The sequence below is a fragment of the Phaseolus vulgaris genome, chromosome 3, assembly GCF_000499845.2.
Source record: "Phaseolus vulgaris cultivar G19833 chromosome 3, P. vulgaris v2.0, whole genome shotgun sequence".
In the NCBI taxonomy this organism is placed as follows: Eukaryota; Viridiplantae; Streptophyta; class Magnoliopsida; order Fabales; family Fabaceae; genus Phaseolus; species Phaseolus vulgaris.
In genome coordinates, this window is record NC_023757.2 from 50,524,311 (window position 1) to 50,666,497 (window position 142,187).

Here is a 142,187-nt window from a genome sequence, read left to right on the forward strand (position 1 = left end):
TAGAACTTAAAAGATCCATTTAAAAAGTGTTTGGTGTAGTATTTTTAAAACAACTAGAAGATATATGTAGGACTTAAAAAAAGTTGAATAATAAGTGTAATTAGTTTTTTTTTAAATAAATACTAATGTAATTTATTATGAATTTTATAGTTTTACATGTTCAAAACACACTATTTACTTTTATAATTTACAACATATTATATATGGTAAATAAAATAAAAATGAAATTTAAGTATTATTTATGTTTACTTGATCTTTAATCTTTTATTCTCTTCAATGTGAACTTAACTCTCTTCTTTTTGTGAACTTAATTCTCTTATTTTAAAATAGTATTTAACTAAGTTATCAAAGATTTTGTACTTTTTATAACAATTGCACAACTGTCATAGAAAGTGTTATAAAAAATTTGTCATATAAGCACATTAAAATATGTCATAGTCCCTATTTTTTTATTATGGTTTAAATTACATCTATCAATCATATAAACTATTACTTTTTATGAAAGATAATGTTTTAATTGTAATAAAATATATTATTCTTTATGATAAATAATATTTTAATAATTATAAAATGTGTTATTTTTTTTATGATGGTTGAAGACAAACTAGTAATAGAAAATAATACTTTTTATAGCAGGTTTAACAATAATCAAAAACGTATTTTTTAATTCATTTCATTTCTAATAAGGTAAAACCTAATGTTTCTTGGAATATTGAGGAAATTTAGGAACATAAAATCAATTTTCTTCCATTGCAAGCTATCTACCAAATGTCTCAAATAACCATCCTTTTTACGTCCATTTGCGTGTCATCTAATGAGTTTTGCATCATTCACATTAGTGAATAATTGTTTAATCTTAGAACTTCATGAAGATACCACAACACTTTCATAGGATGACCCTTCTTAATATTATGTTTGAAATCACCATATTTCTTCTTGTATCGTGATATCCACATTGTGGACATTGATGCAACTTGTCAAATTCGTTTTTGTACAACACACAATCATTCGGACATGTCTGGATTTTGTATACTTCATACCCATGAGACAAAATATTTTTTTTTTACATCATAACTACGTGTTGACAATGTATTACCTTCAGGAAGCATGTCAACAACTCAAGTAATTATGTGAAGTTTTTATCAATTCATCTATTTCTCGCATTCACATTGAACAATTTTAATACCGCCGACAATCGAGTGAACTTAAGGCATTCTGGATATAAAGGTTTTTCTACATCATTGTAAAAATGTTCATACACATGTGCATGTTGGAAGACAATCATGTCCTACATCACGAATCATTTTCTCTAGTTTATTATACATCTCTAAATCAACTTCTTAAGTTTCTACTTGAGACACATGTATATTTGGTATGTCTATTAATTCATCATGTCATGTCCATTTTGTGTAACTTTTTAAGAAACCACCACAAAGAACATGTTCTCGAATAACTTTAGGTGTAGTCTTTGACCATTTAAACATTAATACACAAACAATAGAATTTGTCATTATTATCCCAAACATTCATCTTTGCAAATTCAAAAAATTATTGTACTTCATTCTCATATTCATCCGTTGTGCATCTATAATTATTACTACTATGATCCATCATTACATTATGTAAAATAAAACAATATATAAATATACATTTATAAATTTACTAATAGAAATATAAAACCTTAAATTCTTATTTTAGCTTTATGAATACTAAGGTGTTTATAGATCCGGTTGGATTGGACATGATTGGTTTGATTCTATTTTGATATAAAAGCTAGTGTGTGGGTAAATCATTTGGCATATGATGTTGCCAAAATTTTAATAGCATAATGACTATAAATATCATAAAAAATTATAGGCACTTAATGATTTTGTCGAGTACTGAACACCTTTAAAGTCAATCAATTCAAATAAGCATTAATAATAAAAAAATATTTGACATATCTTGAATAATATAGTTTAAATTATATTATTATTAATATAATTTATATTATTATTATTAATATAATTTATATTATTATAATTATTAATATAATTTATATTTTTAGAATAATCAATTTAACAATAAATTAGATATTTTTTTAAAATAAAACTGAAAATAAATGTTACAGGATTGGCCTGATTAAGAGTAAGATATGTTTAAAAATCATATTAAAAAATCATCTTTAATATTGTAAAACATTCTCCTTGTAATAATATAGATCTTATCATGCTCTTATATGAAAGAAAAGACGAAAATGAGATGTATATAAAATAAGATAAGATATGGAAAATGTGTTAGATGCATTGGAAGTGAGTAGTTGAGAAATGAAAAGTGAAGTGAGTAGTTGAGAAATGGAAATGGAAATTACTAATTATTAATTGGGTGGGTTTGAGTTAGTGGTACATCCATGTCCCACAAATATCACACTATTTTCAACCCTGCTTATATATAAGGGTACGTCAAAATAAATTAATAAATATTACAGATCGACTTACTTTAAAATCGCAATTCTTACATGGATCAACTCTAACCACATTTCTAACGTAAATATACTTTATCATTTAACGTTTTTCCATAGATATTAAATTTCCTTCATTCAATCATTATATTAAAATTTCTCACTAAACTATACTAAATTACATAATAAAATTAATTTTATATTTATGAAATATAATGTAATTTTTTAAATATACAAAATCTGTAAATTGCATCTTTATATATATATATATATATATATATATATATAGTTTTATATCTTTAATAAGGAGAAAAGAGACTACTCCTATTTTCCGTACATCCCTTGAGTAAATTCATTATTTAATTTACTAAAAAAAATATATGGAGTTGGTTGAATTTCTATCAATTTTTTTAAGTGAAATCTAATTCAACTCATTAAGCTTCAACCTAATAAAGTATTAAGAAGTGAACTTTAAGTCTAACTCAACCTTATACACAACATATTATGGATGGTCTGACGATTTGGGTGACCTGATAAACCCAACAAACTCTCGCTAGGATATGTTTGAAATGGGTTTGATACCATATTAAGGAGTGAACTTTAAGTCTAACTCAACCTCATAAAACCGACTTATGAGGTGAAGTTTTCACTCACCTATATACTATGAAATACTATAATCTCTAGTCGATGTGAGATTTCTAACATTAAGAAAAATAACACAATCTTCTATTAAGTTTTAGGTTACTCATACTAAACTTATCAAGAAAATCCTTCCTTCACTTCCATACATTCATCATTTGCATCTTTATATTAATTGTGAAAAGTTAATTTTAACCTTTCTTAAAAATTTAAATAACCCTAAATGAAATATAATCTCACATTTTTAAACAACATTACCTGCATCCCACGTCCCCATACCTCCCTTTCAGCTGCAACACTTTCATTTTTCTCTAAGTGTAGCATTTGAGAGGGAAATTTCATCTTTATTTAAGCATGTGAGAGAGTTGGTGAGACGATTCGTTGTATTTTACATCTCCTAGTGCAAAGACAATTTTTTTTTAAAAAAGTTTTGTACTGCATTTTTGCACATCGCTCATTTTTTTTTTGGTTTTGCGACTTCCGGAAGAATGACTAAAATTTTAGAAAAATAAAATGTTGTTTTCACTACTACTAATAAAAGTAAACATATTTTTTAAATATCTTTCAGTTTTATTTGATTAATTTTTTTCATTATTAAAAAAATATAAAAATTAATTATTATTAACTTATATTTTTATGAAAAAAAAATAGTTCAAATAACTTAATACTTTTATCAGTTTTTTTAATATTTAAAAATAAATAACATCTAACAAATTTTAAAAAACAAAAAGGATCAAACGAGACATTTTCCTAACTATTTTTGTAAAAAAAATTATTTGAGACATTTTGAGTCCTTAACTTCTTTTAATTTATATATTTTTTATTAAAAATTTAATATAAATTAGAATTTTATTAATTTTAGTTTGTGAATCAATTGAATGATATTATTGAAATCCAATCCAATCTAATTTAATTTAGGTAACCCAACTCAATAAATTCTCAGAGATAAAACTGAATAACATTAATTTTGAAAGATTTACAGACTAATAAACTCCAAGGTTGAGTTTTTTTAAAGATCACAAATAAACCATTTATGGCTTTCTTCCTTGTACCTTGGTAAACTTTCTTGTTTCTAAGTGAAACTCTTGTAAATTCTTAAACATAGAAACATAACCTAGGAGCAGACCCCTCTCAACCAAATCACTAGATTTTATAACCTCGCATGTTTTATAATGCCACACAGTTCAAAATTTCAGATTAACATAGTCCTGACTACAAATTTTCAAACTAACAAGCCACAGAAATACATATAGCAGCAGTGTACTTGGCATTAACTGTATCAGAGGCTACACAACCACTAATAAAGTCGTCACATGACTTTATCAATCATGCAATCAACAGTCCAATATAAAACTCCTACAAAACCGACCCAGAACCCAGATGATCTCAGAAAACAGAAGGCACCAAGGTGTAGGCAACAGACTCATCTCACAACCAGAGCACTGCCATGTCTTACCAACTTAGAAGCAATATTCTAACCATTTTTAGAGGTAACCTCATATTCTATAGAGCTGATCATACATCTTCTTGGCTTGTTCCACACTTTATTGCATATCTTGCTTTATAAGCGATTTTTATTGTATAAATTCCTTTGTTTTCCTCCTTCCACTACCACCTTATCCTCTCCCTCACTGCATGTTTGTGTTCTATCTAACTCCTATATGAAGGCACTTAAAACATTGTTTTCCTATTTGGAATCATCTCTTCTCCATTTTAATCCTATATCCATATTCCCTCCATTCACGTATCCATATTCTTAACATGGACCTTTTGTTTCACCCAAGTTTATTCGTCTACATGTCCTTTTAATTTGTCTACAAAAGCCTAGTAGATTATGTTTTAACAATGCTTTTATTTACAATTGATATTTTAATTAAACAGGTAAAGAATACATAGTTACAATTTAGCTCTCAATAAATACTCTCATGAAAGTCATTCATAACTAATAAAAGTTAACGGCAGTATATGACATTAATATATATGGAAAGTTGTCAATGTTTTATAATATTTCCTTTAGATTAAAATGAGTTCGAATTGAAGGATGATGTGATTTCCCAGTTACCCTTATTGTTCATCTTCATGTATAATATTGCAAACATAAAACGCGGGAAAAGCCTGTGTATATCATTCCATGTATTGGTTTCCTACTATTTCTTCATCTCCTAACCAATGCAAATCTATAAAAATTTGTCTCGATTAGTAATATAACCAGAAAGGGATGGACAAAGAATTGAGGTATGGTAAAACATCTAAACAACATTTTCCTTCCACCCTGAAAGTATGATCATGCAAATATGGTTCATCGATCACTTAGTATAATATTGACAGGTTGAATTCATGAATTCATTATGAGCCTGAAAAGGAACTAAATCAACGTTAGATGTGAAGGAAACAATCGCCATATTAAATTTATTAAACAAAAAGCCACAATTTATGTGAAGTAAACAAATAACAGTCCTCCAGTTTTAGCAGTGTTAATACTGAATAACTAGTATACATTGCAGAAAATTCAAAACTATCTCCACACAATATACTATATGTGTGACTAAATCTAACCCTTTGTCTAGATGAATTCTCCAACAATATAACTTAATAAACATAGTAGTTCAAGAGAATTGATAAATTTGAGAAGATAATTGACTTAGAGCACTTTAGTGGTAGATCTTCAACAAAAGTCCAAAACATAAATTATTTACAGGATCTTACGTTAGAGGGAGAGATAAGTTCTCGACTATGGAAAATGAGTTCTTCTACAAGAATTTTTAAGATCTCCAAAATATTATAACAAAATCGTATCTTAAATTTCTTTTTACTACAAAAGAATTCATTAGAACCAACAAAAAGTTACTTAAGATCTCAAAATGGAATTTACAATTAGAACAGAAATTGAATTAGATTTTAAGAGGTTATATATCGATCCTTGGTTACATAAGAACCTACCAAAGAGTGGTACAAAATCTCAAAATAAGATTTTGCACTTAAGCTGTAGGAACACTTTATGAAATTTCTTTTAAACATTCTATCAGCTGATTGAGCATACAGTCTCAATTAACAATAATGTAAAATTGGTGAAATAAACACTGATGTCTAATCATAGCTCTGTAAGGTTATATTTATGTAAGTAAACATTAAGAAGGAAAGAGAAGATAAATACCTAAATGCCTTAAGCTTTGTATTCTTTGAGACGCATCCATTTGGTACTTGACCACTTATTACCCTTAATCACTGGACAACCACCTGAAAATTATTGCAGAAACGACCTTGTTATTTCTCCAAATTTGGAAATAACAATAAACAATAATAACGGTCATGGTAACAATAACAAGAGAGCAACTAACCATGCAAACTCAATGGATCTAAGGTTGCATCAGGCTTCATGCTCCAGAAAAGTAAAGCATCGCCCATCTTTGGTTTGATTGAAAGTCCTTTTTTTCCACATTCAGAAAGCTCATTCCACCAAGGCACAGAGCTAACATTTCCCTTCGCATCGGGGAACACTGTCTCACCCCCTTCTTCAACATCAGAACTGCATCATTAGAATACCGAAATTTGACAACATGAACATTTGCCTTCATATCCAAGACAAATTGAGGTTAGCAAATACGAGGCAACTGAAATCTTACAGGTACATCAGCATTGTTGCTATCCGCTGTCCCCCGTTCTTAGTGTTAATGTTGTCCATAAAGTAGTCAAAATGAGACTCGTACTTTTGTCCAACTTCATAATGGAGAACTTGAAGTCCTTCACCATGCTCTGCATATTGAGGCAGACAATATAGTGGTTTTATAGTATATCATGAAAAATAACATACTATCCACTATGCTGCATGACATGATATAAGTACGGTATCGTACTTGTATAAACAAACTGAATCTTGATCCTTTTTATGGTTAAGTCTATTTATTTTTATAGAAGAAATAAATGAATATGTGCTCTAATTCCTCTCAAACCAAGAGGATGATGTCTGCGAAAAGAGTTTCAATGAAATTGATTGAAGCCTAGGAACTACAACACGTATTGACCCACCATTCCTTTGATTTCAAGTTCCATTCATCCTAAAAGTAAATCAAATTGGCCAAAGTTTTCACCACTTGAAATTTTTTAGTTATTAGATTTGGGTACTGTACATACCCAAAAAGTACACATGCGTACCTAAATTAATTATCTAATTTTTATTTTTGTGAAATAATTCTGATACATATCTAAGATCGAGTATGTATCCATGAGTGTCCAACGAATATTGAATACGTATACATACCCGGAATGAATACAGCATGATTTTAGGAGCACCCCATCTTTTAGAGACTATCGAGAATCATCCGGAAGGAAAAAGAACCAAAAAAATACCATCTTGTTTGCTTTAATTGAAAATCAGTTTTGAAATATCTATTACCAGAACTCTACATAAATGAAGTGAAATAGTCATACTCACACAGCATGATGATCCATTGCTTTAGCTATAGTTGTTTCAAAATTTTAAAGAAAGCAAAGACAGAAATTGTAGAATGGCGGTGTCTAGAGCTGATAGATGAAATTCAAATACAGCTCATTGAAAGTGGCACAATCTAGAATTTTACAGTCATGCAATAAATCTTTCATTTTCATAAAGCAAATTAGTTACTGAAAAATAACATGGATTTAAGATTTGATTTCAAGACAATTTTTTGTACATGATTTTAGTTTCCTTTTGATAAAAAAAAAAAGGCCTAGAAATGTACAAGGGATAGCTTGCAGAATAATGAAGCGCAAAGATAACTTCAACAACACAGAAATCAGTCTCATGCAGGCGTGATAAAAATATTCATTAAACACAAATGTTTTATACACTAACTAAAGTGACAGATTGGTTAGGCATTTAAGATATTAAAAATGTTTTATATACCAACTAGAAAGCATATCAGAGATGAATATTTGATAGTTTTCAAAATATGAAATCATTTAAGAAACAATAGTTATTTTATCTTCTATTCTTTAACAATTGTTAATTTAAGAAACTTGTATGTTACCTTAAATATAAAACTCTTTTGACGATGTTGCAGACAGAGTAAAAAAAGCTCTGTATATGAATCAATATTTAAGTTATCATATTCACTTCTAGGAGTATATATTTTTTTTATTTTGTTAGCATTACAACCCAAATTTACGGCTTCATAGCTGTTCTAAATCCTTCAACACAAGAAGGGAACCAGAAAGGGTGCAGTGTGCATGGATGACCTTCTGCCACTAACTACTATTTGATACATATGTGATGCGACCAGAAGAGTTAGCTTTATCAACAACTAAAACTCATAAAAAAGTGGCAAAAGGCAGAAAGTAACATACCTACTGGTATAAAAGTCAAATCTGAAATTCTTTTCTCAATATCTCTCACAACTTGATCACGTCCTCTGGCCAGAAAAGCACCAGAGCTAGTCCGTACTCTAAATGCAAAAGGAATGAGAAAAGATAAGGTTTGCTATCAACAAAGAGGCAAAGGCTAGCTAAACATGCAAAAGTTAATTATTTTCAATACTGAAATCGAAGGACAGTTGACAGGAAAATGTAAGGGGGAAATCCAACCTGCTGTCCATACTCTTTCCAGTTTCACTATCAACAACTGCTGACTTACGCATGTTTGGCTTCGCTATATTAATTAGATGTTCGCATTCCTCCTTGGTCTGTCAATATTAATCAGCCAAATTTCAGTATTTCGAAAGTGTTGACACTGAAATATTTAATAGTACATTTGAGCTCTTACGTAAAACAATGGTTAAACACAACATAACCATATCGTGTTAAAGTGGTACTCAAAATTGAAAATAACACCTCTTTTCAATAAATTAGAGAAGGGGGTGCCTAGGTCATAATTAAGGAAAAAGCCTCAGCATTGGTGATTACGGGCATGCAAGTCGAAAATGGATAAACACAATATTTGGAATGAAAATTACGTGATGCTTATTTGGTATAGGAAAAATGTGAAAATGCTCAAAGAAAACACTATCCATCTGTACTTCACTTCATCATTTGCGGTTACTCCTCCAATACTAAAAACGTGAGTTGTGAAAGATTTCAAACTCTCCTATTAAGCATAATTGAGTAAAAGACAAAACCTTCCATTGTATTCCATCAGCCATGTCAATCTATTTTAACTCCCCTTCTCACTGCCCACCTCATCATTTTCTAGCGACTCAAAAAACTAAGCCCTGTTAACAAGTCTAACACGCACAAATCCAGTGACAAGCACAAGATCATTAACAACAGCAAATTTTAGAGGGAGCCTAGGCAGTCCAATTTTCCAATATTTCCCATAGGCACAACCAATCAAAAGTTCAACACAGACACCTTTATTATCATCCCTAGAACAAAACTCAGTTCTTAATTCTTCAATTGGAATTTCCAATGGATTATAGTGGAAACAAAAAGATGGGAGAGAAAATGAAAATATGAAAAAATAAAAAGCAGAGGACAGATTAAAAAGAACAAAAATAATAGAAGCATGCAACATTTCACATCTTAATAACAAATAAATACTAACAGCATTTAGATGAAAACAAACCAGAAAATTATGATAGATAAAAGCTCTGGGCTCCCAGGATATTATTTCAACCCAGCTCTCTCCCTGGCTGTCGTCTTCTTGGGTTCTGCAGAAGGAGATTGAAGATGAAAGAAAGAAAAGAAGGAAAATCAGGGAACAGAGTAGAGACATACACGTGAGTGTTGCGAGCGATGGAGGTGAGATCGTTGGGTTTGGAGAGAGCATTGGAGGAGTTGGAATGGGTAAGGGAGAGAATGCGGAGAGTGAGGAGAATGAGAATGAGGAAGCAGCAGGTGAGGAGCAGCGTGAGCGTGAGCGTCCACGAGGGCCTGGACGATTTCCGAATCCGATAATTTCTGGTTTTGATCATCTCAAAGATCGAGAATGAGTAAGGCAGTGGAAGAGGAGATCGGAAACTGATTTCGAGGAAGCGGAGAGACTTTATTGGTTCAGTGTTTGGGCTCTGTAACACTCTTTCTTCTTTCTTCTCTTCTCCTCTGTTCTTTGTTCTTTGTTCTTTCTTCTCTTCTCCTCTGTTCTTTCTTCTCTGTTCTGTTCTGTTCTGTGGGCTGTGCTTCCGTTTGCGCGCCTGGTTTTCCTCTTTCCAGTAGTATAAATAAATCAGTCAATAGTTTTTTTGTACAACCTCTACTTAAAATAATAATCTCTAACAGTATATACATCATATTGCTCTTTTTTTTTTACTGTATACATCATAATTCCCAAATTTTTACTTTTAAGAAAATTAATTAATTAGTTTTATTTTTAAGAAAAAAATGATTAATTTAATATATCCGTTTAATAAAAAAAATTATAACTTTAATATATTTTACTCGAAACTTTAAATTAGAACATTTTTTAAATAATATCTTTATTTTTTCTTTACATACATTATGTTTATATTATATTATAAATTTATTAAAAAATAAAAATATGAATTTATATATATATATATATATTTATGATAAAATTAAAAAATACAAATAAAATGTATTTCGTATTTTGAAATAAAAGTACCATGTTATTAGTGTTAAATAGTGATAATTAACTTCATCCTCCTCCACACCTCCGGATTCACAATACTTAAATCAGTATATCTGTAAACAATTATGTTTAAAATAAGTAACATATTTTTAAAATTTACTTATTTAATAAACACATAATTTGATTTTAAAAAGTAGAGAATTATTTATTTATAAAAAGACAAACTAAACCAGTAAATAAAAAAAATTCTAATCTACATTTTAAGAAAAAGTAGTACAAAAATAATTCAGCTAATATACAAAAATAAAAACATTTTTTAGAAAAAAAATATCTTTTGTTTTAATTTGTATACTTAAAATCCATATATATATATATATATATATATATATATATATATATATATATATATATATATATATATGATATTATAAATAATTCGTCTACATCATACTATAAAAATGAGAATATTTTTTAAGCACTTTAATTAAATAGTATTTTATAAACAATTATATTTTTATATTCATTGTTATTAAATTTTAAATAGTGTGTTGTGTCCGTGTCATACACGCGTATGGAATAATGATATTTATAAGACACGTATCGGTGAGATATTTAATTTAAAAAATATTTATTGAATTTATTACAGTTCTAACATAATTTTAAAATAGATAAATGCATTAATTTTTTAAAAATTCAAATTTATTGTATAAAATTTTATTACGATTTACAAATTCTTTTGAACTAGTTAGGAGAAACATCTTTCTGCTAAAAGTATATATAAATCCATTACCCTATCTTACATTTTAAAAATTATATTTATATTTATGTACTGGGATGGCCGACCGATGTACCCCGCTCGGCCGACTCAGCAAACCAAACCCTAACCCAAACGACAAGGTCGACCACATGGCACATATGGGCGACCGACATGCGGCGCTCAAGTCAAAGGTTGACCAGATTAGCAAGACTAATCCATGGTTAAGGAATGACCTAACTCAACCCTAATCGCAAACCAACCCCCTAATCCGACTCAACAACAAGGACACATCAAAGTAATATAAATATCACGCATTCTAAAGAGAAATGTACGTCATTATCTACAGTACTCTGATAGTCGAACCCTACTACCCCACTAACTTGAACGTTGGAGTGTCATCTGCAGGTACCCCACCCGTCCGAGGAGCCACTCGACAAGAAAAAACAGAGAAGGAGTGTGGAAGCCGTAAAGACCGACCGAATAACACCTGGAATCAATCGTTCTCCCAGTGCACAAACTAGTTCGAGAACAATTTATATTTGTATTTGTATCTGTATTGTATCAATATCCGTTTTAATTACAAACTATTATGGTTGAAAAAAACTTATGTATACTTATCTTTTTATTTGCGTTCCTAATCGCATAATTAGTTTTTCAAATTAAACTAGAGAAACATGATTCAAGCATTTTCGTAAGTCATCCGGCAACAACATTAAAAAAATGTTTTCTCTGGTTTAGTTTAACAAATATTGAAATAAATTTTGGAGAAAGTTATGAAATTATAATTAAACTTTGCTACTTAATTACAAAACAGAAAAAGAGACATCATTGATCTCCAACAACCTACCTTTCCAAAACTAGACCCAAAAGTTCTTATACTATTGATCATATGTGTGATCCTAAATACATATTTATAATATCATTTATTACAGCAATGTAATGCGTCTATATAGTGTTCAATTTAATCTTTACTCAAAACAATAATTAAATTCACATCACAAAAATATAACCAAAACTACACTTTATTTGCAATAATTGATGACAATAACTCTAGTTATCAGTATCCTTTTATCTCAATTTGTTCATTAGTGTCTACTTTTTATTTTCTTTTCTTTTTCTTCTATCATTTTCCTTTTCCATCTGTTTTCTAATACTGTATTTATCAATTTAAATTATTATTATATTAAATTTTCTTATAATTTTCATTGTATGTAATTTTTACATGGTATCATATAATGTAGTGAAACATTAGTTACTTCAATTTATATTATTAGTTTTTTTTTTCAATTTGAACTGCATAAAAAAATAAAAAATAACCTAACAAATACTAAAAGTAATATAATAATAATTATTTTTTATATAAAATTAAAATAACTGCACTAAAATAATGACCGTCTGCTTTGAAAGTTATACTATTAACTATGTAGGATATGAACATGATCTTAAAAATATATATTTAGTTATTTTAGATATATTTTGGATTTTAATAATTTAGTTATTTCATGAATTGCGGAGATTGAAATACTGGTACATTTTGGAGTTATATAATAAAAAGACATAGTACTTTATTAAATAAATAGTACTTTATTAACGTATCGGTGAAGTACAAAAAAAAAAAAAAAAACTGATGATAAAATGTGTAAACAAAGTAATTGATCAAATTTATAAAGTAATAATAATAAGACATGTAAAACATTTTTTAAAAAACACAGCTTGACAGGAATTTCCCCCTAATAATGTTCTCCATATAAATTAAATTAAATTAAATTAAAATAGCTATTTTGAATGAGAATAATTTTAGGAACCATTATATATATATATATATATTTAGTCCACATAGGAATTATATATATAATAATAATAATAATTTTACGAATTTTAATTTTTTTTACGATTCTTTTTAATATTTTATTATATTATTTTTAATATTTTATTTTAAATTAAATATCATTATTTTTAAAAAAAACTAGCATATTAAAATAAAATCGTTTCAGAATAAGAGTTATTTATCATAATTCTAAAACACAATCTATTTGTTAACCATGGCCGTTAACCTTTTAGATACTTTAATAGAGTTTTCTTAATTTCTTTTATTTTTTGTAATTTTTTTATTTTATCTCCGCAAGCTAAATCTTTTTTTTTATTATTTTTTTTTTTAATTTTCATCAAGCGGTGAGCTTTTGAGGTTTTGATCAATCTTGTTAACAAATATTTACTTATTTCAAATTAAATTTAAATTTAAGTTATTTTTCTAAATCTAGAATAGAATTTAATTAGATAAAATAAATATTTATTGCTTATACTGAATAGCTTACATATTCAGAAATGAGATAAGATAAAGAACTTTATCTTTAAAAAAAAAAAATCTTCAAAAAATAAAAACAAACTTAGAAATGGGAGTGTCTCTGGTGTGGTTATAAAAGTAGAAGAGAGGAAGAGAACTTCATCTGTGAGTGAGAGATAGATTTTGATCTAATCTGCAATCTGCAATCTGCAAACAGGATAAAAATGAGTAGGGTTGAAGGAAATGAATGGGAGAGTGCATTGAATGATGAACTCTTCAACATTAACTTTGAGGATATTTTTGGGGTCTCCATTGATCAAATGCTTGGCGATGTCAACTACCCAGAAGAAACCAGCAACTTACAGGGCCAACCATTGTCTCAACAGAGCTTTTCTGATCATCCTCTCACACAACTCAATGAAAGCGTCACTCACGTTGAATCGGGTCCGACCCAGTTACCCGATAACCCGCCAAACTCCGAGCACCAGAACGGTGGTTGCGGACCGAGTCGACAGCGCCAGCCAAGGAAGACATGGAGCATTGAAGAGCACAAGTAAATATCTGCCAAGAACTTTCATTTGTTCTTTATTATTTCTTTTTATCTTGTTAAGTTTAGTGTTTAAGATTTGTATGTGTTTTTTTTGCCCTAGATTGTTTCTTCTTGGGCTTCGCATGTATGGCGGAAGTTGGAAAAAGATTTCTGAAAACGTTGTTCGAACCAAAACACCATCGCAACTAGCAAGTCACGCTCAGAAATACTTCATACGTCAGAAAATGGAGCCATCACAGAGGAAAAGAAAAAGCATTCATGATATAACTCTTGAACTGGAGTGACAGCTGAATGGAAAAGTTTACCAGAAGCTTCATTGTTATTTTTTTGTTTGGGTTTCTTCGGAAGTTAATCTGCATTATTTTTTATTTTTTTTTTATCATTTATTTCCTATTGTATATATACGTATCCATTTTTAAGTAAGTATGCATATTTCTCAAATATTCTTTTATTTTAATTTTTAGTTACATAAATAAATAGTTGTTTTGTGCATGGCAAATGTTCAAATTTTATTGTTATTTTATGTATGTGCATATGGTTATATATATAGAGAGATATACTCAAATGTGCATGATAAATGCTTATTTTCATAGAACTAAAATTTATAATCAATTTTTTTTGGATACATAAATTACACTGTAATTAAAATTAGTGATAAATAAGCAAGAGAGAAGAAATGTTATTGTTAAGAAACGGTTGAGGATTCTCATTTTTGTGTTTTTAATGATCGTTGGTGGCATAATCGTTGTTAAAAAAGTTAAAATAGTTATAAAATATTATATTTTTTTACAACGATTTTTTTGTCAAACGTGGTTATTTAGAGTCGTTCTTAGAATATTTTATACAAGTGTTACTTACCTTATTTCATAAACTTCATGTTTTGGAGAATTATTAGACGATTCAAATTTTTATCATGAATTACAATTTTGAAAAATAATTTTATAAGATGGAAATTTTATGTGAACTAAATTATATTTTGAATTCTTTTATTATTGATTTTTAAATCGTATTAATACTATAAAAAATCATTAAATAAAAATTAATTTTAGAGACAAAAATAATTAGTTATTATATTGACTAAATTATAACTAATTTATAAACTAAAAAATTATTGGTATCTAATAAAATAATTTTTATTATTAATAAAAATTTATAAAGTAGTTTATAAACCATTAATTACCAAGATTTTAACTATTAACTATTTTTGTATTCTAAACTACTAACTAATTTAGAATATAAAATATTAATTCTTAAAACCTTCGTAATTAACTTGAATACAAATTTAGAAACTATTTTCTAAATTTTTATTAATAATAGATATCAACTTAGATACCAATAATATTTTAATCTCTAACATAGTATCCAATTTTTATTTTTTATCTCTAAATTTGGTTGCTATATAATGATTTTCTTGTAATGTAAATAACATATGTTTTAAATTAATTAAAAACCTTTATATTTTTATAAATCTTTTCCAATAAATTGATTAATATTAATTATTTCAATTACTTAAACATGAGATGTTTATAAAAGTAAGATATATATAAAAAAAAGGGTGTTACACTTTTGGCTTGGAAGACAAATGTCTATAAGGTAGGGAGAGCTAATTAATTAAGTATGATTTTGAAGGATGTGTTGTTGAATTAATGTGACGATTGGTTGAGTTGAAATTCAATGAAATTATAAAATCTCAAATTCAAAGCAAATAGACAATTTAAGTTATTATATTCGTCTAACAAGCTTAAAATTCACTCAACGATATGAGTTTAAGTAATATAAAATATAATTCTTTTACCTATTTTATATTTTTCTTCCTCAACATTCTTTCTTTGAATATTAGTGAATTAAGAATTGACTGTATATATTATCATTTTTTTTTATGAGAGATGAATTGAAAGATGTAAAAAGTAAATAAGTAATTACTAGAGTGAATACTACAATGATTATATGCATATGTCACTAAGTAGCAATGAGTATTATTAATGTAAGTATTCAATTATGAAATATACAGGTTCTAATGATACTTTGAGTAAAGTAAACAAATGTATCATATATGATGAAGTGTCGATGAAAATTGTATTCATTAAGTTAAAAATATAATAACCAATACTCAATTAAAAGTGTAAAAAAAAAAATATCTTGTCATTGAGAAATGAGATCTATACTTAATAATTAAATTTTTAAATACATTAAATTAATGACAAATGTTAGTCTTTAAATTTGAACTTAATACTAATTTTTTTTAAGATACAAATTTGATATTGAGGTTAATTGTATTATGTATTTGATTGAAATGTTAATATATAATCTTTTGTTTTTTTATAATTTTTAATCATGTGCTATTATTATATTTTAACGGAGTTAAAAGTAAATTAGTTATCTTTATAAATTTATATTTTAGATGGTTGTTTTATATATATATATATATATATATATATATATATATATATATATATATATATATGTCAAACGTGTTAGGGTCCAACTCAAGCACTTAGGTGCGTCATCTTATCCACCTAATTTATTAAAGCTGGATTTAAGTTTGGTTTAAATGTTTAAGCTCGAACCAAACGATGATAGAGCCCAATAACACATATCTGGTGGTTGACCCAGACAGTTGGAAGCTCATATTGAAAATATAATTAAAGTAAAAATAATAATTGAATTAGTTAAGCACAAATTAAGTTGAAATATGGAGAGACTACACTCATATAGTTATTTTATATTCAGATTTTGATTGTTATATGCTCTCACTGACTTGATCGGCGGAGTGTAATCAATAGATGAAGTTTCTCTCACCATGAATCATTAGCATCCCAAAATAGAAATAGTAAAAAAGAAAAATTAGCCCAAAGTCCACCACCAAGATTCGACCTAGGTAAACCGACGAGAACAATAAATAAATATATATATATATTGAAATTTGTAATATTTAGATTTATTTATTTGTGTGTTATACATTTTGGACATAAATTACAATAGATTAATGCTAAAAAAAATATCTTTATAAAGTATTGGATGAAACTTAGAAATTAACAAATTGAAATTCTCTCAGTTCCTTTTTATACTATAACAATTCAAGACTTCAAGTCATATTTGAGTCTCTTTAATTTTGCTTCATAACAACTAACCCTTCTTTCCACATATGAGTTCCATCATTTTTGTTAGATCTTTAAACACCGAAACAGTGTTCCATACATTCAACGTTCTAAAAGGTTTTGAACTTCAATCTGCAGCCGTTGACTTAAGACTAAATAACAGTGATCGGTCACTTGTCGAGTTCTTATATATTACTTTATGTGTGGCCAAAATTTCTACCAATAAAAAGTAACCATGATATTGACTTATATAACATACATTTTAATGACAAAATATTGACAAGTATACTCATTACTTAATTAACTTCTACGACAAGGTAAATATTCTTGACAAAATGGTTAGAAATTATCTTTTCTCACAAAATTTCATTAAAAAAAAATTATTAAATAAAAATTAATTTTATAAATCAAAATAATTAGTTATTATTTAATAAATTAGAGACCATTTTATAAACTAAAAAAAAATTATTGATATTTAAAGTAATTTCTATTATTAATAAAAAATTATAAAATAATTTTTAAATTGGTATCTAACCATTAGCTACTAAGGTTTTAGCTACTTATTATTTTATATTCTAAATTAGTCTCTATTAGTCTTTTAGACACTAATTTAAAATCTAAAACATTAGTTGCTAAAACTTAGATAGTTAATTTAGATACAAATTTAGAAATTATTTTATAATTTTTTTATTAATAACAGAAACCACTTTAAATATGAATAATCTTTTAGTCTCTAAATTAGTATTTAATTTAGTTAATATAATGACTAATTATTTTTTATTTCTAAATTTGATTACTATTTAATGATTTTATTGTAGTGTTCGATATGGTTTATGATAAATTTTTTGTGGTAAAAGAAAATACTTTTTAGTAAATATTATTTATTTAGGCATATTTACTCCATTTATTGTTATTTTTAATTATAAATATACTTGTTTATTTATATGAAATATATATATATATATATATATATATATATATATATATAATTTAAATGTGGTATTTTGATTTAGTCTATAAAGTAGTATGGTGAGAATTTAAATTATTTTATTATTTGTTTACAGATGGTTAAGTTTTACATTTTATAAATGTAAAAGTAATATGCTTAAACTTTTTAAAACTACACTTTCGGTTATGCATGGAGAAAAACACAACTTTATCTTTATTCAAAGAGTAAAAAGAAAAAGGATAGTTTAAAAAAATCTTATATAATAAAAAATAAATTTAAAATTAAATTATATGAAAAAATATTAAAATAATAATATTAGAAATTATAATATAATTGTATAAAAAATATGAATATTGCATGTATCACTCTATGAGGAGAAAACTCATCAAAATCAGAAAACTGTCACAATATTTGGCATGCTTGAAGACGAATCACCATTATATCACTTCTATTCATCAAAAAGACAACTCAAAATTGATGAAACTAATCCAATCCACATACAAAATTCTTCACACTGCATATACTAAAAACTGAACATAGATTGCACACTGCATTTTGCTAAAACACTACATATTTTATTTTTGTTTCTCACCATAAACATCACAAATACAATTGCACATAACTCAAAGTAGCATTCTAAATCACTTCTCTGCTACCACAAGGCATGGAGATTCACCTTTCCATAATCACCTCAAAACGGGGCAATGATCCAGTGCCACTTGCAAAACTCTTCATTGCACCCAACGATGGATATCCCTCTGTGCTTGCTGCTGCTTTCTCTTCCAACACAGAACCCTTCTTACTTTGTTTTCGTCCCTCCACACTGATTCCCTTGAAAATCCACTGCAGAGACTTCTTCTTTTCACTACATGCAACAGCATCACCCTCTTCTGTTGGAACCCTTTTCTGTCCACGAACCTTTCTCTTTTTTCTGCCCTTCACTTCACCCATACAAGACACCTTCGGGGAGGAAGGCTCTTGTGCACTGAAGCTTTCGCTTCCACGGTTTCTTCGAACCTCCATTGGAACAATCGAGACTCTATGTGTAGGTGATCGACATCCTCTTGTGGGAAAATTCCCAATAGGACTCATATTAGGGTTTTGAAAGGGCACTGAAGCTACTGGTTGCGTTGGCATAAACTTCAACAACTTGTCTTTGATTCGAGACAGTATCTTCATCATGAATGGATATGGTTTTGTGTTATGATCGAAGATCACAAAATATGGCTATGCAAGAGAACAAATAAGGCACGGGAAATCAAAGACAAATGAAAGTGATAGTAGCAGATTAACCAGAAAAAACTACAGTTTTCTATATGAGTTCGATCACCCTAAACCTGAAGTGGTTTTTATGTATTGTTGGATAAAAAAAAACCAGAAAGAAACGGAAGATGAAGAAATTAAAGAAATATATGGTTGACACTCATTGATCTCAGAGGTTTTATAGACAGTTCAGTATTTTTGAGACTATGGAAGACGATGAAAATGTTGCCCAAAGGCCTGCGAATCCGAATTGAAGATACGATAATAATATATAATCAGTTTTAGAAGTTTGGAATCACAAAATAGGTTAATTTTATTTACATGGTATTCGAGATTTTTATTCTATCATTAATGAATAAAAATTCATTTTGGATAAGTTTTAAAGTAAGAACTACAAACATTAACCATCTTATTCGTTAACCCTGTACAATTGTAGTATCTTTACAATATCAGTACAATTTAATCATGTTCATAAAAGAAAAGTTGTATGGTGTTAATTTTAATGATTTGCATGAATATTATGTTAATAAAATTAAATATTGCATTGATATATTTTAAAATTTTCCTCTTTCATAGAGATTTGAAAATTTCCTTTTTGAAATATATTTTATAAACTTCTCCATGTCATAATTAAAAAAACAGTAGTATCATATTATACTATATATATAAGAAAAATAATGTCCCTATGGATTTGTAGAAATATTATTAATATTTTGTGAAGTTTATTTATAAAAACTAATATATATATATATATATATATATATATATATATATATCACTACAAGAAAAAATTATTTTAGTTGCTAACAAAAAGCAAGACTATAAAAAAGAAGTCATTATCAAGGATGAAGTCTACTCAATTTTGACACAAAAATAAATGTCAAAATGGTGTCCACAATGGAAACCTTTAACTCACACTAAAAATTATTAAAATAATAATAATAATAATAAGTTAGGGTCTAGAAATGAGAACACAAAGTAGATGCAATGAAAACAAATTAAGTGACAGAATAATATTAAGTATAATGGAAAACACAAAGTGGATGCAAGTTAAAAATTATTAAAATAATAATAATAATAATAATAATAATAAGAAGAAGTTAGTGTCTAAAATGCGGACAAAAAGTAGATGCAATAAAAAAATAAGTTACAGAATGATATTGCGTCGAGAATAGGGACACAAAGTGAATGCAAATTAATATTTTATTACATTTAACGTAGGTCCAAGCGACATTAATATTTGTTTCCCAGGTAGTATTCCCAATGACGACAGTTTACTCACATTTGTTTTCTTACGTAGTGTCCCCAACTACGGTAAATTTAATTATCTAAAGATCACCTATCGACTAAAGATTAAGACATTTCATAGTATGTAAGTAGGTGCAAACCTCACCTTATAAGCTATTTTTAATAATTATTTAATTTTATATTCATTTTAGTGTTCCCAAACCTATGTTAAAGTTAAATAATATATTTTTTTTAATGTAGACTTAGTCAACACTACCTCTCTTTTGGTCTTTGCATTGCTCTTTTAGAGACTTTCCCATCATTATTTCTTGTAGTGTATATATTTCAAACTTTCTTTTTCTAAAATTGTTTTTTTAATTTTTTAGTTAGATAATACTGTCATTTTATGTAAGAATATATATATATATATATATATATATATATATAGTCACAAATATACAAATAAATATTTTTTCCTGGTATAATATGACACATTTTTAATGTAATTAAGATGTTAAAAAAATTTGTGAAAAAAAACATGATAATAAAACAAAATTTTGATATATATATATAAATTAACATTTTCCTTTTTTTTCATAATTAAAGATATCTCAAATGTTTCCATTTTATAAATATATTTTTTCATGCATCCAACACACATTAATGAATCATAAAAAGACCTTACTAAGAAATATAAACGCAGTTCAATTTGGTCACATTTATTTCTTCGACATATAAGGAAGTGACATAATGGTGATATCCTCTCTTTTAGGAAATAATGGTTACATGATTAAATCAATATAACATGGTAAATACGAGATTTCCAACTTTAAAAGATTCCTCATTATCAATTTATATGTTCGTTGAATGGAAAGATAACATTAGCCGAAAGAAAATATACCGATAAAGTATAATTATTGATTTAAAAAAAAAAGAATTAGTTCTTATGCAACACATCATATAAACAAAACTTCTATACATAAAATATCTTGTAATTATTATTTTGTCAAATGGTTAGAAATCTCACATCGATAAATGATTTTAGATAAAATCTTGGACTTAGATCATATTTAGGTATTCGATAACTCTATTTTCATATTCAGATTGATGTTTATCCCCAATAATGTGTATCAACTATTTGTGATTTCAACACCTATTCTATTTGATGGCATGATGACTACCGGTTTGGAATGAAGCTTTTTGGCCGAAAAGTGGATGCTCTTGGACAATAACTAAGTTTCACCCTATTGTAAATCTAACAATGGTAGAATTTGAAAGAGCATTCTAGCTATATCTAAAATGACAATAACAATATGTTAGTCACTACAAGAAAATGATGAAATAGAAACCAATTTTTAGAGACCAAAATAATTAGTTGCAATAGTAACTAAATTAGACACCATCTTGGAAACTAAAACAAAAATTGGTTTCTAAATTAGTTTATATTATTTTCTATTATTGTTAAATAGTTTCTAAATTAGTCTCTAATTAGCAACCAAGGTTTTAGAGACTAAATTTAGAAACTAAATAATTGGTAGATAAAACATTAGTTGCTAATTAGATACCAATTTAGAAACTATTTAACAATAATAGAAAATAATAGAAACTAATTTAGAAACCAATTTTTGTTTTAGTTTCTAAAATGGTCTCTAATTTAGTTAATATTGCAACTAATTATTTTGGTTTCTAAAAATTGGTTTCTATTTGATGATTTTCTTGTAGTGAGTGTTTAATTATGAGAAACAATTTTTACTCTGCCTCAAAGGAAATCTTGACCTTGTGTTACAACCAAGGAAAGATTGACAACGAACTTCTCTTATTCGGTTGGTACTTGGATCCCTTGTGTTGTATGAAGTATTTGAAAAAGTGATGTTTTGCAAATTGTTCTAACTATTTGTGTAGGACAATTGGATTTGTTTTTGTGTAGGTTCTTGTTCTACTGTTGGTGTGGTTATGAAAAGAGAATGTGGCTTCCGGTCAGGATTTTTGAACAGGTTCTTATGATATATAGTTGTTGAGACTATGAACAGATATTGCGGCTCCCGAGCAGGTTAGTAAGTAGGTAAAGTTTCTTTTGGTTTTGAAGAAAGCGGGTTCAATTTGGAGTAATTTTTGTGGGATTTGTTTGTGGGTGAGGGATTTTGTTTTGTAAATGTGTTTGTGGGCTTTTGGTTGTATTAGGGGACGTTTTGTGTGTATTGTTTTGACTAAAGACTGGTTAAAAGGACCTGATAAGGTAGATGATGATTTCTGTTGATATGACTTACCATGCCTTTCAATTGAGAATTGATTTGGTGGTTTGTAGAGTCTAAAGTATGTTTGTAGATTGGCTACTTTCAGTATAAAGCTTGGGACACCCCTCAATTGTCTCATTTTATTTTATTTATTCTTTGTTGATAAAAAAAAAAATCGGATCACCTATAAAGAAATAGTCTCTCGCACAATTTGGTAGCCTCAGTGTGAGGGGTGTGTTGGAGATCTCAAATCGACTAGACATTAGGACATTTGATAATATATAAGTGGATGCAAATCTCACCTTATATATAAGTTAGTTTTATAAGATTAAATTAAACTTAAAGTTTACTTCTTAATACAAATCATAAACCTAACATATGGATATTCCTCTAAAATATTCACAAAATAAACCTAAATAAAACTAGTGCCAACTAAACTGTTATTAACTTTATTTATATTTAATATTTATATAATTAGCATAAGTTAAATCAACATTTATCTGATATTAAAATAAATATTTTTATTTATTTAAAAATTAAAATTAATTAATATTAACTCAGAGTTGAGAACTAGTATCATTAAACAAAGTTTATTAGTATCGGGCAAGTTAAAATTTGACATTATTATAAATATTTTTATTTATTAAAAAGTTTGTGTTATAGTGAGTGTTAACAAATGTATATCTTTTACATAATATAACATTAAATTTAAAAATACATTTTTAAATATTTTAACTTAAAAAAAATAAAAATTCCACGTTATAGTTGAGCATTACCTAAAACAAAAAATAATGGTGTACGAAAGAAAGGACAAAGTTGATTTTATTGTCTTATTCGCGTTGACATTTCTCTTTTTTTAATTCACTTTACAACTAAAAAATTATTATTTAAATAAAAAATATATAATTTTATTGAGAAAAAGGATACGTTATATAGGTGAATGTATCTTGTAAGAATTGTTTTCCAATCTTTTAAATAGTTGTGTTAAAGAATATTTATCCAAGTAAACCCAAATCTTCTGGATGGAAATCTTATAAGATTAAAGCATTTCATTATATATAGGTGGATACAAACTTCAACCCTATGAGCAGGTTTTATGGGGTTGAGTTAGACTTAAAGTCCACTTTGTAATATGAGCCATTTCGAGCCTATCCTAACAACGGCGTGAAGAGATGTGTTGGAGATTCCACATTGACTAGAGATTAGAGTCTTTCATCTAATTTTCTTGATTCTTGGGGAGAGGAATAGAAAACTTTCGGCGACAGAAAGAAGGAATGGTTGGACTTATATGGAGACGAAGAGGGAACCTCATTTTCTCTCCATCACCCCACAATGCGTATGCTTCTTCTCCATGAACAGCATCATCACCAACCTCAAGATCCTCTTCTTGCATCCGAAGATCCACAATGCGGCTTACAAGAACACAAACCAGGCTTGTAACAACCACATTCCAAACAATGATGAACCCTGCTCCAACTAACTGGTACAATATTTGCCGAAACCCTTCACCCACTGATTCCCCCTTACAAAAGCTGTAGACTAAGCCTGGGCCATATTGCTCATCGTCGCTGTACATTATTCTCAGAAGCTTCGGTTTCGCGAACACGCCAGAAAGAACACCCCCAAGAAGACCAGCCACTGCATGAGTGTGAAACACTCCTAATGTATCGTCCACACTCTGAAAGAATGCTGACTTTTTGTGTAACACCATCATCGTGTACCATGGAACGGAACCAGACAAAGCTCCCATCAACACTGCCGCCCATGAATCTACCAAACCTTTTCACATACATAGGTAAAAACATAAGCTTAAAGACAATGTTTTTACATGAATAATTGTTGGAATCCAACATCATACAGAGAATAAAGCATTTCATTTCTATTTTATTAATATGGAAGTGCAAATCTTTTTATTATGATCCATTTTGAACTTATTTTAACTAATGTTTATTAATCTTATCATCAGACTACTTCACTATCAAGTCATATCATCTATAATATATTGTCCCACGCAATAATTATCACTTTCGAGATGATGGAGATGTGTTGGAGATCCTACTTTAAAGTATTTTATTTTTTATAAAGTTCACCTTATAAACTAGTTTATGAGATTGAGTTACACTTAAAATTCACTTAATAATATTATTAGCATTATTCATGAATGTATTATACCTGCACCTGGTGTGATGCAGACGAGGCCAGTCATCATTCCCTGTACGGCCCCGGTGACTGAGCTCTTGGTATATACAATCATGTCCAGTGTAAGCCAAACCAGTAGGCTTGTAGCAGTACATAGATGGGTATTGAAGATCGCCAACGATGCAATTTCTCCCACTTGGAAAGTAGCTCCACCATTAAAACCTGTCCAACCCATCCACAAAAACCCTGCACCTCCAAGCATGTGAATTATGTTATTTGGTGGAAAGTTTTGCCTGTCATAGGAAATTCTTGGACCAACCTGCCATTAATGGGATTTACAACATTATTTTTGAAAAGTGAAGTTGTAGATGATAATTTGTGTGTAGAAATTTGAACATAGAATATAGTTTTGTAGAAGTGGTAGTGTTGATTTTGATGAATGTACCCAATAAGCGGCTGTGAAACCTGCAATGCCAGAAGATAAATGAATGACGAAGCCACCAGCATAATCGATTATTTTTCCTTGAAGGAAGCCATAGTTGTCCCAGATGCTGAATGCACCAACCGTGTAAGAGAAGGTAAGCCACAAAGGAACAAACAACATCCACGCATAGAAGTTCATTCTCCCGAGCAAAGAACCTGCAAGCAACACAACAGTGATTGCTGCAAAAGCAAATTGATAGAAGACGAAGTCAGCCATTGGAAAGAACCCAGTCCTTGACTTCCCAAGCAGAAACTTGCCTCCCAGAGCGTGGCTGGGCTTTCCCACAAATGGCAAAAGCCCGGCCCCAAATGCCATGCCATGAGCCCATGAAACCCAACAAATGAGCACACAAGCAAAGGCGTAGAGGGCCATGAAGGCCGAGTTCACAGCCCATTTTCTCTTAACCATGCTGCCATACAGGATGACAAGCCCAGGAACACTCTGCAGGCCCACTAAGGTTGCTGCCGTTAATTGCCATGCATTGTCTGCTTTGTTGTTCCACTCTGGTGATGCATCACTTGGCAAAAGCGATGATGGAAGTGGGAAACCGTGAGAAGTAGAACTCATGGTGTTTGCAAAATTTCCTGTGTCGTGGGGGTAGAGTTTGGAATATAAAGGGTGTCAGAATTCGAACATTTTTTAAGGAATTTTCGAAATAATCGACCAGTTGTTGTTTCTTGTTGAGGTGATTCGACATTACGCACTAGATTCATTTCAAAATTATATTGTAAAAGAGCTAAACTGGAGAATCTTAAGCCACTCTCAGCTGAAATTTTATAGTTTTATAATTTGCATTTGAGACAGGGGCAATTCACTTGTGACGCGAGGAACATTGTTCTAATCGATTTCATTAAAGAACTTAAATTTAATTAATAAATAATGATTGAGGACAAGGCAAGATTATGACGCATTTCAAACTTTAAGTAAATAAATTATCAGTTTAGCTCACTTGTGTGACTTGAGACGTTGTAAAGTCTTTTGCTTTCTTAAATTATTCGCTTACAACCAATAGCCAGCAATATTACAGTTTCTGTTTTTACTTTTTACTTTGTAATTACAAACATGTCACTTTTATTCTTAGATATTATTTGGTTGGTTATTTGTCTGCTTTACACTTTTTTTTTGAAAAATTATTGTTAAAGATTTTTTTTTATAGGTAAAGAAAGAATAAAAGTTATAAGAGTGTTTAAGGGATACTCTAACCATTATACAAGATCTTCCAACTCTTCTGGTACCACGAAACCAAAGTCTTCACTATACAATGGGCCTAAACAAATATTTGTATAACTCAACTCTATAAAATTGACTCAGTTTTATAAAATCAGATTATAATGTGAGGTTTGGACTCACTTATATTTAACTCTAGTCGACATTTAATCTCTAACATACACTCCTCACGCTAGTGGATGATCTGATAAGCCCAACAAACACTTGCTATGATAAATTTTACATGACTTTTGTACTACCGGATGGCCGAAAGGCCGACCAGACGACAAAGCCGACTAGACGACAAGATGCAAAGCTAAACACGTAATTAGGTATAAACAAGCCAACTTAGGTGATAAGCACGGTTAAGACATAATTGGATCTTCGTTTGGACCCTAAAGCAGGCCCATAGCAGTCATAGCCCATCTAGAGCAGTATAAATAGCAGAAGAGACACAACACCCAAGGTAACTATTCATTCTCTACTCTTCTGGTACCTAGCTCTCAGACTGACTTGATCGTCGGAGTATATTCGCAGGTACTCCCCCTATCGTGTCCAGATCAAAGGAGATTCATTCGAAAGAAGCCTAACCGAAAGATCGGAAAGACGAGAAGATTGCAACAAGAGGAAGTGTTCTGCAGGGTTTAGGTCTTGTAAGAACAACTTTGATATCATATTGAGAAATGCATTTTAAATCTAACTTATGCTTATAAAATCGAACTTATAAGGTGAAATTTACATTTTTCTTATACATAACTCGTGGAATCTCTAACAATTTGAGTGTTTTAATTTTTTTTTCTTAAATTATTTTTAGTATAACATTGCTTAATGTTTAATCACCCATTTAGATTTTTGTTTGTTTTAATTCTTATTTATTATTTTTATTTTGTATTATGTTATCTAAGGTCGTATGTTCAATTGAAGCTAGAAGTTGCTTAAGTGGTTTTTTTCCTAATACACTTTTTTACATAAAGTACTATTGAGCTGGTAGATGAACGATGTTTTATAATAAATAAAAGACACTCTTTGATATCATTTAGAAGTGAATTTGACCTTACTTAGTTTTATAAAATTGATAAAAGAATGGTTCTTTATTTATTTTGGCAGTAGTTCTAGTATAGTAAATATAGGACTTGTCTTCTCCTTAATCCACCTCCTTATATGTCTACTATTATTAGATTTTTTTTGTCAGCAAAATAAATCTGATAGATCAAAATTGGAACTATTACTAGGCTTGGTACTAGGATAACATGTGAGTAACTATTTTAAAGGTTCTAAAATAAATTTTGATATCATTGAAAAAAAAAAAATCAATTTTAAAAACACAAGCTTTGTAAAGTGAGAACGACTCATACTTACGAAATATATTTTGACACTATTAATTTAAGCTTTTTTTAAACAAATCTTTTCACATCAACCTTAAGGGACTATTTTAATAAATCTAAGATAAACTTGAATACAATTTAAAAAATATTTTAGATTTAATTTAATGCTACAAAAGTCATTATAAAGTAAGAATTATCCCAAAAAGCAAATGATGATGACTCCTTTTTATTTTTCTAAACTGCACTTATTTTCTACATGAATTTTTCTAAGAATACCATTTGACCAAAATGATGTTTTAAATAACAAGAAAATTATTAAGTAATAACTAAGTTTAGAAACTAAAAATAATTAATTATTATATTAATTAAATTAAATACTAATTTAAAGATTAAAAATTATTCATATCTAAATTGGTTTTTATTATTAATAAAAATTTGTAAAATAATTTTTAAATTTGTATATAAATTAGTTATCTAAATTTTACCGACTAATATTTTAGATTTTAGATAAAGTAGTAGTTAAAACTTTGGTAACAAATAGTTAGATACCAATTTAAAAACTATTTTATAAATTTTTGTTAATAATAAAAACTATTTTAAATACCAATAATTTTTTTAAGTTTATAAAAAAAAAATTAAATTAATCGAATAATAACTAATTATTTTGATCTTTAAAATTAATTTTTTTATTTAATAATTTTTTTTAGTGTATAATAAAACCTATAAGCTTAAACTGTACAATAGTTTTTCAAAATAAATTCTTCTTCTTTTATGTGTCATAATGCTTATTTGTTTGCATTTACTAAATAATCAGATTTATTATTTGTATGTGTGCAAACAGAGATATTAAATGAGTCAATTAATGCATCCATATTTTGAAAAATAAAACATGAGTCAATGTATCAAAAGAAGATCAAACACAGAGAACATAAAAGAATAATAAATAAGATTGATCAAACCTATGAAGAGCATCTAAAGGGACATTTTCTGAATAAATATTAATATCCAAATAATATTGTAACTGTTATAACTTTCATATCTTCACTCTATTACTTCATATTTTTAAACAACCCCTCTTGTTACAGAAAATCCAAAGAGAGTGAACACATAAATCTTGTTGACTTACTTTGACAATCCTAATTAAAATCTTAATTGATCTTCTTTCATGATATGTCTTCTTCCAACTTCATTTTTTTCATTCCAAAACTTAAATATGAGATATTTTTTAAGTCTCATACTTAAATAAACTATATATTAATGATCTTTGGACAAAATTACTATTTCTATTTAATTTATGAATTATTTTGATTTTAATTATGTGAATTTAATGTATTTACTTGAGAGACACACGTGTAGTGAGAGTAAACAAATGCTAGAGAAATCAACTAACCTTGATTATATAACATACATGACTAATCGATAAAATTATTTTAATCAGTGTTAATATTAATCACCCATTCAAATTCTGCATGAGTTCAATCCTATGAATCTATGATGCTCTTTTCTCGATCATATGTTTTTTTTTCACACCTATTATCTGCCTAGGTTATTTTAATATTAATGAACTGTTTATATTAAATATCCTGTACACTCAACAAATCATTATATAGTATAGGGATTTTAATACTTTCACACTCAATTTATTTTCACATCTACTTAATAATCAATTATACTATTATTTTAATAATTTTTTTGTTTATTTAATTACAAAAGTTGAGCTTTGCGAGCCCTACTTCCTGCAGTCTCAAAATGTAGCATTTAATTTTCAAACTTGAACTTCTGGGATGTTACTTCTGAACATGTAATTTCTCTAAAGCATTTTTTCTCAAATTGAATAGCATCTTTTCACAGCATTCTTCTGCAGATTAATTAATCAAGCTTCATATATACAGCAAAAGCACTTGTAGAGAAATAACAAGTTCTACCAAGATTTATTGCTGCATATATGTTTGAAATCTGAAGGAAGGGTTTGAAGTTTGTTATGCATCTGGTTTGGAGTTTTCCAATTGTAATATTGGAAGCAGCATATTCCGATGATAGCACATAAACACAAACAGAAATGCCCTAAATAATGTGAAATCATGGTGAGGTTGTACTGGTGATGATGATGAATTAATTTGATGAAAAAAAGATGTAGACGTCTGGTGTGTGCATGTGTAACCTAACCAGATTGCAACAGAAAAAAGGGTGAAGATATTATTATGAGGTATCATTAATTGTTGCCATAAATACCATATCAACCAAAGCAGAAACTGGGTGGTATATAAAACAAGGGTTGGCAATTGCAACAGAGATACTGCTTTGCCATATTGAGGAAACATGAGAGAGGGTTTAAGGCATGGAATTGGTTTTCCTCCAAAGCAAGTCAACCCCACCCTATTAGTTAGTAGTGCATGATTTTGTGAAGGAAAAAAGAGAAGAAAAGAAAAGAAAGTGTAGAGTGGGGAGTGAAATGGTTTTGACAGTTCTAAGACACAGTTTCATGGGTACCTCGGCTATTAATGTTGCAGCCTGTCTATTCCAGAGGGAGATTCCCTCATTAAATGTGGTGGTCTTTCTGGTTCCTCTGTCACAACGAGTATCGCCATCATGCTCAACCTCTTTCTTCCCTCTCTGCCCACTCTTCACCCTAACCAAAACTGCCCATGTCAGTTCCTTCAATTACACTTCTGCCCTTCTTTCACCTCCACCATCTCTAGGGTTACTTTTCACTTCTTTCTACTCTCACCTTCTTCTTCTTCTTCTTCTCATATCTTACTAGTTCACTGCTCTTCTATATAACCAATATACATTATCAATTGAGATTATAAAGTCAAAATATCTCTCAACTAATCTAATCTTTATCCACTATGTCAAACTTTTGTTGACATTAGTTGTTTCAAGTTAATCCATATGAATTTTAAAACATATTTGGATTAAAATGTTCTTATTTAATACTCTTTATTCCAAAATAGTAGTTTTTTAATATTTTTATTTTAGTTTTAAAATAATACTATTTTAAACTTTTTAATTTTTTTTTCAGTAATATCATTCATATATATAATTAATTAAGAATAATCTATATTGTATTATTTAGGTTAAAGATTACTTAAAATAATTGAAAAGTCAAAGATAATTTTGCTTAAATTTATACTTCTCTATAGTAAACACAAAAGTAAATATATAAAAAATATTTGAGATATTAAATCTGTGTATAAGTGAACACTTTTTTTCATAACTACTAATATAATATATCTCAGTTTTTTTACTATAAATTTATTATCGAAATGGGACTGGTTTTAAAAGAAATTATGAATTAGGAGAAGTTGTATAACATGATCCAATTTTATTGTGAAGAAGTTAGGTAAGGTGTGATACGATTTTGATTTTGGTTATATTAAAATAAAATCGTGTTAAGGTGACACAACTTTAGTAATCTGATACAATTTTGATTTGAGATTTTTTTTAAGCGACTTCAATTTTACTAAATTTTTATTTTGAAAAAAAAATTAGAAAGTTTTGTAGGAAAAAAGTTTAAATGGTTATAACTTTTGATAGAGAATTTTGATTGAAATGTATTAAAAATGAAAGTGGTTCGAAATGAAGTAAGGAATGTAATTGTCAAATCCAAGACAAATTTTCAAAAAATCAACCATTTACTAATATATTTTTTTTGTATTTTTTAGATTCTTTTTATATTTTAGACTTTTTAGTGTATGTTTTAGGTTAAGGATTTAACAAATTTTTAATTAATTTTTTAATTAAAAAATAAATCTGTCTTAATTTTATAAAAATAAATAAATTAATAATTCAATAAATTATTCAATTTTTAAAAAATAATAAGAAACAAACAATTTTTTTTTTCAAAAATAAAATTGAGTAAAACTAAAGTGGTGTCACTTAGACATCACTTTAGTGTAACCTTAAAAAAAAGACATTAATCAAATTTATGTTAGATTTATCAAAATCATGTCACTTGACAAAACCTCATCTTAACATAATCAAAATTGTGTGTTATGACTTCTTTATAATAAAATGTCACGTTAAATTTTTTCAACTTATAATTTTGTATAACTAGCTTAATTTATTAATTTATGTAATATACTTGTTCCAACCTAATAAAAAAAACTCACATATGAACACATAAGAACACAAAACCTAGACATGGGTGAATGCTCTCCTTCTAGTGTGACCATTATATACTATAACATATCTTTTTGACCCTTTAGTTTAAAATTTATATTAATTAAAGTTTTCTTTATAAATTTCATCTCCCTAAGCTCTTATGTTATTGACATGTAAAACGTGCATAAAATGAAAGTTCAATCTCTAATTTTATAATCTATAAGAATAAAATTTATGGGAATTATTCAATTATAATCTAAGAATACAATTTTATAACTTCCATCTCTACTTTTTTTTTATAAAAAAATAGATTAGAAAATATAATCTCATAGAAGTTGATGCTATACAATAAAGACTCTCATACAAGTTTTATCTCTATATAATAAAGTTACTCCTAACCAGCAAAAAGCAAAAGAATTGATCAGAAATTGTTGAGAAAACTTTTATTAAATGTATTAAATTGTTTATTTATTTATAGCTAGATAGTTGAAAAAGATATGACTTTAATATTCTAAAAGGATAACAGGAAACATTATTATGATAGTATAGAAGAAGAAAATGTTGGTGGAAAAAAAAGGGGGAAATAAAAAGTGGGATGGAGGGAGAAGTGTGGATTTAAATGCTATGTCCCAGCTTTATGCTTTGGTAGTCGGGGGTTTTAAATGCTATGTTCAGACACCCTTTTGAAAAATCTTAAATCCCAACCAAGACATTCTCAACATTCACAACACAACCTTCAAAGGAACACTCTCTTCTTCTCTTCACCTTATTGTGCCTTCTCTTCTCTGCAAACACCAGCCTTTGGTTCAGGCACAAAAAGAACAAAGGGTGCACAGACACAACTATATGAAGTAGTTATTGTGATATTGGCCTGGTTCACTCAGACATCATCTGTATCACACAGTTCTGTCCTTGCCCTACAAACAACAACATTGTAACTTTGTGTGTGTTGTGTTCGGTTTGATTGAGCCGTGCCAATATCTCAGTGCTTCTTCATGTTTCTATAAAACCTAAGATCGTCAATTGCAAAGGTTTGTTTCTTTTCTTCTTTTCTTATTTCTTGTTTACACTTCTACTTCACAATTCAATTCAATGATGTATACATGAACCATATGGTTGGCTGAAAATGCCTCATGAATGGGTCATTATATTATTACTTCTGTTAAGAGTTTAACACTTTGTTTATGTGGCTAAACCTAATTACAAACTTGAAACCTTTATCATCATCCATGAGATGAAGGAAAAAGTTGTGTAATATTGCATGACCATGAAAAGACATGGATGTAAGACACAACTAATTACCAAAAGAATGAAAGAGGATTTTATTTATTTGTTTGCTTATTCACATATTAACTAATGTTTTTGTTTTTATTCTTGCACATCTTTAAATTTGTTGTACTTTTTAAAAGAAACTAAAACAGAAAAAACGTGTGTTAGTTTTCGGTAGTCTTTTTTATTTAATGTGAGAGATGAATGTAAAAGAAAATATACCAATTCTTAAATATTTTTCTTCTCTATAATTGTTTTCACTTTCCTTTATAATTTATTGTTTACTCATTTACAACAATTAAGAAAAATAATTAAAATTAAGTAATCCTTTTAAAGAGAAAAAACTAAATAGTTAATAGTATTGTATTTATAAAAAAAATTGAATCTCTCCAAATCATCCATAATTACTTGTTTAAACAAATACCAATATTTTGGTTTCTCTTCGCATTAATTACCTCTCTCTAGTTATTGATATAGTTTATTATTATTGGAAAAAGTGGAGAAAACAAATGAATATAAAATACCAATGTAATTATTAAAGATGTTTCAGATTTTTTTTTTTATAAAAATTTGATATTAAATAACATGGTGATCACATAGTATTTTATAAAATTATTCATATTAAAAAAAGCCTTAAAAACAAAAAGGACTAAAAGAAATGTGCAGTATTATGGAGTATATTTTAACTTTTTCAGGTAATAGTAAATGCAAAGTATAAATATTTTAAAAGATTAAAAGTACCAACATTTAAGCCTATAAAAAAAAACATTTAAGGGTAAATATTAGAAGTGCATAAAAAAACATTGATTAACAGCATCTATCTGCCCTCCAAGTCAAGCAACTTAAATGTTTACATTAAACTAGTAGAACAAGAAAACTAGTTAAATTAACAAAAGTAGTTAATTTATTTCTCTCACAATAATGAAACTTAATTATAACAATCTATTAGGTACATAGTTTTCTTTTTTTATATCGGAAAAAAAAATTTATATATAACTAACATTATACACTAAATTATTAGAACAAAAAAAGCTAATTAAATTAACAAAATTAGTTAACCTATTCTTCTCACAATCATGAAACTTAACACTCTATCATGTACCTAACTTTTTTTATCGACAGCAGTATAGTTATAAATATAAGAAACATTAGATTGCTTCAACTTATATACAAAATAAAATTTTATATAAATGTATGTAATAGATATTAAAAAATAATTAATAATAAAAAATTCTATTAATATATTTATATTGTAATAATTCATTTAAATATCGAAACATACATACTAATTATATTATAAAATAAATTATTGTAAACTAAAACATATGCTATATTAATATATCTTTCTTATAAATTTTTAACACTTATTTCATTCATTATGTGCTCAGATTTATCTTTATTTGTATATTATAAATTAATTTTATCGATTTTATCTCTAACCATCTTCTTCTTTTTATCTTGTTTTGTCACCTCCTCACTTCTACAAATAAGAAAAACACATTAGAAACATACATATATTTATGTTTCTCTAATTATTGTTCTCCTCTCAATTATACATTTTCCAATCCACCAATTTTCTTTGCAATCACCAGATTAATCATGTAAACTAGTATGTTGTTGCTATCAACTTAGTACTAACCTAATTTTGCATTTTGTTTAAACCCACTATCACTATATTTTATTTCTTTTATTTAAAATAAGATAAAATTTTCACATTTTATTTTGAAAATATTATCAATGGCTTAAATAGAGAAGCATAAGAATAGAGTTGGTTTAACTCACACTAAGTTGATTCTAACTTTTTAATAAATAAAAGTATTTGTGTTACTCTTAGATTAGTTAAATCTAAGTTGACACTAATTATTTTTAAATTTTTTAATAAGTAAAAATATTTGTGTTAGTGTCAAATTAAGGTCAGTTTAGTTGATGCTAATTAAAATAAATAAAGTTAATTAGTGTCGATCTTGTTAATGCTAATATGTTTTCTTAGTATTTATATTTATTCAAGTTAGTATCTACTGCATACACTAATTTTATTTATTTTATTATTTCTTTAACTTAGCGTTGATTAGGTCAACACTAATTTATATGTTGTGAATTTGTGCATCTTCTTGAGGATAAATAAGAACTATAAATTATTTTTAATCAAAAAAATCAAATTTAAAGATAACAAATCTCCATACTCTCGTTCTCTCCCACTTTTTTTTTATATAAATCTCTCCATGCTCATCTTCACTCACATCCACCTCTTTCATTTACATTCATCTCTTTCACCCACACACATCTTCTTCATCTACGCTAATCTCTTTCATGCATGCAAAAAAATAATATGCACCTTTTCTTGTTTTGCTTCTATTGATGATGGAGGCGTTGTATGACAAACTTTTTTTCTGAAACCACTATCATTAATGTTGACCACATCAATACAAATTAGCATAATATTAAAAATAGTTTACACTAAATTAAATTGATTTTAAAATAAAAAAATATTAGTGTCACCGACACTAAACTGTTTTAATTAAAAATCAATTTAAAAATTAGTGATGAGGTAAAGTTGATGTTAATGAATTAGCATCCATGGTTAAAGTCTATTGCATGTGCAATGCAAATTCGATGCTATTGACTAATTAGCCGACTCTTACTTGTTAGAATCAACTTTTGGTTATGTTAAATGTGCATTTTTTTATAGTGTTCAAATATTTATATACTTTTCTTCACACATCAATTTTGATACTAATTCTATCTCAACGACGAGTATGTCTCTAAATTGAAATATGACATATGGATCTATATTTTTCCTTTCATAAAAGTGATTCAAAGTATATAATTGATATCGGAAGTAATGATCACATCTCTGGAATAAACCTTAATTATATCAATATTAATAAACTATTCGTTCACAAACATGTACAAGTATATTTAGGAGGTTATAATATATAGTCTAAAACTTTTTTACAATGATTGAAACATCTTTTAAATACTTCAAATTTTTATTTTATTTTTTTCTAACAAAAAAGATGTACTCTCATAGTAATCAATGCATGTAGGTTGTTGAGATAGTCAAGTTTATTCAAAAGTTAGCTAATAGAATGAATTATCCTTATTATTAACTTTTCAATCACTTAATACCTTACCTTTAGACCATCTATAGTAGTTCCCCATTCTTCAATTTACCATGTTATGATTTTCCATGTAAGGCAATATGCCAACACAAATATGTTTGCATATTGTACACCTAAAAAGCACCAATATCTTTCCATAAATCTCTACATCTCATTATACAGATCATTATGATCTCAAAATGAACTTCGACTTAAATCTATTTTCTTTTGTACACAATTTAATAACTTTTAATTACATTTTATTTGTAAGAACATTCAAAACGAGTATTAACTCATTATTTACATAGTAAAATCTATAATAACAATTAAAAATATTTCACTACAGGGATTAGTTGTCAAAAATTAGCGTGAATTTAAGCAAAACGCAAATATAGAATATGTTAAATTGGTAAAATAAACAATTTAGACCAAGCCCACTACACCCACTCAAGAAAAAAAATAAAAAATAAATAAAAATACATTGTGTCCACGAGAACTGATGCATATAAAATAATTTTTTTAATTATTTCGAAAGAATTGTGTAGGCTGATCCCACAGATAAGTATTATTTATTTTTGTATACTTTTATTTATTTATTTATTTAGTTGCAGCGGCTTGAACCATACATGATTTTTAATTTTTATTTATTTATTTTTTGGTAGTTGTGTTAGCTTGACCCCCACACAATTTTTAGTTTTTATTTTTTTGGTGGTGGGCTTAGCCCATACATGTTTTCTTTTTATTTATTTTTCGTAATTGTGTTGGCTTGACTCAGGTTTTTTATTTTATTTATTTAGTTTTTGTAATTAATGTAATTAAATTATTAAATTAATTATAAGTGTTAAAAATAATTGAAGAAGTATTCTTCTTTTGAAATTAATTATTATTTTCAAACCAATCTATGTTCAACTATTTTAGTTTTGTAAGTCAATTTTCTGTGTGTGTTTTTTCTCATAAAAAATTCAACTATATTCTTATCCATGTTTCACCTTTTATGCAGTTTAGACTTTTTATGGGATCAATGTGTTAATTTAATTTTGTGAAATGTTTGGATTGCATAGGTAAGATTCGGAGACAGGATAGGAATAAATACGTTTAAAGGTGAAGTGATTTGAAATTTTCATCTTGACACAATTAAATGTTTGGTCTTGAATTTTTTCAAAAGTATCTTTAGCGGACTTCTCCTTTTAAGATTGGTGTCTAAAACTCCTGATTTCTAAGTTTTTTTATCATCAAATAATAAATAAATTAAAAGAAAACATTTCAGGGGTGTCCCAACCTTTTACTAGTGTCTGATCTTACTTTATAACTTTCAAACACGTAAGCACAACAAACATCTAAACAATCTCCCTTCACAACAATTCAGAACTATATAGTTTTACTGTGTACAACAACAAAAAAATGCATCCTCCTTTTCACTGGTGGTCCGTGTGCTTGGTGCTTGTTGACCCTTGTGAAAGACAGCTTAAGCACCTGAATTTCCTGATTTGTATGTACTTGATTCAAATTGCTTATAGAGTAGTCAAACTGGGTTTTGGTATTTTTACGGTTTTAATTGGGTTAGCTGTATGGGTACTTGGTGATTTATGTCAGTTTTGTTTAGCTTTGAAGAGATGTATGTTTGTCTCTGTTGTTCTGCATAAGAATTAATCTACCTCTAAAATATATATTTAAAAACAGTCACTCTAGTAAATGTCTACATATATATTTAAATGAACCAAAATTAACTTTGGAGGAAAAAAAGAATGAATTTGGAGAGTGATCTAGTGGTTATAGTGTGTAAATCAGTTAGTGTTTGGTTGTGTATGAAAGGTAGCAAGTAGCTGCCTTGAACGAACCCTGACTTGTAATCGTACAAGTGCGTGCATACACTGCATTGCAATACGTGATTGTTTCCTCACCCACACCCCACGAACCAAAGCTTGCACCTTCACCAGCCCTTTCAACGCCTTATATGCTCTTCTCGCCTGTCCAACAAATAATCAACTCAATCATGCTTCCATGTATATATCAACATTAAGTCACAATTTTCATCACTTGTATCAATTCATAAATTTCATCAGTGTTTAAATCAGTGTTGAACAGGTTCATCATGGTTATTATAATGATTGAAACATTCTTGAAACACATTTTAAAGTATTTGTATAAAGGTTGAGACACTTAAAGTATCTGTATAAGGATTGAGTTACCTCGTTTTATTTGTTATGATAAAAAAATAATCTTTAAATAAAAATACCAAAATGATTTTGAGTAAAAGTTATAGATATATATGTTTGAGATAAGATGGCATACCAGATGTCCCCTGAAATAAGCTTGGATCTTAATGGCCGCAAGATTTTCCATGGTGATTGAAGAGATAGGTGTTGGTGTTGGTGTAGGGAAAGTGAAGTCTTCATTCCTAAGTATGGCTTCTTCGCATTGGTTAGTTGTGGGGAGGAGAATGGTGTCTTTGTTGGATGATCTGAAGAATCTGCCCCCAAAAACTCTGAACCATTTTTGCGAGACACCCATTTTACTTGTGTTTGTTTTGGTTGGAGTGAAGTGGTTAGTTATGATTTAAATGTGAGGAAGTGGCGTAAAGGAAGGGGAGAGTTGAGGGAAACATGTTTCAAAACCTTTTTCTTTTTCTTTGGTGGTGCCTGTTATATGTCAGAGTTCTAAAACTGAAAACGTGGCGGCATGATTTTCTTTGTGACGATTCCAGTGTGTCTTCAAAGCATTCGCAACCCACTCGCACGAATAAAATAAACTGTCACTATCGTAAATTCTGCTCACTCATTTTTAGTCATCCCAATGCTTCTCTAATAATATTGTTTTGGATTTTGAAAGTAGTTAAATTTTCCCCCCAATTACGAATTTAGGTAAAAAAAAAAAAACGAAAATAAGTAAGTTGTACATTATTTAAAAGTGAAAATTGTATTATATGGATACATCCTAACATCATGTTGACTTTAGAGTAAAAGTTGTACATAATCCTTACGAATTTAGTAAAATAATACAACACATTACTCATTTATGACTCCTTTAGTTTATTTTACACTTAAGTCATATGAGTTGTATGACTTTCATTCTAAAATTGTTCACATGATATATACTTACTCATTTTCATAAAAAAAATTTATCAAAAATTGTAATTTGTGAAAAGAAATTATACTATTTCCGTACAAAAACTTATTGTTTTGTTTCATGTTTCAACTCTCTCTGGCTAGGCATGATTGATGTTTTTTTTTTTATCTAATGTGACTTCTTCTCAGTATTGTTTGGCTTTGATATCACCACTAAAAAATCATCAAATAAAAATTAATTTTAGAGACTAAAAATAATTAGTTGTTATATTAACAAAATTAGATATTATTTTATAGATAAATTTAAATTTGGTATGTAGTTAAAACCTTGATAACTAATTAAATATCAATTTAGAAACTATTTATCAATAATATACACTAATTTAGAAACCAATCATTTTTTTAAGTCTCTATGATTTTTTTTTAGTGTAAAGGATTAATGTGATTTGTTTAAGATAATTCGGAAAAATTTCTATATGTAACGTAAACACACTCAACATACATTATCCATTGTATTCTTAATTTTATACATAACTGATTATAAGATATTAGCAAAATAATTATGGTTTTTTTGTTATAATAACAATAATAAATAACTAAAAATAATAAATAAATTTATTTTATTTTTCACTCATTTTACATTTAGTAAAAAAAAAATCACTTATTTAACTGTTTTCCTTTCTTTCTCTTACGTTTTTTTTATATATTTCCTTCCTATGAGATTACCACCTCCCTCGTCTTAACTTACAAAGAAAACAGTTGAAAAAAAAAATAGTACCTTATATTATTCCAAAATGCTTTCAAATACATGACAATTAGGAAATCTATCTTTCTTCAATTTGTCTTATGGTTTATTTATTTGCTGCCGAGAAAATAAATTATATTTTTATAACTTCCCTTTTGCAGTTATTTTTTGGATTATCCTCACATTTTTAAAAGACGGAATAGCAAAAGATAAATATACAATATAATAATGAATAATGCAATGTGAAGAAATAAAAGAATATAAGTATGATAAATAATAATTGAATGAATATTTAAATCGATATATAGTTAAAATGTGAATGAAAAACTTATCTATTAACACGTTCATGTTTTAGAAACCAATCTATGGAACTTAAGATGCTTCAAAGGTAACTAACCAAGTATTACAAGCAAACGAAGACACCTATTTTAACTTTTGAGCAAGTGAGAACCCCATAAAGATTAACCTGATTTTGATTTCTGACATTCAACCAAAAAGAATGCTTCTTCTCAACTCCAATGGAAAAAAAACTTTTGCCTAAAGATGAAGTTATGGCCTTTTACCAGGCTGACACCACAGTATCAATATCTGAGGCAAGCACGAGTGCATTTGCACTCACAACAATAATTTCATCATCTCTCCCAAGATGGGATGAGACTTGAAGCTTCTGCAAGAAACTCTTTTGTTTTTCATCTCTCCATACTTTCTTTTGTTTTTCATCTCTCCATACTAAGGGCAGAGATTGTCTTTGGATTGAGGAGAGGATTTGAGAGAGTGATTTAAGAAGAAAATGTAAAGAAAGTGAGATTTTTTGAATTATGATATATTATAGTGAATTTGTGAGAAAAACTTATTAAAATTTGTGAGTGATATGATGGTCGTAAGAAATTTTTTATTTATTTTTAAATATATAAAATGTAAGTTTACAAATTTATTTTTTCTTTAAAAAGATATTTAAATAATAAAATATGAGACTTTTTTTTATAAATTTTAGTTAATTAAAATTTTATAAATATATATAAAAATATTTTCATAAAATCAAATAAAAGAAAAGAAAAAATTATATTAAGTATGTAATTTATATTTATATTTATTTTTATTGTTTATATTTTATTATGATTATAATATATATAGTGTTATTTTATATGTATAAAAGGTCAAGGATAATTTTGACTTTCTCGTATTATGTAAAACTTGTTTGGTTTCTTTGTTTTTTTTTTTTCTGTAGATAGAAGATTGCTTTTACTACTTTTCTGCAAGTCATTGCTTTTCTTTCTTCACAAATGAAGAGATACAAATGCATATTTTGATCACTTTTCAATCCAAGTGAATAGTAGTCACTTGGATCCAAACAAAGCATTAAAGTTTCAAAAGATATGAAACATAAAGTTTCCATGACGGTTTAACAAATTAATGTGAATATTATAATTTATGTTTTAGAGAGACAAATCTCCATATGCTTGTAGATCTTCCTCCATAAACACATATCAACCTACAATAAACACTAAAGAAGAAAAAAAAAATTGTTTACTAACTATTTACATTAACAATGAGTAAAAACATCATATTTATTAATCATTAAAAATATTAGTACATTATATTTTTTAATTAAAATAATAATTAATTAAATATATTACTGTTATAATTTTGATAATATAAGAGAAATACTAAATAAATCTATAATACCCTTAAAACCACGTTTTAAATAAAAATTTAAATACAATTATATCATTTAGAATACATAACTTATGTTTCCAAAAATATTTAATTGAATAACTAATATTTTTTTTAAATGTATTTAAAAAATAAATTTTAATTTTTTACATAATAATGTTAACTATTATTTCTGACCATGATTATTAATTTAAAAGTTATTAACATTAATTAATGTAATAATTTAAATATGAATAGTTAAGATGAAAATAATAATATTTTTACGCTTTAATAATAATTTTCGTGGATGATCGCTTCCATATCCAAGCGAGACGCACGCAACTTGTGGCTGCGACTTTCTGAACATCTGGTATCTTCAATCTCTCATTTCATGGAAATCATTACTACAATTTCCGATTTGCAGAAAAGCTTATTCTCTTTTACCTTTACTGTGTATTGTGGACGTTGGTTTCCTTCACGTTATTGTTATCCCGCGACATGTTTGTGAAAATGCTTAACAGAGATGTTTTTCTTGAGCTGGGGTCGCCCCTCTCCCCAAGACCAAAAAGCTTGCATCAACAAGTAAATAACACATGATTTAACTTCTTTACTCGAAAATTGGAACACCCGTTTCCAAGTGCATTTTTCTGTGGCTTATTACGTGTTGCCATGTTACTAGGTCAGGTACTTTCAACTATGATGACAAATATCAAGGAGCTACAGCTAAATCATTGTCTTCCCTTAAAGCAGACGAGGGGCTCTCCAAAGATGGATTTTTACTGAATGAGGCACGAATTCTGGTTGGTTCTGGTATTGAGACTTTTGAAAAAGGCAAGAGTGCCCTCAGAAGTTGGAGGTATGTTAATTTCATATATGAAATAAGAAAATAAAGGTGTATTGTGGTTTTAATCTGCTAAAGTTTTGAAGTGGGTGCACCTCAAGTTTACATAGGTTTATTGTGGGAAAATTGCTTGCAGGCATTTTGGATTGAATTGGGCATATGTTGATCCGAAAACACCAGTTCAACAAGGAGTGAAGTTCTGTGTTTGTGTCAAGGAGTTCTTTCCGTGGCTCATGATGCCACTCCAGGTTGTGTACGTAAATGAAACTCCAAAGGCCAAAAACCGCGGGGGCTCCTTTGGTTTTGGAAGTGGCACTCTTCATGGTCACTTGCTGGTAAGTGTTTTTTCATCAGTCTTGCGGCTTTTCTTTTCCTCTTACTCCTTTTATTTTGGGCCTTTAATTATATTTTTTAAGTTATTTTGTGATTTAAGTTTGTATAGATATGAATATGATACCTTGACTTAAGTTGGTGCTTTTGGATGCATTTATATTCTTGTAGAAGACAGTTTAAGTTCTCTGTTTGAGAGTTTGAATAAGCATATATACTTTGCAATTGCATAATGATAAAATAAGGAACAGTTTACACTTCCAAGCAAAATTTTTGGTTATGGTCACTTCACTGCAGCTATGTCCCTGTCATAGGATGTACAAATGTAAGTCCGGACAGACTTCTTCGTAAAATTCAAGTTTAACTGAACATTTTTTGAAGTTACTGGTTTTACATGTCAACATGTTCTTGCTATTATTTGCCTCTGAAAAGGGTTTAGGGAAGTTGCAAAAGTTCTGTTATTCATTCTCAGAATTCAGAATAACTAATTGGGGAGCCACTTGAGTTCTGGTATAATTTATAAACCTACAATCATTTTACCCTGTAGCATGTTTCTTTCTGCAATCTTCAGTTTACTTATTTTGATGATATTATTTTGTGAGAGAAAGCATAGCAAACTCCATCCTAGTCCTCGCTACTGTAATAACCATTGTTTTTGTTGTCAATAAGTTTGTCTCATGCTTGATTATATTGTGTATTTACTTCTACAGCAATTGTTTATGCTAAACTACACAAAAATATGGAGATACTAAATATTTTTAACATGTTAATGCAGAAATGCTTTTAATAAGTTTCTCTTACCTTGTATATGAATCTTCTCGCAAACAAGCCATGATCATTTTAAATGTGTTATCCTTTTTGGCCACAGGCTGGGGAAGAGCGCTTTTCAGTGGAGATAGACGAGAACAATCAGGTTTGGTACGAAGTGCTTTCTTTCTCAAAGCCTGCCCACATTTTATCATTTCTTGGATACCCTTATGTGATGCTTAGGCAGAAATACTTTGCTAATGAATCTTCCAAGGCTATGCTGAAACATATTAATTCTTCAAAATCCTAATGAAATGTTTATGTTATTTGTAATTGAAGAAGATTTGAATCTTTGTTTTCCTTTTCCTCCTTTTTAAGTAAATAATCTGCCTCTTTTCCCTTGTGACTTCTCTAAAACATTCCTTCGTTAAACTTTGTCATTATGGATGGGATGCTATCTTCCCATTACTATTTCACTATCTCCTGAGACGCTTTCTAGTTGAACTGTGTGGATATACACCTTCATATGTTGAGCAAAATTTCCCAAGCTTCTTTATCGTTTTGGACTGCAATTTTTGTTTCAAGAACAAATAGCTTCACAGAATGACACATTAAAAAACAGCTTTTTCCAAAGTATATTATCTCCATCCACTAGTTTGCCAACTTTGGATTGTTCTCCTTTTGTTGGTTCAATAATACATTTCTGTATAATCTTTACTGTTAACTACCAAAAAAAGTCACTTCATAACCAATGGTGTTTAAACAAAATTCCATCAAGTCTTTCCACTTAGCAAAACTTTTTCTTCCACGAAACTTGACAATTACTAATTGTATTGAAGATGACTTTCCTAGTGTGCTTGAACTTGTCGCCATAATTTCATGACAAGCTCTAATGTCAAATGTTGGCAAAAATTTTTTTTGCCTCGGCTAAACAATAACTTTTGTGATATTGTACGCACAATCTTTATTAAAACAACAAAAATAAAACAAAACAGGCAAATATTTGATGAACTCATTCATAGGACTCGTTGGAGTCAATCTAATGTTCTGTTTTTGTCAATACGTAACCATCCATGCAAACCTTTTATTTATACGAGGTAATTGGTTGATCATCACTCCCTGAAATAGACAAATAACAACTAATAATAACTATATACATTAATATGAAGTGCCCCTTTTTCTGATTAAGCTTAGCCTTCATCTGAATAAACACAAATAGATCCCATTTACGGTTAGTTTCTATGGCATGTGACAAGATTCACATCCTTTTATCTCCATCTCCTCCTTATAACTTTCCCCTTTCTCCTTTCCTTTCTTCATGTTTCGTTAAAGTTTGTGTTATACATTTCCCTAGATTTTTTTTCATCAATTTTAGGTTGATGCAGTGATATTAGAATCAATTATGGAGTGCTCTTCTTCATATTTGTTCATAGTATTTTATCATTTTTTTCTAGTTATATTGTTGTTGTGGACTGTACAAAGTTGAGCCCATTCTCTGATTTGAAACGGACCCTTGCAGATGGCGTCTTTGCTTTTTATTTTTTGGAAGTGAAACATAGAGGAACAAAATAAGAAGAGAGGAATGATAAAAACAAAGATAAATAAATGTTATGTTATTATATGAATGAATAAAAATAAGAAGGAAAGAAGTGAAAATGTCGTTCTCAACTTACTCTTTTTTTTTAAACATGGTATTGGTGATGACTATTGATCATGGAAAACAATTACTTACATGCTAGGAACTTATCTTATTTGAATGAGTGATGTATCTTGTTTTGTCATTTATTTAATTTACGTAAATGAAAATTTATGGTTTAAAAGAAAGAAAAAGTTGTGTAAAAAATATGAAAAAATTACTACTATTTATAAATGATAATTATTAATGATTTGTTTGATTAATTTAAAGAATTGTTTAATAATTTGATTATTATAATGTATTAATAGTAAGAAACGTGACGGGAATTAAAAAAAAAATAGTGTGACTTTTTTTAAAAAAATAATGCAAAATTGTTCCATTTTGATGGGAAAAAAATCCATGAAACATGGAGGTTGCATGGAATCTGAAAGCGTCACTCATGGAGACACGTCATCTTCTTCCATTATAAATAACTAGTGGAAACACAGGTTTACCTTTATTTTGACTATTATTCTATTATTATATGTATATTTATATATATATATAAATATTTTTCATTATAACTGTGTTTTATATGCATAATTTTTTTTTCCAAATCTATCTTATTTAATATATTTTATTTTATTAGTATAATGAAGTATTTTGTCATTCTGATTTTATCATTATTTAATATATCTCATTTTATTAGTACAATGGAGTATTTTGTCATTTCATATAAATTACTTGAAAAATAAAATTATTTTTTAATTTTAAATTAATATTAATATACAATTTTTATATGTTGACTCCCCAATTCCTGATTTTAAGGCAACAATAGGAAGAGAGAGAGCATATCTTCACACATTTTCATACCAAATCGCACATAAAATAACCTCCATTTCTAATCACCATCTTCACTCTATTTCAAACAACTATATTTTTTGGTAAAATTATTATTCTTTTGTATCTACCATCAAGTCAGTCATAACTTTAACGTGAACATTATCACACTTTTCGATCCCAAAACTACCAATAGAAGAAGAAGAAAAAAGTTGTTTAATCAATTCATCATTTTTCTTTTATATGTTATTTTTTGTCTTTCAATTTTGACTCATCAAAATTATTCTTTTATGTATGTAAGATTATTTATGTATGTACAGGTGTTGTTGTACCTTTGTTTTCGCTAGTTTATGTAAATGAAATATAGATTTATGTGTATTCTATATATGAGAGAGAGCATGAGAGTCATGTTATTGGATTTTAAGATATTTGAGAGAGAAGAGAGATAAAGTGAGAAAGAGCGAAGAAAAATAAAACGGGATAAAATCCTAAAATTTCAAATTGAAAAACAACAATATGAAAATTGAAAAAATTGAGATATATTTTAAAAAATTAAATTAAAATAAAATTATTATATATTCAAAACTGTTTTTGATAATTGTTTGAATATTTTTTAGAAAAGAATAGAAAATGACGCAATATCCATAAAATAGGAAAAAAATTGAGAATATTATTATGATATGAAGATATTTTTGTATATATTTTTATTATAGGAGAACTCTAACTTTTATATCTATACGGTTATTATTTCAATAGAAGTCACGGTAAGAAAATTTGGCTACTTGTGTTTCATTTTTTTTTATCTCTCAATTATAAAACTATCATTTTGTTTTAATGTTTTAATTTTATTTTAATATATATATATATATATATTATTTTTTTATTTCCTTAGATAATGCCAGAACCAATATTTAGACATGTCAATTAAATTTATGCGTGTAGATGTTTTAATTTGGAAGAATAAGAGTATATATGAGTTTGATTATGGACTTTAATAACTATAGGTCAATTTGGTGTGCGATTTAGTATCCCTTAGTCGTCAATTTAGACCTTAATTTCATTCTACTTTAGTCATTTGGTATTCAACGCAAAGGAAAAATCAATTTATATATATATATATATATGTCAAATGAGACTATGCTGAAAATAATTATTAAAATTAAATAATAATATTTTAATTTTGTAATATTGATTATTAAGAATTAATTAATAATTGTTATATTTCAACTAGAAATATGAACATTTCATTATTTATAAATGGATGAAAATCTCATCTTATAAGTCAGTTTTATGATATTAAATTAGACTTAAAGTCCACTTCATAACTCAGTTTTATGAAATTAAATTAAACTTAAAGTTTATTATAAACTTATTCTAATGAGTATGTTATATCACGAGCTCTCAAATTCCACTATGTAATAATAATAAAAAATTTAAAAATTAAATTAAGCGTAGAAGGTATTAAGGAAATAATAATTATAAAATTATATGCAATTATTGTATGCAATATTTGACGATATTGTATCCAATTATATGCAATTAATTTAATAATTATAGAATCGCATGATTAGTATCCTACCTAATTAGATTATAATTTGGAGAGAGAAATTCCCTATATATTTACTATACATGCATGCAGTGATGTAATATATACATAAGAGAATAAGAAACATTTTTTTCTTCTTACCATTTTGTATCATTTTCTTATATGGTATCAGAGCACCGTGCCTGACAGCCTCTCCATTTTTATCCTCTAAATAATAAAAAATTGTACAAACGCTTCAGTGCCGAGCAAATTCAGCAATTGGCAAGGACTATTTACTCGCTCAACAATAACGGTAAAAGTGACACGTTTGTTAGCTCTGCAGGTATGCTTGCCCATAACTCCTCTTCTAATTCTGCTTTTATGAAACCATGGATTTTGGATAGCGGAGCAACCCATCACATTGCATCTGATTCACAATTTTTCACACACACTTCATCATCATTTATTTTAAATGTTAATCTGCCCACAGGCTCAACTGCGCCTATCTCATCTACAGGCACAATTAAATTCAATGACAAAATCACTCTCAAAGATGTTCTTTGTGTTTCTTCTTTTAATTTAAATCTCATGTCCATTAGTAAGATAACCAGTTCACTAAATTGTTGTGTCGTTTTGACTCCACAAACAACACGCAGGCTTATACTACATGTCCCCTCTTCCAAACCAAGCCCACGCATCTCAAATATCGACCGATCTTGATTTATGGCACAAGCGCCTTGGACATCCTTCTCCGGCGTGTCTACAACTTGTATCTTCCTTACTACCTATCCCTATTAGTAAAAATCTCATTCCCATTCATAATCATTGTAGTATTTGTCCCAAAGCTAAACAGACAAGACTACCCTTTCCTTTAAGCACAATAAAATCTCATTCTCCATTTAATCTATTGCATTGTGACATTTGGGATCCTCATAAAACCCCAACTCATTTTGGAAAACGTTTTTTTCTCACTATAGTCGATGACTATACTAGATGTACTTGGCTATTTCTTATGAGTCACAAATCTGAAACCCAACATCTCTTAGAGTCATTCATTACATTTGCACAAAATCAATTTCAGGCATCTATTAAAACCATCCGCGTTGACAACGGACTGAAATTTATTTCAATGTATGATTTTTTTTCTCAAAAAAGGTATTGAATGTCAACGCACTTGCGTTTACACGCAAACATAGACATGTTTTAAACACAGCACGAGCCCTCCTATTTCAGTCCAATTTACCATTAGAATTTTGGGGAGAATGCGTTTTAACCGCCACATATATCATTAATCGCTTGCCATCACCTTTACTAAAAAATAAATCAGCTTTTGAGCTACTATATAATCAACCACCTGCAACTGTTGTTTCACCTAAGCAAAAATTTGATCCGCGTGCCCGACAATGCATCTTCATTGATTATCCTCACAATCAAAAAGCATACAAATTATTTGATGTAGATGCAGACACTTTTTTTACAAGTCGGGATGTCATCTTCCATGAAAGTGTTTTCCCATTCTGCCAACAGTCACAGACACAATCCTCACCTCCATTACAAGGTATTTTGCCCACTATTGACATTGACTTACCCACTCTTGTCCAACATTCACTCAATCAACCTTCTTCTCCTACTCGTCACAATACACCTGAACCTCCATCAAACCAACTCTTTTCTCCTACTCGTCATAATCCACCTCAACCTCCATCAAACCAACTTTCTTCTCCTACTCGTCATAATACACCTGAACCTCCAGTAGACCAACCTTCTTCTCTCATGCCAAGAAGTTTAGCACCCATTACCAAACCTTCTCCAACCGATTCGACGATCCAGTCGCACATCAACCCAACCTTCCTGGCTTCAAGACTACGTAACGGGATCTCAAGCCAATCATTTGACCACTGCCCAAGACCGACCGAATGGAACCAGGTATCCTATGCATCATTTTCTTTCTAATTCACGATTTTCTTCTACACATAGTGCATATCTGGCTAACATCACAGCCACCAAAGAACCTCACAATTATACTCAAGCTATCCTTGATCCAAATTGGCAAAAAGCAATGGACGAAGAGCTTTCCGCCTTGCAGCTAAATCAAACGTGGACCTTGACACGTTACCCGCTGGGCAGAAACCCATCGGATGCAAATGGGTCTATAAAATAAAGTACAACTCAGATGGTAGCGTCGACAAATATAAGGCGCGCCTTGTCGCAAAGGGGTACACTCAGATTGAAGGTGTCGACTATTCTGAAATTTTTTCACCAACAGCAAAATTAACAACTTTGAGGTGTCTCCTCACCATTGCAGCAGCCAGGAATTGGTTTACTCACCAGCTAGATGTGCAAAATGCCTTCTTACATGGCACATTACATGAAATTATTTACATGGACTTGCCACCCGGCATCATCAACAGAGGGAGAACATTGTATGTCGACTCAACAAATCCCTTTATGGTCTCAAACAAGCATCTCGAACATGGTTTTCAACATTTTCTCATGTGATTAAATCTGTAGGATTTCAACAGTCCAAGACAGATTACTCTCTATTCACAAGACATAATAACTCATCATTTACTGCTCTTTTGATTTATGTGGATGATATTCTTTTGACAAGAAATGATTTGACAGAAATTCAGCGTGTTAAAGATTGTTTATTACAACAATTTCGCATTAAAGATCTTGGAGACCTAAAATATTTTCTAGGGATTGAATTTTCCCGTTCCAAAGCTGGTATTTACATGTCTCAAAGAAAATATGCGCTTGATATTTTGCAGGATACGGGACTCACAGGTCGTCCAATGGAACAATACCTAAAACTCACACCAGACGATGGAGAGTTATTAAAGGATCCAGTCAAATACAGGCGACTCGTGGGACGACTTATATACCTCACGGTTACTCGACCTGACATAGCATTTTCGGTTTGGACCCTAAGTCAATATATACAGGATCCACGGAAACCTCATTGGGATGCAGCAATTCGAGTACTAAGTACATCAAAGGATCACCAGGACAAGGATTGTTATTGCCATCCGAAAACAATCTGACATTGACAGCTTATTGCGACTCAGACTGGGGAGGTTGTCAGACAACTCGGAGATCTGGATATTGCATTTTTTCTTGGTTCCTCTCTTATCTCATGGAAGTCAAAAAAACAGACAAACGTTTCAAGATCATCAGCGAAAGCAGAATACCGTGCAATGGCCAATACTTATTGGAGATAGTTTGGTTGCGATATCTATTGCAGGATTTAAAGATGTCATGTAACTTGCCAGCTCAACTTTTTTGTGACAATCAAGCGGCATTACATATAGCAGCAAACTCAGTATTTCATGAACGTAGAAAACATATTGAGATAGACTGCCACATTGTGCGAGAAAAATTACAAGCTGGGATAATCAGTCCTTCATATGTACCAACACAATATCAGCTCGCAGATATTTTTACGAAGGCATTGGGTAAGGAACGATTTTTGACGCTACGACACAAGTTGGGGGTTCTTGATCTTCACCTACCAACTTGAGGGGAGTATTAAGGAAATAATAATTATAAAATTATATGCAATTATTGTATGCAATATTTGACGATATTGTACCAATTATATGCAATTAATTTAATAATTATAAAATCTCATTATTAGTATCCTACCACCTAATTAGATTGTAATTTGGAGAGAGAAACTTCCTATATATTTACTATACTGATGTAATATACACATAAGAGAATAAAATTTTTTTTTCTCCCTACCAAATAAAATACAGAGTCAAAATAAGCAGATCACGGAGAACAAACCAGTTATTCCAGTTTTTCATCTCAACCAACTTCTGACACCGGGCCATGATTTTCCACAACTCAAGATCAAACCTCGTTCTGTATGCCAATTAGTATAGTGTCTGCACTCTGCACTTCTTCTGGGAGAGGCCCCACACAAAAGCTTTCCACTGCCACAACAAACCACATATCTCAGTCATCAAAACTAGTATCACTTTATATCAGAAAAATGGTCAAAACAGGTAATAGGAAGAGAGACACAGAAAAATTATACGTGCTAATCAGGTGTTTGGGTCATTTGGTGTTCACAAAGAGAAACAGAAAGAAACATCATATGCAAATGAATAAGGTATTGAAGACATGAATAGAAAGTAAAGAAGGGAGTTATGTGAATAAGCAATATACTTTTAAAGTCAATTATTGTGGAGGTGGTTTTGTCATCCAATTCTTAGCCATGATGAGTGAGAACACAGAGATTTGTCAACACAGGGATCAAAGTCAATGGCCACAAAACTACGATCCTCTAAGTTGTAGGCACGAACGTTAAAGATATCTGTGAAATAGATGCAATTCTCTTGGTACCCCGTTATATCTTTAGCAGAAACAGAGAAGCTACAACTTTTACCCAAAACAAAGGCTCTATCTCCCAAGTTTTTGACATCAACCCACGTTCCCCACTCTTCGTCCAACTTATAAACCTTGAAACACACCACCGCAACATCACCGTAGTTCCTTCTTCTGGGAGGCTTTTCGTAGAACCTATCAACAACATACAGACTCCCACATGACTCCACCAAATGCTTCTTGTTCCCAAAGCCACACAAGGGAGGAGAAAACTGCACCAACTTCAAGGAAGAAGTATCAACCCATGAAATGGTACCCCACTTGTCAGTCACATAAAACTGACTCTTGAACACGATAACATCATCGTAGAAGAAGTTTTCGTCATCCAGCAGACTCCATTTCTCGTCCCCATGTTTCATGATCCCCAGCTTCCCCTCCAAAAAGATGCAACAAGCCACGGAATCCTCAACATCAACCCAAGGGGAATTGGGAAAGAACACAACTTTGCTTACAAAGGCAGATAATTGACGGTGAATGGTGTATGATTTGCATAACTCGATGACCCGATAGTCCAACAAGTTCCACAACATGGGAGAACTGGTGCCATGAGGGTACAAGATTTTGTCGGATATTGGACTGAGCAAAGTGAAGGACTGATTCTTTGATTCCTGAACCTTGATCAGCCACCCTTTGGAAGAAGGTGCCAAGGGCTCCAAATTGGAGGCTCCAAGGCTTGGTTCAATAAGAAAGACTGTGGCTTGGCTGAGGAAGGTGTCTATGGATTGGTTCAGGGGCTGAGGAATCTGTATAGGAAAAGAAGGAGAATTGGGGAGAGAGAGAGGGATAGAAGATCGACATGACTCACACACACTGCGAAACCTGACAACATCCATGTGGTTTTCCATAGATTTTCCGATCTTTGGCCATAGATCTATGGGAAGTTCAGACCAATCAACTTTATCATCCATGGCTTAAAATTGAAACACTAGTTTGTGTTGTTGAGTTTGGTGTGTGGGTTGATCTGTGTGGAGGGATTTATCGAAAGGGTTTGGGTCCAAGGAACGAAAGTACGATGAAATGATGCCGAAATCACAGAGAAGACTTTAGGAGGATTTCTAATTTCGTCTTCATCAAGTTCTTCATCTTAGTCTCACATTTCAGAAGGAAATTAGGAAAGTTACGATGGGAATGATTGACAAAGTCTTTTTCTCATTTCTTACCACTAAACAATCAATAAGTGAAAATGCCACGTGCTGGGAGCTGGTTGGTAGAAATATTAGGGAAATTATCACCAAAACTGCAACCAATCACTACTTCATTATTCTTTCTTTTTTAATTCTTTTTCTTCCTATAACTATCAAATTTAGTGGTTACTACCTCTCTATTTTTTTAGTTTTATTATCTTTTCTTTTCTGTTTTTAAGTGGAATTTTAACAAAATATTTACATACTCTGATTATTGATTATCACATCCTTTTTTATTATAATTTGTATGCATTCGTTATATTATAGTTATTATCTCATTTGGTTTATATACATTTTGCATCAACATCCTTGTTTTTTATGTATATATTTTAGTTCTTATTTTTTTAGATTTAATTATTTTTTTAGCTTTATATTAAGGATAAATCTCAATATGATTTTAATTATTTATAAAATGATTCAATATTGTCTCTTCTGTTAGATTATTCTTTACAATGTTAAGTGGATGATGAATTCACATCTTTAAAATAGTCACTTTTTAGTTTCTACATAAAATAAATAAATAAAAGTTAAAAGTAACATTGCAAAAGATAATATTTGAATAAAAATGTCAAGTGTGATATAAAGATAAATCATTCTTAATATTATGTTAAAGGAAAATCATTGGAAGAATCCTTCATGTTAAGTCATATAGGCTTTGTTTGTATTTGATGACTAAGGGGAGAGAGAGAGAAAAAAAGAAGAGAAAAAAATGGGGTGGTTTTGATCAAAAGGAAAGAGAGTGAAAATAAAGGAAAATAAATGAAAAGTTTATAAGTGATGTGATTGAGAACTTGTTTTAATTAATGAAGTTGTAAGATTAGAATTTTGACATTGTGATTAAAATTAATTTGAATTAAAATATTATTCAAAAAATTAATTTTTGTCTACTTTATTATTTTAATCTCATTTGTTTTTTTTTATTATTTGTTATTTATTAATAAAATTTATAATTACAAAATAATAAATTATTAAATACTATACATGTAATTTTTGGATAATTATGTGTAATTTATTATCTATAACTTAAAATATAAAATACATAATTTATTTTCTGAAATTTTGATAATGTGTAATTTGCAATAATGATATATAATTTATTATCTAAAGCTGATTTTTTTTATTACAAAATAATAAAGTATTAAATTTTTTTATATTATTATCACACAAAAATGATAGTATTAATTTCATTACTCACTAAACTATTTAATTCTGAAATATTATTTTTTTATATTTGTATTATTAAATGATATATTATATGTAACCTATATTATTTAGTTGTGAAATTTTGGAAACCAAGTATATAATTTCAATTTTCATATCATCTAGAAAATACACTTAAAACAAAATTAAAATACTAACTTTTTGAACTAACTATATATTCATTAATTAAAACATAAAATAATTATATATTTTTTTCAAGATAGTGTAAAGAACACAGCACATATCACACATAATATAAGGATAAATCATTCATCGGAAAATTTTTTACGAATCCTACATGATAAATTCATATAATATTTGTCTTAAGCAAAATGCATAAGTTAATTTTGAGAAACCCAATTACCAAACTTCTCTAAATTCTGTCTTTTTTTTAAGTAATAAATAAATAAAATAAAATGAAACATTTCAGGGTACCAATCTTTATACACAAAACAAAATCAGTTTTCTTACACCCAACAAGTTAAGAATCCAACAGAACCTATACCACATTACCCAAAATTACAATAAAAAACAAGAAATAGAGTCCTCAATAACATCAATCTACCCATAAAACACACCCTCATGATATACAGAGAACCCAACACTTAAACCATGTTTTTGCCAGTAGTCTGACAAATGTCGAAACCTAATTACCAAAAACACAAAAACCAACCATACCTACAAAAAGAAATCATAGATCAGATAGACTTGTACACAACACTACCTTGCCAGGTGAGGACCCTATGAAACCTGCACAAAACACATAACTACTTCCAAGTCTAGCAAAAACGTTAATTAAAAAATCTAAAAATTCAGTCTTTCAAATATCTCATATAACAATGAGATTCTAAACACGAGTAGAGGAAACAACTAATTTTTCTTTTCCTGTAAATAAATTAATTTTGTTTTATAAAACATTCATTTATTTTTTTCTTATTTTTATCTCATATTCATTACAAGTTTTATAAAAATAAATCTATGTTAAAGTTGATATGAAAACACAAAAAAAGAATTGAATTATACTCCGAGAAAATATTTTTTATATAACTTTTTGTGGAAGGGAACCCAATCGCCATAAGTGAATGTTGAAAACTTAAATCCTTAGTGATTAACAGAGTGAAATTTCTTGCAGTGGAGACTCATTTATCCAAATGGCAGGGCAATTTGAGATCTGATTCAGATTTCCTTGCAACAGAAAAGATGAAGTGAGTTCAGATCTGAGTTTCAGTTGATACTGCGATTTGATTTGCGGAGAATAATGGAGTTGGTATCATCGGAATTGGAGGCGGCGCTTCCTCTTCCTCTGGCGTCGGAATCACAGCAACCCTACGTCTCCGAACTCCTATCCTTCACTCTTGATCGCCTTCACAAGGAGCCCGAGCTCCTGCGCGTCGATGCCGACCGCATTCGCCGCCAAATGCAAGAGGTCGCCGTCGCTAATTACCGATCTTTCATTGCCGCCGCCGACGCCTTAATCGCCATTCGCCACGAAGTCTCCTCCATTGACAACCACCTCGAATCTCTCGTACCTTCTCTCTACTCTCCCTTTTCATTTCGTTTTTTTCTTGTATTTCACTTTTCTAGCTCTGGTTATATTAAATTCAATCTTTAACCAAGCGGATTTGGTTATTGTTGCAAATGTGATCGTGCTTCGTACACATTCTTTGGGGCATTTCGTTGGGTTGGGATAAAATTAGGTGATTAGGTTCAACTGAGTGTAAAGCGTGTTACTAATAGAATTGGATTGGAAAACTAGAAAACAGGTATAGAAGAATAAGATTTGTATTGAATAGCACTGCTCTTCCTCTATCTGAATCATCATGGTTACAGAACCAAGAGAAAACTTAGAAGCGAGCGAAGCTGAGGGCAATTATGACAGTCCTGAATTTTCTAACGAGCCTCTATTTCAAACTCAATCCCTATTAGTTTGTACTGTGTCACCTTTTCTCTCTCTTTTCCTTCTAATTTGTAAATGACACAACTAGTTAACTTACTATTAATGTTATTACAGTTGAACGGGCCCTGGTTTGTTTATAACAGAAACCAACCCAAGTTCTAATTCCCTGTGCTCACCCGTTGCATAAGTAATCAGGAATAACACTCTGCACCTAAAAATTTCATTGTTCTCTGGGTACAATTCCTGTAATTGGCGACTGATTACCAAGAAATCTTTAAAACCTGAATATCGCCGTGGTGAATAAGAAATTCAGTGACTTAAGAAGGATGATCTCAGATAGCTATGGCACCAGCTTGCTGCACCTTCAATTTTGAATAATTAGACAAAATATGAGTCAGGAGTTTAGGGTTGCAGTGTCTCACCTAGGGCAACATCTCGGGCTGATTTAAATATTGTTAATCTTGTTCAAAATCTGGAATGAGCCATAAGATCCAAGGTTCAGCTTCTCATTGATTTTCTTAGCCAATGATCTACATCTATAGGGCTGTATTTTAAGAAAACCCCACTCTCCTAGCTGCTATTCAACATTTCTGCCATGCTTGGTAGTTAGTACCACCCATAGAAATAACCCAGTCCAAACATACCTAAGGATAATCTCTTCCTGGCCAGAGACAATGGTGGCTTGAAAACCTTGTAAACAGACTACTTCTTGAAGGAAAATCTCTGCTACATCTCAGGCAGTAAGTTGGTTTAGTATTACCACGATGTCCTTGCCTTGAGCTTTTGTAATCCCTCAATAAAATCCATGGAAATTAGTAATGATCGCAACACAAGTGTTTCCACAGGAGTTAAGGTATGACTTTTTTTTCTTCTGTTCTGATAAAGCTTTACTGAGGAAAGCTACTGGGTGATCTTTGTACAGCAAAACAGTTCTGAAACCTTTATCAAATGCATGTAGAACAAAATGTCTTGAGAAATCTGGTCTGTCAAAACTAGATGTGAAGTCATTTCTGCCCAGGGACGACAAATCCAGAAATTATTTAATGAGGTGCTGAAATAAATACAAAGTTAAATAAAAGTTAAATACATCATGGACTTTTAGTTATACACTGGAACAAAATTAAAAATTAATTAAAAGCACTTAATGAAAATTATTTATTATCATACAACAGCTACAATATTGTTAAAGAAATTTAAATATGTATGCTGTTGTACAATGACTTTGAAAGCTGAACATTGATTACTATAGTTTAGCAACCAATCTCTTGCTCTCATTTAAAAATATAATTGTGGCCTAAGTTGTAGACCAAAAAGACATAGTGGAAGCTTTAGTGGCAGGAATCTGTGATTCTGTGCAATCTTCAATAGGGACACTAATCTTGTGTAGTTCACAAACTTGTTTGAGCAGGATATAAAGTGACAGGTGAAAATTCATTTAGAAATTGTAGCTGAATCCAATATTTATTACTTAAATAAGTTTGACAAGTAAGCTATTGGGCTTTGTAAACTGAAGCATGTTTGTTTAACCCAATTCATAAGAGGAGGAGGCCGACATGAACTGGGGGTGGGGGAAGGGGTTTCCAATACCCAGAAAAACATGTAACTGTTGTAAAAAAAGTTAAGGAGGGGCATGGCCCCCACCGCTTCTGTCTCTGGTTCTCCCCATAATGCGTATGACTAATAACTAAATCATTTCTTACTGTAATAACAATTGAGCCTGACCCTGGTCTGTTTGTGGCAGAAACCAACTCTAATCCCGTGTCACCTTATCCCTCTTAACGTACACCTTTTTATTAGATCTGCTATTGGTTTCTTTGACAGACATGTAGAAAGATTAGACAGCTTTCCTGCTGCTTCAATGTGCTATCTTGTTCTCTGTTGTTTAATTTGCCCAGCTTTTGTGATAATACAGTTTCCATCTCCTTGTCATTGTGAATTTCTATTTTTTCTTGTGCGTTTGGTCATAAACATTTTGCATTGAGTATTGATCTCCTCCGTTACAGATAAATGAGATCCCAAAGCTGACATCTGGATGCACTGAATTCATAGAATCTGCTGAGCAGATTTTGGACAAGAGGAAGATGAACCAAACAATGCTAGCTAATCACAGTACTTTGCTTGACTTGCTAGAAATTCCTCAACTCATGGACACGTATGTTAAAAAGGATAGACTATGTTATTATTACACTCCTGGGATTTTCGCGTAGTAGTGTTCTTACATAGTATGATGAGCATTTCCTTCCTCTGTAGAAGCCTTGTAAATTAATTATTTTTGCAGATGTGTACGCAATGGGAATTATGATGAAGCCCTAGATTTGGAAGCATTTGTTGGCAAACTTTCAACCATGCATCCAAAGTAAGTTTATATGCTTCTTCCATACTGTCTATAAGTAATTTAACTTTGAATAAGATTCTTTTTCTTCCTGTTATGCATATATATATTTCTGTTCTTGTTACTAAATGTTTTTCATGGGTGCAAAGGTTACCCGTGATTCAAGCATTGGCTGCAGATGTTAGGCTGACTACCCAATCACTTCTTTCTCAGCTTCTACAGAAACTTCGCTCAAATATTCAGGTTTATGCAGTGTTATGATTTAATAGACAAAGAAATCCCACTTGATTCATCTATAAAAATGTTGCTTTTGTAGTTTCTTATTATTACTGTATCTTACTTTGCCAGTTACCTGAATGCCTTCGCATTATCGGATATTTACGGCGAATAGGAGTATTTAGTGAGTACGGAATGCGTTTGCTGGTAAGATGTAATGATTGTACGGTCTTTCTTGCTTGTCTCTTAATTTTCAGTTCGGTTGCATCTCCTTGGTTTCCTTTTTGGCTTTCATTTGACTTGGCATTTATTTATTTGTAGTTCTTAAGATGCCGAGAGGCATGGCTTACTGGTATACTTGAGGATCTGGACCAGGCAAATCCATACGAGTACTTAAAAGGGATGATCAACTGTCACCGAATGCATCTTTTTGATGTTGTTAACCAATATCGAGCAATATTTGCTGACGACACATCAGGAAGTGAGGAAAATTATGATGGTGGGCTTCTTTTTAGCTGGGCAATGCACCAAATTACCTCACACCTAAAAACTTTGAAAATTATGCTTCCAAAGATAACCGAAGGTGGATCTCTGTCAAATATTTTGGATCAGTGCATGGTGGGCTTCTTCTATCTTACTCTGTTGATTTTGAAATTCGAAAGAATTATGATATTGTATAGACTACATAAATTTGAGGCATATTAGATTTCTAGCAGCTTCCCTTCCTGTGGAAAATTAGGTCAAAGGAGAAGAACACTTAAGTTTCTCCTGCCTGCTAGTACTGCTTGACTCATACAACAAGAAGAAATTACATCTAACATTCTTTTATTTGTACTTTTAACAGTACTGTGCCATGGGACTTGGTTGGGTTGGACTAGATTTTCGAGGCTTGCTCCCATCTCTTTTTGAAGAGTAAAACATGCTCCTTTAATGATCTGTTATTATATTAAGCCATATATTTAAAACATTTTTTAATATATATGATGGTTTCTTTACAGAGCTGTTCTGAACTTATTCTCCAAAAATATGAGCACTGCAGTAGAGAATTTTCAGGTAATGCTGTGAAGTGTAATTATTTTACATGGCAGTTACTGAGATTGCTTTTATGCATTGATCTTTGGTTTATACAAACAAGTCAACATCTAGGGACCCCTTTTTCATTTTTTCCCCGACTAGTTGTCTATCTTTTATGTAGTGATTATGAGATGGATTTGTTCACAGTTGGTCTTGGATTCACATCGATGGGTTCCCTTGCCAGCAGTTGGCTTTTCTGGAAGTTCTGTTGGTGATGAAAATCATGAGGATGTCACTCCGCCCTCTAATTTGATGGAGCATCCACCTCTTGCTGTTTTTATTAATGGTGAGCCTAGTAAATGTTTTCTTCTAGATATCTTCAGGAAATTATTTGTTCATTATCCTTTGCCTATTTTACATTCGTCCAACCACTCACTCACACATGCTAACATACACTCACATACTCTGTTCGAAATATAGAATAAGTGCAAAATGGAAACATCCATGGTTGATGGGTCATGTTTTATGAAGCTTCTTTGATGAAACTTCAATCGGTGCTGTTAATCATGTGATTCCATAATGCTTTATTATGTATGCTTCATATTCTTCCTGCTTTTATAAACCCTTTGTTAAAAGGAGAAAGCAAGAGACATGAAACAAGTCAATATAAAACAACTGAGTATGTTATTATATAATGTGGGTAATAATTACTGAAAAAATAAATTTATAATTATCATAATTATGTAAATTTCCCAATTACCATAATTAAGGATATCTAACAATATCCAACCATTTGCTAATGAATATAAATTAAAGACATCTAAATATCTGATATCCTTTATCCATTTTAATGTCCACTTCTTGGTGGCTGCAGGTGTATCTGCAGCAATGAATGAGCTACGTCCATGTGCCCCAATAAGTCTAAAACATGTCCTTGCCCAAGAATTGATTAAGGGATTACGGGCAGTTTCTGATTCATTGTTGCTGTACAATACAACGCGAGTGCTACGGGCTAACGAGTCAGGGCTTTTCCTCTCACTCTGCCGGTCATTAATTGAGGTATTTTATTAGTCTTACACAATGCAGCTTGATTACTGATTCTATTTTGGGATCATCTACACTATAACCTAATGCAAACTCCTGAACCACTTCATCTGTATTCAATCCAAGATGCTTTCTATAATATATATATTACCTTCAAATTCGATTTATAGGTTGCTTATCCTCATTGCGCAACTTGTTTTGGGCGTTGCTATCCTGGTGGAGCAACTCTTGTTATGGATGCCAAGAATGTTTATGATGGAATCAGCCGTCTTTTAGAGACCTCCTCTGCACGAGAACTCCCAAAACCAGTAAACAGTGGAGAATCCAAGAGCGTAGCTGAGAATGGCGAAGTGCCAAAAGTGGAAAATGGAGAAACACCTGATGTCAAAGAATCTGAAACCGTCAATGGCGAAGAGGTGCAGGCAGAAGGCCCTGAAGAAGGGTCTGAAGAAGGCCCTACTTCGCAGAAAGATCAAGAAGAAGCTAATCTTGAAAAGCCGCTTGAATAATGACATTTTTTTTGTTTTTAATTTTGATATTCATCCCCGTTTCAGTGTTTATATCTTGTCACCGTTCGTTTTATTCTTCGTGTACTCTATAAGACGAGTGTCATCAGCTGTAATTATATTATGGGATTACATCATACGAATAGGCCTTAGAATTTGTGTTAGAAGAACTAAGAGATTACTTGTAGAGATCAGTTTTGTTTTTGGGGGATAATATTTCCATACGTTCTACCTTCCAAGTGCCTCATTTCTGCTTTCGTTTTATTAACACTGTTAAGAAAAGAGGAATAGACCAGAAATAGAGCTAAAGTAGAAATTGTTTAATAGAAATAGTTCTGATATTTTTTAATTTAAAAAAATTATATGATTATTTGTTATTATTGTAATTATTATTAATTAATAATATAATAAGATTATAGAAAACGGGAAGAAGAGCTGAAGTTGCATATTTGCTAATTCTGTACAAATAGTTTGTATTCTATAATGATTTTTTTTTTTTGCAGTGAATCCCATGTATTCTATTCACTGAACTACATATTTACTTTTCTACACTAATATTGGTGATGTTCTTTGAACTGAATTGATTTTTCATTTGTGCGTGATCGTGTACAACAAAGTGTCTTCTCTGAATCATCTCGTTCACAGTTTCAAGTAGCTAATTTGCTAACGAAACCCTGAGCCTTCTTTCATAAGTTTAAGAGTAAACTTATGGTTGTTGAGAACTCTCCCATAAGTTTAAGGATAGATGTTACCTAATGCATGTACATGCATGTATGGTATCATGGGTATCCTTATGTGCATTTAACTTTTCCTCTGTTGTAATATAGTTTTCGTATCTTTCTCTTCTCCAATACATGCACAATTTCTCTCCTCTCTCTCTCTCTCTGATGTCATTACACTTTAAAAATCCGCTAATTTTTTTTTTTTATAATTTTAAAAATATTTATCATTATATAACTTACCTATTATGTTGAACCAAAGCAAAACGGGATGATGTAAATTCTGCCCCGATTTAACAATTAAAGCTTTATGTCAAGTAAAAGTAAAAGTTCAGTTATGTAGATTTTATTGTGGACAAAATTCATATTGGGTCTGATATGGCCAAATCCTTTTTTTTATCAGCTATGGCCAAATCCTATGCTAACGAACAACTTAATGATACAAATGAGGTGGATTATAGGTCATAAGGATTATTGTCACTCCAAAGAAAATGGAAGGATTTTTTGATATTTAGCGTATCAGAAAACCACATATATAAGGGGTTTATTAACATTCTGATTATTATAACCTACTAAGACAATACAATCCCTTGATGCCTATTATAAATTGCAACTCTTATTATGCCCTCACACACGATACAATTTTGAGGTATCGATGAGCAAATCATTAGATTATGCATGATACTTTTTTTCCGAACACAAGCAAAGAGTGGCTGTGAGATATGCCAGCTTCGTTATTTCACTAAAAATTGTAGTAAATATGGATTGTTATGACTCAATAGGAAGAAGCTAACTGGCTAAAATTGATTGGAGAAACAAAGTCGTTGCCTCCTTCAAATATCGTCTTAGCTGCCAATTCCGAAACTTTCTCAGTAGGATGAAACCAATCCCAAAACAAGAACTCTTCACGATTGTTACACAGACTAGCGTTTTGAGCTTTTATGCATCCACCTTGCCCATTCAGATATCCACTTCCGCAACATGCTGCCTTCGTTTCCTTCAACCCTACACGTTACCCAACATTCAAATACTTCATCACAAACAACACTTTTACTTTATTCTACTCTCTTAACTACTCATCATCATGTAATAAACTTCAGTATGATACATTCTCAGAACCACTAATACCAACTTTATACCTAACAAATAGAAACAAGTGATGGATAAAAATGCTTACATCAATGGTTAGTATGTGATCTGTATAAGGGTTGTAACATTTCTAAAGTGTGTATAAAGGTTCGGATATTTTTGAAGTGTCTATATAAGAATTGAGATACTCTCTATACAAGATATAAGAGTTGTGATACTTTCTCGAATTCTGAAAGTGTCTTATTTTATTTTATTTGTTAGAGTATGTGGTGGTGCTTACCGAAAGAAGATGAAATGTTTAACAAGATGGTGGTCATAACAAAAGAGTCAGCAAGTGAGTAGCGGAAGCCATCCAATTCTGAACTCAACTTTTGGAGAAGAACTTGAGTTGCAGAATGGAACGCAACTGCAAAATCATTCAGTGCTTTCACACACTGCCCTCCATTGCCAGACGTTATAGCGGGACAGCAACCTATGGGGGCAACGCTTATGATGCCAAATTTTCTAGCTCCCAGATCATATAATTTCTGCAATTTTAACCCCAATGATTAAACTATAATCAACCATGTCTCTAGCAGTTGGGTGGTGCAAAAGTTGTTCAAAATTAGGTACCTTTAAATGAGAGTAGTATGTGACTTGCACAAGCCCTAAATATTGTTCTGCGTTCAAACGAATGGAGCCACTGTGGTTACTTGCAAAATCGAAGAGATCGTTGCTTCCAACGCTAATCAGAAACAAAGACTTGGAAACAAAGCTATCAGCTTTGTATCCCAGTAACCCATTCAAACTTGCACGAACCAATGCAAATTGTTTCACCTGCTTTTCAAAGAAAACCACTTCTCCCTACAAACATCAATTTCATGCATGCATTATACCACTAAATATATATATGTAATAAAAAAAATCATAATACAAAGTTGGAATATAAAAATTCTAAATGTTATCGTGCATACATGCATGATGCAATTTCCAATTTTCTCTATTTAGAACGTTTTCACTTGTTAATCTTATAAACAAAATAGTGCCCAAGTCAAAGATTTTAACTAATGAAAATGAAAACAAAGATATTAGAAAGTTATATTTGTATTCTTTTTTTTTTTGGCACCTTATTTGTGCCAACCCTCTTATTTTCAATATTTTATTTAATAGATTTTGGTCTATTTTTAATTATTTTCCAGCCGTATTAGTGTTTTTATTTTTACTTTTGCACACGTTTTAAATAACTTTGAATAAATTTTATTTCAAATAATATATTTACTTTGAAAGATATTTATACCATTCAATCTATAAAATGTCTCCAACCAAAAAAATTAGCTTAGAATATAAAATGAGTTAAGAATATTGTGTTAATAAGGAATGGTTTAAATATTTTGGTTGGAGTGATAAACTGAAACATGCAAAATGTATCTGATATCATCATGTAAAGTAAAAATGAGTAAAACAAAGAGTTGTTACACACAGTAATTAGTAGTAATTACCCATGCCGCGGACCCTGTTTCTGGAAGAATTCCTGATCCTCCTGACGCAAAATTTACACCCTTCAGAATCTTATTCTTCGAATTGAATTCATTTTTCTTAGTCAGAAAAGGTGGTGGACTTTGCTGATAACCGAGTAGCCTCGCTAGTTTCCACAGAACAAAAAAAATGCAGGAAAACATTAGTTATAATTGATAGAGTAGTCATATTTATAGTTAAATAGTATTTACCAATTTGGTCAGCAGTGTTGAAGCCATTACTAAACCTTCCTGTGGGAAGTGAATGATAAAAATCAATGCCGTTGTAGGGGAAGTTGGCCCTTGCTCCAGACCTAAGAACATTGTTGGTTCCAACATCGAAAGTTGAGTCTCCAAATATGAACAATGGTGGGGCATCGTTATTCCCATGAGCTACGTGCATGGCCAGAGAAAAGAGAACAGATAAAAACACCAAAGCATACTCACTGCTCACAAAGGGTGCCATTTCTCAGCTTTAAACCCCTGTGAGAGAATATCACACACAAGAGTAGTTAATTAGTCTGGTACGAACCAAATGCAAAACGTAGAGTTTTATATACAAAGAATAACGAAAATGAAAGGTTAAAATTGTTGGTCATTGTCTCAAACAAATATTATAAGATTATGTAGAAACAAAGACATCGACATGGCCGACCATTGTCCACCATTGTTAGAATCAGCAGGAACCGTTCAAAGCATATATAATCCTCACTGTATATTAATGCAAAAAAAAATCGTACGGCTATTTATAATGTACACCTTTTTGTTTCTTTATTAATGTTACATATTTGTGAAAAGTGGTAAAAACATTTCATCTTTTTTCTTAATTAATAGTGAACTTTATTTGTACTTATTATATAGACAAAGTGATTCTAGAGAGTACTCCAAATTGTTTTTCGTCCCAAGTCTTTTTTTTTCAATTTTCTAATGTTCGGTAGGGGTTAACTTGCAAAAGGTACTCCGATTATCAAGTAATACTCATGACTATATATTATAAACTGAATTAAAGAGTACGTATTCTTTTCTAAAGAATTTATTTATAGTGTTTGGTCATGAGTCATTTGTTATAATGAGCAGAATCTATCGTATACTAGTATTAGCTAATTTTTAGGGAGGTTCCCTGATCTCTCGAAAAGTTATCTGGATGGATTTGGTGGGTCGTATTTGTGAATCTCATAGAGTTTTTACAACTGTCTTAACTACTATTTATAATAACTGTTTTAAATGTATTTTTGACTGATCGATCGGTTACCAAGGCTGAGTGACACGGCTACCCACCGGTGTATTTTTTGTGGCTTATTAATCACAATTAAGTTTCTTTAGTAACACAACAAAGATTTAATTTACATAAAGGATTAGTGTAGATTATGAAGATGAAACTCATATTAACTGTATAAGAAATAGTTAAAAGAGTGGTTGGAAGTTTGTTTTTTGCTATTTGGTGCGGATAACCGGTTAAAAGTAAGAGTTAATTAAGCCCCGACATGGGTCTAAAGCCAAAACTTAGTGTTCTAATGAGAATTTATGACGTACCTCACTCACTGTATGTGGCTGGTTTTATTGGAGGTGGAGAATATGATGACATGCTTCTTTTCTTGTCCATCTTTTGTTTTCATTTAACAACATTGGTATCATCGTGCCCCCACCAAGGTTTTTTGGACTTGCTTCATCACTTTCAGACAACCTTTTCATTTTACCTACTCATTCCAAATTTTTTTGAAACAAAAATATATAGAAGGAATCAATTTTAAATTTCTCACGAATAAATTATTTATAAACTTAATTTTTTCCCGTGCCTTTTCTGGTGGCATACTCTTATTTCATATATAAAATATTATGGTATTCTTATTTTAATTTTTGGTATAATAAATTTATTATATTTATATATTATTTATTAAAATCAATGAAACTGTGTTTGGACTATTAATCTTAGGTTTTTAATTTTATGGAACTATATATGAATATTTGTTTGATTATTTTGTGTGATAATGAGAGAAAACTAAGCTGTAAAACAATATTATAGAATAAAAAATAGAAAAATTAATGTAAATTGAAAACAAATAATGTTACTATCTATATAAATATTTACTTGACTTGTTCGTGTTGACACAACTTAACTTCTTCGTGTTTACACAACTTATCAATATGACAAAATTTTGAAAACCTACCATTTCCATAATTATTTGTCAAAATTGCATTGGAATAAACACCAAAAAAGTGTTAAAAAGAATTACATATAATAGATCTTACCTAAAATAAGATTCTATTGCATGACTCTAGTAAGATCTTAGCTAAAATAGGTGATGCACTGTACAACTAGGACAAATATTAACTGTATAATTGTCTTTTAACTGCCAGTTGTGAGAAGGTATATTCGTTCCTGAACAAAATGATGTTTTGTAGTTTTAGAAAATTTGGAGCATTTGGCATTGATTTCAAGTGTAGAATCAAAACCAGGCGCTGCAAGCAAAATCCTGAACAAAATCCAAGGAATTACCAACAAATTTTTTCCTTGTTCTGACAAAAGGTCACGTTCGTTTGAGATTCCTCCTCAATGATTTCATACAATAATTGCGTCGCGTGTTATGGGGAGAAGTTCACATGAGTTTAATCTCTCATTCAATCACAAGAAATTGGTTTATCACATCAAATTTAAATCTTACTTATGTAATATTTGTCACTATTATATTAATATTACTCTTTCCCTTTTCTTGTATGGGATGTTTTCTTCTCTTCCTTTCTTGGCCCAATCCCCCATCTGGGAAATATAAAACCAGAAGTAGACATTTAGTTTAAATGAAATAAGAACATTTTTTTAGTTTCTTTATAATTTGTTGATCATTTTATTATGAATATTAGTAGTAATTGGAAGCTCTAATTGTGTTAGTCACATATAAGGGATTAAGAATGAAATTTGGTCTTCTGTAAGATTAGCAATAATCATAATTTAAAATTTGATGAAATTGAACGGTATAACTGATTATAAACGTTCTATATAAATTATTGTAAATTTTGTCAACACATCCTACTAATTATAAATGACAAGAAAAACAAATAATAATGGAATGTGGATAAGGTAGTCAGTCATAAAGCTTGAAACTCCTCGCACATCAACCGTTATTTAGGTTGTGTTTGGAATGAGGAGAAGATGTGTGAGAATTTGAAATAGTTAATGTGTGAAGATTTAAGAGAGTGAATGTGTAAAGATTTGAGAGGGAAGTGTGAATAAATTGATGTTTTTGTTAAGGTATGTTAGAGTGAATGTATGAAAAAAAATTATTGAAATTTGTGAGTAATGTAATGGTTATAAGAGAAATATAATTTTTTTTAAATGTGTAAAAATTACAAATTACAAATTACAAATTTAATCTTTTTTAAAAATATTTAAATAATGAAATATGAGTATTTTTGTGTTGATTTTGAGTTAATTAAAATTTTGTAAATTATTTTTTGATACCATTGAATAATTATTCTCAAGTTACTTGACAAAAATATTCAGATGTAAAGTTTTATAAATTTAAAAAGTATAATTAAAAAATAGTATTATTATATTTATAATAAACAACTATATATGTTTGTGTTGTATTAAAAATTTACTTTATTATTAATTTTATTAATCACTATTATTTTATATTATTAATAATATCAATAAATACTTTTGTTTTGATTGATAGATTTATGTAATAATTAATATTTGTATTTAGATAATTTTAATATTATTTTATTTTTATTATATTATGTTATATATATTAACTATACAATGAAAAAAAAAGTAATTAGTAATTTTTCATGTAAAGACAAAAACAAAGTTAAAATAAGATAAACACACCTCTTTATCTGATTTTCTACAAAGTTCTTTGCATCTAAGCGAGTTTAAAAAACACTATTCACACTTATCTCTCAATTTTTCTTTTGCACACATTAGTGGATTCAAGATCCAAATGAAATATATCAGTACACTTTCATCCATATATTATCTCTTGAATATTAAACTTAAGATTTTTTCAATTATAGCTTTGAATATAACACATAATCGATTATAGTTTCACAAATAAACATTTCTTTTAACTTTGCTTCCGTGTTATTTTTTCAATTAATTCCAAATATATACATTTATTTTTTATATGATTATTTAAAATTATCATTTATTTTCAACCTTACACTTATTGTTTTATATCCCCAAATAATTAACAACATTATTAAAAAAAGTGAATTAAAATAATTACAAAATTTTATTTTTAATTATAAAGTATTAGAAAAATCATAAATTTTCATAATAAATGTTTTAAAATAAAATAAAAAATTATTAAGTTAATTCAGAAAAATTAAAACCAATACTTAATTATAAAATTGCGAAAATCATTTTTAAAAGTTTACAAATTTTTAAAAAATTAAAACACAAAAATATTACTTTAATGTAGGATTTCCTTTAAATTTTAAAGAAATATATAGAAATCGTATTAGGGGTACTATTTCAGTTAGATTAAAAAAAAATTCGTATTTAAATATATTATATTTCAATGAAAATAACAAAAAAATTAAAAGGTTTGACTGAAAATCTTACTTGAATATACGATTTTTTTTTCCAAATCGTGTTCCAAAACACAATTTTTTCACTGTGATATTTTGTTTCAAGTACTATTAACTCGTCAAACTAATCAAGTCAGACACACTACAAATTCCTTCCCATTGTGTCTGAAAAATTTAGTAACACGATTACTTTTTATAAAAAAAACTCAAAATACTTCATGTAAAAAATATGTTATTTGGTTAAAGATTTTTTTTATATATATATTTTTAAATTCATATTTTTTTTTTCTCTTTAAGTTCAATTTTAGAATAAACTTCATCAATTTGATTAAAACTGAGATCTTACTTGATGGCTGCTTTCTTTATCACTGTAATTATAATAATTATTTTATTTTCTAAAATAATCTATAATTTAATTATTGTAGTAATTTATTATTTTTTGTCTCTAAAATTAGTTTTTATTTAATGATTTTTTTATAGTGATACTTTATAAAAAAATTCAATAATTTTTTTTATTTAGACAAAACATGTAAAAAATAAAAGAATTTAAAATTACATCAATATAAATTTAATATATTCCATATGCAAATGGAACGTAGGTAGATTATTTTGAAATTACATCAATTATTTCTATTTACATTATTTTTTAAATTTGACATAACATTATAATTACTTTTCGATTATACTCTATTCTTACTTATCCAATACATTTATTATGGAAGTGGAAATAGCAAACAACAAATGTGCATTCAATTGGGAAACAGAAATGAAACATGAGAAAATTTATTATTTTTAATACAGTTATACATTTATCAAGAAAGTGAAAAATACAAAGTAGTGTAAATTTATTGTGTTATGTTTATAATTTTAATTTATTATTTACACATTTATAAATAAATAAATAAGAGAAAACATCACATTACAAGTGTATCAATAGTACTTGGCACGTAGTCTTCCTCTTTCCTTTTCTTTTATGGGGTTCTTTACTTCTCTTTCCTTTGTGGCATTAACCCAACCATCAGTTGGAAAACCTCTGTTCAACATTAAAAGTTTATCACTGATTTTAGTAAAGAAAACAATTAATGTACAAAACAATGATAAAAGAATTCTAAATAAAGAGGGAGACAGTACTGTATATACCCCAGAAACAAATACAATATAACATGTTGAAATTGAAAAGTACATAACAAAGTATAGCATCCAGTACATTCTTAGTATAGATAACAAAATATGATATTCTTATATATATGTGTATAAATTAATTAAATAGATTGGTTGCCAAAGGTTGTGTTTAGGATTGTGACTTTCTGAATTTTAGAGCATCAAAGCGCGCAGTAAGTTCATCATAATCGGGCAATTTGGGATGAACACGATGAATGCTGCTATCCTGTTTAGCCAGAGATGAGGGTACCGGTGGTGGAAGCCGATTAGGGGGTAAAGTAGGACGAGGTTCTTCTGCTTCAATTTCTTCATCACAATCTGATTCATCAAACTTAATATCTGAATGAGCAGAAGCTGGATGGTAGCTGTGCCTCCTATAATCATTTCCACTATACTGGTTAGGCAATGAATCCTCACTTTTCATTTCATCAGATCTTGGTAAGCTGTGTGACCTGTACATTTTTTCCTCTGTTGAAGGATTGTTTGCTTGGAAGGTCCCAGAGTAAACATATGACTGAGGGGCTTCATTATATTCCTTCTTAGCCATATAAGCTGCAACTTCAGCAGCAGCAATTGCCTTCTTGGCTGCTTCAGCTGCTGCTTCAGCAGCAGACCTAGAATCTTCATAATGCACGGCATCCGTTTTTCCACCACCTGATAATCTGAAGAAAACACCCAAAAATCCCATTAGAGTAAGTAAATGATAATATAAGAACATATCTAACAGGGTAGACTCTAAAAATATATGTATCACCTTGTAGCTGGTTTATTTGATTCCATTGACACATTTGTAGAAGGTTTCACTGGTTGGCTACTTGCACTGACAAAAGTACGTGGCCCTTCCTGATGACAGCAAGAATTCCTAATCATTAATCAAAATTGTTACAAAGCATAATAAAGCAAGGAAGATCAAGACACAATACGTACTATTGGATCTTCTGGAGGCTTGAGAAGTTCTTTCTCAGATTCTGTAGTATCCCAATCAATTTGATGTTCCTTGGCTATTTCCTTCAACACTTTCAATTTTACTTCACCAGGAGGTGTTCGTACTGAGAGTTTTTCGATCAACTAAAAATCCATTGCAATTCACAACACTTCTATGAATACATTTGAGGATTAATAGAAAATAGGTAGTTTAATACAAACAAGCATAACATCCAAAAGGTTGCTTATTTTATTAGCAAAATTGCAGTCAGCTAACCTGGCGATTTACGCCGCAGCTAGGTCTAAGTTCAACAGCTGCAGACACAAAATCTTTCCCATATTTCTTCTCAAAGATTTTCTTAAGTGACACAAGTTCTGGAATTTCAGAGCACCTAGGGGATGCAAATATCAAGCTAGCGATTCCTTCTTTCAAATCTGCTGGACATTCCCTGAAACAAGTAGGATTACCATCAAAATTTCAAGTCTATACTTCTATAATAAAATAACCAATTCCCAAATACTGCACCTTTGCTTTGCAATGATTGATAGTCTGGCCACAATTAGTTCGCAGAAGAGTTCGATGAACTCATTTGCAGCCAAAACATTTTGCTCTCTCATAACATGCTCAACCTATAATAAGAATAAGTTTTGGTAAATATTAGAAAATTACACGTGGCTTCATCTTGATAATGTTACATAGCACCACTAGATTTATGTAGCAAGTTACTTTTAGTTTAGCTTTATGTAATTAGCGAAGGATACCATGCTGAAAAGGCTTATTGGAAACTAGAAATTCTGACGTGCCTTGGCATGTTTTAATATAAAAATGTTCTCGAGACGTCTCAAGCCTTGAGACAGGAGATAACATGGTGATAAAAAATGGTAAAGAATCTCCGTGATGCTTAGATATGACGACGATCAAAAGATATTATTAATCGCCCATGCTACAATATACTCAGACTTGTGCTGAAATAAAAGCTATATCTCATTGTCACATATCCTAACCCTTTCTTAGTACACCTTAACCAACTAAAGAGATCAGCATCAATGACTTTAAGCATTTGAAACATACGAGTACAAGTCAAAAAATAATGATAAAATAAAATGGATTAGGCTTTTGGTCATTGGGAGGCTTTGACTCTCAAAGTACTGCATAGGGAGGTGTTGACCCTCAAACTACTGCAATGTTATCTATTTGTAATTGAGATTTACCAAAAATAGTTTCTATCAACTAGCGTCAACGCTCCAGCCTTGAAGGATTCAGGTGGTGCTAAGGGTTCAGCAACAATGAAGAATAAGCATATTCTTGACGTAATTAGGGGCAATGAGGGAGAGGATAGCAAGTTTTAGGAGAGGACTAAGGCAAAACAGAGCAATACAATACGAAGGTTTGGCAAGCCAAGAAACCGAAGCTTGGATGCCAGAGAGACTAACTAAAATATGGAACGATCCAAGAAAACAAACAAAAAGAGTGGGGGCAAAATTTTTGGAAATAAAGACAACCGGCATTGGAGAAACCTAGAGCGAGTAACAAGTTAGAATAACCAATCAAATACACACAAAGATACTCAATCAAAAACTGGGACTAAACCAAACGGTAAAACGGTGCCCTCAATTCCAACTAACACAAACATCTAACAGCATGGTTGTTTTGAGTGCCATATAGTGCCACAAACATCAGAAACAAAAATTGTAAACGATACAAGATAGATTACACATATAGTTTAGTTTGCACTTCCAACAAATTCTGCATTAGGTACAATGTTACCGGTGCTTCTCACCAATTAGCCCAACCAAGGACATTCTTAATTCGGTCAAATCACATGTAGCACATTGTTAACTTGATCCTGATATATAGGAAGTTATGAATTTGGTCCCACATTAGAAACATGTAAAGATCAAGTTAAGAATGCATAAAAAAAAATCCAAATAGATAATATTTTACGAAGATAAAAACTTTTAAAAAGATTGTGTTTGCGGGAGCAGAGAAGAAATTGATGATAAGAAGAGTACTCATTTTTGTGTTACCCTGATACGAGCCGTGGCATCCTGACCAGACTGAAGAAGAAGAGCAATGTCTCGTCGCATCTGCCTGACTACCACCTCTCTCTTGTTCCGCAGCAGCTTGATCCTGGCCACCGCCATCTTCGCTGCCGTTTTGCTGCACCGTAGAAAGCACAACCACTCGTTTCCGTTATAAATGCGTCGTTCGCACTAATGAGAAGAAGAGAGAAAAGAAGAAGGCAAGTGCAGTACCATTTGGAGGAGTTGAAGCCGAGGCGGAGGAGAGAGAGCGTGAGTTTCACGATCCTCTTTGTGCGTGCGGAGGCTTCGCTTACGACGGTCATGGCGAAGTGGAGGAGTGAGAGGAGAGTGATGTGTGAGGGTTTAAGGTGGAGAAGACATGAAAAGTAACGGTCTTCTTTAGAGAAAAGAAAATAATAAAAATAATAATTAAAAAAAAAAGAGTTAGAAAAAGGGAATGAGTTTGTCGTTTTTCTTTCTTTCAGAAATGTAGTGTAGGAATGAATGAGTATTGAGTTAGTGGAAAAAATGTAGCCGTTATGAGAGGGAAGACGTTGAGAATGAAGATAGCTTCTACTGGAATCCTATGCATGTAAAATTAACCATATCATTTTTTTTTTGTCATTTTTAACTGAAATAAATTATATTAAATATAAAAAGTATTATTTTATTATATAATTCAAAAAAATTATACAAAGATATCCTCTTTTGAGGCACAAAGTTAGTACCTATGAATTGTGCATTCATTTACTTAATATCCAATTTAGAACATTAGTTAAGTATAGTCTCCAACAGAAAAGATTCAGTCCTATTGAGTTCTAAAAGAACAATTTTTAATATAATAATATTTTTGTATTTAATTTATTTTTATTGAAAATAATTGAGAATCATGTAATTATAAAGTAAGTGAGAAACCAGATAGAGTTATACCTATCATATTAAAACTAATCAATTTTCTACATTCATAAAGATGAAAATAGACAATGTAGACAAAATTATAACAAATCAATATGTTACCGATATTTTTTTCAATATCATTATCCTAAAAATTACCTTTATTATTTCATTTGGTCATTAAAGATAATTTTATTTAGTCATTAATTTTATTTTATTTGGAAAATTCTTCATTCTTTCGTTACATAATTTTTATTCTCTGTAAACAACAATTTAACTCGTTCAATAGTTTACTTGAAAAATAATTTTCAAATTCTATAATTTAAAATATAATTTTGTATTTTAAGAAAAATTATATTATGAATTATAGATTTTGGAAGCTCTATAGATTATACAATTTTTTTTTTAAAAAAAAAACTAACACTTTTTACCAAAGGATAATTTTGAAATTAAAAGAATTATGGGGTGCAGGAAGAAATTGAGGAGGTGCAGGAAGATATAATGCCATATTAATGAAATGCAAGCCAAAAAATAAGTATTGAAAACTATTTATAATGTAAAAAAGACGTAGAAATTCTAAAAGTTATGATCCAATAAAAAAATAGATATAATATTGACTTATGCAAAAAATTAATTAAAAAATAGTAATATTAATTATTTTTTGTAAAATATGATAAATTTGGATAAACTAAAAAAATGTGTGTGAATGAGCATAAAATTAGTAAGGTTAAATGTTTAAACTGTTAAGTGAGTGATGGAAAAAATATTAAGTGGCCCATTATGACGAGGAGTAATACACACAAAAATATTAGAAGAGTCCAAAATTAAGGGGCCCATTAAGATGAGTGTTGGAAGCGAATTGAAAGGCCATATCTTTCTGCACCCCATAATTTCCAGGTGCATCCCATCGGTGTGATTAAAACACCAAACTGCCCTTGATGTCGCCACCCCTTTGTCATTGATATCCCTTGTCGTTGTCACAACCATTTTTTTGATGAATTAAAGGAAGAAAATATTCACGATTGTATAATTTTATAGTATTTTTTCATAAGAAAAACTTTTAAATTATGCAATTCTGGATTACATGTTAAAAAATACTTTTAAATTATATATTTTGAAAGTTTTTTTTCTTGCAAAAAAAATTACTTTCAAATTGTATAATTTCAAAGTAAAAAAACTTTAAGATTTCACAATCCATAAGTAAAATAATAAATTTTTATATTTTGTATTTTAAAAACCTTTTTCAAAAAAATTGTGTATTGTACAATTTGAAAGGAAAAAAAAAAACCTAGATTATACGATCTCAAAGTAAAAAAAAAAATCTAGATTATACGATTTCAAAGTCAAAAGTAACTTTAAAATTGTATATTCTGAAAGTTTTTTTTTTATTAAAAATGACTTTCAAATTGTAAAATAATAAAAAAATAAAGTCGAAGTTAAATTGAATTGTGTAATTTAAAAATAAAAGAAAATAATTATAAATTGTGTAAAAAACTTTTTTATGCATTAAATTGCATAAATTGAAAGTTGTCTTTTAAGAGTATAATGGAAGTTCTCATATTTTTAGGGGTGGGAAAGAAAATATAGGGATGTATAAAGAATCCCCCAATTGAAATTATGTAAGAAGCCACTTTTGGGCTTTTGAGGATTAGGCCACATCAAAGAAAGAAAAAATTGAATTCTTTTAATTAAGTCTAAGGGTAAGGCTATTTACACTCCTCCTTCATACTATTACACTTTCCTTCTCTTAAGGATGAGGGAGTGTGTTTAGTGGGGTAGCTTTGGATAAAAAGAAGGAAGAGTGTATTAATATAAAGGAAAAGTGTAAATAATATACTATAGATTATTATACTATGAAAGCCATTTGAAGAAACGGGCTTTAAATCACTGTTAATATTGATTTCAAAGTAATAGAAAAAATATAAATTGGGGAAATAAATAAATAACCCCTTAAACATAGCATAAATTCAGAATACTCTATTTATAATAACATTCCAATTATTAATAAGACATATAAACCTAACCGCCTAAAACAACAAATTAAGAGAAATTAAAGGTGAAACCAAATTCTATAAAATTTACAAGTGATTAAGATTTAATACTATGTAGTTAAAATGAATTATAAGTGTTCAGGCTTAATTTATTAGGAATATTATTTATTTATTTATTCATTTCATTTCCTTTAAATACCGGTTAAGATGATTTTAAAACTGCTGAAGATGATAGGACATTTTTAATACAATTATTATTTATAATTTTTAAGGGGTGAGTGACACTGTGGAGAGAGAGATGATACAAGTGAATTTTATCTGTAGTTTAATTTATTTTTTTATTTTGTTGTAGTCAACCTAAAAGAGCATGTTGATACTATCATGTGCATAGTAATGAGTCTTTGTATTAAATTGGTATATGATTATATTAAGTTTTGGTTAGAGAATTGGTGGAGATTCTTAATGATGAATTGGCAATTTTAAACAAGTTAAGATACTCTTGTTGAATAATGAATTCATATGAACTCTATTATATAGTTAATTATAATCATATCATTACTCATGCAGATTTGTAATTTTAATTGAAAATGAGAAAAATATTTGTAATTTAACATATGGCTTGTTTATGAATTACAATGATTTAAAATTGATAGAATTAATAATGTCTTTTCTTACCATAAATTATATTTGGGAACAAAATAAATACTATCTATCAGATGCCTTATTTTAGTATTTAAAATTTAAAAATATTACTAAGAGAAAAATTTTCTAACACATTAATTTCAATATAATATTTTTTTCATTAACTGAAATTTATGGATGTTCTACTAAATATTTGAATCACATTCATTTGACTAGTCTCTTAATTTCAATAAAACAAATAAAGTCTGTCAGACATTTTTGAAAAACTAATCAAATATAAGCACAAAAATATAATTCTTAATTATATTATTGTGATCCTATCATGAGTTTATCAGTTATATCAAATATTATAAATTTAAAGAAAATATATAAAAATTGATGATTTAGAACTTAGAATAAGTTTATTCATTTAAAGAACATGCCAGATTTCAGTTTAAAGCAACATTAAGTAAAATTGGTGAATATATATAAGTCCCATTCGAAGATTTGAGTTGTGAACAAAGATTCCAGAACTAATTTTTTAAGTTATAGAATTATGAATATAAAATGTCGAAAAATGGTTGGAAGAGTATTAAATTTTGATTAATTGAGATGAATAACACACGTAAGATCACATGCAAGTCACGGGGCTGTCTGATGGATGACAAGAAGGACTGTGAAGAGTATTTTTGAAATAATTAAAACACTATGTCACATGGTTGTACAAGAATATATTTGGGAAAAAAACTAAAAGATAAAAGATAAAAAATTATATATAATATTTTAATGTTGTTAAAAAACAAAAGTGTTAAAGAGAAACAGTATTTGGTGAGCATGACTGTATTGGAAGAAATGGAGGGAAGCAGTTCCACATGGAGGTAGACCACAAGTCATCCTCTACCTCTGCACTCCTTCCACCCATTTTTTATTTAGAAAATTATTAAATAAAAATTAATAAAATTATTATTATTTAAAATAATTTTTATTATTAATAAAATTTATAAATTTGTATTTAATTAATTATGAAGTATTTTTTTCAATATTAATAATATTTATCTTTAAACATTTAAAGTTGAAGGGCACCATTTAAGTTTTAACTATGATTGATTAATAGGTATAACAAAATTTGTATGACAACCTATCGGTGTAAGTAACTGAAAGACTAATATGAATATTTCTTGAATGATATGATTGAAACTAGTTTTTAAGGAGTTAGCAAACTTTCCTTTCTATAACATGATTAGCATAATCATAATATAAAATGTAACCCTAGCATCAAAATTAACTCGATGACTCATCCTAATATAGATTTAGTATCGAATTTTCACTATGATACTATAAATATGCATTTCAACTAAGATAAATGTATGATTTTATTAACATTTATACAATCGAACTCTAACTTAAGCGTTGAAGTGTTTATAACCGGTACTTACGTTCATCATCACTTGCACAGCCTAAGACATATCTTGATCAATAGAGAGACCTTCTTAGGTTAGAGGAACAAAATCTAAAATTAATAGTAATCTTAATTATTATTTTTGAATTAATAATGATTATTACACTTTATTGCTTATTATCTTTATTTTAGAGAAGTCAAGACCCCAGAAACAAGGAGTAGAGCATGGTGCTCCTTTCTATACATGTTTGAATTAAATAATGCATGGCCAGCTGAAAAGTGAGTATTGACTCTTGAAAGGCATATGGGAATCAGAATAAATTCTGTTAGAGCGTTAATTCAGTGTCTTCTTGTTCTTATTTACTTGAACTGATAATGATTGATTAGCTAAAGCTCTATATTTTCTGTCTTCCAAATATGCATTATTTTCTCAGTTTCAGTTGAATGACAATGATGCAGCCTTGAATAATGTCTTATTGTTTTTTCTTATACACACCCATGAATACTCTCTAAACTAATACAATCATTTTTCTCTATTTAGCGTCTCAGGATCATCCACATGCTCTATATTCAAATCACATGCCATCATTCCCAAGGGTCAATCCTTTCAATATTTTTCTCTACAAATTCCCAAGGGTCATAACTAAGCCATGCTTAATCAGCACCAACTTTGTTCAACCTTTCTAAACTCTGCTAAACAAGATGAATACAAATTTTTATAATTTTTTTCACATTGATGAAAACTTTGATCAATTATTACCATCATTGTTAGTAATTATGGGCCTAGGATACAAAAGATCCAAAGAGCACATGTAGTGGCAGTGCAATAAATGGAAGAATGCTTGCTTGCAATGCATTGCAGGGCCAACATGCCAAGCCAGATTTGTCTCAATTGGTTATGAGCAGGCACATGGAAAATGACAATGGTGTTTCCTTTCTGAATTCACCAATGCCATGCCTTCTGTAAAACAACACCCTTATCACAATTCATTGCAAGATGAAGACAAAAAAAATCAGAAAAGATTTTGATTTGCATTTTAACCCCAGTGGGTATAGCAGGTGAAGTTTAGGGCATGACACATCTTGTCACAGACTACCAAAATAATGAAACCCGCCATCTTTGTTTGGGCACATTGACTAAGAACAAGTTTGCATATACATGGACAATCATAGAAAGCATCCTGAACTAACCAAAGAAAATTATTATATCAGTCCTTGAAAACGTAAGTGTTTTTTCCTTTTCAATTTATAATTTCAGCAATCAATTCTTTCAAATAACATATCTTATTCTTCACTTATTTCTGGTAAGCTCACTTAGAAACTTGAATCTCACATTAAAAATATAGTATTGTAAGTGTGAGGTTTGGAAAACTTTGGACTCTCCAACTATGATGTAATAAGGTTCTTCTCATGAGACTTGTTTGTTTATGCATGCTATGCAGAAAGCACATAAAATATGTATATAATTAAGGATATATGTATAAGACAGTATTGTATTGTTATTTAGTCATAAATTATTACTTAGATGATTAAGCTAAGAAATACATGACTTGGAATATTTCTGGTTAAAATAATTGGTCAGACAATCAATTTAATGGATGCAGACAAATTTTTTATTTGAACATCCGATGTGCGACGTGTAAATGTATTTATCACGAGTTTCTAGTCTCTGTTCTGCTGTCTGTGGGAAAAAATGTTTGCTAGGTACATTGTTCTTGAAACGAAATGTTGTTTAAGGTGCAGATGCATGCAGAAAAAAAAAACCACAGGAGACAAGAAGAATCACCTTCCCAGCCTTACAATTAACATTTGATTCCAATACTGCTCCCCTCACTCCTTAATCAACTCCTTAAGTATACCCTTTTCCCTTCTCCACTCCTAACACAAGCTACCAACCCAACAAAAGTACCAGAACTTATATGCTGTAATGTTTTCATTATGCTAACAATTCAATTTCCAAGGTAGAAGAAACATCACTGTTGATTGCCCCCTTTGTCTCCTAATATCACTGCCATCACAACACCTCATGCTTTCCATTATTCACTCACTTAATCATAAACTATACCAATTTGAAAGAACCTTGCTCATTTGTCCCCCAATGCCAACATCTTAATGCTAGCCTAGATTCCAGGCTTATGAAGGAAGCTTTTGGCTATAACTCACAGCATTGTTTGCGCTAGCAGGATTATTTAAATCCACCCCTTACTTATACTTTGAAGAAAGACATAAAGTGCAAAGCTAATTCAAATAGAAAGCAGCTTCAATTATACACATGACCATTTAGAGATAAGTTATACTATTGAATTGTGGTTGAGAAGATGGGATTATTGAAAACAGGGAAACATATACCAGCAATGTCTAGTGTCCTTTGTTTGTGTACCACCACTAATTTCTTGAACCTCAATGCACTTCATCTTACCTCCATGGTATAAATTAAATCACATTAATTGTGGAATTGTTGGCCTAAACTATTACAAGCTAATTGGAAAGGTGAGGAGACCCACATTGTTGTCACATGCATGCACATATTCTACACAAATAGTTGGCTTGCACACTTATATTCACTTCAACCATGTTCCTATAAATAGATTGAAGTCATACCAGTTCCCAATCAAGCATTCTTGTGTTTGGTGCACCGCTACAAAGAAAAGATGGAAGCTATTTCTGCATTGCCAAGTGCTCATCAACCAGTGAGGTCTATTAGTTTGCCCACAAGAGTGCACCCTTCTTCTCAAAGAGTTGAAGAACTTTTGAACCATCTTAAGCCTCACCATCTTCCCCAGTCTGTCTCAAGAACCACATGTTGGGAAGCAGAGACAATTCAAAGTGATTTGGTTGTGCTTGCTGAGTTGTACAACTGCATGGAGGAACTCTTCCATTCTCCACAGACCCAACAAGCACTTTTGCACTACCAAAATGGGAAGCTAGTGGAAGAGGCATTGTGTGGCTCAGTCACACTCCTTGATGCATGTGGCAGTGCAAGGGATTTGTTGTTGGCTCTGAAAGAACAAGTGCAAAGTCTTCAGTCAGCCATGCGTAGAAGAAGAGGAGATTCAAGCATTGAGAAAAGTATTTGTGAATATAATAGCTTCAGGAAGAAGGCCAAGAAGGATATTGCCAAGCAACTAGGGGCAATGAAGAGAATGGAGAATAAAGTTAACTGTTGTTCTCTAATGAGTCAAACTCAAGATCAGCATTTGATATTCCTAGCTAAAGTTCTAAGAGAAGCAAGCATCATCACTATCTCTATATTTCGTTCTCTTTTGCTGTTCCTGTCAATGCCAGGACTCAGAACAAAAGGGACCTCCGTGATCTCAAAGCTAAAGCCAACTAGGTTGTTTTCTTCAGAGAAAGAACAGAAGAACACAAATGTTGTGAACCTTAGTGCAGTGTGCTCCCTCCTTGGAAGAGGAAAACACAGTGATGCCATGGTTGAAGTTCAAAGTACTCTAAGAGTGTTAGAGACATTGAATGTTTGCATTGATGGTCTTGAAGGTGAATTGGATTGCCTTTTCAGACGTATAGTTCAAAATAGAGTTTCATTTCTTAATATGCTTGCTCATTAGCACAATGATGGGTGAAGTCTAATACCTTGTAAATGTGAATGAGAGTGATCATGTAGTCCGATTTTTAAAGGATTTGCTCTCCAAAAATCAATACATGTTTGAATATCAAAATGGTTCAGAATACACTGTGTCTTATTATTCATCTTCTGCTTCCTTCTTTCTATTCCTTCTGAACACAGTCAGAAGCCATTCCCTCAACTTAGCAATGAACTTTGGCACATAGTTACTTAACTTTCTAACTTTAATTCAGTATTCAAATACTTGTACTTGTTAAAAAGATAAATTAATAGTTTAATCCATAAACTGCTAATAATTTCAGTGTTAATTGATATAAGTACATGTGTTATTAATAATTAATAACTTATTTTCAATATATTAAATAAACTATTTGGTTTTGCTTAAGTTACAAATACTGTTAGGTACCCCTTATCCGTACATAGCCCGTTGAAATCCACAATTATTTAAAATACAATAAATATCATAAACAAAATGATGTGACATATTTACTATTTTTTTTATATAATTTTCTTATCACATCACCTGTCATATATTTTTTATTCTTCAAAAGGAGAATTAAAATTGTGAATTAAACACGGACCAAAGTTTTTTTTTTATATTTAAACAAACAAAATTTTAGTGGGATGAAATATGTGTTTTCATTAGCTTTGTTATTTAGCCTTTTGTCAATAAGAATGGTGGTGTAAGTTTAAAGAGGAGTTCGTGTCTGTATTTATTGGATTGAAAAGAGCAAGGTCCAAAATCACAATTGTATTGTAAAGAAGCAAGTGGTAGAATTGGATCGGATTTGAATGATTTGTTTTATAGGGTATGTTCCACATCTTATCATTATATTTTGGGGATGATTTCTCCTTCATTTCAGAATGGACTTTCTAAAAAAAAACTAAGTTAAAACCTCTTCAATGCTTGCTTATTAGTTCAGAATTCCAATATACTTTTCTTTATTTAAATGTTGGGCCTGTGAGGAGATTATAATAGTTAATAATAATCAAGAGGGTGTTTCTCCTGCACCCATCATTTCTTGAAAAGACTATTTTACCCCTTTTAAAGATGATTTTCATATTATTTTCTGAAACATATTTTATGAATTCTGGATTTATCATTCTGGAAATTTAAAAAATGTGTCCATAAAAGATATTCCATAATGGTTTTTTGTCTTCCAGATTTCCTATTTCGAAAACACACTTTGCTTACCGAACTCCTATTTTAGAAACACATTTTGCTTACGGAACCCTGGAATCATCCAATATTATCAAGGATAATTTTGGTATTGCAGAGAATGCAGGGGTGCAAGAAGAAATACCCTAATCAAGATTGAATTTATTTTTTGGGGCCTGGCTCACTAGGATGGAGTTTCTGCAACAATATGGGTCAGCCTTTTACATCTCCCTTAAGACAACTTCTTCCTGCACCTCTATGACTTCTTCCAACACCTTCATAAGCTTTTCAAATCACAAAATTATCCGTAAGTAAAAAAGATAAAAATGGAAGTGGTAAACAAACAAAAATTTACTTTACTAATATAACATTTCACATTGACACTTTTGTAAATATTAAAATCACTTTTTACTTCACAATGACAATTTTGTAAGTATTAAAATCACTTTTTACTTCACAATGATAATTTTGTAAATATTGAAATCACTTTTTACTTTGATTATCGTTGTAATTAATTTAGAAAGAAGATGTATCAGTTATACAAGTATCATTGTACTTAATTTAGAAAGAAGATGTTGCGTCAGTATACAAGAAAATTGATACATTATCTACTTCCTATTCTTAATATTTTTTATCTTAATTAGATGGTTGCTGCTTTCTTACAGCTTGGATTGCATTCTTGTGAGCTTAATCTTTACACTCCTTGCCATGTTTCTCAAAAGCCTTTGTTGTTTACATACATTAGCTTAAACCACCATTAAGTTTCCATAACAACATCAAGAAACCATTTATTTTACCTAATAATTTGATTATAAGACATTTCTGATTACCTACTAATTTTCACATAAATGCAATTTTTATTATAGTTTCTTTCTCATTTCCCTTCACAGTTTCCCTTTTAGCTCCATTTACATATCTCCTTTAAAAATATTACATATATAATTTTATTTTTGTTTGTTTTCTCATTGTCTTTCATTTAAAAGTGTTCTTCTAGAACAAAATAATAGATCTCTTCGAATAAGAAAAGGTGATAATAAGTTGAGTTATGACTTCGAGAATTAATCGTCGAGTTGTTAAGAAAAAACGAGGAAAAATTTGTTTGTAAAAGATTTTTCAACACTCAAATTAATAAGAATAAAAGAAATTATAAGTATATAAGTAAGTATGAGAATCGAAGAAATACTCTTTATAAAATTGATTTGTATTTATAAATAAAAATTCAAGACTTAACACAGTCTTAATAATTTTGAGATTAAAAAAAATAATGGAGTGCATTCCCAAAATCTTATGTAAGATGATATTAAGTTAAAATCCCAAAGGAAAATATAAATAAGTTTATATATATATATATATATAATGGAGATAATGAGGTTAAAATGATTCATTTTTTGTTTTAATTCTAATATAATTTTTATACAAAAATATTATTCTTATGAGTTTTAATTATATAAATTTAATATTTATACAAACTAAAATACTAGTTTAGTCAAGATGTATTCAGATTATAAAAATTCTTACTCTATTATATTCTTATTGAATTATATATTATATTGTATAGACATTTTTTTTATTCTATTTAAAAGATATTTAAAATAAATAAAAGATACTATTGTTTATTATTTAATAATATTTTTCAATTACTAATATATAAATATTAAAATTATACAACTACATCTAATTTGATTGAATTAAATATTATTATACATATCTTTTTATATTAAAAAAAGGTAGGTATCCAAGAGAGTCCCTAGTTTTGGGAGTAGCTCATCTACTCTAAATTAATAAATTAATTTATAGAGAAATTGATTTAGTGACTAGATCATAATTAAACTTTAGGTTTCAAATTAAAAATAATAAATTTATATATAGTTTTCGGTACAAAGAGGATTAATATTTAGATTATTATAAACTAATTGAATTAGATTAATTAATTATCAACCTTATTACGGCATTTATCCTATTAATCCGACCCAAGTATTACGTACTTTTAGGTTTTAGCAAAGGCACATGATTGCAATTAGGTCCATGAATCTGTAGGAGCACAACCACATGCCAAAACCTAAAAGGGTCATCTATTATTATCTATATATCAATTCATAGAAGCCCCAGCAACAACATCAACACGCGTCAATCCTACCAGCAAAATACGCGTCCTTCTTCACGTACCTCAACATTTATCAACAAAATCGAGGGGAAAAAAGTTATCAAAAGATTCTTTTTCATACAAGTAATAAGCAATATGAAGCAAAGCTTGGTTAAAATCAAAGTGGACGTGTACAAGGAATATACACATTCCACTCGTGCACATAATATTAAACTCTAGTTACGCTCACAGACCAAAAATTCTTGGAATTTTGAAAAGGTTATCTAAAACTCAATGATGTTATCGCAGATCTCAAGACCTTAATTATACAGCATACAGTAACCTTTCTTTTTGCAGCTGAAAGGTGATGACTAATTAAGATTTTTGTTTACCACACGAAGAACAAGCCAGGGATATACCCAGGGCTCAAACCCATTTCACTACATATATATATCATTATGATGCATATATTATGGAGAAAAATGTAGGGTAGAGACGTGACAGGTTAACCGAAATTTATGGAATGGAAAGCTAACGCGTGTACCACATGCCCCACACGTTAAGGTTGTATGTGCTACCCTAATTGTTTTGGTCCTATATAAAGAGAGAATCAAGGACTTTGTAAGAGCATCCCAAAATAGAAGAAAACTACAAGAGAAAGCATGGCAAATAAGTACCATATTCGGTCAATTAGTTTGCCTTCTAGATCACATCCTAGCACCTTTAGAGTGGAGGAGGAGCTGAGTAAGCTAAAGACTTGGGAAGGAACATTCACATCCACATCCACCTCAGACTCCATTCGCACTGCCCTATCCTTGCTTCAACATCTGTACCTTTCCTTGGATGATCTTCTCAACATGCCATCCACCCAACAAGTCATTTCTCGCCACAAAGGTGACAAGTGCGTGGAAGAGGTGTTGGATGGTTCCATGAGAATTTTGGATATGTGTGGCATCGCAAGGGACACCATGCTGCAGATTAAGGAAAATGTCCAAGCCCTTCACTCTCCCCTTCGAAGAAGAAAGGGAGACTCAAGTGTTGAAACAAGTGTGGCTGAGTACAAGTTGTTCATGAAGAAGATGAAGAAGAATGCCAATAAGTTGATTACATCATTGAAGCAGATGGATAGCAAATTTGGGGTGTCCCCACTTTTGGATCATGATCACCACCTTGGTGCTGTGATTAGAGTGCTTAGGGAAGTGATTATAATGAACTTGTTGGTCTTTCAATTTTTGTTGTCATTCTTAACCGTGTCTTCATCGAATTCAAAGGGAACCAAATGGTTGGTTGTGGCAAAATTGATGCAGAAGGGGGTGAAAGGATGGGAAGAGAACTCGGGGAACGAGTTGCAGTGTGTTGAAGTAGCTTTGAGCACCCTTCTGAATGAGGGTACTGATGATGAGAAGATGCAGGTAGCACAGGAGAAATTGGAGGTTTTGAAGAATGGCATTGAAGGAATTGAGAATAGTTTGGAGAGTGTGTTTAGGCTCTTGATTAAGACAAGAGCTTCTCTTCTAAACATAATCTCCCAGTAGAGTATTTTGGATTGCAGTTTTTCTCCAAGCAATGCATCCAAATTTTAGGGATCTGTTGAGGAATGAAAAATTTACCACAATAGTTTCTACGTGTGTAAACAATTCATAAGTAATTATATTTTCATCCCACGATCGAAATAAAATTGGTCATAAATAGTAATCAATTTTGATTATGAATCAGTGAAAATTAGTTATCGATTTGATTTCGGTTGTTAAAAACATTTTTTAATAAAGTATGTTATGAAAAAATATATACACTCAAAATTTTTCAATATCTATGTAGATAGAAAAAAAGTTATTATAACATAAGATATGTGATTAATCATTGTTTTCAATCATGATTAATTTGTACAAATACTATGAGCTGAATGAGAGGATGAGATAATGAATTATTATTGAGATATTTCCATGGACATAGTGAAAGGTGTTAAATCTTGTAAAATTGGTTTCACAATTTCTATTTGTGATGTTATTTTGCATGTGCTCACATCTTTGATATTGATTGTGCATGAATGAAATTAAATAATAATATTAGAGCAGATGGTGCGATCTAGTGATCATTCATGAAGTTTGATGAAACTAATGGTAGATCCATGTGTGGGATTTTTACGTTGATTTTTTTTTTTCCTTCTTAACAAATAAAGGATGGATAAATAATTTAAGTGTAGAATGGTGGAAGAAAAAAAATAGTCATTTCTAAATTGAGTTAAAATAGTTTTTTAAAATAATTTAAAAATCAATTTAAACTTTTCCCCCCAAAATATTTTACTTTAAATTAAATTTAAAAGCAAAAGCTGAAATTTACCGTCATTCCAAACATGGTTTTATTAGTCATTTAATTATATATAGTTGAACCAGAAATAAACTAGAAAACGACTTGAAAATGTTCATCAAGAAAGGACTGAATAATTCAAAAACAAATTTCAACTTGACTTTATAGAATTCTTTCTAAAAAACTAATTTTTTAATTTATTTTTTTAAATAAATAAAAGAAACATACATGAGATTCACGCACGAAATACTCGTATTTAGTTATTTTAAGGAATTTTTTTATCTCGTGAAAAGACCGTATATTTTTATCTTAATATTTTTTTTAAATTTTCACAATAATTTATTGTTAATAAGATAAAAATGTTTATGTAGCACAGACACTGACACGACACGGATACCGACACAAAGATACGTATAATATATAAAATGTAGTACACAAAGACACAAATCTATATATTATATAATAATGAATTATATAAATTGACAATAAAGATTTATGTGCACAAGTATATGTTTCAGATTATTTTTTTTGAAGCAGACAAATGTTTTTCATGACTGGTTTAAAATGATTTATTTCTTATTTTTATAATCATAATAAAAATTTATACAATAAGTTCGAGTTTTTAAAAAAATAATGTATTTTTTTTAAATTGTGAAGCGTACTAGAATTGTCAGAAATCCAACAAATACTTTTTGAACTGAAGACTTTACAGATATGTGTCCTACAAATGTCATACGAATGTCGGTATCTGATATGAGTATAAAAAAAACGATTAAGAGAGAGTGTCCGATATTATTGCATAATAAACTTTAACAATTATAAAAGAAATGAAGCATGAAGACCTAGGTTTTGGGTTTTTGCAAATATAGAGAAGAAGGCACATGATTATAGTTAGGTTGATAGATGAATGAATAAGCAAAGGCACATGCCCAAAACCTAATGGGGCATCTCTGTATCTTTTGTACCAACCCAGCAATTATATGAACACGCGTCAATCCTCTCAGCGAGATACGCGTCCTTCTTCACGTACCCCAAGATTCTTCATAAAGATCGAGGTAAAAAAACTAACAAGATTCCTTTTTTTGGATAAACAATGCAATATTAAGCAAAGCATGGTTAAAACCAAAGTGTGAACAAGTACAAGGAATATACATGCCACTCGTGCACACAATATTATACACTAAATACTCTCTCACACACCCATTGTTCTTGGAGTTTTAAAAGGGTTATCTAAAACTCAGATCAAACTTCTGTGGATCTCAGAACTCCACCATCCCATTTCTTTACTATTTCATATTCAGACAACCAAAGCAGTGGATACCAATTTTATATTTGAAAGCTACAAGTTATTGTGGCAAGAGAGGAGGCAAACTAAGTGATGATGTTCACAAATAGACCTTAAGGGTCGAACCCATTTCACTACACATAATATCACATTATTATCATATATTATAAAGAACAATGTCGGCTACAGATGTGACTAGTTAACCGAAATCTAAGGGAAACCCATGCGTGTACCACATGCCCCCACACGTTAAACAAGGTGATTTGTGCTGCCCTTTTTTGGTTGTTTCTACCTCTACGAATAATTGGAGATAGCCCTTATATAAAGAGAGTGAAGGACTTGTTAAGAGCATCCCAAAATTAAGCTTCTATTGAAGAGAAAAAAGCAACAACTTAGAAGAGTAAATGGCAAATAAGTACCATGTTCGTTCAATTAGTTTGCCTTCTAGGTCTCATCCTAGCACCATTAGGGTAGAGGAGGAGCTGAGCAAGCTAAAGACTTGGGAAGGAACATCCACATCCTCTTCACACTCCATTCAGACTGCTCTATCCTTGCTTAAAGACCTCTACCTTGCCTTGGATGATCTTCTCAACATGTCATCCACACAACAAGTGATTTCTCTCCACAAAGGTGACAAATGTGTGGAAGAGGTGTTGGATGGTTCCATGAGAATTTTGGATATGTGTGGCATCACAAGGGACACCATGTTGCAAATTAAGGAGAATGTCCAAGCCCTTCACTCTGCCCTTCGAAGAAGAAAAGGAGATTCGAGTGTTGAAACAAGTGTGGCTGAGTACAAACTGTTCGCTAAGAAGATGAAGAGGAATGTGAATAAGTTGATCACATCATTGAAGCAGATGGATGGCAAATTTGGGGTGTCCCCACTTTTGGATCTTGATCACCACCTTGCTTGTGTGACTAGAGTGCTTAGGGAAGTCATTGTGATCAACTTGTCAGTGTTCCAATCTATTTTGTCATTCTTGGCAATGTCTTCATCGAATTCGAAGGCAACAACCAAATGGTTTCTGGTGGCAAAATTTATGCACAAGGGGGTAAAACCATCTGAGGAAAACTCAGAGAATGAGAATGAGTTGCAGTGTGTGGAAATAGCTTTGAGCACTCTTCTGAATGAAGGCACTCACGATGACAACATTCGGGTGGCGCATGAAAGATTGGAGGCTTTGGAGAATGCCATTGAAAGTGTTGAGAATGGCTTGGAGAGTGTTTTTAGGCGCTTGATTAAAACTAGAGCTTCCCTTTTGAATATCATCTCCCAGTAGGGTGCTTTCAGTAGCAACTTTTCTACAATCCTGATATGCATACGAGTTTTAGGGGTATGCTAAGGAATGATTTGTACATGTAAAGAAATATAATGAAATGTAAAAAAAGATGTTTATTCTCTACATTATGATGTCTTCTTGTGTTAATCTTTTTTCTTTTGTGTCATCATTTGACATATATTAACAAAGATCTATATAATCTGCCATTCTTTACTATTCTAGGGAGACAACAATTTTCAAATTGTGCTTTACCACACTAAGTGTTACCATACTATTATCTACCAAACACAAGACTTTTACTTCCCTTTCTTGGATGAAAAAGAAAAAAAACAAGTTGATCAAAATAACCTTTGTAAACTCTCAGGTTACTTTTTGGAGCAGAAATTTGAATTTTCATTTGATTAAGGTCAAATCCAAAAAGAAAACATACTCAAGCACTTTGTCCATCCCATGATTTGGACATGCATTAGCACACTCATTCTAAACAAAAGAATAGCCCGAGAATCAAATCTAACTTAGAATTAAACAAAGACGAGTTATGCACAGATAAACGGGTTTTTGCGGCAATGGTAGCCTCCGAAAATAACGCTTCATGTTCTTTGGCACAATCAACTCCGTGACGAAGGGATGGGATAATAATACTCATACAACTCCATGGTTAAAACTTCTAAATTTATCAAATCAATCAATCTATAGGTTGTTTCATGGTTATTATTTTTTAGAAGGCTATATAAAGGTGTTGATATATTAACACGGTGTAAATAGTGAAAACAAACATTTGATATATCAATAAATTAATATATATTTTTTAATTTAAAATATTTAATATATGATCATAAAATTTATTAAAGGTATGTTTTTCGGTGTTCACAGTATCAAAAGAACTTTTCCCTATAAACAACTATAAACTTGAAATTTCGGATAAAAGATTATGATACACAATACATTAACTATAAATTGTTAATGAAGATTATTATTATTTATCATGGATCTCTCAATCGGCTATTCTTCTTTTATTTTAGTTTTAGTATGATGTCTCACATTAGAAAGAAATTTTTTTTTATTGAATATATACAGAGAGTGTAGTAGTGTAAATGTGTATCTCTAGAAAAGTTCTAACAAAGAAAAATTTGGTATTTAAGCGTGTCCATTAGTGACCCACCTTTTTTTTTAGGAACTTACTTGATGTACTAGTTCACGATCTACAATCATTGTTCTAGTAAAAATGATTATTCATAGTGCATGATTCGATTTTAACTCTATGACAACAAAATATGAGAAACATACAACAAAGATCAGACCAACTAGGCCGTTAATGATATTTACAAACGAATCGATTTGACCGAATCCTAAGATCGAACCAACTTGGTCATCAACGGTCCTACAAAGGGATCGACTTGGCCGAATCCTAAGATTGGACCAACTCAGCCGTCAATGTTTTCTACAAGGCGACTCCTAAGATCGGACCAACTCGGTCGTCAACGATTTGTACAAAAGGACCGACTTGACTGAATATTAAATTGGACCAACTCAACTGTCAACTGTCTCTACAAACGGATCGACTTAGTTGAATCCTAAGATCGAACCAACTTGGCCGTCAATGTTTTCTACAAACGGACCAACTTGGTCGCTAAGATCAGACCAACTCAATCGTCAACTGTCTCTACAAATGGACCGACTTGGCTGAATCCTAAGATTGGACCAACTCGACTATCAATGTTTTCTACAAATGGACTGACTTGGGATTAAACCAACTCGGCCGTCATGATTTTTTACAAACAAACTGACTTGGTCGAATCCTAAGATCGGACCAGCTAGGCCGTCACGATATTTACAAACAAATCGACTTGGCTGAATCCTAACTCGACCGTCAATGGTCTCTACAAATGGACCAACTTGGTCGAATCCTATGATCGGACCAACTCGATCGTCAACGGTCTCTACAAACAGACCGACTGGACCGAATCCTAAGATTGGGCCACTAGTCCTAACAAAAAGTAAGCACTATTCTATAATTGACATATGATACAAATTTTTTATGCTCTCAGTGACTTGATCATGAGAGCACTGTCAATAAGTGGAGCATAACTCTCCTTATCTCAGTGTAACCTCCAAGCAACTAAAAGTTGTAATTACGAAAGAGACCAACTCCAAACATCCAACCTCAAATTTTGGCCAAAATAAATATCAATTATAAATTTATTCAAAATTATAATAGCAAAGACATTATTTGTTTCAAACCACGCCTTTTTTTAACTTAAAGCATGCCTTTAGATTAAATATTGCTTAATGTAACAAATATGAACTCATAGCCTAAAAAGCCGATATAAAAATAGCCTAAAAAAGGTCATTATAGAAGTCTTCAATTAAAAAATAAAACCATGTTTTTGGGTAATCAATATTTTAGAATCTGGCACCATATCAAAACTATAGCTTCTGGATTTTCATCCATGGACCTAATCTAAATATATATTCTCTGTGAAATGATTTAAAATATATCTATAATGTGTTTACACTGTAGACAAAAAATGAATTTCACCCGCAAATAAAAAATAAAACCTGAAAACAATAGAAAACAAAGTCACATATTTGTAATTAAAATTAAAAATAGAAAACATTTTCTTAAACAAAAAATACGTACCATTCGTTTCTTTCTCTTAATAAATTCTAGGAAATATAGATATGTTTGTTGTTATCTTCGAAAGGACGTAATATGTTCCAAGGCACGCCTTTTATTTTTCTTTCTTTCTTTCTTTTTTGAAGTATATAAAGCATCCCTTTGAATTAAATAATGCTTAATGTAACAAATGTGGACCACACAAACATAACCAAAACCAAAACCATTGAAAAAGTCATTGTCTAAAGTCAAAAGTTGTATAGTTCAGCCATATTTTTGGGGAGGTAAAAAAGAATCTGGTATAAAAAGAAATCGTGATTTGTACAACAAATCAAAATTGTGATTTCTTGATTTTCACCCATCATCATATCCTAATTTCCCATCACTTTTTTAGATTATATTTCAGATGCGTAAATTGAATTTCACCCACAAGTAATTTGATCAAATTTATGATTTAGTCATATATGTTTTAATGTAACTTGGAGGTCTATGATACTAGGAGTCAAACAAAATCATAATCGACAAACTATAATTTAATAAACAGATACGAGTTCATCAAATATACGTTTGAAAATCTTCTTGTCACATCCAATTCGAGGAAAATTAATATTCCAAAATCATGTAAAACAAAAATATTAGGTTTAAGGCCGGCATAATATATGGAAGATTAGAACTTAGTAGCAACGTGTACCACATTAAAGTACGAATTATGTTACCCTCATAATATTGAAGAGGAATAATGTTAGAGAACAAAACCTTTTTTGAGTAATTGGTTCAATTCATTCACACAATATCTATTGTGTATCATCTTTTGAAAGGGACCATTCCTTACACATAATAATGCAAAATAGAGATTCCTAATACTACACCGAATTCAAACTTTGGCAGGTTGAAATCCGTAGAAGGAACATTGTGGTAACAACGTATGTTTTTGTTTTTCTCATTTTAGTACTCACACCGTCTACATACGAAGAAGACGAAAAGAGAAGTTACGTGAATTAAGGTTCAAGGGAACTTTGGAAGAGAAGCTTTAAATGTAACCGACCTTCATGAACATAATAAAAGTATACGTACCTTGCCATTAGCGGTGGCTTTTTCTTAGATTCATTGAAGATAGAGGCTGATGCTAAGGTTCGGTCCTTTTCCTCTGTTCTTCACAAAAGACCCACCTAAATTATCAGAAACATACCTATCCCATGTGTTCCCTTTCTTTGTCTTTTTTGATAAAAGTAGTAGATTCAATACATGCATGCTCCTCTTAATTAATGTAAGATTTCCAACCCAATTCTCAAAATTATTCACTGTGAGTAAAATCTTACATGCCAACCATTGAACAGACAGATTGTGATCAATTCTGCTATAATTCCTAAACATTAAAAATACCATCTTAGAAAAAATTAGTCACCAAACAAGGAAAATAATTCAGACTAATGGGAAGGTGGGAGTTTCCTTTGCCATGTGATATAATTATAACGGTGTTTCATTTAAAATATGGATGGCTACTGGTTTGGTTTGATGATAAAAATGTGACAGCACAACTACGTCACAAAAAACCAAACACTAAATAGTACCTCAGGGAATCCATTTTTCTATCAAATGGCATCAAGGTCTATAATAAACTTGTGCACCTCTCTTTCTGCCTTCTAATGTCTAGAGGTATCAATAGGGGTGTATTATACCATTGAGTCTTGTTTTCATATCAGGCATCCTTTGAGATGAAAAGGGCAAGTGTAGCTACATTTTCTCCAAAGCATTCTAGCAAGTATGGTGTTAGATCCATTAGTTTGCCAACAAGATCACATCCAAGCACAGCCAGAAGTGAAGAGGAGCTGAGCAAGCTTAAATCACTGGAGGCATCATCGTCTACATCAAAGGTGGAAACAATTTGCTGTGCTCTCTCTGGCCTTTCAGAATTGTACAAATGCATTGAAGATCTTTTGAGATTGCCATTGACCCAACAAGCACTAGGGCAACACCAAAATGAGAAATGGGTCAATGAGATGCTAGATTGCCCAGTGAGATTCTTGGACCTATTGGGCATAACAAGGGATGCCATTCTGTCAATGAAAGGAAGTGTTGAGGAACTTCAGTCTGCAATCAGAAGGAGAAGGGTTGGTGACTTTGACATGGAGAGCCATGTTTCTACATATTGGAGGCTCAGAAGGAACATGAGGAAGGAGTGTACAAAATCTCTGCTTTTGTTGAAGCAGATGGATCATGACTTATCTGGGGCTTCTCTTCCATTGGATCTTAACGACCACCTCTCTGCTGTGGTTAGAGTGCTAAGAGAAGCTAGTTGGATCACAAGCTCCATCTTTCAGTCTCTTGTTGTGTTCCTTTCTTCACCAATCATGAAACTAAAGCCTAATAAGTGGGCATTTGTCTCAAGATTGATGCAGAAGGGGGTGTTTGCTTACAACAATCATCAGGAAAACATAAATGAATTGGAAAAGGTGGATTTTGCACTTAACAGCTTGATTGTGGAAAATCTGAGCAGAGATGCTGAGTCTGAGAAGATTCAATCTGCACATGGAAGGTTAGAAGCTTTGGTGGTTGGCATTGAAGAAATTGAAAATGGATTGGAATGCTTATTTAAGCGTCTGATTAATACTAGAGTGTCTTTTCTGAATATATTTTCTCCTTAAGGCATAGTATAACAGGCATATGTGTAGTAAAAAACTGAGGCTCAATTAGGCTTTGTTTTGTTGTGTGCATAACAGAGTTTCTGAAATTTCCCAAATGTACAAATAGAGTTGTTAAATATGTCACTGTACATTCTGCTTGTTTTGCTGTGACATTTTCTATCCTTCTACCAATGCTAATCATCTCTTAGTTTTTAGAAGAATTACTTAATTGCTTAAACATTTCCGAACACTGGCCCAAATTTATGTGATTTTGAATGATGCACTGATTGAAGTTTTGAAGATTGAATAGGACAATTTGTTCTGTAAATAAATAATGTATCAGAATGGCACGGGCATAAACTCGTGGTTGGGTATACTTTCTTTTATTAAGAGTGATGGTAGTCCTCTGGTTAAATTGATTAAGCTTGCGGTGATAACCTTTTCTATATGGATGATATGGCGTATGAGGAATTATGCTAGATTTCAGGATAAGATTGGGGTTTCTAAGGCTATTTCGATAATTAAAGATTTAACTTGTCTAGTGGGAAATTCTTCTAAAGCTTCAATGAAGAATGATATGTTGGACTTCAACGTGATTAAGTTTTTTGGTATTAAGACTCGTAGCGGTAAAGTTCTTCGTCCTCTTCCTATTAGATGGGAATTTCCTTCACCAGGCTGGGTCAAAATTAATACTGATGGGGCTGCTAGGGGTATCCTGGTCTTGCTACTTGTGGAGGTATTTTTCGTGGGAGTACGGGAGAATTTATTGGTGCTTTTTCAGCGTTTCTTGAAGTTCAAACTGCTTTGGTTGCTGAGTTTTATGGAGTTATACATGCTATGGAGGAAGCTCAAAAAATGGGACTTACTAATGTCTGGCTTGAATGTGATTCTGCCTTGGTTTGTGCTGCGTTTACTGCTAGGACTAATGTTCCGTGGATGCTTCAGAATCGATGGAATACTTGTCTTAATTTTTGTGGGACAATCAGGTTTAGGGTAACTCATATTTTTCGTGAAGAGAATGCGTGTGCTGATAAGTTGGCTAATTTAGGATTTATTCATAGAGAATCTTTTCATTGGTATAATAGACTCCCTGCTAGTCTGTTCTTAGAATTCTTTATGAATAGGTATAATCTACCTATGTATCGTTTGTGTTAACATATGGGTTTTGGTCTAGTCCCCCCATATTTTTGTATTTTCTTTCTTTTTTTTTTTTTAATAATATTTTTTCATGTGATGGCAGATGATTGTTGTTACTTGAGGTGTCAGCTTAGTTGAGATGTCAAGTTGCATAGTGATGCTTAACACGAAAACTTTATAAAAAAAACCTCTATATAATGATAGAGAGGTTTCAGAGCAAATTCTAAATGTTGGGTTCTTTGATGTAGATGGGAGTTAATTGTTAAGTTTTTTTAACATATACTAGTTCATCATATATCCTTCTAACTCCCAACCTTTTACCCGAATTCCTCTCTATTTTTTAAAGTGAAAATTGGAACTTCTCTGTTTTTCTTACTATATTTATATTTTTTAATGCTTTACCCTCAGAATGAATATTATAAGTGTAAAATTTATAAGACTGGATATTTAATAATGATTCAATCATTTGATAATATTGGGTAACTATAACCACGTAATTGTGGGTAATTCAATCTTTTAGGTTAAGTCTTAGATTTATATATTTTATATCTTTACGTTTTTATATATTAAGTTTTAGATGACTAAGTATGGTTGTTTATGTTTTTGTAAAGATTTATTTTGACTTTTTTTTATATTAAAACGTTAAATGAGTTAACATAGTTGAATGAGGTGTTTTTTTTAACATAGTAATTTATACTTTTAAAAAAGTTCATTCTTGTTCGTTATAGGAGAGACATTGTGACCTTTAAAACTTATTGTTCCAAAACCAAAATTACCAAAATATAAGGAATAAAAGTAAAATAATAGTCATTAACAGAAATTTTAATATAATGGTGTGTGATCATCCTAATTTTATTATTATTGCACTATAATAATAAATAAATTTATTATTTTAATTAAGATATATATAATTAGATTTATTTGAGTTTTAACTATTATTTTTTGTTAATTTTGTATTTTTAGAATAAATGGTCTGAAAGAAATGTTTATCTATGTGAATAAATGAGCCACATATGAAAAAAAAATCAAATTACTTCTTTGAATTAAAAGAGAAAAAAAATATTAAGATTTTATGCAAAGTGTAAGATATTTTTTCCACCTAAGTAGGAGCTGAATCTTCTTAGTTATTTTCTCCGCTTATCTTCTTCACAAAAAATGGTGCCTTTAACATGGGATGAGGAGGACGTTGCATGATAGCTATAAACTTTATAATCTAAAATAGTTAGTAACTAAAATATTAGTAGCTAATTAAATATCAATTTAAATTTTTTTTATAAATATTATTAATAATAAAAACTACTTTAGATACCAATAATTTTAATAATCTTTAAAATAATATCTCACTTTAGTGACTAATTATTTTTATTATCTAAAATTAATTTTTACTTAATAATTTTCTATCGATAACCAAAATTAGAATCACTAAAATCATGTTTAAATCTATATGAAAAAGTGTGAGAGAAGGAACCTCTTTAATGAGGGATTATTGATTGAAGACGTTTTTATTGATTACATGGGATGGAAGTATACATATATATATGGAAGAGAGACATAGGAGTAATTTAAAAGGGGGTTTGATTGTTGCAGTCCAAATTGTTTCCTGGGCTCACACCCAGCATCTGACAGTACCTCTGGTAGAACCCGATCCGACTTTGGACCCTCGGATCCGGCCCGCGCCCGCATTCCAGTCCCCCGTTTATTATGTTGGTGATCACACCAAACCCGGGAGCCCGCCTGGCTTGCGTGTCAGCACTAGATGGGCTCCATGCTCCGATAATCACATTATGAGACGATGGCTTGTTTCCTTGTGCCCTCATCCAAAACCATATGGCTGTTCTGAACGCCACAACTCTGTCTCTTCCCACTAGATCCGGATCATTCGTCAAATCCAAACTAAGTTCTCTTCCAGCTAGCCCATAATTGTAGTTGCTGTTCATAACATGCATCCCATTAGTCCACCATGCAACACACTATCACATCACTCAATATCCAAAAACTTCAAACAACCAATTTCTAATTTATTCATGAACTTATTATGTAATTGGCTGTCGGATTATTATTGGACAATCTATAATATATAGTCTCACATACAAGTTGATAGTTAATAGTTTCGATAGTTGATAGTTTATATTATATAAGTGAATGCTAATTTTATCTTATAAACTGATTTTATGAGATTGAATTAAGGTTAAAGTCAACTCTTAATAACTTTTAACCTTTTATATACGTCAAAGCAACATTTTGGCTACTTACTGTGTGAGTTGGATTGGTCCTCGTCCATAATATCTTTTACCAGCAGCACATGGCCATCCTCCACCATTGCAATAAACATCCTGGTTCCGTTCGTTGATGAAACAATATCCCCACGAGTATGGACCGTCTGGTGCACTTGGCCACCCCCCTACACAAACCAAAACATTATTAATATTCTCTCTCTCTCACACACACACACATGTATAAAATCACTACTGAATATTATATATGAACGTGTTGACCTGTGGTTTCATGAGACGTTTGAGCGAAGAAAGCTGCAAGCTCCCTTTTGCGAGTGGTGTCATCACCTGAAGTGCCAAAGCCGTTGAACGATCTAGCAGCAGTGAGAAAAGCTTCATAGGTGTAGAATCCACGCCCGGGACATGCTGCATCGTTCCGGTGCTTTAGCATTTCCTCGAACATAGAAAGGCTGATGATGCTGCTGACATCTCCGCCGCCGCCACTAGCTTGGCATTGGCTCTGGCAACCTGTTCCACAGTATTCGCTGGTGCTTCCGCACCACCCATGTTGGCTGCAACATAACCTATTTGCGCACAATGCGCCACCAGCTTGTCTACCACATTGTTGCGCTCTGGCCCCAAGCATCAACATTGCCAGCAACAAGCATAGCATCAAAGAACACAGTTTCATGTCACCCATTGCTAAGAAAGAAATGGTGAATGGTGTGTTTCGTAACGACGATCGATGGAGATATTTATGGATGAGCTGTGATGAGAGAGAGAGTATTTAATTTCGTTCATATTTTTCAAAATTGGCTCCTGCTTCGTCTTGTTATCGTAATATTCATGACTTTGTCAATGCATTCATGTCTAATATTAATGAAGTTGACTCCTGCGTAGACGAGAGTACGCATAAAATCATGTTGAAAAATCAAATGATGCACATCAACAAATTCTTTAACAAAATGTTCTGTACTAATTAATCCCTAAATATTATTAGACACTGAAAATATATTTAAGTTTTTAACTTTAAAATAAAATAATTTATAATATTTAGTTACTTACCATAAAAAAGATTTATCACGAATCACCATAAAATTTGTGTTAATTAGTAGATATTTAATGTGATGCCTAGATAGTAAAAGAAATCCAAGACAAAGTCAATGCCCTATTTTTGCGGGTGAGAAATGTTCTCCCGTTTTCATCATTATTATTACATTGTGTATGATTTTGTTACTTTTTATTCACTTCTATATATGTAATTTTGAAAAAAATGTTCAGTTTTCTAATTATATGAACTAAATTTGTATGAAAACGCGCGAAGTATTAACATTTTCAATGATATTTTTAGCAAATTTAAGAAAATAATCATATTCTTCATAAAGTCATAGCAAATAGCAAGTAAAAATTTGCATAAAAATTATAAGAAATTCACAGTTAAAAAAAATACATCTGCATGAAATATCTAAAAGAAAAATTCGCATGCAAGAAATTTAGATTCAAGTCATAGAAAATGAGTTTACAATTACAACAAACCAATTTTATATTATGAAAAGAAAAATGAATTAATGTACATGTATGAAAAGTGTTTGAATACAATTCGTTAAAAGAACTTTTGAGAGATTCTTTATCAGGGAAAGCTCTTTGTAGTGTGTGTAAGTGATTTTTACGGAGACTATTTATTTGAAATTAGAAAATTTAGTTATTTAAAGAAAAATTGTAAGAAAAAGGATTTTTTTTGTATTCTTTTGAAGTCAAAAAATTTTAAATTAATTTTTTTAATTTAAAATAAATAATTGTTAAATTTATTAAATTTTAATATTATAAAAGATAAAATTAGAAAACTAAATATCTGCGCAATAAAAAAAGCGGGTCTTGTCATAGAGAAAGAGATGAAATGTGGCTGCTAAGGTAATAGCTTTCGTGTAAGATATGGCACTCTATGTTTGAGAAATATCATTGAAGCTTAATTGTAGAAAATCATAACTGCAATTAAAAGCTTTTGCCATTCATTCTCAAAAACATTTCTAAAACTATTGTTCTCCATTCCAACCACTTTTGCATTAAGTTTTAACATACAATTTTTTTTATAGTTTTTTTCTTTACTTCTTATCAGATAGACATCAAGGCTTCATCAACTCAGAATGTGTCTCAAAACTCAACTAATATTTACAAAAATTCTTATATGCACAGCACAAATCACAAGTTATGTTTGGAATCTTGATCCAAATATTTAGGTATGGTCAGCTCAGTTTTAGACCTAAAAGAAGAATCATGAGCTCGACACAAATACTAATGATCAGCTCAAGAAAAATAATTAAAGATAAAAAACTTATTTTATTTTGGTTATAATACATATGCTAGTGTTAAGTATAAATAACCTGTTGAGAATAATGTTGTTAACATTCAAGAATAATGAACTTGTCAGCGAGAGATAATCCCAAGTCATTCTCGCAGGAAATCATGGATGAGCTTATGCCACTTCATTATATCACACCTAAAATCGCCCTTTTAACATTTTCAAAGGAGACAACACCATCAGGAGATTAGTTTGTAATTGAAACCCGAAATGTTTTCCAAGAGTCTGGTAGAGTATTCAGTAGTCATAGTCCCAACACTTCATCATCAAATTTGATGCCCATTTGAGGCAATTGAAAATAAATCTGTTCTTTTTATTTTCAATTTGTTCATTTTATAACAGCTTTAACTGTTTTTCAAAAATCTGTTATAAGTTGGTTTTCTATAAAATGAAAACTTGTTTCTGAGTTTAAACGTCGTTCATACATTTGTAAAAACAAGTTTTACAGCAGAGAATTAAGATTTTACAAAGAATTAGCATTTGTTCTTCAAAGATTTCGAAAATCACAAAATGCTTGTTCTTGGTTTGGTTCCAAAAGCTTGGTGTGAGGTGTTGCTACTGTTCTAGCAATCTTGCCTACTGGTTTAAGGCAGATCTTTGTATCCTCAATCAGGTGTAGTCGTTTCACTTTTCATTTCTTCTAATAGTTTGGTTGAACACTCTTCTTGATAGGTTTTCTTGAAGAGTGTGTGTGAGCTGAAATAGGTTTTTTCAGCAAGAGTACCTAAGTTCTTGTAGGTTTCAAGAATAGTGGGAATTGTGTTTGTTTGTATTGTGATTTAGTGAATTTCACCTTGGTTTAGGTGAAGACTGGATGTAGCTCAGTGGAGTGAACCAGTATAATTGCCTTGTGTTCATTCTCCCTTAATCTCTGCACTTAAGTTTCTGCATAACTGTTAAAACAGCAAAGAAATAAATCTGTTCAATCAATAATAAATCTGTTCTTTCTGGGCTCGGTTCATACTGTTCTTAATTTCTGGAAAACTGTTTGATTTCAAGAAGAACACTTATAATTTGTTAAAAGCCACTGAAACAGGTTGATTGTAAAGGTTACTCAATTAATTGTCAAGCTATCAATTGAACCTTAATCACGTGCTTGAAATTGATGTTTGTTGTTTTGTAACTCACTGTTTTTCATTCTAATATCAGTGTCTGTGCATCTGAAAAAATCTATCTGCATAATCTTGTGATTAACCTTGTTGTATAAACGTTTTTTCAAACACAAACAGTGCCAAAATAAATCTGTTCATTTTCACATAAATCGATTTATTTTCTGTAAACTTTGTTAAACACTGTTTCTGCGAGAAAGATTTAAAAGGTCAATTCACCCCCCCCCCTCCTTGAACTTTGGCACTATTAAACCCAAAATCTCTGATACCACTCTGAAGGGAAATTCAACACAATAAAAAGAATAACTCAACAAGAGCAATAAGCAGCTGATAATAATTTTCCCAACTTGCAAGAATCTGTGAGGAGCAATAGCAAATAATGGCAACAACAAAAAACACACTTCAAGAAGACACATAAATTTTTACGTGGAAAACCTTCTCAATGTGAGAAGTAAAAACCACAGGCACAAGCCAGTTAATCAAGCTCCACTATGATCAAAGTTATGGTTACAAGAAAGTCTCAAATCACAGCACAACTTTGACCGAAAGGAGGAAGGCTCAACATGATCTTGTGGCCAAGAACATCATAACCTCTGCATTAACAATGGATGAGTTCTTCAGGATATCCCAATGTAAGTCAGCTAAGGAGATGTGGGAAGTCTTAGAAGTCACTCATGAGGGTACTGAAGATGTGAAGAGGTCAAGAAAACATTCTCTCATCCAAGAATATGAACTGTTTAGAATGCAACCCGAGGAGAGCATTGCTGATGTGCAAAAAAGGTTCACTCATATTGTGAATCACCTCACTGGTTTGGGAAAAGAATTTGACAGAGAGGAACTCAACATAAAGATATTGAAGTGCCTCGACAGAAGCTGGCAACCAAAGGTGACTGCTGAAAAGTGCCAATGTGTAGTTTTTATGATTGAGAAAATTGAACACTTTGGAACTTAATTGTTGCTTAATGTAAGAAAATTACCCTAATCTGAGAATTATTGAATCTGATTATATATTTTTTGAACCAAGAAACAAATGAAGAAATTTAATCTCAATTTTTGTGTAAATTGCAGATGAATATGAAGCATTGAAAGAATGTATTCAAGCTGGCATTGAAAGAAAAAAAAAGTAAAAATTGAATTGGATCACAAGAAGATTTAGCTCAAGCTAGAGGATTTAGCTCAAGCTAAAACTGTCCAGAGTTGATTAAAGGTGCAGTACAATTTTAGCCCAGACTAGAATCGCTAGCTCAAGCTAAAAATGCACCGAAAGATCTAGCTCAAGCTAAAACGGGCTAGCTTGAGCTAAAGTTGATTATATAAATTATGAAACATAACTCAAAATGAGCGGTGGAAAACAGATTGGGTTTTTTAGAGAGAGACTAGTGAGAGAAAGAGAAGAAACCTCTGTTCTTAGGAGAAGAACTTGCTCAGATCAGCCCTTCTTATGCAATCCAGATCAAGAATGAAGATTGGAGGAGCTGTCATGAGTGGCTAAGTTCTTTCTAACTTGGGATTGAATGTAATTTATCTTGATCAAATGTATTCTTGGTGATATATATATATAAAATTCTCTTTTTTACTTGTTCTTGGTATTTTCGTTTTATGCTTATTGCTTGATTCTGTCTGATCAATAGAGTCTTGATTTTGATCCTTAAATTTAACTGGAAAGTACCTTTAAGGATCTGAAATAAACGAAAATACTTGATAACTTGTAATGCTAGGAATAGATTCCAGGTTATTGATTGCATTATAATTTTGTTCCTAAAGCTGGATGATTTGTTAAATATCTGAGGAATCAATGTTTGAGAAATTATCTTATGAATTTCATGTGTGAGGAATCAAGATGAATGACTTTAAATTAAGCATCAAGAATAAGTAGTTTTGAGTATTATATATTGCATTATTCAAAATACAGATGATTGAGATAAACGCAATCCAATCCCAAGTATCTTTCTCTATATTGGATAAGTTGGTTTTGTTACATCCAGAATCAAACCCTAAATCTTTGAGTTCTTGTGAAATCTTTAATTTGGTTATGAACAAAGTCTCAAAATTATTTTCTATACTTAATGAGTTTTAAAACAGAACATCTTAATTAGAATTGTTCTCTGTGGGTTCGACATTCGTACTTTAAAGAGTACTATATTACAGTTGATTCGGTACACTTAAATATCAACAAGTTTTTGGCGCCGTTGCCGGGGAACAATTTCTTTTAAGAATTTCTGAAGTATAACTCATTAAGTATTGTGAATATTTTGTTTTCTTTGTGAATATACACTGGTTTATATCTTATTCTTTTATCCTGTGCTAATCCTTGCTTGAGTTGTCTTAGATACATGTTATTGAGAGGACAGGTTCCTGAAGATCAATTGGAATTTGATCCAGAAATTGAGAAGACAGCTAGAAAAAATCAGAGCAAGAAGAGAGAAGAAAAGAAGAAGCAAGGACAAGCAAAAGGAGAATCTTTCAACACTCTCAACTCACACAATCAAACAGAGTTCCAAATGGCTGAAAATAGACAAAATCCACCTAGAAGAACATTGGGAGACTATGCTATGCAACAAGGACCAAGGCATTTCTCTAGCATAGCCATACCTCCTGCCACCAAATCATTAGAAATGAAGCCAGCTTTTCTTAGCTTAATCAACACTCATCAATTCACTGGAATGGATCATGAAGACCCTTATACTCATCTATCCACATTCTATGAGTTGGTTGGGACCATGGGCTTCGAGGAAAATGATATTGAATCTGTTTATCGGCGTCTATTTCCTTTCTCACTTGCAGGCAAAGCAAAAGAATGGTTAAAGTCGCATCCAAACCAGAGTCTAAGTAGCTGGAATGATGTAGAAGAGAAATTCCTACACAGATTCTTCCCACTCTCTTGATATATCAAGGCTAAGTCTGATATCTCCACATTCAGGCAAGGGCCAGAAGAACCTTTTTGTGAAGTTTGGGAACGTTTTAAAGTGATGTTAAGGAGATGTCCTAATCATGGCTTTGAGGATATTGCTCAGTTGAACATATTCCACAATGGTTTGAGGTCTGATACTAAAATGATCTTGGATGCTGTAGCAGGAGGTACAATGATGAGTGTTGATGCAGAACAAGCTACAAGAATCATTGATGCCTTAGCCTCAACAGATTACCAAGCTCAACATGATAAATATACAATGCAAAAGAAAGGGGTGCTGGATCTTAGTACTTCAGATGCAATTTTAGCACAAAACAAGATTTTGACTCAGCAAATTGAGGCATTAACGAAGCAAATGTCAAAACTGCCTCAACAATTACATGCAGTAAATTCTCCTTCAATGCAGAATCAAACTTTGAAGTGTGATTTTTGTGGGGGAAATCATCTTAATGGCCAATGCTCTTACCAAAATCCATCAAAGGAAGAGGTTCAGTATATGAATAATCAAGGAAGGCAAGGTGGCTTTGCATATAATTATCCAAATAACATGGCTCAAGGATGGAGGAATAATCCAAATCAAGGATTTGGGTGGAAGCAAGAGGCTGGATCATCTAACAGACAAGTCCCTTATCAGCAGCAACCACATTATCCTTCCATTCATGAGAGAACATCAAAATTGGAAGATACTTTTGAGAAGTTCATGCAAGCCTCTCTATCCAATCAAAAAAATACTGAAGCATCAATAAGGAATTTAGAAACACAGGTGGGGCAGTTGGCTAAACAGATAGCTGATAATCAAGGAAGTCAATTTTCAGCCAATACACAAACCAATCCCAAGGAGCATTGCAATTCTATCACTACCAGAAGTGGGATAGTTATAGGAAAAGGAATTGGGAAAAACTTAGTTGTTGGGGAGGAGGTTTTAAAAGATAAAGAAAGTGAAAAAGAACAGATTGAGTGTGAGAGAGGAGAAAGAAGCAATAAGGAAGATGTTGTAGATATTGGTGAGAAAATAGAAAAAAATGAAAAACAAGAGAGGAGTGTTCCTATAGAAGATGTACCTTATCCACATGCTCCTACAAAGAAAGACAAAGAAAGACAATTTGCAAGATTCATGGATATTCTCAAAAGACTCTAAATTAACATTCCTTTTACTGAAGCTTTAGAGCAGATGCCTACATATGCTAAATTCATGAAGAAAAGAAAAGAAAGTTCAATGACCAGGAAATAGTTGAATTGGAAGCTGGATGCAGTGCTATAATTCAAAAATCATTACCACAGAAATCCAGAGATCCTGGGAGTTTCACTTTGCCGGTTACCATAGGAAATCTCACTGTTGGAAAGGCATTATTGGATCTTGGAGCTAGTATTAATTTGATGCCTTTATCAATGCTGAAGAAAATTGGAGATGTAGAAGTGAAACCAACAAGAATGACTTTGCAGTTGGCTGATAGATCAATCAAATATCCACATGGAATAGTTGAAGATCTATTGGTAAAGGTAGATAAATTTCTATTCCCAGTAGATTTTGTTGTAATGGATATTGAAGAAGATGTTGAAGTACCTTTAATACTGGGAAGACCATTCCTGAAAACTGCCAAAGTTATAATTGATGTAGACAAAGGAAGATTGAAGGTTTGTGCTCAAGATGAAGAAGTAAGCTTTAATGTTTTTGAAGCAATGAAATATTCAAATGATCAGAAAGAGTGTTTCAGAGTGGATGTGATTGTTGTTGAACCTTCAATGATGTTAATCAGGCGTCAAGCTATATGACGTTAAACGAGCGCTTGCTGGGAGGCAACCCAGTGTTTTATTTTGAAATGTGTCTTTAATTTTTGTTTTGATTTAGTAGTATGTTTTAATATTTGATGTCTTTAAAACCAATTTGATATGTGCAATGGTCATGTAGGTTTTGAAATGTTTGGTGAAATAAATAGATGGAAGAAAGCTTAGAAAGGTTTGAAACTTTTGGCAAAGACAAAATGAAAATTTCATTGCAGGGTAATTTTAGCTTAAGCTAGAACTTTTAGCCTAAGCTAGTTATGCAGAAAAAGAAGAAAAAATTTTGTTCTGCAACTTTCGCCTAAGCTAAAATGAGCTAGCTTGAGCTAAAGCAAATTTGTTGCTCTCTGCCAAATTTTAGCTTAAGCTAAAAAGAGCTAGCTTAAGCTAGAAAACTTTGTTGCTCTCTGTCAAACTTTAGCTTAAGCTAAAACGAGCTAGCTTGAGCTAGAGCAAATTTGTTGCTCTCTGCCCAATTTTAGCCTGAGCTAAGAAGCTCTAGCCTAAGCTAGTGAGTTTTCTAAAAAAAAAAAATTTGCAGCATTTTATAAAAATCACATTTTGAAAACCCTGCAACCTAACTCAGTTTCAGAAGCACCCTCTGTTCTAAAAAAATCCCAAAGCTTCCATCTACATAATCATTCTCAAACAAACATTTCATCTACATTGCCATTATCAAGGTAAGTAATTACTCATCTCCATAATCATTTTCATTGCCATTTCCATTCAACCAAGTCCAGTCATGCGTGTTTCTGCTTCCAGTTCATAGTTTCGTTTTTAAATTGAAAGATTCAATCTTTTTGAAATTTCAATGTCTTGATGTTGAATAGGATTGTGGAATAGGATAATCAAAGTTAAGTACGGTTTCCATGGATAAAATACCAAAACAAAAAGTACTCATTCAATTTCATTTTATACATTGCATATCAAGTGTTTATTGAAATGCCAATCAAATAAAACACTTTGATTTGAGAAATGTTTATTCTTACTTGTGCAGAAAAATGAGTCGCACCAAATCCACAGCTGGTATTAAATAATCTGTCGTTGACACCCACTGAATTTGATGATTATCTATCTTGGCATGGGGACATGCACAGTTTTTCAGGGGAGGCAAAAGAATTTGGAGTTGGGACTAGAGTTGAAGATACACCAGAAATGGCAGCTAGACCAACTGGAGCAGCAGATGATGATGAACATTCAAACCAAGTTCAGAATGATGATGTTGGCACAGAGCGGAACAAAATCACAAGAGGAGATTGATACTTGTCATGCACAATGAAAAAAAAAACTGGTTTTATCTTTTTGTTTAACTTTACTTTCAGTTTAATTTAGTAAGTTGACTTTAGCAGTTTAGTTTAATATTTCTTACTTTAGCTTTTGTTGATGGTAAGCTTAAGTTAGTATATTGGCTGATGTTTGCATATTTTGTGAAATCTTGTATATAGATAGATGATGGTATAATTTTTTGGAAAAAGAAATCAAACCATAGTTCTAAATTAGAACAACCAAATGGATTGATCAAGGACTTAATTTGAAAAAAGAATTTGTGGCTGAAACCATCACTCAAATTGAGAAAGGATATTAATGTGTAAAAGTTGGAACAAGGTAAATAGTTGAAAGCAATGTCTGAGAACAAATGAGGAATTGAATTTAGCCAACCAAGTGAGAGTGTGAAACCTTTAAACAGTTTGAGAGACTTTCACTAGTGAAGAGTTAATTGAGGTTGCCTAATTTTCTAGTCAATTTGCATCACAAAATCAAATATGGAGATGATTGAGGCATGTTTAATAGAGTTGGAGGTGATAAAACTCAGAACCAAACAGCTAACCTTTGCAATATATGATGAAATGTGCAGAAAAATAACCCTTTTTGAGCCAAATTTGTTTTATTGCACCCTAGCTTCTGATATACATATATTGTCCTACCTTGTGGTATGCTAACAAAAGGAGAGCATAGGTGCAATTCAAATTTCTATAATTAAAAGAATTGGGTTTGGTGTGGCTGCTGGGATTTTGAGAATGAAAAAAAAACAGAGAAAAAGGGAATGACAAAATTATCCAAATTCTCATTCTCTTTTCAAAAAGGAAAAAAAGAAAAAAAAAGAAAGAAAAGGAAAAGCAAAAGGGATTACAAGAATAGAAAAAGAAGCAATGTGGATGAATCTTATGGAAGGGATAATGGATAACACAATTAGAAATTGAATTGCAAATATGCTAATCTTTTGTTCAGTGTGCATTTTGTTATCCTGGAAAAACCAAATTTTCTTTGTAACCCAACCTCATTACAACCTGAAAAAGACCACAAGATCTATGTTTGTGAAAGTGTTTGTAATCAATAGGAAATGAAGGACAACCTTAAATTAATTTGGAATTCAGTGAAAAAAAAAGAGGGAAAACACTCACCAGTGAGGAATGAAGAGAGAAATTCCTTAGTTTGATTCTCAGTGAAGAGTAACAATTGTTTACCTTGGAAATTGAATACATTCTTATCCTATCTTGGTTTCAATTGATAGGAAACACCATAATTTTTTGTTGAAATAACTTGTGCTCTTTCCATGCAGTTGTTCTGATATTAAACTATAGATTTGATTTTTAAGGATTTTGGGGAAGAATGAACTCATATTTTTTGGGATTCAATTACTTTACTTGAGGACAAGCAAGATTCTAGGTTGGGGGGAATTTGATAAGTGCCAATGTGTAGTTTTTATGATTGAGAAAATTGAACACTTTGGAACTTAATTGTTGCTTAATGTAAGAAAATTACCCTAATATGAGAATTGTTGAATCTGATTATATATTTTTTGAACCAAGAAACAATTGAAGAAATTTAATCTCAATTTTTGTGTAAATTGCAGATGAATATGAAGCATTGAAAGAATGTATTCAAGCTAGCATTGAAAGAAAAAAAAAAGTAAAAATTGAATTGGATCACAAGAAGATTTAGCTCAAGCTAGAGGATTTAGCTCAAGCTAAAACTGTCCAGAGTTGATTAAAGGTGCAGTACAATTTTAGCCCAGACTAGAATCGCTAGCTCAAGCTAAAAATGCACCGAAAGATCTAGCTCAAGCTAAAACGGGCTAGCTTGAGCTAAAGTTGATTATATAAATTATGAAACATAACTCAAAATGAGCGGTGGAAAACAGATTGGGTTTTTTAGAGAGAGACTAGTGAGAGAAAGAGAAGAAACCTCTGTTCTTAGGAGAAGAACTTGCTCAGATCAGCCCTTCTTATGCAATCCAGATCAAGAATGAAGATTGGAGGAGCTGTCATGAGTGACTAAGTTCTTTCTAACTTGGGATTGAATGTAATTTATCTTGATCAAATGTATTCTTGGTGATATATATATATATATATAAAATTCTCTTTTTTACTTGTTCTTGGTATTTTCGTTTTATGCTTATTGCTTGATTCTGTCTGATCAATAGAGTCTTGATTTTGATCCTTAAATTTAACTGGAAAGTACCTTTAAGGATCTGAAATAAACGAAAATACTTGATAACATGTAATGCTAGGAATAGATTCCAGGTTATTGATTGCATTATAATTCTGTTCCTAAAGCTGGATGATTTGTTAAATATCTGAGGAATCAATGTTTGAGAAATTATCTTATGAATTTCATGTGTGAGGAATCAAGATGAATGACTTTAAATTAAGCATCAAGAATAAGTAGTTTTGAGTATTATATATTGCATTATTCAAAATACAGATGATTGAGATAAACGCAATCCAATCCCAAGTATCTTTCTCTATATTGGATAAGTTGGTTTTGTTACATCCAGAATCAAACCCTAAATCTTTGAGTTCTTGTGAAATCTTTAATTTGGTTATGAACAAAGTCTCAAAATTATTTTCTATACTTAATGAGTTTTAAAACAGAACATCTTAATTAGAATTGTTCTCTGTGGGTTCGACATTCGTACTTTAAAGAGTACTATATTACAGTTGATTCGGTACACTTGCCGAGAAATATCAACAACTGCCATATCTGAAAGCCGTGATCTGTCAAAGCTGGGAACTGCTGCACTCTTTGGAAAGCTAATGGAGCATGAGCTAGAGCTCAAGAGACTCAAAGAGCAGGAAATAGCAGAGAGAAAACCCAAAGGTCTTGCACTGAGAGCAACTGAACAGAATGAGATCAAGGAGGAAAAAGAAGATGCTGAAGATGATGAAACAATCAGTCTTCTTACAAAAAGATTCAGCAAATTCTTGTGGAAGAAGAACAGAGATAGGAACCAGCAGAAAAGAAGGTATCCTAAACCTAATGATTCAAATTCCTCTAAATTTACTTACTTTGGCTGTGGCAAAACAGGGCACATCAAAACAGATTGTCCAAACAATCAAGCAAAGGACAAATCTGCCAGCAAGAGAGTTGAAAGGAGCAAGGGAAGAAGGGCTTACATTTCATGGGAGGAAAATGAAGTATCTTCAACCAGCAGCTCTTCAACTGAGAATGAGGAAAATAATATGTGCTTCATGATGAAGGATGAGGAGTCAATCTCTGATTCAGTAAGTGATTTTTCTGTGGTTTCGGATAACTATGATCAATTGCTTACTGCTTTCAAGGAAACTCATGATGAAGCAAATAGGCTAGCTGTAATATGCAATAAGCTGCAAAAGGTAAATAATGTGCTTGCACCTAAAGTAAAAACACTTGAGGAAGAATTGCATAAAGCCAAAACAGATATGGTAAGCCTTGAACTAACATGCTTGCATGCCTCAATTAAAACCTGTGAAAACTGCAAAAAATTGGAAAAACAAGTGGAGTATTTGCTGAAAACCCTTTCCAATTTCACCAAGGGAAGAGAAAACCTTGAGTCTCTCCTTGGCTTACAGAATGCTGTTTTAAATAAGAATGGTCTTGGTTATACCCCTAGAAATGTAACCAATGTCAAAAAGCTTTCAAGTTCTTTTGTTCCAGCAAAATCAAGTTTTTCAGCTTTTAACAGTGGCAAAAAGGCATCTCATGTAACCTGTTTTTACTGCATGAAATCTGGTCATACATCTAGGTCTTGCATTGCTAGAAAGCATCTTGTTCCTAAGAATTTAGCAAAATGGCTACCAAAGAGAAGGTTTTAATCTGTGTTGGACCCTATACTGAAAAGGGTACCATTTGTATCATTTTTACTCTGTTTTGCAGATGAACAATTAGAAGAATCAATGGTACATGGATAGTGGTTGCTCCAAGCATATGACTGGAGATCTTACAAAATTTACTAGCTTGAAGCTCAAAGCAGAAGGACATGTAACCTATGGTGATAATAACCGAGGGAGGATTTTGGGCAGAGGCACTGTTGGAACAGGGAACTCAACAACCATTGAGAATGTGCTTTATGTAGAAGGACTCAAGCATAGTCTTCTCAGCATAAGTCAGCTTTGTGACAAAGGATGCAAAGTGAATTTTGAGTCAAATGGCTGCACAATCTCAAGTAATTCATCTAGTAAGGTACTGTTTACTGGTAAGAGAGTGAATAACATTTATCTGTTGAATATCATGGAAACTAACTCTTCAAATAAGTGTTTGCTGTCTAGAAGTGATGAGTCTTGGCTGTGGCACAGGAGGTTAGCTCACATACACACTAATCACTTAAATAAATTGAAATCTAAAGATTTAGTTTCTGGTTTACCTAACATTAAATTTCAGGATAACAGGCTCTGTGATGCTTGTGTGAAAGGTAAACAAATCAAATCTTCTTTCAATTTAAAAGATATTGTCTCTACAAAAAAGCCTTTGGATGTACTGCACATGGATTTATTTGGACCATCTAGAGTTGCTAGCTTGGCTGGAAATTTGTATGCTTTAGTTGTTGTGGATGATTACTCTAGATTTACATGGACTCTATTTCGTGCACATAAACATGATGCTTACACTGCCTTTAAGAAATTAGCAAAGATTCTGCAAAATAAAAATGGTTGCTGCACTAAATCAATTCGAAGTGATCATGGGGGAGAGTTTCAGAATGCTAGATTTGAGAGGTTCTGTGAGAAGCATGGGATATCACAAACCTTTTCAGCCCCTAGGACACCCCAACAAAATGGTGTAGTTGAAAGGAAAAACAGATCATTAGAGGAACTAGCTAGAACTATGTTAAATGAATCTAAGCTCCCTAAGTATTTTTGGGCAGATGCAGTCTATATTGCAGTTTATGTGTTAAATAGAACCTTAATAAGACCTATTCTTAAGAAAACCCCATATAAACTGTATAAGGGCAGAAAACCTAGTGTGAGTCACCTTAGGGTATTTGGGTGTAAATGTTTTGTATTAAATAATGGCAAAGAAAATCTTGGTAAGTTTGATGCTAAATCTGATGAAGGTGTACACATTGGTTATGCTTTGAATGGTCATGCATATAGAGTCTTCAATAAAAGGTTGTTTATAGTAGAAGAATCAATGCATGTTGTTTTTGATGAAACTGATCATAGCATATCTAAAACTGCTGTTGATGACCTTGACAGTAATGAATTTAAATCTGTTTTAAATCAAAATGAATCGATTCATTTTGATATTGCTGATACACATGCTATGCAAGAATCTACTGTGCCTGCAGGTTTGCCAAAAGAGTGGAAAACCCCAAGAGACTTAACCCTTGATAATGCAATTGGGAACATTGAGAAAGGAGTGTCAACTAGAAAATCCTTGAACAATTTCTGTGAAGCAATGGCCTTTGTATCTCAAGTTGAACCTAAGAATCTGAATGAAGCTCTCAAAGACAACAACTGGATTTTAGCTATGCAAGAGGAACTGAATCAATTTGCTCTTAATGAGGTCTGGACTCTTGTTCCTAGAATACCTGAGATGAATATAATTGGAACAAAGTGGGTATTCAGAAACAAAATGGATGAGCACGGGGTAATTACCAGAAATAAGTCTAGGCTAGTAGCTAAAGGGTACAATCAAGAAGAAGGGATAGACTATGATGAGACCTATGCACTAGTGGCTCGGTTAGAAGCTGTTAGATTGCTGCTTGCCTTCTCCTGCATCAAAGGGTTCAAGCTGTTTCAAATGGATATGAAGAGTGTCTTTCTAAATGGTTATATAAATGAAGAGGTATTTGTTTCACAACCACCAGGTTTTGAAGACCATCAACATCCAGAATATGTGTTCAAACTCAAAAAGGCTCTCTATGGACTCAAGCAAACTCCTAGGCAATGGTATAAGAGGCTAAGTGATTTTCTCACCTCACAAGGCTATGACAGAGGCACATCAGATAAGACCTTGTTCATTAAGAAGAAAGGAGATGACTCAATTCTAGTACAAGTATATGTGGATGACATCATTTTTGGATCAAACAATGGAGAATTGTGTGAAGCTTTCGTGAAAGTCATGAAGAGTGAGTTTGAAATGTCAATGATGGGTGAGTTGAACTATTTTCTAGGCTTGCAGGTCAAACAACTCAAGGATGGCATTTTCTTAAGTCAAGCCAAGTATTGCAAGGATCTGCTGAAGAAATTTGAAATGGACAAGTGTAAACCAATCAGCATACCCTTCTCAACAAGCTGTCATTTGGATCATGATGAAGCTGGAATTTCTGTTGATGAAACCAAATACAGAGGACTCATAGGATCATTGATGTATCTCACTGCCAGCAGGTCAGACATAATGTTTGCAGTGTGCATGTGTGCAAGGTTTCAATCTGCTCCTAAAGAATCACACTACAATGCTGCCAAAAGGATTTTGAAGTATTTGCAAGGAACTAAAGAAGTTGGCTTGTGGTATCCAGGTAATACTTCATTAAGTTTAACTGGATATTCTTATTCAGATTTTGCAGGTTGCAAAATTGATAGGAAGAGCACAAGTGGAACCTGTCATTTGCTTGGATCAAGCTTGATCTCATGGCAATGCAAAAAGCAGGCTTGTGTAGCTCTCTCCACTGCTGAAGCAGAGTACATTGCAGCAGGGAGTTGTTGTGCTCAAACCATATGGCTAAGACTACAATTAAATGATTTTGGTATCTTACTTAACCATATACCTCTGTTGTGTGATAATACAAGTGCAATCAACTTAACCAAAAATCCTGTCATGCATTCAAGAACCAAACTCATTGAAATTAGGCATCATTTCCTAAGAGAACACATTTCAAATGGAACATGTGAGATTAAGTTCATTGGTACTGAGTTACAACTTGCTGATCTGTTCACAAAACCATTGGCTAAAGATAGGTTTAATTTTCTGCTTAATGAATTGGGAATTATAAATGTCAATTGTGCCTAGCAGTGAAAAATTAAATTTGTTTATTCGTAATTGAATGTGTTTATTTTCTGTACTGATATGCATTGATGACTAGGAAAGAGAAATTCTGATCTTTGACTGCTTGACTGACCTAATGGGCATTAACCTTTGTACCTTTGACGGTTTTGGTCATGGTTATGTAACCAATTTGATGGTTTGGGTGCTCAATAAAGGTGTGAGTATGTGCATCGTGACCCTAAATATTTGTTGCATATTTTCAAAGATTCTCTTCACAAATTCAGAGCATAAAATCTTCATGCATATCCACTCATAACTGTCGTATCAACCCATTCATTTTACTATAAATCTGTGTGAATATCTGCTACCCACATTGGCTACCTATTCTCTGTTCTCACCATTTGAAACAAGAGAAAAATTCTGGTTCAACCATGGCTTCTTCTTCAAGACAAAAACAGAAAAATAAGGGGAAGTTAACCGCCTTTCAAGGCGTACTAGAAGGTTGGTTCGCTGGAAATGAAGAAGGCATCAATGCCTACATTCACGAGACAAGCAAAAAAAAGATTAACATACCCAAAGTGTTGGATTTCGAACTGGCTGAAATCTGAAAAACTGGCAGAAACAAGGGCTGTGTTGAAGCACCAGAAACTGAAAAAGCTGCTGGAATTAACGGGTAATGTATATCCTGACTTGGTTAAGGTGTTTTACACTAACCTCACATTGGATGGAAAGAATGTTGTCTTTTTTGTGAAAGGGATCAAGATGAAGATCACAAGTGAGGTGTGAAATTCTGTAGCTGGAATTAAGTATGCTGGACTGAAAGTAGGAAAAGGAAACACCAGTGGAATTCAAGAATTCAACAAGCTGCAATATTATAAAAGTTGTATGAGGAATCCTACAGAGAGTATAAGCAAGTTCCATGCAGGGCATTTGAACCTCACTCCACGTCTTGTTGCCTACATCATAGCATGGCAACTTATCCCAAGAGGTACAAACCATGCGGTTTTACATGAAGAGGATTTAATCCTTCTATATTGCATCATGAACCAGATTAAGGTAAATTAGGTTTTCATTATCAATGAACACATGCTGAAATCAAAAAGGTTGGCTGATTACCGCTTTCCCTATGTTATACTTGTTTCCAAATTGATTGATTACTTTGGTGTTGATGTTACAAATGAGAGAAACGACCCTATCAAGGCTGTAAGTGAGATTGATAATTCAACTCTCACCAAAATGGGATTTCACAAAATTGAGGACAAGTGGTTGGTTCTCAAAGGGAAGGACCCTCAAGCAGAACATGAAGCATCAAACCTCCACAATGAGGATGAGGATGAAGTTGTTCCTATGGAGGATGACTCACCTACTACCCAATCTATGCATGAGGAAGTTGCTGCAAATGCCATAATTGCCTATCAAGCTCCAGAATACTGAGGAGAACCAATGTCCATGTTTGAAAGGCAAGTATTGTATCGCCTTGATGTAATGACTGCAGAACAAAGGGCTTACTTTGAGACTACTCAAGCAAGGTTTCAGCACCTTGATGATCATATTGAAGGGGTACAGGCACAACTTGCAGAGTTATACTATAAGGATCAATAATCTCTTTTTTTTCATGCTTTCTTTATTAGTTTAAAAGTCTGTAATGATGAACAATTTGTCTCTATCTTTTGGACTATTATGGTTATGCTTCTGGTTTTTTTCCCTATGATTACATGCTGTTTGATGAATCCAAAGGGGGAGAAGAATAGCTCACCATGCTAGGTGAAGCTAGCTAAAACAGGGAGTTAAATTCTGCACCTTTAAACCATTTCACTTGTTATGCAATGCTTCTGTTTTTCTGGTTTAATTTTGGTGCAGTGCAGGTTCTTAAAGCAATAAAGCTATGAGGATTTGTCTCCATCAAACAGGGGGAGATTGTTGAAGATGGTTGCTGCCCCTTCAAGATTGTGTTTGATGAAGACTTTTATGTACATTTCATGTGTATTTTGCTTTGCTTTAAGTGTGTCTTAGGTAGTGCTTAGAGGTTGTTTAAGAGTGGGCTTTTTGTTGAGTAACTCACCTCATAACCACTGACCATGTGATAAGAACAAGCATAAGATTTCTTAAACTGTTTTTCACATGTTTTACAAAAAACACGTTTACTGCATAAAAATAAATCTGTTCTTTTCTAAATAAACAGATTCATTTTTAAACTGATGCCTTGGCTAAGTCTTGTGAAAATTAGATTTTGTGCATCATGTATTTTGACTAAGTCTTCTACCTTTCAAAACGACTGTGTAAATAGTTAAGCTTTTCTGTTTTCGTTTTGAAAAATAAATTTGTTCATCTGTAAATGAATAGAATCATTTTGTCTCTGGTGCCATATCTAGCTTAAACGTTTTTCAGTTTTATTTCTGCACCAGAATGGTTGACTAAGTCTCCTCACTTAACAAATTCTCTAACTGCTTTTGAAAATAAATCTGTTCTTTTTATTTTCAATTTGTTCATTTTATAACAGCATTAACTGTTTTTCAAAAATCTGTTATAAGTTAGTTTTCTATAAAATGAAAACTTGTTTCTGAGTTTAAACGTCGTTCATACATTTGTAAAAACAAGTTTTACAGCAGAGAATTAAGAGTTTACAAAGAATTAGCATTTGTTCTTCAAAGATTTCGAAAATCACAAAGTGCTTGTTCTTGGTTTGGTTCCAAAAGCTTGGTGTGAGGTGTTGCTACTGTTCTAGCAATCTTGCCTACTGGTTTAAGGCAGATCTTTGTATCCTCAATCAGGTGTAGTCGTTTCACTTTTCATTTCTTCTAATAGTTTGGTTGAACACTCTTCTTGATAGGTTTTCTTGAAGAGTGTGTGTGAGCTGAAATAGGTTTTTTCAGCAAGAGTACCTAAGTTCTTGTAGGTTTCAAGAACAGTGGGAATTGTGTTTGTTTGTATTGTGATTTAGTGAATTTCACCTTGGTTTAGGTGAAGACTGGATGTAGCTCAGTGGAGTGAACCAGTATAATTGTCTTGTGTTCATTCTCCCTTAATCTCTGCACTTAAGTTTCTGCATAACTGTTAAAACAACAAAGAAATAAATATGTTCAATCAATAATAAATCTGTTCTTTCTGGGCTCGGTTCATACTGTTCTTAATTTTTGGAAAACTGTTTGATTTCAAGAAGAACACTTATAATTTGTTAAAAGCCACTGGAAAAGGTTGATTGTAAAGGTTACTCAATTAATTGTCAAGCTATCAATTGAACCTTAATCACGTGCTTGAAATTGATGTTTGCTGTTTTGTAACTCACTGTTTTTCATTCTAATATCAGTGTCTGTGCATCTGAAAAAATCTATCTGCATAATCTTGTGATTAACCTTGTTGTATAAACGTTTTTTCAAACACAAACATTGCCAAAATAAATCTGTTCATTTTCACATAAATCGATTTATTTTCTGTAAACTGTGTTAAACATTGTTTCTGCGAGAAAGATTTAAAAGGTCAATTCACCCCAACAGCTCATAATAATCTCCCCAACTTGCAAGAATCTGTGAGGAGCAATAGCAAATAATGGCAACAACAAAAAACACACTTCAAGAAGACACGGAAATTTTTACGTGGAAAACCTTCTCAATGTGAGAAGTAAAAACCACAGGCACAAGCCAGTCAATCAAGCTCCACTATGATCAAAGTTATGGTTACAAGAAAGTCTCAAATCACAGCACAACTTTGATCAACTTGTGCTGTGATTTGAGACTTTCTTGTAACCATAACTTTGATCATAGTGGAGCTTGATTGACTGGCTTGTGTTCGTGGTTTTTACTTCTCACATTGAGAAGGTTTTCCACGTAAAAATTTATGTGTCTTCTAGAAGTGTGTTTTGTGTTGCTGCCATTATTTGCTATTGCTCCTCACAGATTCTTGCAAGTTGGGAAAATTATTATGCGCTGTTTATTGCTCTTGTTGGGATATTATTTTTATTGTGTTGAATTTCCCATCATACAGGACGGTATATTCTGATAGATGGAAATCTTTTCCGTCACGGTTATACCCACCCAATCCTCACATGTGTAAGTGGAGATCAATGCATCCGCATAATGGTCGAGCTCCATGAGGGCATTTGCGGCAGTCATATAGGAGGACAAGCTCTCTCGTTGAAGGCCATCCGAGTTGGGTATTATTGGTCAACCATGAAGGAGGATTGCGTGAAATATGCACAACGTTGTGAGCAATGTCAGAAGCACGCTGATTGGCACCGAACGCCAGTCGAGGAGTTGCGGTCAATTTATAGCCCGTGGCCTTTCCATACATGGGGAATAGACATTTTAGGTCCTTTCCCTTTGGCAATATGTCAGATAAAGTATCTCATTGTGGTCATCGAGTACTTCACCAAGTTGATTGAAGTTGAGCCAGTGACACAGATAACTGCTCACAAGGTGAAGCACTTTGTGTGGAAGAACATTTGTGTCGTTTTGGGATTTTGAGACACCTAATGTTCGACAATGGAACCCAATTTGCTAGTCAACAATTGGGTAAGCTATGCTTGGAGCTTGGGATAAAACAGATATTCGCCTCGGTAGAACACCCTCAGACGAATGGTCAAGTTGAATAAGCTAACAAAGTCATATTGAGAAGGTTGAAGATGAGGCTAGAAAAGACAAAGGGAACTTGTTCATAAGAAGTTCCCAGAATTCTGTTAAAGCACATGTAAAATCTTAGCATAAATTGGTACACAATAATGAACTTCATAAATATCTTACAATATATGATTCTCACATACCATACATTCAATTATAATAGAGATAAACACTTACCTTCCATAAGAGTCCCTATGTGAGTAGTTTCTTCATCATGTTTCATAAGATGTATATAGTCTTTCACATTAACCAATGGGTCCTTTTATATTATTAAATCACATTCAGGACAAAAGCTCAAAAAAAAACTATTTCACATGAGTCACTTTATTAAATAATTTACATAATTTTCTATCATATAAAACATGTTACCTTTGCTTCCAGCTTGTTATGCAGATGATGAGGAATCTCAAGCCAGTGAACAATAGGCAGAACTTGAAGAATGAATTCCCACTTTAGAGTATCAAAAGCTTTTCTGATATCAAATTTGACAGCCAAGTTTCCAGCATAGCATCTTTTCTTAAGTAGATGAATCCCTTCAGAAACAACTCCAATACAATCTGAGATGTTCCTGCCTTAAAGAAAGCCTCTTTTGATGAGGAGAAATATGTATATCAGAAATGACACTGATTTTGTAAGCAAGCATCTTTGTAATGATTTTAAATTTGAAGTTAGACAATACAGGCCTACAATTCCCCACATATTCAGCACCATCACCCTTTGGAATAAGTATCAGGAAGCTAGAATTGAAGTTAGAAGTCATCGAGTTTTCTTTGAAAAATTGGAAGTGCATCATTAAACACGTCCTAAGAAATGATAGACTAGTAAGTTTGATAGAAATGCCCTCAAAACAATCTGGTCCAGGAGCACTAGAGGGAGACAAGTTAAACACAAGCTCAACCTCTTTGAAAGTAGCCAGATGAGTTAGCACAACATTATTGGCATCATTGACCAGATGAGAAATAGTTTTGCTAATGAGATTAAAATTGAAGCTTGGTGTATTACCATTAAACAAATTGTGATAATAATGAAGAAAATGAGTCTGTATAGCCTCTTGTTCAGTAAGAATGGCATCCCCATTTCGTAAATACAAAATCTGTTTAGAAGTATTTCTGATTTTGGCTACCTCATGCAAATACATGGTATTTCTGTCACCATGTAAGTGCCAACTAGCTTTGGATTTCACCCTCCAAAATTCCAATTCAAACAAGAGAGCTCTATTTAATACCAATAGAGAAGATCTCTTAGCATCAAGAGATGTTTTAGAGAACCATTCCAATCAATATCCGGCTAACTCTGTTTCACCTCTGCCAAAGCATCAGCTACATTGGAGTGCACATAACTTTAACAGTTCTAGCATCACCACTTTGACCATTACTACAAGTAAATTGTTTACCAATAGAAGGCAAGTGAATAAATGAATTTCGATCAGACCACTCATGAAATTATCTGCAAACGAAGGAAGATTGGTGAGATCTTGCCAAAGTTCTCTTCGAGAAGAATAATTGGATGAGGCCTAAACAACAGACATACATATATATTATAATCCAAATTTGAAGAAAAAGGAGACTTGATGTGTTGATGAGGTAAGAACAATCGGATAGAAGCTGTGTACAGAAACCCCATAAAGAGGGAAGCTCTTTTTGATTATGTGCAAAGAACTTAAACTTTAAGGATCCCAAACTTTTAAGCAAATTTGATCAAGCTTGATAAGAGCCAACCGAAAAAAGAAAATCTGGTTCATGGAGGAGACAAAAGTTCTTCTAAACCATCTTTGTTCTCGTTTGAGAAAGCACTCTAGTTTTCCAAAAAAGAACTTTCATCATAAGAATTATTTGAAAGACAGTTTCAGGGAGATATACGGTATACCAGCATTGGAAAAAAACCACAGGTCTGCAGGAATCATTGCATAAGATTAGCAGAAGCCATTCTGGCCCGAGTTCTCGGACCAGGATTAGAAGGAACTTGCTTTTGTTGTTTTTTCTGATTGGTTTTGGAAACGACAGGAATGAATCCTTCTTCTTGCTTACTTGATCACTTCATCTTGGACCAAGAACTTTTTTATGTCATTTGTAAAACTTCTGGATTGTTTTGATCAACCTCAGATGGTATTGCACGGCCACAATATTGAGGGAATGTTCATCTAAGAGAAGCATAGCATCAACAACAATATTGTTTCCCTTCTCAGATTCTTTATGGTCTCGAATATAACAGTTATCAGTATCTTGCAGCAACAATATCACCACAAACAAGATGTCCTGGACTTGAAGGATCCAGTGGAATAGAACCTTAATGACCTTCGAGAATTCTTTGATTCCATAAAACCCGAATGTTTCTGCAGTTGGCTCCAAATGAACATTCTCAAGATTCTTCTTGGTAGTGCATCTTGTTTTAGACAACTCAGAAAGAAGTCACATATAGTCTTCTTCCTGCATTCTCCATGCACGTGACCAATAGCTTGGCATCTTGGAGAATATGAAGGGGATCTTTCATGATAAAGATTTACAAAGAAGGCAAGAAATCCGGTTTCAACCAAAATCTTGAGTCAATATTAACTAAAATTCTTGCAAAATGAGCATAAGTCTTCTTCATAGTATCTTTATCAATAGAAATTGGAACACCAATACCACCAACTATACTATAGCAAAAAGGGTTTTGCGCCTCCAATATTCTTGAGGTAGATCATGGTGTAAGAGACCTGGGTTGAAGATTCAAAAATCCTACTGCTACAACTTTTTGAAGATCTTCTTGTGATTCAAACGAGAGAACTCAAAGCAACCACCGCCAAGAGAGACAATTTTCCACTTTACAAGGGGAGACTATATTTTCAATCAGGAGGTAAATTTAGTATAAAAGGATTCGAAAATTTGAATTTTAAAATTCTAAATATCTTATAATTAAGTTTCAATAATAAGATTCAGCTTACTATTTTAACTTATTCAAAATCTTAATTAGATGATACATTAAATTTTTAAAAACTAAAATTACTAATTTAATCCTTCAAAAAAAATTTATTCAAGATTAATTTATTTATACAACCAATTGCGATCAAGTCCTTCAAAAATTAGAAAACACAATTTATATCGTAATCAAACAAATCCGCAAACACCATACAATTCCTCCGTATCACTTACCATACATACATATGCATATATATAGATAGATAAATAACGCTAAAAGTATTCAAATCCATTACAACAAAACAACAAATTTATATAAAATTGTGAAAAAAAAATTAATAAACATTTATACTATTAAAAATTTAAATAATTATTAACTATTAACATTTGGTTTTCAAACCTACATACCAATCACACACAAAAAAGAAATTAAATATCTCGTACATCTTTAATGGTGAAAGTTATGAAGTATAGGCAGTAAGAATGTAAACTTATATAAAAGGACTAAATTTATGGGAAGTAGTGGAAGTAGTGGAAGAGATTACATTGTTGATCCAGTGACTCAAAATATCATGGCCTAAATAAAAAAATGCAAAAGGAAAATAATAAAATGTTTGTTTACTAGCTAATGTTTATTACAAATGATCCTCATCAAAATCATAACCCTAAACTCACCCAAATAAATTTAGGATTGTTTGAAAAAGGAGAATAGAAACAAATTGAGAAGTCATGAAAATGTTAAATTTGATGAGGAATTTGATTTGCAAAGGATGAAAGAGTGTGAGATATATAATTAAGGAATACTCAAACAAATTGTTTTGTATTTGCTAACAAGATAAAATTATTGGCTTGTTGAGAAAATTTTAGTAATAGTGTCAAAAAGATATGAAATATTTATTACTTCATTTGAAAACACATAGAATTTATGTATAATTACTTTGATAGAAATTATGCATGTCTTGCAAGTATAAGAGCAACAAAGATTAACGAGAGAGAAGATCATGTTTTTGAAGGTCCTTGACTTCATAGGTCTAATTAATGAAATACAAACAATTACACTTTATCATATTTAGTTTGACAAACATGTTTAAAATATTATTTTAAATGAATTTCTTTTTTTTCTGAAAGGTCATAATTGATGCAACTTTTTTAACTTAATTAAACTGTTTTAGTGATGTAATTTAACAAGTGATCAAATCATAGTTTTTACTCCTGAACAGTCACTACAAGTGCAAAAGAAATATTTAATTAAAAATAATTTTGATAAAAACATTTTTAGTTGGTGCATATCATAATAATATCATGTGTAAAGGAGATACGAAAGACATAAAATATGCACAATAATTTATTTTAGTTCATTTCTCACAATAAATTACATCTAGTTCTTGTCAACAAGGCAATTTCAACTAAGCAAATTGTCACTACGAAATACACTCGAATATTCTTTGAACTCATAGTCACTCTTGACTAACTTTTTGGGTATTGTTTACTCAAACCACTCCTGAGTGACACTAAGTATCATTTACTCAAGTAATTCCAGGTTGACCACCTAGTATTCTTTACTCAAGCCACTCTTGACTGACATCGAGTATTCTTTAACGTGAGCTTCTTTTCTTTTGTGTATTTTTTATGGATTGTAGTCAATTATTTTCTTTGTAATGTCAAATCTTATTTCCATTAATGTTAAACTCAAATAAAATAAATTATAAAAAATAATGCTTTGCTATATTATGATTTGATGCACTAACTAGTTGAGTACCGTGTATAAGGGTTGAACCACTCCTAAAGTGGTTTTTATTTATTTATTTTTTATTACCGATAAAAAAAACTACCATCCAATTATTATAAATATTCCACACTAAGTAACTACTTATTTTATCCATTAATTAATCCACATATAGCATAATGTTCCTTCCTATCTCTATACCTCTATTGCACAAATTAACTCTCATCAACCATTCTCTATTACACTTTCATTGTCTTCATTCCTAATGTTATTTTGTAATTCTTTATAAATTGACCTAACATTATATATTTATTTCATCATCTTTCTATATCCACACATTCTCCTTTCCCTTATTTATAGTGATTCTATTCTCTAGTAGATGTGTCACTCCCAATTATTGTATCCCTAAACTTCAAAATGGTATAGATTCTTGAAAATCTAATGAGAAGCAAATCTCCAACTCATCTATCTTTTCATAATTTAATGCTTGTTTCTATTCCAATTTTTCATACAATGTTTCTATTTCAATTTTTCATGCAATGTTTCTATCAAACCAATTCCCTCACTTACCAATCCTCCGCACCTTTCGGACAACATCCACATCTACCATTTAAATGACTAAATACGCTACGCTACCAAGCTGTTTGGTTGGAAATTGTATGTCACTGTAAATATGATATTTTATAAATAATACAGTATATTTGTAAGTTAAAGATCAATTTTGAGAATATAATCAAATATACAAAAATAATTTCTAATCATTACCCATATTATGAAATATTATTCATTGAGCCAAAAAAATCTTGATTTATACTTATGTTAAGTTGATGAACATGCGACTCCTTTGTTTTGTCTACACTTGGGCAACACGTGTGAGACAACCTCTTACGAGTGACTATTAGTATTCAACAACGTGACGTGTGGGTAATTCTTGAAAGACGGAGAATCTACTAACAAAAGTCTTCCATACATACATACATATATACATACATACATATATATATATATATAATTCTTATAATTGTTCCTCACATTTATCTCTTTGATGATGATATTTTATTGACTTGTCTAGTCAATGGAAGTTGTGACCCACCATTAGATATATCTTGGACGACTAGGAACAGAGAAAAATCAACTGTATTTTCCCACTTTTAGTTCAGAAGATCTTCCTGCTAAACATGATCAGTTCTTCAAATCAAAGTGAATTTGCTAGCTCGAGAGAAAGTATAAATTTTGTTATCATTTTACTTTAAGAATCCTGAGATAATATTTCAGGCTCCAGATATAAAATTATTACTTAAAGATAGGGAAATGCTGCAACTGTGATTCATTTAAAAGATTATAATACTTAAAACTGATTAGGGTTAGTGTCTTTAAGGCACTACTAGTTAAGAAATTAAAAAGAGATTTTGTTATCTAAAATTATTCTATTTTTTATTCTTTAGCGCGTCAAAGACATTTATTAAAATCTTAGCCACCACATAATTTAAGTTGTTTTTTTTATGGGCAACATAACTTAAGTCGTTATCCTTAGAGTACTGATTAAATAAAAAATACAAAGTTTTTATTAAATAAATGACATTAACATACATCTCTATATATATTGTTATTTTCAGTGTATGTCTAATATGAATTCCAATCGAAAAAAAAATACATATTTTGCTTTACTTAACCAGTGCTATTAGAGCAGATGTTAGGAAAACCCCATAACTTATTAATTATCTAATTTCATGTGATTTAAAGGTGAAGGTGATGTTAGCCAAAATCCTAATTAATGTCAGTACAATAATAAAATCATAAAATATAAATCAATTTTAGAGATAAAAAATAATTAGTTATATTAAAGACAAATTAAAAAATTAAAAAAAAAAATTATTATTATTAAATGATTTCTAAATTGGTATCTAATTAACTACTAAGGTTTTTCTATCAAATTTAGAATTTAAATAATTAGATACTAATTTAGAAATTATTTAACAATAATATAAACTAATTTAAAAATTAAAATATTTTTTTAATCTATAAAATATCTCTAATTTAATTAATATAGAAATTAATTATTAAAAAAAATTGATTTCTATTATATAATTTTTTTAAGTTGTGTTCATCATGAGCATTTTCTCATCAAATAGGTTAAGTTGAACATTTTTATTTAATGAAGATAATGGGAACTTATTTAGCAATAAGGTTCCCCTTACATGTAGGGTGACTCCAAGTCCATTACTACAGAGAACATATTCTTTAAGAAGCATACATGAGTCATTCATTAAATGGCCTTTGAGTGTTACAGTCTAAGTTGGCACCAGGGTTTATTCCCATCTGACAGTACCTTTGGTAGAACCCGATGCGATTTTGGACCAGACTTTCCTGCCTGTTCAAGCATTCAATTCCGCCATTGATTATATTGGTGATGACACCGAACCCAGGAAGACGACCCGCTGACGTGTCTGCTCTAGATGGTCTCCATCTTCCAGTGATCACATCATGGCTTGATGGCTTGTTGCCTTGTGCAGTCATCCAAAACCATAGGGCTGTTTTGAAAGATACAGTTGCATCTGTGGCCACTAGATCCGGATTCTTTATCAAATCTAGCTCAAGTGCTTTACCCGCTTGTCCATAGTTGTAGTTGCTGTTCAAAACGGTCAACATTCACCACTTAGTTACTCATACTGCTGTATAGAGTTCTGATATTCTCAAAACTCTGAATTCATGAGAGAAATAATATTTTATCAAATAGATAATTTTAAAATTTTATATACATTAGAATCACTTATCATATCTATATAAAAAAAAATCTAGATCATACAACACAACACCTTTTAATCGACTATTTAAAACTAATTCTGTCAAAAATCATAATCACAAACAAGTTAAAGCGAAACAAGACAAACCAAAGGTTCAAGATACCAATTCAAAAAAAAAGAAACAAACAGAAAAAAATTTATAAATAATCCAAAAAAAAATTTAATTGAGTCAAAGAAAAATCTAACATAGTCCAACAATCTACATTTAAATAAAATTTTGTTCATATAATTTTAAATCTCACTAATTATCAGAGTTGTGTGACATCACAATAATAAACTGTACATTTCCATTAAGTTCTCAAATAACATTTTCCTATAGAGATTATGCAGAAGTGTTGTTAAAGATATTGAAATGACAGTTGAAAAGTTACTGTGTGAGTTGGATTGGTCCGCGTCCATAATATTTTTTACCAGCAGCACATGGCCATTCTCCACCATCACAATAATCTGCCTGGTTTTGTTCATTGATAAAACAGTATCCCCACGCGTATGGACCATCTGGTGCACTTGGCCACCCTCCTACACAAACCAAAACATTAATTCAATTAATGTGCTCAATAAATTCCTGTAGTGGTTTTACCTTACTATGTACTATATCTATCATGGTAATAACTGACACTATGTTGGAAGTAACCTAGAATCAAGGGTGAGATTTTGAGACATAAAAATAAGTGTATATTTTAAGGTGGAGTGATTGATCATACTAAAATTTTCTCTTTAATACAGGTTAAGGTTTGATTTTGAATTTTTTCAAAATACCATCAGTGAGTTTTTCGTTATCTGACTGATATTTAGAACCCTTGATATGTATAGTATGTATGCATTTAATTTAATATCGGGTTGATCTGGATCTTTCTTTAATTGGTAGTGTTGAGATAGAAGGTTTCATATATGTATAAGGGTTGGACCAATACCAAGGTGCCTGTTAAATTTTATTGTTTTTTGTTGATAAAAAAATATTGGAAGTAACCTGTGGTTTCGTGAGAAGTTTGGGCCAAGAAAGCAGCAATCTCCTTCTTGCGAGTGTTGTCGTCACCGGTTGTGCCAAAGCCACGGAAAGAGCGAGCAGCAGCAATGAAAGCGTCATATTTGTAGAAGCCACGGGCAGCACAGCGTCCATCATTTCGGTATTTGAGCATTTTATCGAAGAGAGAAGAGCTAATGAGTCTGCTGATATCACCATTGCTTGGTGTTGGAGTTGGGGTTGAAGGTGTAGGTGTAGGTTTGGGCCCAGATTTACATCGGCTCTGGCAACCGTCTCCACAGTAGGAATCTGTGTCACCACACCAATTTGCTGCAACATAACCCATTTGGGCACAGTGCTCCACCAGCTTGTGTACCACACTGTTCTGCTGTGGCACCAAGAAGGAATGGTAGCAATAACCATAGCATAAAAGGACACACTTTGAAGGTACCCATTTTTGTTTTATGATCTGCTGCACTACAATGATGAAGCTATTTATAAAAGAGCTTTTATGGGAGTCTTTGTTCTTTTGTTACTTAGTTTTCAAACTTGGCTGCTGCTTCACTTTGCTATTTACCACGACTTTGAGGTGTGTACTATTTTAGTTTCACACCCTAAATCATAAAATTTCATTGTTTAAAGTTATTACTAATGGATGTGCCTAATTCTATCAGAAATAATTGGATAAATTTAATATGATGTTCCAACAGTTACAGTGTTTGGCCAAAAAGTAACATAAAAATGAGAGAATCGATCTTATTTTGATGGGACAAAGCATGGTCATTGTTTTAATATCACCTTTATCTCAAAATCTTAGGGATATGTTTGTGTGAAAATTTCCGTTGAAATTTTTTTATTACTAGGAAAATTCGAACGCGAGTAAAATACGCCCTAAATCCTAAATTGACATCATTCTCAACTTAAAATTTTAAGACAACAAGATGTGGATCTTCTTGAGATTTAGACTAATCCTTTCATTCATAACAATATAGTATTTGAATAAGAAAACTTAATAACACTAATAAAAAAAATTACACATCAATATTATTTAAAAGAACTTGACTTACATTGATTAAAAAAATTATTCACCAATAAAAAGGTTGTATGACATCGATCGAAAAATGGACTTATTAATATTTATAAAAAAATTATTGATTAATTTGATAAGAATTAACTTTGTCTTACATTCTAATCAACATTGATTGAAAAAGAAAATTATTAAAAAAATATTAATGAGAAATAGTCTCAAGTAAAATTAATAAAAAAAATTGTGTTTAATATCAACAAATAAAAACACCACCCATGTAAATAAAGAATAATGTAAGATGAAAAACAAAACTAGCATATATTAATAAATACCAAATAGAATATTTGAAGAAAGTTTTTTTTTTTTTTACATCTCGTCAAAAGAAAATTATTGTTAATGATGATGATTTAAAAATAGTCACAATAAACTTTAACCATTAGTTGAAAAAATGATATGGAGATCTTTGTTAGCAAATCATAAAAAAGCATTATGATGATGTTTATGATGTTTTTACTTTTTTTTTCCTCTCTTAAATGTAAAATATGAATAATCTTTAAGGTAATCTTGAGAAAAAAATTATTTAAAAATTGGTTTTCTATTTTTTTTAAATATATTAACTGATTATGTTAAGTTTATAGTCTATTATCTCAAACTAGACCAATTTTAAATTTCAACCAATTTTGTAGATAATTAATTATAAACAAAATAATCAATTATAGTTAAATCTAAAATATTTGTTCTCCCATGGTGAATAATGGATTATAGGTTATAAGAGCTAAATATAAAAGGTTGGTTGTTACATAAAATCGATTAGGAATAAATTATGTTAGTTTAAAATGTTTTTTTCATTTATATGAAGAACATAATAATCAATTGTGTTTAATTATAATCGATTATATCAATCAATAATTGTAAAACTCTTTTAGAAAGGAAGTTATCTCTCATTTATTGATATCATTCCATACTTCCTTAAAAAAGAGTTTGTTATTTTCTTAGGAGATATTTTGAGAGTGTTATATATTTATTATTAACATTTCCACTAAGGAGGGAACCAAATACAAGTCTCATGAGTATACATAAAACTTTTTAACTACTACACCAATGAAGGTGGTATCCGGGAGTGTTACACATTGCATTTTGTTTGAAACAAAAGTATTCTAGATTCATCAAAAGGTATTGTTACATTTCTTTATAAATCAGTCACATTTCAAGTGATATTTTCTCTTTTATTATACATTTATATTGATAATTTGAACTTTGATGTTTTTGATGTAGGTAATTAAATGTTTAATCACCTTTGTAAATCTTCTGGTATTTCAAAGAATGATTTGTATTTCTTATTTTGATTAATTAGGAGTGTTTGTAATTAGATAATTCAATATTATTAATAAAAAAATTCTCCTAAAATTGCTTAGATTAACTAGATGTAAATTCAGATTGAATCAAACAAATACAAAAATTTATGTATATTTTAATCATATTATATTGAATTTTTTACTTTTAGTAATCATTGAAAACAACAAAAAAACACGTATTTAAAAAAAAGAAAGTGCATCAAGAATTTTAAATTCTTTTTTTTTGGTACAATTTGAAATTCCTTAATTTTAATTAATCAAATTATATTTTTATAAATTTTATAATTTCAATTTTTTAAATTTCTTAGTTATACTGTAAATTTTATAAATAAATATTCTAAATCATTTGTAAAATAAAATTACCTTCTAAAATTTCTCTATTTAAAAAAGAGTAAAAATTCATCTTAAAACCTATGCATACTGTGAAGCAAGCAATTTGACAACCCATTTTACCACCTTCTAGAGATGAAACTATAGTTAAACTAATTAATTCTACTCTAATAATTCATGTGACATGAATTTTATTATTTTAAGGGATAAATTGACTCCGTCAATAATGAAAATAGTCTGAAATAGATAATATATTTGAAAACATAGTGTTATTTTATGATAATTTTTGAAAGTGTTCCACTATCATTTACCATTATTCTGAGCACAATAGCCGGCAAATCAAATATTTAATGGAATTTGTTAGGCTCCAACGTGTTTGACAAGGTCAAATGTGCCTGCTAAGAGTGTAAGACATGACACAACAATGCTTTAGTGCGTTCTAGAATACAAATCTCAGCTTAAATACTAACTAACTTCGACTTTAAATACAAGATAAGTAATTACCTAAATTAACATTAAGTATTATATTGTTGTTACAGGAACTTAAAAACAATTAATTTACTTTTGATTTATTAGTTACTGATTGAATTTTTATTTTTTTTACTGATGAGTGTCTGTACTTCTGTACTTGTAAGATACTCCGAACCTAAAATTAAAATCAATTTATTTGATTATTAGATAAAAAATACTTTACTTACATTTTAAACAGATCATTTATTATAATGGTTATTGTTGAGTTTTAATTTATTTAAATTTTTATTTTTTCACACCTTACAATTATTAAATATATTTTTTAATATTTTAAACCTATTTATTGAATCTTAATGCAGTATTATTTTATTTAATATTTTAAACCTATTTATTGAATCTTAATGCAGTATTATTTTATTATATTATTTATTTATATTATTTTAACTTTCAATATTCTAACAACGGTGTTCAAACTCTCGACCAAATCATATCATGCTTAAAAACCACTGAAGTTGTAAGTCAAAATTACTTATCTATAAAGTTAATATAGTTTGCATCAACATAACATCCAACAAAAAATCTTAAGTAAAATTGGCACTAATAAATAAGATGACTAGGTGGTGCGCTATGTAAGAGATGGGGTGAAGGTGGGACGAGGAGTAAAAAGGGAAATGAAGAAAATAGAGGTGAGAGGAAGGGAATCTAGAGGTGTGTAAAGTAACAAGATTAAATAATAAATAAAACAAATAATTATAAATTTTAATATATATATATATAAAGCACTAATTTAAAGTACGATAATTTTATAATTTTTTAAAAAATTGTTTTTTTACATGATAAAACTATAAGAAATTAAGTTTTATTTTTTAAAATTCAAATTTCTCTAATTTTTTTTAAATCTAATTTTAATTTAATCGTGTAATGCTTTATAAAAAATAACGATTCAATTAACAATTTTAGGAAAAATCTTTCCACAATCGGTTCGTAAAATGTGTTTTTACTCTAAGTATTTTTGGTTAAATTTAGTTTTGATTCTTCTTTTTTTAATTGATGAATTTAATTTTTAATTCAATAAAATATTTTATTTTAATTTTTTTCAACTTTTAAATAATTAAAAAATTATTACTGAATAAAAATTTGAATATGAAAAAAAAAAGACTAAGTTTACATTTAAAAAAATAAATTTATCAATTTAAAATAGAGTGATCGAAACCAAGTTTGACCAAATTAATATACTCATAATCATGCATTTAAATTATCACTTTTAGAATAAAAAATACTTTTAAATATGCAACGAGAGTGTTTCAAGAAAATATTTGAACACATTTAAACTCTAAATTTAATTTAACAAAAAAAATGAGCTCAAAAAAGTGTTTCTCAGCCATTACAATCTACTCTATTTATCTTTATCAACATATTCAATTTCAATAACTATATATTCTAATATGTTTTTCCTATTAATTCTAAAGTAAAATGGAATAACTTTGTTAAAAAACGATGAACAATTAAAAAGAATATTGTATGGAAGTATAAAGAAGATTCAATTTAAAATAAAAATATAGTTTTTAATGATATAAAAATAATTTTAAATGAAAGAAAGTAATGAAATTAGAAGCATGATATTTTTCATATTCTTTATATCTCGTTGTCGATTCATATCGTATCGTAAGGACACGCGCCTCACACCAGAAACGAAGAGAGACGTAACTGTCTGCATAGTATATAGTAATCTCAATTCCGATTTTCAACGTTCCTATCCCTTCACACACATTGCTACAAATTCTACCCAATCTTCTCATATTCTCTCATGCAGTATTCACAGCAACTCCATCAACCCTAAAACCTTTCTCTCAGCCATCGCCACTACCTCGTTTCCAATGTCTCAACCAACCAGGTCACCATTTTATACGCCGTTATTGGCTATCGTTCTTCCTGTCACTGTGGCTGCGATTCTCTTCCAGCTCGAACCGTTTCAACCGGTTGCGTTGCCGATTCGGCTGGACTCCGTCGTGGTGGTTCCCGCACGTAACGACCACGCGCGAGTTGGATCTGAAGCTGTGGCCGTGGGACACGTGGAGGGCCCCGAAGACTTGGCCTACGACGCCGCGTCACGTGTTGTCTACACTGGATGTGAGGATGGGTGGATCAAGCGAGTCACGGTGAACGACTCGGCGGTTGACTCGGTGGTTGAAAATTGGATCAACACTGGAGGAAGGCCACTTGGGCTAACTTTGCTACAGAGCGGTGAACTCATAGTTGCCGACGCGGGAAAGGTATTGAGTTGTTAAAGAAAATAATTTTGAAAAAAGAAAAGAAAAAGTGAGGAGGTGAAATTTCTAAGTTTCATCAATGATTTAGTTACAAAAACATACTTTTTAATTTTAATTTGTGATCTGCTGCTATTGCGGCTCAAAGTTCGCACTTTAATCATTACGAAGATGAAAAGATATACTTTCATTTCTCGAAATATGAAATTGAATAAAGTCCATGTTCATGACAGAAAGAAAAAATATAATATTTAGTATATTAATTTTTAGATATATGTTATTTTTAATTAAATTGTATTTTTTTATTTTAAAATTATTTTAATTCTAATTGATATTTTAAAAATTAATTTTTATATCAAATTATTTCTAAAAATTATTTTTTAAATCTAATATACCAAAACATTATTATATTAATCAAATTAATTATAAAGTTTTGTTTATTTTCTTTTATTTTTCATTTTTTTCTCTCAATTCAAACAATCTATTTGTATTTTTTTCTTTTTCATACTAGTGAGCACAAGGTAAGAAAATAATATTTTTAAAAAATGAAGGTTTATGTGCTAACTTATTTTCGTTAGGTTTTTTCTGTTAGATTTGTACCTATTTAGATGAATAAAGTAGAGGAACAGTGTGACTCTTATTTATAATATAGGAAATAAATTATTTCAATTGATTAAAGCAAAGTGAAAAAAAAATCTTATTAATACAACGAAAAGCTTAAACTTGTTTTCAATTAATGTCAATACGAATATTTAAAAGAAGCAAGTTGAACTAACGATGCAGGGATTGCTGAGGGTGTCAAGTGAAAAGGAGGTTGAGCTGCTGGTAGACGAGTTTGAGGGCCTAAAATTCAAATTAACAGATGGTGTTGATGTAGCAGAAGATGGTACTATTTATTTCACAGATGCATCTCACAAATACACTTTAAATGATGCTGTCATCGACATCTTGGAAGGGAAGCCTAATGGCAGATTCTTCAGCTATAATCCAGCAACAAAGAAGACAACCCTGCTTGCCCAAGACCTCTACTTTGCCAATGGGGTTGCAGTTTCACCTGATCAACAATTTGTGATCTTTTGTGAATCTGTCCTGTAAGTTTTCCCCAGCTTAAACTACCTTCAATTTGTGGTCTTTTACATTTGTCGTATTTGTTCACTTTTCATCTTTGTACTATACTTTTAATTGAGCGATTTTAATCCTTGAATTTTATCATGTTAAATTGGACCCTTCATGACCTGACATCTAAATAGTAACAGAATTTATAGATATTAGTCATATTTTACTTAATTGATTTATAAATATTTGACGTGCTAATAATTTCCCATGATTGGAATAGTTCATGGAAAAAGTAGTATATTTTGGTTTGTGTTAATTTGTGAATTTAGTAAAATATGATTGATATGATCAACTTTTGTTAAGATTTAGATACTACACCAAATAGAGATCTAATTCTAGCATATGATAACATTTAGGGAATAAAATAACCTAATTAGAAATATGGGGAGTGATTTATACAAGGCAAGGATCAAACTGCATTTAAGTCAATATAACATTATGTACTACCATCTCTGTCGAATTGTTAAAGTAATGTTACTTATTTATGACTTAAATGGGTAAGTAAAGGCTGTTGTTAATTGGATCTCATTAATCTCAAACCAAACTCCTTGTATAGTTTGAAAAGTTATTAAAAAATAAATAAATATTTTATTTTTTAATGGTATCAAATGAATATATTTTGTGTTTTAGAACTCTTTTGCTTATTTCAAGCGCTGTTGTGCAGGTTGAGATGCAATAAATATTACGTTCAGGGCCCTAAAAAAGGTACCATAGAGAAGTTCTGTGACGTACCTGGTATGCCCGACAACATTCATTATGATGGACAAGGGCAGTATTTGATTGCAATGTTCACGGTACTGTATCCACCTGCTTCATAACTAATCTTAACAGCAATCAGTTCCCCACCAACTTCCATTCAACTTTTAAAGCAAATGAAACTTATTATATTCAAAATGGAAAATGATTTTTTGCCATTTATCCTTTTGCTCCAGATTACAACTTTTGGATTACTTATGTAACAGAGGTATTTTTATAAAATAATAAGACATAATATGGATGTCAATTGGAGTATTGGATATAGAAGTATTTTTATAAAATAATAAGGCATAAGATGGATGTGAGTATTTGGAGTATTGGGTGTTAAATAATCAATATTCATTCAAAATACTAGTTTTTAACTTACACTTTAACAAAACTCTTGGGGAATATGACTTGTGACGTGACACTTTAACAAAACTGCTTTTGTCTTGTTTACTTATGAATGTTTTTGTGCATTACTGGCAGGCCTTTACTTCTGAACTGGATTTGGCATTTAGATATCCTTTCATAAGGAAGATTGCAGCAATTATAACCAAATATGTGTGGAATGTACCTCTCTCGAAGAATGGAGGATTTGTAGTCGTGGATTTAGAAGGAAAACCAACTGCACATTATTATGATCCCAAACTAGCATTGACCAGTGCGATTAAAATTGGGAATCATATATATGCTGGTTCCATTTTCTACCCATTTGTAACACGTTTTGATATTGGGAAATATCCTGCTCTTCCCACAGTCTGAACAGCAGTGAAAATCTTGTTTGTACAAGCTAAAAAGATTTCTGCAGTCTCATGTTAGTGCCATAAAATGGGATTCATGTGAAAATTCCATTCATCTGTTATATGTTTTATAAAAGAATGGAATTTCTTGTAGAACCTCTTTCCAATTTATTGTTATTATTATTATTCGTTTCATTATCTTGAACATTTAACTACAATTTATCACACCCATGGGGTCTAGAAAGGCTGCCCAAAGCTTCGGCTTTCTCCCTCAGAACATACTTCTGTATCTTCCCGGTTGAAGTTTTTGGAATGTCTTGAAAAACGACTGTTTTAGGAGCCATGTAATGAGGCAAATGATCCCTGCTAAAGTTGATTATGTCTTGAGCATTTACATCAAACCCCTCTTTCAACTTCACAAAAGCACAAGGAGTTTGGCCCCAATGATCATCAGGCCTGGCAACAACTGCAGCTTCAAGAATTGCTGGATGGCTATACAAAACCGTCTCTACCTCCACTGAGCTGATATTCTCTCCCCCAGAGATTATTATGTCCTTCAACCTGTCCTTGACTTCTATGTAACCATCAGAGTGTTTCACAGCTAGATCCCCACTACGAAACCACCCATCTCTGAAAGCTTCTTCTGTTGCTTTCAAATCTCTAAAATATCCACTCATCACTGTATTCCCTCTAAACATTACCTCTCCCATTGTTTTTCCATCAGATGGAACACTTTCCATTGAGGCAGGATCTTTCACATCAATCTCCTCCAAAGCCACATGGGGCACCCCCTGCCTGGCTTTCATCTTTGATCTATCTTCATGGGGCAAAAGGTCCCACTCGGGTCTCCAAGCACAGAAAGTGCCTGGACCATACGTTTCTGTGAGGCCATACAGATGAGAAATGCTAAAGCCAATCTCCTCCATCTTGTCAAGGATCTGTGGCGGTGGAGGTGAACCTCCTGTCATCACCACCACCTTCTGATTGAGTTGCTTTCGGTCGGTCAATGCAGAGTTCACAATCATGTTCAGCACAGTTGGTGCTCCTGCCATGTGTGTCACCTTATGCCGAGCTATATTGTCAAAAATGTTTTTTGGAGAGACCTTCCTAACACAAATATTGATCCCAAATTGTGATGCCACTCCCCATGGGAGGCACCACCCATTGCAGTGGAACATTGGAACATTCCAAAGATAAACAGGAAAAAGGTCCATTCTAAAGAGTAGAACAGTTGCTAGAGAATTAAGATAAGCACCCCTGTGACTGTAGACAACTCCCTTAGGCCTAGATGTAGTGCCTGAGGTGTAGTTTATACTTACAGGATCCAATTCACTACGGGGTCTCACTATGTCAAAACCATTGTGCCCATCAGCTAGAAGCCTCTCATACTCATAACTAACTGATGTAATGTCAAATGTAGATGGACAATCCGAGTCTGTGACTAAAACCAAAATTGGCAATTCTCTAGCTTTTTTGCCTAGCAAGTCCAAAGCTCCCCTAGCAACTTCAAGGAGTTGGTAGTCTACAAAAAGGACCTTTGCTTGTGAATGCTCCAAAAGGACTGAAACCATAGCTACATCTAAGCGTGAGTTAAGGGTGCATAGAATGGCTCCAGCCATTGGGACAGCAAAATGTAACTCGTACATAGCAGGGACATTGGGTAATAGGGTGCCAACCTGTGTAGTAACAACATGGAATAGCATCAGTCATTCATTTACCTTAGGAAGTGCGAAGACGCTTCCATATATTTGTTCCCTAGCATCACAAGTTTCGTCATTGCAAATTAGAATTGTTAAAAGTGCAGCACAATTTGTAGAAACATGTGAGCATTGAAGTGCTGATGAAAGTTCAAGTAGCATGCACAAAGTGGTGATATCTGAAAGCTGCAGATAGTAACTTCAAAAGAAAATTGCTCCATATTAAATTCTAAAAATAGTATACAAAACTACCCGGTTAGTTCTAATATTTAGATTATCTGCAGATCTTCTGAATCTAATAATGAAGCTTCACATCTCAAGCAAGCTATTTCTCCAGCTCCCAACACTTCAGTTATATCCTCAATCCATTCTTCAAACAAATCTTTCATTTCAATTCAAAACTTTCAGGTGTCGGCTATCAATTACTCTTCCAAATTTCCACAGTAGTCACCTAAGCCGATCACCACCAATGTTTTTTATCCTTAAAAATATGACTTTGAAAAAAAAAGAATAGTTTCTTTTTTTTTCTTTTAGCCCTTAGCTTTTAAGGATTTACTCAACATGCATTTTTTCCACTTACACAAAGACTTAAAAATAACATATTTGGTCCCTGGATAGTCAACTAACTACCAGTCCTTGCAAGGACCATCCTAACTACGGCCGCCACAGAAAGAAACAATGATTTATCAATCTTCATTTTAATTTTCAAAAGAAACATGATGATAAATTGACAATTCATTTCTTTTCCATAACCAACCTACAACTTCTAATATATCTTTTATTAAAACTGTCACATTTGTATTCAACTTTTTGGATTCTCAAGTTACAATTTTTCTTTTCAAAAACTATTTTTAGCTTCCGAAATCATGAATTGATTTTGAAAAACAAGCGCAGCTAAATGTCATCCTAGAACTATAATGACATATCAAGTAAGAAAAAGTCAAAACAGGCGCAATTAGTTATTTGTTATTATTATTTTTAATACACTTGTTTTGAAAATTTATAACTAAAAACAGAAGAAAATTAAACAGACGCAATCACTCAGGATCAGACTCGCTCTTCGAAAATAGAAATAACTCATCTTAGACAGTATATTACTTAACAAAATCATTTTCTTTTTGGTGAGAAAACAACTATTACTCTTAGTGTGTGAAAAACATAGTTATGATAGAATATCATCAACAGTTAACTTTCTCACTAACCGATCCATTATCTTATAAAAATTCCACAGTTCAACACAGACATGTCACTACAGTAAAAGCAGAAGAAAGACAGAGTGTGAACAAAGGCAAAACTGACCACATCCCCGCGAGAAATTCCCAAGAGGGTCAAAGCAGAAGCGAGTTTCAAGCAGCGTTGATGGGTTTGGCCCCAGTTATACTGAAGAGATCCATAGACGAGCGAGGTTCTGTCTCTGCAGACCTTGGCTGCTCGCTCTAGGAAGGTGATGGGAGACAAAGGAACAAAATTGGCAGAGCAACGAGAAAGACCCTCCATCGATTCCCATGAACCCAGATCATTGTCCTGCGAAAAGCTACAAAATTTACGCGAATGATAGTGAGACGAGAAGACGCGAGAGGATCTGAAAAGTCTGAGAGAACGAGTCCAGAACATGGTCACTTCGCTTCATCCAACGGATAAACTATGGCCAAGACCAATAGATTACATTAAAATACACATCACAGTAACTTACATTATTTGAACTGTTTTGTTTTGTTTTTTTTTTTCAATTTATGGATAGAGATAGAACGTGTAGTTCTGATTGCGGTTACGTAATATAGAGTTCTTTATTAAGAGCGTATTCAAAAAACCAAAACAACGCATTTTTTTATACCAACCCAAACAAGCAGACGTTAGCCAAAAGACAAGAATAACAGGATAATTTTGAAAAGAAATATGTTTTATTCCCATGTGTCACTTTGCCTGAAATTAATTGATGCGGCAGATGTGAACATTTGGTGAGGATCTAACAGTGATTCTATGATATAATATATAACACGTAACACACAAATATAGTATAGGTGTAAGTGGTTACTTATGGGACGCACACAAAACTGGTTATCCGTGTGTAAGTGATTACTTATGTGACGTTTATGACCACCCACTTTTTATGAAAAAAATCATTTTTTTTAATAAAAATCATATATTATATCGGTTAGATGGTTTAACCGATATAATAACCCTACAAAAAACTACCCAATCACAAGTTTCTCCACATATATTGACATACGCAAAACTGGTTACCCATGTGTGTCTGTAAGTGATTACTTATGTGACGTTTTCATGAAAAAAATTTAATTTTTTTAATAAAAACTATATACTACGTCGGTTAGATGACTTAACCGATGTAAAAATCATATATTACATCGGTATATTACATCGGTTAAATGACTTAACCGATGTAATAATCCTATCAAAACTAGTTACCCAGCCACAGGTTCCTCCACATATACTGGCACACGCAAAACTGGATACTCGTGTATCTGTATGTGGTTAGCTATGTGAGGTTTATGACCCATCTACTTTTTATGAAAAAAAAAATCATATTTTTAATATGGATCATATATTACATCGGTTAGTTGACTTAACCGATGTAATATGGATCATTCTAAGTAAAAAAATATATATTACACCGGTTGTTTCTAAGAATCGATGTAATATATTTTTTTTCTTCTATTTTGAAGCTTGCGCTCTTCATTCGCGCGCAATCTCACCTTGTTACGTCAATGCAACATCTACAGCATCAAATGTGTGTTACTGTGAGAGGGTGTCAATATATCAAGACTCTTTTGAAAAGGAAAATGATGTTTTCATCCAAGAATTTGTATATATTGATGTAATAAATTTAAAAATAAATATATAATAAAGTATAAATTTTTAATTAAATGATATGAAAATATTAAAATAAATGTATTTTTTTTTTTTTGGAAAAACATATCACCTAATCCAAACGGGAAATCTTTACAGTATATATTAGTGTCTCTATAAATTCACATTTTTTTATGATGATAAAATTTAGTAAATATGTCTATTTAGTAATTATTTTTTATTTGTCTATAAAAATTATTTATTATTCAACTGCAGAAAAATGTGTCTTTTGATATTATTTTTTAAACAAATGTACATATATAATACTGAATGAAATAATAGATTAATTTCCAAAATTGCTTGTAAAAGTGATTAAAGTATTATAATTAATTTTTGTATTATTTATTTTAATAAGTAAAAACAGATACTACTATTTAAGGATAGAACACTAAAAACCGTGTATACCAGACAAAAAGAAAGTGTATCTTGTTTATTAATTAATATAGATTAATTATTTATTTTAATAAGCAGACACAATTATTTTAATATATATGGATTTATACCAAACAAAGGTAAAATAGTACCAAAATATGTAAAAAAGATTAGGTGTAAAATCATAAGAAAATGTATAAAAAAGGATAATTATAAAAGTGTATGTGTTTATTATTTGTTTTAATAATTATAGTAATCGTTATAGATTATAAATTAAGTGTAAGATGTAAGGAAATGTATCAAAAAAGAATTATGAGTGTGTTTTCTTTATTAATTAATGGTCATAGATTAATAAGATCGTAAGATTAATACAGTCAAATTAAAAAAAAAAAGTCACTTTTGAATAATTCTTACAATAAAAATCAACTAACACGTGTAGGGAGAGTCGTTGATACCTTTTACAAAATCTACAGTTAAAAAAAACCTTTTACAAAATCTTTTTCAAATTATGTGTTGAATTCATTCAAGCTTTATTTGAATTAAAGAGAGAGTAAAAGATTAAAAAATAAATAAATAAAAAGAGTGAAAATAAATTCTTTAAATTGAAAAAAAAAAATATGTTTTCAAATATTATTTTTTTGTAACAAAAGATACTAAATATTAATAAAAATTTAATAACAAAATTAAATATTATAATGAATTTGTAAATTATGTCAAAAACATATTCAATATTAATATTTATGGCATAATTGATTATATAAAAAATATAATCTGTTATTTTTGTACGATTTCTTTTATGAAAGTTTAATGCTTATCATTCTAGTTTATTTCGTTTCTTTTTAATGATTATGCACTTTTTAAAACTTATTTTATCTATTTTTTTCATTTCTTAACTTTATGTTGTTATTATAAACAAACTTACACTCTTATATTCTTGTTAATCAAACTATGTTTGGATAGATAAATTTGATAAGTAATTTATTTTTTTATTTAAAATATTTTATGATAAA

The 142,187-nt window shown here is 31.0% G+C and overlaps 18 protein-coding genes and 1 pseudogene across 19 annotated transcripts; 8 read left to right on the top strand and 11 right to left on the bottom strand.

Moving 5' to 3' along the window:
* Positions 1-5,136: 5,136 nt before the first annotated feature.
* Positions 5,137-10,215, bottom strand: LOC137808505 (probable prolyl 4-hydroxylase 10). 2 transcript variants are annotated; one of them, XM_068609649.1, is made up of 8 exons: positions 9,767-10,215; positions 9,615-9,699; positions 8,639-8,736; positions 8,402-8,499; positions 6,703-6,832; positions 6,418-6,605; positions 6,234-6,316; positions 5,137-5,433 (listed from the first exon to the last, which is right to left on the bottom strand). In XM_068609649.1, exons 1-7 carry the CDS (start codon positions 9,961-9,963, stop codon positions 6,243-6,245), a joined length of 870 nt encoding a protein of 289 aa, XP_068465750.1. In that variant the 5' UTR covers positions 9,964-10,215; the 3' UTR covers positions 5,137-5,433; positions 6,234-6,242. The 2 variants fall into 2 exon arrangements, with proteins under 2 accessions (XP_068465750.1, XP_068465749.1); XM_068609648.1 differs by having other exon boundaries at positions 5,137-5,444; positions 9,767-10,178.
* Positions 10,216-13,842: 3,627 nt separating this feature from the next.
* On the top strand, positions 13,843-14,452 carry LOC137805702 (transcription factor SRM1-like). Its single transcript, XM_068605638.1, has 2 exons — positions 13,843-14,171; positions 14,269-14,452. The coding sequence occupies exons 1-2, from the start codon at positions 13,843-13,845 to the stop codon at positions 14,450-14,452; spliced, it is 513 nt and encodes a 170-aa protein (XP_068461739.1).
* Positions 14,453-18,887: 4,435 nt separating this feature from the next.
* LOC137805703 (uncharacterized protein At1g76070-like) lies at positions 18,888-19,394 on the bottom strand. The gene has a single exon (XM_068605639.1). The coding sequence runs from the start codon at positions 19,392-19,394 to the stop codon at positions 18,888-18,890; it is 507 nt and encodes a 168-aa protein (XP_068461740.1).
* A 4,697-nt stretch (positions 19,395-24,091) lies between these two features.
* Positions 24,092-26,185, bottom strand: LOC137805984 (ammonium transporter 2 member 3-like). The gene is made up of 3 exons (XM_068605859.1): positions 25,524-26,185; positions 25,112-25,397; positions 24,092-24,718 (listed from the first exon to the last, which is right to left on the bottom strand). Exons 1-3 carry the CDS (start codon positions 26,127-26,129, stop codon positions 24,156-24,158), a joined length of 1,455 nt encoding a protein of 484 aa, XP_068461960.1. The 5' UTR covers positions 26,130-26,185; the 3' UTR covers positions 24,092-24,155.
* Positions 26,186-42,308: 16,123 nt separating this feature from the next.
* Positions 42,309-44,281, top strand: LOC137808509 (UPF0548 protein At2g17695). The gene is made up of 5 exons (XM_068609652.1): positions 42,309-42,400; positions 42,552-42,612; positions 42,710-42,886; positions 43,008-43,206; positions 44,070-44,281. The coding sequence occupies exons 2-5, from the start codon at positions 42,554-42,556 to the stop codon at positions 44,256-44,258; spliced, it is 624 nt and encodes a 207-aa protein (XP_068465753.1). The 5' UTR covers positions 42,309-42,400; positions 42,552-42,553; the 3' UTR covers positions 44,259-44,281.
* Positions 44,282-51,591: 7,310 nt separating this feature from the next.
* On the bottom strand, positions 51,592-53,465 carry LOC137808510 (F-box protein At2g26160-like). The gene is made up of 2 exons (XM_068609653.1): positions 52,102-53,465; positions 51,592-51,866 (listed from the first exon to the last, which is right to left on the bottom strand). The coding sequence occupies exon 1, from the start codon at positions 53,226-53,228 to the stop codon at positions 52,134-52,136; it is 1,095 nt and encodes a 364-aa protein (XP_068465754.1). The 5' UTR covers positions 53,229-53,465; the 3' UTR covers positions 51,592-51,866; positions 52,102-52,133.
* Positions 53,466-55,698: 2,233 nt separating this feature from the next.
* On the top strand, positions 55,699-61,947 carry LOC137808511 (conserved oligomeric Golgi complex subunit 8). Its single transcript, XM_068609654.1, has 11 exons — positions 55,699-56,229; positions 58,605-58,753; positions 58,880-58,957; positions 59,083-59,176; positions 59,282-59,356; positions 59,471-59,767; positions 59,994-60,061; positions 60,148-60,202; positions 60,371-60,509; positions 61,038-61,222; positions 61,378-61,947. The coding sequence occupies exons 1-11, from the start codon at positions 55,963-55,965 to the stop codon at positions 61,714-61,716; spliced, it is 1,746 nt and encodes a 581-aa protein (XP_068465755.1). The 5' UTR covers positions 55,699-55,962; the 3' UTR covers positions 61,717-61,947.
* Positions 61,948-62,971: 1,024 nt separating this feature from the next.
* LOC137805985 (GDSL esterase/lipase At5g55050-like) lies at positions 62,972-65,542 on the bottom strand. The gene is made up of 5 exons (XM_068605860.1): positions 65,228-65,542; positions 65,000-65,142; positions 64,134-64,364; positions 63,802-64,048; positions 62,972-63,437 (listed from the first exon to the last, which is right to left on the bottom strand). Exons 1-5 carry the CDS (start codon positions 65,478-65,480, stop codon positions 63,208-63,210), a joined length of 1,104 nt encoding a protein of 367 aa, XP_068461961.1. The 5' UTR covers positions 65,481-65,542; the 3' UTR covers positions 62,972-63,207.
* Positions 65,543-70,650: 5,108 nt separating this feature from the next.
* On the bottom strand, positions 70,651-74,139 carry LOC137808512 (uncharacterized). The gene is made up of 7 exons (XM_068609655.1): positions 73,886-74,139; positions 73,658-73,790; positions 72,156-72,259; positions 71,907-72,078; positions 71,633-71,773; positions 71,460-71,548; positions 70,651-71,367 (listed from the first exon to the last, which is right to left on the bottom strand). Exons 1-7 carry the CDS (start codon positions 73,975-73,977, stop codon positions 70,836-70,838), a joined length of 1,263 nt encoding a protein of 420 aa, XP_068465756.1. The 5' UTR covers positions 73,978-74,139; the 3' UTR covers positions 70,651-70,835.
* Positions 74,140-81,023: 6,884 nt separating this feature from the next.
* Positions 81,024-82,248, top strand: LOC137805986 (uncharacterized). The gene has a single exon (XM_068605861.1). It carries the CDS (start codon positions 81,211-81,213, stop codon positions 82,123-82,125), a length of 915 nt encoding a protein of 304 aa, XP_068461962.1. The 5' UTR covers positions 81,024-81,210; the 3' UTR covers positions 82,126-82,248.
* A 3,767-nt stretch (positions 82,249-86,015) lies between these two features.
* Positions 86,016-87,106, top strand: LOC137808515 (uncharacterized). Its single transcript, XM_068609658.1, has one exon. It carries the CDS (start codon positions 86,047-86,049, stop codon positions 86,917-86,919), a length of 873 nt encoding a protein of 290 aa, XP_068465759.1. The 5' UTR covers positions 86,016-86,046; the 3' UTR covers positions 86,920-87,106.
* Positions 87,107-89,179: 2,073 nt separating this feature from the next.
* LOC137808514 (uncharacterized) lies at positions 89,180-90,379 on the top strand. The gene has a single exon (XM_068609657.1). It carries the CDS (start codon positions 89,381-89,383, stop codon positions 90,254-90,256), a length of 876 nt encoding a protein of 291 aa, XP_068465758.1. The 5' UTR covers positions 89,180-89,380; the 3' UTR covers positions 90,257-90,379.
* A 4,022-nt stretch (positions 90,380-94,401) lies between these two features.
* On the top strand, positions 94,402-95,689 carry LOC137808513 (uncharacterized). Its single transcript, XM_068609656.1, has one exon. It carries the CDS (start codon positions 94,589-94,591, stop codon positions 95,516-95,518), a length of 930 nt encoding a protein of 309 aa, XP_068465757.1. The 5' UTR covers positions 94,402-94,588; the 3' UTR covers positions 95,519-95,689.
* Positions 95,690-98,089: 2,400 nt separating this feature from the next.
* On the bottom strand, positions 98,090-99,643 carry LOC137808525 (endochitinase-like). Its single transcript, XM_068609679.1, has 3 exons — positions 99,130-99,643; positions 98,888-99,035; positions 98,090-98,563 (listed from the first exon to the last, which is right to left on the bottom strand). The coding sequence occupies exons 1-3, from the start codon at positions 99,545-99,547 to the stop codon at positions 98,197-98,199; spliced, it is 933 nt and encodes a 310-aa protein (XP_068465780.1). The 5' UTR covers positions 99,548-99,643; the 3' UTR covers positions 98,090-98,196.
* Positions 99,644-105,207: 5,564 nt separating this feature from the next.
* On the bottom strand, positions 105,208-105,313 carry LOC137808882 (small nucleolar RNA R71; annotated as a pseudogene).
* A 14,477-nt stretch (positions 105,314-119,790) lies between these two features.
* On the bottom strand, positions 119,791-120,943 carry LOC137805705 (uncharacterized). The gene is made up of 4 exons (XM_068605640.1): positions 120,360-120,943; positions 120,175-120,277; positions 119,983-120,064; positions 119,791-119,861 (listed from the first exon to the last, which is right to left on the bottom strand). The coding sequence occupies exons 1-4, from the start codon at positions 120,941-120,943 to the stop codon at positions 119,791-119,793; spliced, it is 840 nt and encodes a 279-aa protein (XP_068461741.1).
* Positions 120,944-126,557: 5,614 nt separating this feature from the next.
* On the bottom strand, positions 126,558-128,666 carry LOC137808524 (endochitinase-like). The gene is given in 4 exon segments (XM_068609678.1): positions 126,558-127,057; positions 127,604-127,751; positions 128,203-128,522; positions 128,524-128,666. Coding segments are annotated over 4 exon segments (966 nt in total). The 5' UTR covers positions 128,652-128,666; the 3' UTR covers positions 126,558-126,687.
* Positions 128,667-133,049: 4,383 nt separating this feature from the next.
* LOC137808526 (protein STRICTOSIDINE SYNTHASE-LIKE 5-like) lies at positions 133,050-136,435 on the top strand. The gene is made up of 4 exons (XM_068609680.1): positions 133,050-133,652; positions 134,430-134,737; positions 135,427-135,556; positions 135,987-136,435. Exons 1-4 carry the CDS (start codon positions 133,257-133,259, stop codon positions 136,260-136,262), a joined length of 1,110 nt encoding a protein of 369 aa, XP_068465781.1. The 5' UTR covers positions 133,050-133,256; the 3' UTR covers positions 136,263-136,435.
* LOC137808522 (isovalerate--CoA ligase AAE2) lies at positions 136,385-139,737 on the bottom strand. Its single transcript, XM_068609675.1, has 2 exons — positions 139,237-139,737; positions 136,385-137,916 (listed from the first exon to the last, which is right to left on the bottom strand). Exons 1-2 carry the CDS (start codon positions 139,549-139,551, stop codon positions 136,453-136,455), a joined length of 1,779 nt encoding a protein of 592 aa, XP_068465776.1. The 5' UTR covers positions 139,552-139,737; the 3' UTR covers positions 136,385-136,452.
* Positions 139,738-142,187: the final 2,450 nt, after the last annotated feature.

What these genes read in the sequence shown, in the direction of transcription:
- LOC137808505 (XM_068609649.1), bottom strand. Translation starts at nt 9,963, where the DNA reads ATGATCAAAACCAGAAATTATCGGATTCGGAAATCGTCCAGGCCCTCG. An exon ending in ATCGCTCGCAACACTCACGT is followed by an intron (nt 9,700 to 9,766) that starts GTATGTCTCTAC and finishes CTCCTTCTGCAG; the next exon opens with AACCCAAGAAGACGACAGCC. An exon ending in AGATCCATTGAGTTTGCATG is followed by an intron (nt 6,317 to 6,417) that starts GTTAGTTGCTCT and finishes AATAATTTTCAG; the next exon opens with GTGGTTGTCCAGTGATTAAG.
- LOC137805702 (XM_068605638.1), top strand. Translation starts at nt 13,843, where the DNA reads ATGAGTAGGGTTGAAGGAAATGAATGGGAGAGTGCATTGAATGATGAA. An exon ending in TGGAGCATTGAAGAGCACAA is followed by an intron (nt 14,172 to 14,268) that starts GTAAATATCTGC and finishes TTTTTGCCCTAG; the next exon opens with ATTGTTTCTTCTTGGGCTTC.
- LOC137805703 (XM_068605639.1), bottom strand. Translation starts at nt 19,394, where the DNA reads ATGAAGATACTGTCTCGAATCAAAGACAAGTTGTTGAAGTTTATGCCA.
- LOC137805984 (XM_068605859.1), bottom strand. Translation starts at nt 26,129, where the DNA reads ATGAGTTCTACTTCTCACGGTTTCCCACTTCCATCATCGCTTTTGCCA. An exon ending in GTTTCACAGCCGCTTATTGG is followed by an intron (nt 25,398 to 25,523) that starts GTACATTCATCA and finishes CATTAATGGCAG; the next exon opens with GTTGGTCCAAGAATTTCCTA. An exon ending in CTGCATCACACCAGGTGCAG is followed by an intron (nt 24,719 to 25,111) that starts GTATAATACATT and finishes GTATGTGAAAAG; the next exon opens with GTTTGGTAGATTCATGGGCG.
- LOC137808509 (XM_068609652.1), top strand. Translation starts at nt 42,554, where the DNA reads ATGTTTTTCTTGAGCTGGGGTCGCCCCTCTCCCCAAGACCAAAAAGCT. An exon ending in CAAAAAGCTTGCATCAACAA is followed by an intron (nt 42,613 to 42,709) that starts GTAAATAACACA and finishes CCATGTTACTAG; the next exon opens with GTCAGGTACTTTCAACTATG. An exon ending in CTCTTCATGGTCACTTGCTG is followed by an intron (nt 43,207 to 44,069) that starts GTAAGTGTTTTT and finishes TTTTGGCCACAG; the next exon opens with GCTGGGGAAGAGCGCTTTTC.
- LOC137808510 (XM_068609653.1), bottom strand. Translation starts at nt 53,228, where the DNA reads ATGGATGATAAAGTTGATTGGTCTGAACTTCCCATAGATCTATGGCCA.
- LOC137808511 (XM_068609654.1), top strand. Translation starts at nt 55,963, where the DNA reads ATGGAGTTGGTATCATCGGAATTGGAGGCGGCGCTTCCTCTTCCTCTG. An exon ending in ATTCCTCAACTCATGGACAC is followed by an intron (nt 58,754 to 58,879) that starts GTATGTTAAAAA and finishes TTATTTTTGCAG; the next exon opens with ATGTGTACGCAATGGGAATT. An exon ending in CTCCCATCTCTTTTTGAAGA is followed by an intron (nt 60,062 to 60,147) that starts GTAAAACATGCT and finishes GTTTCTTTACAG; the next exon opens with AGCTGTTCTGAACTTATTCT.
- LOC137805985 (XM_068605860.1), bottom strand. Translation starts at nt 65,480, where the DNA reads ATGGCACCCTTTGTGAGCAGTGAGTATGCTTTGGTGTTTTTATCTGTT. An exon ending in CAACACTGCTGACCAAATTG is followed by an intron (nt 65,143 to 65,227) that starts GTAAATACTATT and finishes TGTGGAAACTAG; the next exon opens with CGAGGCTACTCGGTTATCAG. An exon ending in AAACAGGGTCCGCGGCATGG is followed by an intron (nt 64,365 to 64,999) that starts GTAATTACTACT and finishes TGATGTTTGTAG; the next exon opens with GGAGAAGTGGTTTTCTTTGA.
- LOC137808512 (XM_068609655.1), bottom strand. Translation starts at nt 73,977, where the DNA reads ATGACCGTCGTAAGCGAAGCCTCCGCACGCACAAAGAGGATCGTGAAA. An exon ending in TCAATCATTGCAAAGCAAAG is followed by an intron (nt 72,079 to 72,155) that starts GTGCAGTATTTG and finishes TACTTGTTTCAG; the next exon opens with GGAATGTCCAGCAGATTTGA. An exon ending in TCAAATAAACCAGCTACAAG is followed by an intron (nt 71,368 to 71,459) that starts GTGATACATATA and finishes TGTTTTCTTCAG; the next exon opens with ATTATCAGGTGGTGGAAAAA.
- LOC137805986 (XM_068605861.1), top strand. Translation starts at nt 81,211, where the DNA reads ATGGAAGCTATTTCTGCATTGCCAAGTGCTCATCAACCAGTGAGGTCT.
- LOC137808515 (XM_068609658.1), top strand. Translation starts at nt 86,047, where the DNA reads ATGGCAAATAAGTACCATATTCGGTCAATTAGTTTGCCTTCTAGATCA.
- LOC137808514 (XM_068609657.1), top strand. Translation starts at nt 89,381, where the DNA reads ATGGCAAATAAGTACCATGTTCGTTCAATTAGTTTGCCTTCTAGGTCT.
- LOC137808513 (XM_068609656.1), top strand. Translation starts at nt 94,589, where the DNA reads ATGAAAAGGGCAAGTGTAGCTACATTTTCTCCAAAGCATTCTAGCAAG.
- LOC137808525 (XM_068609679.1), bottom strand. Translation starts at nt 99,547, where the DNA reads ATGGGTGACATGAAACTGTGTTCTTTGATGCTATGCTTGTTGCTGGCA. An exon ending in AACGTCTCATGAAACCACAG is followed by an intron (nt 99,036 to 99,129) that starts GTCAACACGTTC and finishes TGGTTTGTGTAG; the next exon opens with GGGGGTGGCCAAGTGCACCA. An exon ending in GGACCAATCCAACTCACACA is followed by an intron (nt 98,564 to 98,887) that starts GTAAGTAGCCAA and finishes TGTTATGAACAG; the next exon opens with CAACTACAATTATGGGCTAG.
- LOC137805705 (XM_068605640.1), bottom strand. Translation starts at nt 120,943, where the DNA reads ATGTATTTGCATGAGGTAGCCAAAATCAGAAATACTTCTAAACAGATT. An exon ending in AGGCAGGAACATCTCAGATT is followed by an intron (nt 120,278 to 120,359) that starts GTATTGGAGTTG and finishes ATTTGATATCAG; the next exon opens with AAAAGCTTTTGATACTCTAA. An exon ending in CATAGGGACTCTTATGGAAG is followed by an intron (nt 119,862 to 119,982) that starts GTAAGTGTTTAT and finishes GTGCTTTAACAG; the next exon opens with AATTCTGGGAACTTCTTATG.
- LOC137808526 (XM_068609680.1), top strand. Translation starts at nt 133,257, where the DNA reads ATGTCTCAACCAACCAGGTCACCATTTTATACGCCGTTATTGGCTATC. An exon ending in TAGTTGCCGACGCGGGAAAG is followed by an intron (nt 133,653 to 134,429) that starts GTATTGAGTTGT and finishes CTAACGATGCAG; the next exon opens with GGATTGCTGAGGGTGTCAAG. An exon ending in ATTTGATTGCAATGTTCACG is followed by an intron (nt 135,557 to 135,986) that starts GTACTGTATCCA and finishes CATTACTGGCAG; the next exon opens with GCCTTTACTTCTGAACTGGA.
- LOC137808522 (XM_068609675.1), bottom strand. Translation starts at nt 139,551, where the DNA reads ATGTTCTGGACTCGTTCTCTCAGACTTTTCAGATCCTCTCGCGTCTTC. An exon ending in GAATTTCTCGCGGGGATGTG is followed by an intron (nt 137,917 to 139,236) that starts GTCAGTTTTGCC and finishes GTTACTACACAG; the next exon opens with GTTGGCACCCTATTACCCAA.